This window comes from Thunnus thynnus, chromosome 16, assembly GCF_963924715.1.
Source record: "Thunnus thynnus chromosome 16, fThuThy2.1, whole genome shotgun sequence".
Taxonomy (NCBI): domain Eukaryota; kingdom Metazoa; phylum Chordata; class Actinopteri; order Scombriformes; family Scombridae; genus Thunnus; species Thunnus thynnus.
Genome location: NC_089532.1, coordinates 5843888 through 5988066, shown reverse-complemented (window position 1 = coordinate 5988066; position 144179 = coordinate 5843888). Strand labels below are relative to the sequence as shown.

The 144179-nt window shown below is 41.2% G+C and overlaps 1 protein-coding gene across 4 annotated transcripts; it reads right to left on the bottom strand.

Annotated features, from left to right (window-relative positions):
- Positions 1-52000: 52000 nt before the first annotated feature.
- fgfr3 (fibroblast growth factor receptor 3) lies at positions 52001-138948 on the bottom strand. Of its 4 annotated transcripts, none has more exons than XM_067613721.1 (18): positions 138158-138948; positions 133025-133250; positions 105097-105360; positions 101471-101536; positions 90530-90699; positions 80181-80304; positions 79796-79986; positions 70869-71013; positions 70000-70175; positions 66434-66582; positions 65995-66116; positions 65566-65676; positions 65281-65471; positions 64489-64611; positions 63383-63453; positions 59670-59807; positions 59353-59458; positions 52001-57984 (listed from the first exon to the last, which is right to left on the bottom strand). In XM_067613721.1, exons 2-18 carry the CDS (start codon positions 133170-133172, stop codon positions 57820-57822), a joined length of 2460 nt encoding a protein of 819 aa, XP_067469822.1. In that variant the 5' UTR covers positions 133173-133250; positions 138158-138948; the 3' UTR covers positions 52001-57819. The 4 variants fall into 4 exon arrangements, with proteins under 4 accessions (XP_067469822.1, XP_067469823.1, XP_067469824.1 ...); XM_067613722.1 differs by having other exon boundaries at positions 66434-66579; XM_067613723.1 differs by having other exon boundaries at positions 70000-70172; positions 138158-138947.
- Positions 138949-144179: the final 5231 nt, after the last annotated feature.

The window sequence follows — 144179 nt, the reverse complement described above, 5'->3', positions numbered from 1 at the left end:
GACCTTTACTTTACGCCTCCTACATAAAGCACACACTGTTTTCTGCTTCGGCACTGAACGTTGGTACTGAAAGTAAAGAGCGAGCGGTGGAATCGTCTACTATAAACGTAATTCTCAGGGATACGAGGATGTGCTTTTAATGTCATGTTTTTTCATTGCACATGTAGGCTGTGACCAAAATCATCGCCTATTTGCTAACCTTTACTCTGCCAATTTATTTGAGTGTAAAATGTGTAAAATATATTCAAAAATATACAGAAATGTCCTCAAATATTTCAGCAGTGGAATAAAAAAATCAAGTGTCCCTGGTACGTTTTTTGTACAGTGCAGTGCTTCTTCTCTAGATGTAAAAATGACCAACACCACTCAATGATGGTGGGAAATGGTGATGATTCATAATAGTCCAAAATCTCAATTTACTGCTCATTATAGAGTATTAACTATTAAGTGTTTATGCAGTGAATGAGTAAAGAAAGGTTGATTTCACACACTCATAAGAGGATATACTCCAATACAACCAAAAACAACCAATATGCATGTGGTCCTTTTGATACTAACTGGGTGTCTGCATGGGTGGACGTGTTTATACGTGTTTGTTGACACCTACGGTTGGTAATGTGGAGTCTTGGTGGGCAGGTGACAAGATTTCCTTAGAGAGTATGATTTGTGGAATAGACGTAGAGTAATACTGCACATTTTCACTCTTAAAACTCATTCTGGAAGCTCCTTGAATGCACCGTTGAAGAAAAAATAAAATAAAAAAATCGAGGTGTTTGTGCATATTTGCATTAGCCTGCAATGATAATGTTTAAATGTTTACTGTAATGAAGTACGTATCTCAAGAGAGTTTATAGAGAGTTTGAAGTCAGAAGCCAGTTGATTTTTATAGTTGACTGAAATTAAATGAAAGAGGAGGATTCAGCATCAAAAAACAGCATGTGAAGTGGGCACCTTTTTGAAGTTGCAACTGAAGGAGTATTTGCTTTTAATAAAGTTGAGTTTTAAGGGAGCCAAATGTTGAGAAAACCAGATCTTGCAGGTCAAAGTTAAGTTGCAAATCCTTATTTCTGTGATCCCATCTCTCAAGTTTCCATCTCTGGCATTGGGCTGCTTGCAGGTGGGACATAAATGTAAAAACTTATTATAGGGCACATGAGATTTGTAGATAATGAGGTAGAAATGTGCAAAACCACCAACATGGTGTTTTGAAGTGGCATCCAGCAGGCCAGGAAACGTGCCATGACTTCTGCTCTGGTCCCTTCTTTCCTCCGCAGAGTGTCTCACCACATTGCCCATATTTTCTTCTACGTTAATGCAGATGTGAGAGAGAGCTCGTGTAGCTCCGTCCAGGGCACGCCGGTGTGCATCCTGAAGAAGCTCAGACTGCTCTCCAGGTAATCATGGGAGATGTGATAGAGTTTCATACAGAGCTGGAGGACTCAGATTGCTTTCACGACAGCACAGAAAGTTTAAACTCTCACACATACATACACACACACACACACACACACACACACCTCCTCCCTCTCGCCACCTCTCTCTCTCTGCTTTCCAAACCAAGCCACACTACAGATGTGGTTGGAGCTCTGCTGTGGGAGGGGGAAAATAAAACCAGCTAAATAAGACGGCTTGAAAGAGGAAGAGCGCACAGACGCGCTGCCAAGAGGATATTTCCATCTTTCTTAAAAGCGTCTCTGTTAAATGAAAAACAAATGTGTGATTGATGTGTTCGACTTCGGCGATGACGACAGACGAAAGAGGAGAGACGCCGTCCCCATCTCTAAACGATCGCTTTGAAATTAGAGACCGGCGAGAGGAAAGCAAGAGTGAAAAGTTATATGGAGTAACAGTGGGGTGCAGAAGAATGTGAGGTCGCTTTGATGGTGAAATAGACAAATTTGCTCTAGAGCTTGTGATAAAAATGTATTAGACATAAATAAAAAAAGGTATGAAACTGAGACAAACAAGATTAGTTTACTGAGTCTTAAGAGAGAAGCAGTTGAAGGGCTTTAAATACATAAATATACAAGACCTTAATGGGAATGTGGCTTGTAACAGAGACAACAGGGCCCAAAATAGAGAGAAATAAAGAATCTACAAATTAAACACTTGGCTTTCAAAATAACTTGTGCTCAAACTACTAACGCTAAACTAATTATTAACTTCCTGTGGCAGCAAAAGGCTCCACAACTGTCACTTAAAACTGGCTCTTTGGCCATGAAATCCTTCCTTTGGGATTTTGAATCAAGGCTCCTTTTCTTTACTTGCGGAGTTCGAGAATTCCTGAAACTGTTCTTTGGTCCAAGGCTGTCCATCAAATGTTACAGTAATCTGTTGATCGGGTGTCGAGGCTGCTGGCAGGCAGACAAACACACTAATAAGGGTGAAAAATGAAACCTTTTTGACAGAGTTAACAACAAGCCACAGCCCTTTTGGAAAAGGGTGAAAGGATTATCATTGAACAATGGTTTCTTTCGGTTTTATCAAAGACCAGTTGTTGTTAAGGATTACTATGGGGGTCACTTTATCTTTCAAATAAATCACATCTAATTTTAAAACCCACACATGTGCCAAAATCACACAATATCAAAAGGAACACATCATTGACTGAGCTTCTTCTTTTGATTTTAATCATTTAGATGCCTGTAATTGGTGGAAAGGCAGATTTTTGGCATCAGTTATCAAAATAATTGCTGCTGTGGCAAAAGGAAGGGCCTTTCAAGGGTCTGTCAAATCTTTTGAGGTGTCTTAGTGTCTTGAAATACTTCACCTTAAACATGAGGGACGCATTATACAACCAGTCCTCCAACCTTAAAAAACAAAAACTAGTTTGTTTGTTGTGCCTTCTGAAGCCAAAAGCAGCTTTTAGATTATGAGAAATTTGCTCTTTGCTCACAATGAGGTAGGGCGCAGAGCATAGTGCAGACACTTGATGCAGAGGCAAAGCGCAGTGCAGGTATATGTCATCAAAAAGTGTGCAAGGTAGCTATTCACCATGTTTCTAGGCAACAAGGATGCTACTGGGGTATTTGAAAAACATTGCTGCCAATTTCTCCAGATGCCATCAGTTGCAGGCATAGACCTTTTTGTGTACGATGTATTTAAGCTTATTTCAAATGAATGTCCTGGAAATTGCATTACTTTTCCTGGCGAGATCATCACATGTTTTTAATGTTGTGTTATAGAGTTCTGAGAACTCTGAAACACAGAGTATGAGCCTTTCTTCCATCACTCTCTACCTCCCCTGCTTGCATGTGTCGCTTCTGGCTACATTGAAAGGTCAGCGACAACCAAGGTCAACGTTGAAATAATTTTAAATTTGAGCGTAGTGCTTGATGGCAATTTCGAGCGGTGTGCCACGCCAAGGGTAGCACTTCCTCCTAGTTGGGCTCCACCACTCATCCCATAGGAGAACAAAGGCACAGTCAGTGCAGAGCAGTGTTACCGCTGATCATGTGTGGGCACCTTTAAGTGGCGTTCAGACCGTCATTAGCTTTATGCAATGCAACGTCATCCGGGAGGGAGCTGCGTTGGCCAATGACATGCATGCAAGGACACATTCCTGGTGATACTTTGTAATGTGAACACTGTGTTTCTGTTGTTCACCTCACGATCGCCGCAATGAAAGATAAAACAGTTGCCACCACAATAACTTTCTAGAGTCATAAAATCCTGTCTGAGAATTACAAACCACTGTGCTGTGTTTTGATGTCTGATAAACTTTTAAGCTCATTAGTCTGCAGCTCCAACTGGACTTCCTGTATCAAATTTCATTGTCTCACCAGTATCTTAAACAACACCAACCATCAATTCAGCCTCTTGCATTGTTTTAATGCACTTATGTTTGGTTTAATTCAATTTGATTTAATTTTAGTCAACTAAAACTACTTGTTTCAGATTAAGGAAAGATCATAGTCACGATTAAAAGAAACTAACGACTGTTGGTTAAAAAGGGGATGTGAACAGCTAGATGTACATACTTCCTAAATTTCCTTCGGGATTGATAAAGTATCTACTTAAAATCAAGTGCTTGTCATATTGTGTATCAGTGTCTGAAACCCCCTCTCTCTGTCTGCCACCTCTCACAGCAGCAGGCAGAGATAAAAGAAAGCTTGAGAGAGAAGTTCAAACTCACAAATGAGTGCAACAACATAAATATCTTCATGGAGAGACACTGTGTTGAGACTGCACAGACATGTGAAAGACAAGAGTTCTTGGACAGAGATGTAGGATGCAGCCAGGACGAGTGCGGCCTTTCCAAACAGGTAGATACACTTTTGCTTTTAGATGTGACCTAATTCACTTCAAGCATACAGAACCCTTTAGTCTTAGGGTTGAACAATTAGTTGAACAATCTGTAAAAGAGATGCACGCGGCATTTCCTTTCCGTAATTATTTTGTTTTTAATCATGCATATAGATAAACAAATTTTCACCGTGCAGATGCATCCCCAGAAAGATGTTGATGAATGTTGATGCATAGTCACTCTGTGTTTGAGTGCATGAGTCTCCACCCTCCACCAACTGTTGCAACACCTTTTTCCAGAAGCTGCTCAACGCCCCCCTCTGCAGGCGGGTGAATGAAGGACACACCAACGCTTTTCAAAATATTTCACGGTGTTTTGGAAGGCTGAGGGCCTGGCAGAGCTTCGGCTGGACTACCTGCCACCGCCTTGGCACCCAAACAGACGAGACCTTTTGAGAGCTGAATTTTAGGAGGGGGGGGGGGGGGGGAGTCCTCCTTCCCTGCCTCCCCCCCCCTCCCTCTTCCCACACACACACACACACACATGCTGGCGAGGTGAGCCGAAAGATGGAGGGAGGAGGAGAGAGGTGGAACTTGTCTTGTTGCTGCGTTGACCACCTTAACAGCGGACGGAGTTGGGGGCGGGGGCTTCTTCTCTGCCATCCTCAACCCAATTTCAAGACTCAAGATGGAAGAGAGGGAGGAGAAAAGGAGGATGGGAAGGAGATTGGAGGAGGTAGAGGGGTGGGGCTCACCTTGTTTAAAAGGAGGACCCCCCCCCCCCCCCCCCTCCCCTCCCAAACCCCCCATCCACTGACACTCCCACAGACACATTCTGGCAGCAGGGAAGACAGGTGGAGCTCCCTCCTTCTCCCTCTTCCCCCTTCTCTCTGTGCAACTGCATTTTCATTTATACGGCCAAGTCCAGTGTGTTTGAAGGGCATCTACACACACACACACACACACACACACACACACACGCACACACACACATGCACGCAGCTGTGAAAGGCTGCCAGGTTGCTGCTGCTGTTGATGAGAGGGAGAGAGAAACCTTTAGAGTGACGGATGCAGTCCTGAGCCAGCTCTCATCCCCACCCACCACCAACACCACCAACACCAGCAGCAGCAGCAGCAGCAGCAGACTCACTCTTTGTTTACCGCCTTTATCTCGGAGGAGAACAAAAGAATCCAGTTTTCGGTTTAATTTTAGGATTTGATTAGATAAAAGAGAGAGAGAGAGAAAAAAAAATGATGAAACTGAGCAGGGGTGACAACAGAAAACAAAAACAACAAGGCATATGAACACATCTTTGTTTTTATTGTTTCTACTTTCTTGCGTCTTTTTCGTGTGTATTTGTATCTGTTGTGAAGCACGTTGCACTTCATCTTTTTGGACAAAGTATGCTATATATATATATAAATAAAGTTTTATTATATTATCTTAAAATTTAAGGGCACTGCAGTGTGTCTTTGTGACGTCAGGCGTTGCTGAGGTTTAAAAAAAAAAGCAGCAGAAAAACAAGGCATAACATGATAAAAATGTTACTAAAAATAATAGAGTGTACACTAAAAATACACACTAAGGGGTTGCATATTTTAACTGACATTAGAAAAAAAAAATATGTGAAAGATGCAGCTGTTTAGTCTGAAAACAACTTAAAAACAGACCAAACAAACAAAGATAAGAATAAAATAATATTGTGTCATGTATGTTGATTAATTACCCAAAGGATCTAAAGAGCTAAACGATAACAAACATGCTGCACACGAGATGTGGACACGTCGAATGGACAGAATCTATGGAGATAGATGGAGGTTAATCGAGCTCTGTGGTGGTTTCTGTATAAAAGAAAGTGGCTAAAAGTAAAGCGACCTTTCTCTTTGTTGACAACAACCTTGAAGATACAGCCATCTTGTTTGAATAGACACAGAAGAAGAAGAAACCATTCAGGGGTTCCATGTAAACGTTCAGTGTCGTTCGAATGTACAGTCTGAGTTCAGTGTGAGCACAGATTAAAACGTCTAGAGGGAATTAACACAAACTACATGATACATAAAAAATGCAGTGTCTGCCCGGCTTAATGACCTTGAATATCTGTAGGAAAAAAAACAAAACTTGAGTCTGATGAAGAGCAGGTGTGATTGAAATGTGACCTTGGTGCAATAAATTCTAGTGGACATTGGAGTCTTGCAGTGTGCGAGATATTTCTTTGTTTTCTGACTTATCACGTACCGCTCAGCACCTGCCCGCCTCGGTCTGGATGTGCATGCAGACTCTTACCTTGAATATTTGTTGTAAATTCCATGTCAATCCATCCAACACTTGTTGAGATATTTTATTTTGGAGCAAAGTAGTGGACGACGCACCAATATTACCATCAATGGAGCCAGGCTGCTAGTATGGCATTTAAAGACTCTTTAAAGAGCTAAACTAATCATGTATAGTGTTTCCCATGTGACTAATGTAAATATAGAACCATATACATTATATAATATTACTTGTGATGGTATATAATATAATAGTGCAGTTATTTTATGCTACATTTCATATATGCTGTTGTTAAAGCACTTATATTATATTTTGTCCAGAATGTCTCATTACTTCCTTCTTCTATGGTCTGTTTTTTTTGTTTTTTCTTGATGTTTTGTTTGGTTTTGCATGGGTGACCCCTGTCACTCAGTTGATTGGTAATTTTAAAGGCCCCAGCAGGTAAAAGTCCTGAATATAAACAGCAAATGAACCAATTTAAACCTCTCCTAAGGCTGTAATGGAGTCACATATGCAGAGAAACTCAGTGTTCTATAATATATTCTATAAAATCCAGGTTGGAGTGTTTGAACTTCATTAGTGAACTTTTCTTGTTTTGTTTTACGTTCTGATCTGGATTTATGTATTCCAGAGATGGATGCACTTTATACGTGATGCAAACTGCATTAAAGCAGGATAAGACCCTTTTTTTAAAAATGTAAAATACATCCATCATGTCACCAGCTGAGCCGATAAACATGACTGTGCTACACGCCCGTCACTGACATCAGGATTTCTGGCTACTGAGGTTTACATTTGTCAGTTAGTTAACCTTTTTTTGCCATTTGGTGACACTCAAAGCTCCCAGATGCATCTTTAATTTATGACCTGTTTGATCTTCAAATAAATCATATCCGTTTTAGGTGTGACCTTGCATATAAAACACACCAAATGAATAAGACTATTTGACAAAAACCAGCAAGTCATAAACTATAAACTCAGTATAACGTCAGTCAGTTGGCGAGCCACTCTGAGGGGTGATATCATAGACTGTATATAAAGATGGATGTAGCGAGTTGTGACATCATCTGTTGATTTCATTGGAGCTGGTTTGAAGCCCAGAGTTGCAGCTTTTGGTCGGCGCCATCTTTTCCATTTGAAGCCAGGACCTTCCCAATAAGGAGTGCAGGATGTTGCCTTTTCTCAGTAAGCTAGCTAACACAAGCTTACTGAGGACACCGAGTGCTGCACACTTTGGCTAACATTAGCTAAATATTCAGACAATGATCCGACTCAGGGCGAGTCCCGGAGCTGAGGGAGCAGCAGGTGAGCCAACTGTCAATCACAGCTGTCAATCAATGCCCACTGCTACTATAAGCCCTAAAATCTTATTAACAGAGCGATAATTTCCAAAATGACCACCAGCACACTTATCAGAGGGTCTGAACTGCGAGATCATAATGACTCGTCCGGAGACAAGTTGATGCTTTTCGAGTGGGAGTCAGTTGGAGCATCCAGTGGCCTCCGGTGGCTCTGCTTCCACATTGGCTTCAGCCTGAAGCCCTGGTAGTTGCTGCTTGGCTGATGTGCATTGCAGAAGGGGCGACTTACAATAAAATAATAATAGTAAACAAGATGGACAGATTTGGTTGTTTGGACAATTTAATTGCCTGGAGTCAATTTGGGCAAAATGATGCAGTTAATATTCTTACAACGTTATTTCAACAAAATCCAATTAAACTTGGCTTGTTGTGTTACTAATCTCCTCAATATTATTGATGATTCATCAAAATTAAACTGGTTTACAGGAAGATGGGGGCATTATCATATACTTAAAATTACCAAACAATGAATGCTGATGTTTTTCTGATGAAGACAGTCTGGAGATGGTATCTTAAGAGTGAGAAACTCACTTAACTCAGATAAACAGTATCTTCAGAGTAAGATCACACCTTTTCCTTCCTCTCCATCAACCTGGATAATGCTGTATTAGCATTAATACTTCCTGTAGGGCTGGTTTGAATTCTGCAGTGATGCTATGAATGTGGGGTTTAGCTTTAAGCTCTCAGATGAATTGAATTAAATGCATTTAGGAACCTGAGCCCAGTGTGAAGGTGTAACTGCAGTGACAGGCAGTGTCTGGGAACTCTGCGTCCTCTCGCTGCGATGGCGAATAGATCTCATTCAGATGGGGATGGATGAGGCTGCACGCGGAGCTGCTGCAGCACGGCTACATCACCATTTGTTTTCATTATGCAGCCAAAACAACCTAAGCGGACGGTGAGACAGTGGAAAAAAACCACAGTATAGATTTTGTGGAGTGCGTCATTGTTCACGTGTGAAGAGTGCAGCAAAAAAAAAGCTTTTAAAAAAACAAACCTGTTGTAGACTTTCTGCCCTCATAACCTGATTCATGTGAACATGATGTGTGAAAGATGTTACACTGAGACTTCAGCAGGGCACGACTCCCTGCACGCCTCGCACGTAGACAGCAGAGAGTCCATTTTAACCACCTCTCTGATTTCCATCAACCTCATCTCAGGAGCTTCCCACAGGTCGAAGTTAGCGACAGCCCATTCTCCTCACAGTAATATGTTTTGTTGTCTGCAGACAGGCTTTGTGATAGAGTTATATTCTCTAGGGGGGCAGATCTTTTCTTATCCAGAGGCAGACAGACACGAGTGAGAAAACATGTGCACCACGAGCGACAATTGTTTTGTTCTGGAGTTGGACAACAGGTTGTTTTGAAGCCTGCAACAAAAAGAGGCGATACTCTGATCAGCTGGGAGATTCTGAGTGTGAAAAAAGCGGTTTTTAACTACTTCTGAAGCGCCAGTGGCCAGTAAACAGATTTTTAGGCATCCAGATCAAAAACTTTAGGTTTTTAAAGATATCTGGGCCACATATGATCATTGTTTAAACACTATTTCAATGACAACAGTTATCCAGACACCTAAAAAAAAAAAAACACTCTTTTTGACTTCAGCTCTGTTTTATTCTAGCTGCTTCAGTAGTTGTGTGACCTGCAAATCAAGAAATCAATGTTCCCCCAAGCAGTAGGTTAGAAGTTAGTTTGTGACTTCACATTGCTGCAGGTGGGACTGTGTGACATGAATGTCAAGCAGCAAGTTCGCTCTGTCAATTTCCTCCTGATGAATGAAGGTTACAAAACAACTGGGCCGTGATTGGCAGACAGCATCATCCAATCTGACTGGAATCAGGCTAACCTGCTGAGTGGAGCATTTCCAAAACGGTGTTTGAATCCAAATGAAGCAAATGTAGAGAGAGAGCCGACAGTCCAGTTGTGCTGATTTAAACCTGTGTGTAAAAACTTGGACTGAGTCTTAAAAAAAAGCAAACATATTTACCATTAATCCAACTAAATGAAATTAAAAAAAAGGAATAAAGAAATTAAATTGAAGGGGATGGCTCCACAGTAGCTTAAGATTGCATTATGACTTGACATATAATCATTGTTTTTCATTTTTACATCTACTACTGTATCTACTTGTTTTCTAGTCGTGTCACAAGCTGAACTTTACAAACAAAAAGTCTCTTTTAATATAATATCCTGAAGGTTTCCTTTCAAATGAACCACAATACTGCAACACTAAGAGTTACACCTGAGGACTGCTGATGTTCATATTGGTTAAAAAAAAAGCATAACTGCACACTCGCTTAATGATGATATATCTTTAACAAGAGAAAAAATGTCAAATACACATAAAGACAGATAACAGACATAGTGGCAACCACATACTTTCAAACATTTCTTAAAGGAGATGTCTGGCGATTTTCTATATTTTTCTTATTGTCAACAAATCTCAAGGTGCAGAGCCAAAACAACAATGAACTGATCCACTTACAAGTATTATGTGTGTATTCAAAGCCTGATATATCTTATTCCTCTGTGCCGTAGACCTCCGTTGTTGTCCAAGTCAAGGCAAGTTTATTTGTATGGCACATTTCAACAACAAGGCATTTCAAAGTGCTTTACATAGAGCATAACAGTATATAAAAGCAACACAAGTAAAAAGACATATAAAAACAATTAAAAAGTGTTACATTTGGAAATAAAAAAGATAAAACAAGAGAATAAAAGTGTAAAACATTAACCCTCAAATTTAGTTTAATAAAAAGCAGCGGCAAACAGAAAAGTCTTCAGCTGTGATTTAAAAAGAACTGAGTTGCGGCAGACCAAAAACTATTAAAAACACATCAATGAGCCGCGCTGCTTCACTGGGTGACATGTTCCTTCACCATGAAGATTATGGTCACATTAGTTTGTTTAGAGACGGTTCCAAAAGACTAATAACAGCGATCAGGTTTTTAAGTCTAGTTCTGAGTACGGCAGACGCAACCTCTTGACTTTGAGAAATGAACTATATAGCATAAACGGAGCCATGTTCCTGCACATGCTCAGTGGCATCTGCATTACACGGAACTACTCTCTGGAGACTGGAAATGTGATCGCTGTTATTAGCAATGTGGCTCATTGACGTGTTTTTAGTTTTTGGACAACAACGAGGGTCTACGGCACAGAGGAAGTAGATCAGTTAATTGTTGGTTTGAGATTTGTTAACAATTAGACACATGTAGAAAATCGGCAGCCATATCCTTTAAAACGGTGCTGTTTTTTGAAACTGTCTAGCAGCTCTCAGTGAGCTGTCCAGTACAGTAGATTTATTCTCTCGGTACACTTGACTGAAAATACTCACAAGGGTGCACATGAGTCTCAAAAGATTTCAGCTGAAATAAGAATTAAAGCCCGAGGCTTAACTTATTTGCCATGACATTATGCAGAACTACTGGGATAGATGTGATTGATTGACTCAGGCTTATTCTTTCAAGTGCGTGGGCACTTATGAATCTCAAATATTGGTTGATTTCACGGATAACCCCGACACTCCGGCTTCACGTCACGCTCAGCTTTATCTCTCTCTGTGGAATAGTGCTACTACAGGTCAAAAACCTCAAGGAGCAGTTGATGAAATTTCATGAAAGAACAACGAGGAGTTAGTCACACTGCTATACTGGGACACGTGGGAAAGTTGATGTGTTCCCCCCTCGGCGCTCCCCCAGCACTCCCCTTAGGTTAGCTCATACTGTCTCAGTGTGAGAGAGAGACCCCCCAGATGTCTCATTAGCTATATCATTAGGGAGACAGCTGGAAGGGGGTGCAGACAGCTGACGCGGGGCTGCAGGGGCAGGATTAGCTGTGACTTTTGGAGGGGTGGGGGGGGGGGTTTGGCGTATGGGATATATTCAGATCTCATGTCCAGTGTTTCAGGGTCTCATATGATATCCCACAGAGCACTCAGGACTTGTGTTTTCAAGTTTCCTCGACTTCAAAATCATGTATGCTTAGAAAATAGTAGATATTAGTAGAGGATTGTTGGTGGACTATTCCTTTAAGCATCTAATATAAATCCTTATTATAAAACCTTTTAAACTTCTCAAATCACTCCTGCTGCATATTTCAGCTCTCAGCCATGGATCAGATTTTTAGCATGTTTCTAACGCTCAACAGTTAGTTGCAATTCTTCCTGCTGTTCCACTTACATCTGAAGCTCCTCTGGAAGTAGTGTTCACTATGTTTTACCTTGTAGCAGAGAAATCTATGGAAGCTAACGGATCCCTGGACAAAATAAAGTCTAAAAATGTAAAAATGGTTAGGGCTGATTAGTAAAATAGGAACATAAAAGAATACAAACACCAATAAAGCCCCTTAAGTAAGTCAATTACCACAATGTGAAAGTCTTCAAAAATGTAAAAGAACTCAATTAAAAAGTAATTTAAAAGTCCTGAATTAGAAGAAATATTATCAGCAAAATGTGCTCAAGGCTCAAAAGTGAAAGTTGTCATTATGCAGAACGGCCCCCTTTGATGATATGTGATGATAATGATAATATTCTTTATTTATAGAGCACTTTTTCAAAAATCTGTGCTTCACTAAGGCAGCAAAAATAAAACAGACAAATCATAAAATAATTAGGTTTTAAAAAAAACAAAAAACAGATGAAACCAATTTAGTGTAAGATAAAACAAGAAGAAGAAACAGTTCAATCAGGAAAGACTCTTCGTTTTACAAAGAGAAACCGCTGACTCAAGCAACCTGATCGCCTCGGGGTCCTGACTGCAAACACCCCGTCTCTTCTAGTTTACTAGAACAGAGGCTGAAAGACATGAACAGAGCAAACGTGCTCTTTTTTAGACTTGTAAGTACATATTTTATGACGTTTACCTGCGTAAGTAAGTAGGTGTAGATGAGATTCACATGTATTTCTGTGTTGCAGCTGATTGAGGAGGTGGAGCTGATTATATCTACTTTATACACTGTTGGGTAGTTAAAGGTGCTATGTGGGGTTTTTGACCAGCATTGCTATGGAGGAATGTGTTTTGTTTGTTGTCCTGCAAATATTTTAATTACAATATTTCATCCTTAAGATTCTTCAAGTGAGAATCATTGCTAAAATGATTGGGGTGATGCAACACAATCCCAAGAATCTACCCTCAATCTATAATGGATCATATTCTATAGATTGATCATATATTTTGTCTGTGAAATCTGCAGCAACCAGTGACATCACTGTCAGACAAATGTAGAAAAAAGCAGCATGTCTCAGTACAGTACTTGAGTTTTTGTACTTTGGAGCGCTGAACAGATAAAATATGGTCTGTGGCTCCTCAAGAAGGAAAAAAAAAAAAAAGCCCCCTTGCACTAAAGATCCTAAACATCACCCTTTAAGTATATTGAGAAAGCCTTCCATTCAGTGGAGACAGGATAAACAAAACGGTGAAAAACGCTGTTTAGAGAAGTCACGATGGACAAATTATGTGGTTAGAAGTACGGCCTGATAAATGAACAGGCACAGTAAACATTTGCAGCGGGTCTCGCTCTCACTGAAGCCTCAATGCTTCACTCATTAATGCTGCGCTCTGCATCGACTCACGGATCACTCACGGCTAAATTATAGGTTTGCTTATGTCGATGGGGAAATTGACGTAGCAAGGCTAAAAGGCGTTTTTTTTTTTTTAACAGTTGATTCCTTTACAGCGTTATATGGTTTTCACATCAGAACATGAAAAGTTGTTCCATTGCAGGTTTGGCACAGGGTTAAAAGCCTGGTTGTGTTTATTATATAAAGTGATACGTGCAATGTTGTGTCCCAAACTGTTTCTTTGCACCAAATTTGAGGTCATGTTTTCTATGTGCCAGGTTTTGCAAGTTTAAATATGTCAACACTGTGTACTGTACACTTGATGTGTTAAAACGGCAACTTGTGAAAAATCTGCTGTTGTTCTGGAGGAAGCCTTCCAAAGTTTGATAGAATAACCCTGATGTGTCATGAATGAAGGACGTTATTGAATTATTGCATTATGGGAATTGTAGGAACAAAGGGTTTTTGAGCTTGACCTATATAATCACATGACGTTTCTGGTCACAGAGTATTCACTCCACTTCCCACTGAAGCCCGTCTGACGGACTAACTCGAGTGGTTTTGCAAGTTCACCTTCGAGTGGGTCGATGTGTTTGTCCGGTCAGTTGGACCACTGCTGCACTGTGCTTGGAAATGGATAAATTGTTATTCTTATGTGTTTCATCACTATTTTCAGTACACTTAATACCACACACACATGCTCTCATACACTGTTTACATTTTGCGATTGCGCCGAACAATATTTATTTATCACTTGTGTAACCGGTTGACTCTGCGTCGTGTCGTGAGGAAGAGGCTCAGACGAGTGTTTTGTTGGAGGCCGCCGTTTATTCCGGCAACTGACGTCGCTTACCTCTTCCATGAAGTATGACAACAAAAGCGGAGAGGTAAAAGCGGGGGGGACATCATTTATAGGGAGGGTGAACTGAGTCTTAATGTTCCACCTGTTGACCCTGGAGGAGAATCACGTCAGGATTTTACTACTTACTAATTTTGTGTAATTATAATACATATGCTGCACAGTTGACCCTGTTACACTTGCATCACAACTATGACATCACATCCTTTTTCCAGAGCCGAGTGCGGAGAAGTTTCGGTGACTGGAAAAAAGTCATGTGACCGCACCTTAATAGGGCCTAAAAGTCAGGATACCTCAGCCTCTGCTGCTTCCATTTTCACCGTTATTTTAACCCGTTTCTTGATAGTTCCTCAACTCTGAAAACTGTAAAAAAAGGTGAATCACTTTGACTTTTTTTTGAAGACTCTGTCAAAAAAGCCATAAACACCATAAACAGTGGCGCAAAACAGCAATAAAAGATAATAAAATCAAGCAAAAACAATGTCACTACTCGACAGATTGAACATGTTGTATCGCTCTTCCAAGAAGCTAAAAGTGGCCGCTTGAATTAAACAACACATCCGTAAAACTAAACACATGGACTTATAATTAAAGATCATAAATTCTCTTTAACTCACTCTCCAGTTATATCCTGAAGAAAAAAAACCCCTTCTGTACAAATGTGTGTGATGAACATGGGAGTGTGATAATTGTAGGAACAGCACTGTTGGGGGGGTGGGGGTTGGAGGTTACATTCTTGGGGTATTGCATTTTGCTGCACTTATGCTCCCTCAACAATGTCGTGCCTCATCGGGGCCACAATCCTCAGCGACCGCAGGGCCGAGAGGGGCGACAGCTGCCAAGCCAGAAAAACAACGGACGCCATTTTCATCCATGTGAAATTCCTGGAATGGACCGTGATTGTAATGTGGTCCTATAAGGTTACATAATGAGGGCGCTTCATAAACATAATCTCCGCTTCCTTTTCCTTCCTCTTCCCTCGATTTCACCTTCTCGTCTCCTTCCCGTGCGCTGTCCCGTGTTTTTTGTGGTGTCGGATCCGTTTTCCCCAACCCCCCCCCCCTACTGTCTTTTACATATTTCACATTATGAATTTGGACTTACACAGCTGCGCTTACACAGCTGTTATTTGATTTGCAGTTGTGATTTTGCTTATGCTTTTGCTTGTTGTGTTTTTTTTTGTTTTTTTTTATATTCCAGGCCCCCCAACAACAGCTCACTCACACCCCTGAAACTGTAAATATCTATAATCCCCGACATGTTCAGGGTCTGTTGATGGTTTCTGAATATTTTAGTGAAGTCCTGACTGCTCATCTTCTGACACAATGAGGTTAAAGGCCCAGAAAAGTCTCTTACTATACATAAACACATCTGCCCAATTTAGAATGAATAGTTTTTTTCAGATAGATAGATATTTCACTGATTTCTTGGCCACTTGGGGGCAGTAGAAACAAGTAGTGAACACAGTAAAGACATACTGTATTATCACCTTTTAAGCTGATATGTTGACACACTTGCTTTTTTCCACATCCAGCAGTTACGGAGCAACATTATCATTCATTTGGAGTCGTGTTTCTGTCCACCAGACAGGCTTTTAGCTCTGTTTTTGCTCTCTACCAACTCCTGAGGGAAATATCTGACTCTTTAGCTGTTAAATGCTCCACTATGTTCACCAGCTAGTCTACAGTTAACTGTGTGTGTGTTTGCTGTTTGGTGCTGAGCAGGTAGTGCACAGTGGGCTTTTTAAAGCTTCCTCTCTGGAAACAGTTGACTGCTGTGGCTAAAAAAAACGACACTATGAGAGCGCTGAGAGTGAACTTAAACAGTAAAGTTGCAGCCGGGCAGATAAATAATGAGCTGAAACTCACAATAAAGCTCCGTAAAGCAGAGAAGAGCTGCAGAGTCGGTGATAATTCTCTGTAGGTTCATCACTATGAGCCATGCCTCTCATATTACACACTTGCATTTCATAGATTCATTCTTATTTTAAAAAAATATTGATTACAGCTGCTTTAAAGCAAAGTATAGAAATTAATGCAAATATGCCAGACTCAAAAAAACAGACTCAAGCCAAGCAAGACTTTATACTCTAAGTCTAAAAAAGTCTTTGGCCTCTACAGGGTTTTGTGGTTATATTTTTAAAAAAGATGTAGTCATAGCAGTTGTAATGCAAAACACTGGTTTGTCTCAGAACTTCAGATGGAGACTTTATAAGACATCCTGTGCAGTATAACCATCTTTCTTATCCAGTTTTGTATATTGTACTGAAAGCCACTTGACCAACAGTGTTGACAGCCTGAAATAACAACCATGATACAGAAGAAACCAACAATGCACTTTTTCCACAACAGAGAGAACTACGGTTTATGTGTGCGGCCTATAAACAAGCAGATCGGCTTCGATACGCCGCGTTTTTGTTTATGGTGCACTCGTCGTCCTCTTTGGCCGGCTCTCCTCCCCTCCTCTTTGTTTCTTGGAGTACTTGGAGTGGGTGTTGTATGAAAAGGCCTATTTAAAAAGGACCTGAGGGACCCTTGGCTCTCCCCAACAGCTGCCCAGCTGTGCCCCTTGTCGACCGCCCCCCACCCCCCTCCTCCCCTCAACCCCAACCCCAACCTCCCAAGTACCCCTGACTACCCCAATCACCCACCGAAGCCTTGACATCACAGCAGAAATGTGTACAACAGCGCCAGAAGCTACTGTACAGCTGTAATGAAAGGAGCCTTTTTAAAGGGTTCTCAGGGTGATGTGGGGGTCAGTTTTCAATCTGTGTGAGGTTACTGGCTCAGTCTCAAAAACCGTATTTGACACTTTCCGTCTGCTGCAAAAAAAAAAAAAACAACAAAAAACTCTTTCTGAATGTGATGCAATGCTAAATGAATGGTAATCAGAATATCAAAAAAAACCTGCATGTCATATCTGAAAGATTAACATTGATTTAATGCCACAGAGCCTTTCACTCCCTGCATGCATTGTGTCACTCCTCCCGTCTCACCCTTGAGATCCACTCCCCTCTCTTCACCCTCCCCCTCATCCTCTTTTCCTCCGGCAGGAGCGCTAGATGAAAGAGAGACCGAGTAAGCATGAAAGGCAGTGTCTTGGCAGTCGAGTTGACCTCCAGGCTTTTCTCCTCTCCTGCGTTTTTTAATCCGTAACTCCCTCCTCCCTCCCTCCCTCCCTCTCCTCTTCCAACTTATTCACCTGTAAAGCCCTCCACCTCTCCCTCTTAATGCCTGTCTGCTCCGCCAACAACCTCCAAAACCTCTCCTCCATATGGGCGGGATTTGGAAGTTGAGAGGAAGGTGATTAAGACTCCATCATCCCATTATTCTACGTTTTTGCACCAGAGGAAACCTTTAAAAATCTGCCCTCAGCGGCTAATGGGCTGATATTTTTAAAAGCACAGATCTGTTCATCTCTGAGTGAATATTAAAATAATCACGGCTATTATGATGGTTTTATTTCAGCACTTATCCTTCTGCTGATAAGAAAAGGAGCAGGATATAAGGGGAAAATGGGGATTGGTGCTTAGACAGGGTTGAATGAAAGTTGCTGATCTGAAGCAGTTGCCTTTGGACACGCCTCAGAGGGCAATGTGCGGTGTAAGCATTCGCTCATTGTATGCAGGTGTGAATGTTATCAAAGCAGAATGATGGAGAAGTGATTTATGGATGTGAGACGAGGCTGGCGAGCGTCGAACAATGAGATCTCTCAGGTAAATAAAGTCCCACCTTAGAGATTATCAGAGATTATCATGAGAATTCATCTACTTAATGTTTATTCTTATTTTTAGTTTCAAGATCACAGTACTTCTTTGTCCAGACTCTTTGGCAGTACAGCTTACACACATACACACCCAGTAAATAACCCACTTCAAAAACAGCAGGGACCTCATACAACTTTATTTAAAAAACATCTGTTGTTAAGTTTCATATTCAATCTTCAAGATTATATATCTATCAAAATATCCCTGGTTCAGATTTTCTGTTTAGAAATTACTATCTTAAGAACAAACCAACAAATAAAATGGGTGTTAAGAAGATTAAGTGTTTAGTTTTTGTTATCTGTAATCCTTATGTTTGCTGTGTTTTCATATGGATAATTTAATGTTTATTTTCCAGCCTTAAAGCTACTATAAGCAATATTTTGTGTAACGTGAAAGGAGTTGCTTGTAATGACAGGTAATTATCAGGTAATTATCACCAATGCTGCAGTGCTACAGAGCTCTGTGGTGTCTTTCAGCTCATTGTTTTGGTTCTATGACTTTTATTCATTGTTACCGCTCTGATAAACCCACCGTAGCGACCTGCCCAGCACCAAACAGTGGACAGACAAAGTTAGAGGCTAGCTGGTGAACATATTGGAGTATTTAGCAGCTAAAGAGCCAGATATTTCCCCTCAGGAGTTGGAAGGGAGCGAAAAAACAGAGCTAAAAGAGAGAATATTAACAATAACTTGTTGTGCTTCCCCCAAGTGGTCAAAAACTCCATTAATACAGGTTGAAGCAGGAAAAATGTGCTATATTTAAGACACTAAGTTAGTAAGAAAAAGACAGGAAGTGGTATACAAAGTTTTCCACAGTCTTCTACACCTCAGGTTTTCAGTTTAGGTATTAATTCTTCAGCTGAAACTCTTCTGTGGTTCTTGATTGCAAGACAAAGACGTTGCTATTTGAGTGGAACAGATGCCTTTACAAGTGGTGAGCACCAGAAAAAGAAGAAGGAAAAAAAAAAAAAAAAAAGTAGGGGTGGGGGGGAACAACTGGATGAATAACATCCCATCTGCACAAAGCACCTGTCGGTTGCTAGGCAACAGCTCCCCTCACCTCTCTCCTCCACTTTGCTTTATTCTGATAGTCAGTGTTTTTTTTTTTCCTCTTGCGCACACCCTGAAAAAAACTAACCTGGTGTTCTGCTTAGCAAAGAGGTTTTTATTACCCCGGGGATGGGTATCGTTTTACCACACGGAGACGGCGAGTTGTGTTAGCTGCTGTGGTGTGGACAGGTTTAGCGCTGGGGCTAACTAGGTTTGGGACCAGAGTGTTTTTCCACGCCCCCCCCTTCCCCTTCCCCTTCCTCTCCTCTCCTCTCCTCTCCCTCCTTTCATAGAGATGAACAGCAAGGCGCTAACAGCCATGAGAAATCAGGCATGGAATTATTCAAAAAGCAATTCAGTCTAAACAGTGGGGAAGATATGGAGAAGGCCTTTCACTGAAGTAGGCACCTACTGAAAAACACCCACAACCTCTCTTCATTTAACCCCATGAGCGATTAAATGTTGGAGGAACAAGCTTGAACCCTCAGACTGCGACATTTTAGCGCATGATTCATGATCTAGCAAGTGAGTTTTGACCAATCTGAAGTCACATTGTCGTTTTTAAGATTAAGAGACCATACATACCAAGCTAAACTGATACTACTGTGTATAACCATTAAATACAAGTTCATCAGCTACTATTTTGACTGATATTTGTTCTTGTTGACATTGTCATCGTTACATTTAGTTCCTGCAAATTGCTGTTTTATCCTCCAAATCTATCAAAGTGGCTACAGATAAAAAAGAGCTTTAACGTTATAGTAGTCAGTCAGGTTTACACGGAGAACACCTCAGCGGTGACAGAAAAGACAATGTGACAAAGCCAGGTGGGAAGAATTACCTTTATGCATTCAGCGTGATGAGCCGATGAGGGACAGCTGAGCAGACAGCTGGCGGGTAACAGGATAATCAGCTGATGGGGGAAACACTTTGCAGTCTACTTGTGTTTGCATGGTGTGCACCTTACTTTGTTTTTTTAATCTGCCTAACATACACCTCATGCATAATTTTGTAATTATCTATTCTGTACTGCTTGTTCTGTGTTGTTCAGCATTGATGGCGGATACAAAATAACTTGAAGCAGTCGCTACAATATGCACAATGACAAGAAAATGTGTTTAATATTGTGCAAAGTCCCTTACAAATAAAATGAAATAAATGGTGGGTAAAGTGAGGAGCTGCAGGATATTGAAAATATATGCAAGACAGAAACAATAGAGCGGTATAAGATCACACCAGGAAGTGTTGTGAGTGATTACAGTTATATTATGAAGTGCAGCAATCAAGCATTTGCTGCTGTAGCTCGCCGACAAAAAACAAAACACATCAAAGACCACAGTTACAGACTAAAAACCACACAGCAGGGATTTTACTGCATTTTTTCTTAAAAATCATACCAGACACAACTATTAATATGCCCATAAAGTATCTTAATATACGAGGTGGAACCCAAAAATTCCTGGGATTGTTAAAAAAAAACAACCCTCTCATTATAAATCTTTTAGTTGTACCTTTATAATCCTCCTCTCCTTGAGGTGTGATATAATTCCTGGAAACATTTCCTGTGTCCTGAGTTTCTTTCTGGATTTCTTCAACGGTGGTGAATCAGTTTCACCAACTTACCTCCATGTCCGATAACTTCACACCACTCCTGCGCTATCAACGGCTTCTGAAAAGTTTTGGTCCGTCTTCATATAATATAATCGGCTTTGCTGGTTTTGAAGGAATCGTGAAGCCAGGATTATGTTCAATTTAGACAACTTGTTTTTTTTCCTCCAATCCCTGAAATGTGGTTTTGGTTAAATATTGAAAAATTTTTTTGAAAGTTTCTCTCTCAAGCTTCAATTCTTTTTTTTCCAGTATTTAACCGAGAGTCTGACTTCTAACCTTAACCGAGTGTTTTGAGTTAAGACATTGGCTGGATTATTTAAAAACACATAAATCATGCTTTAGTTGCCTGAATCATTATGAAAAGTAAAACAGAGCAATATGAATTTCTATATGTCAGTAGAAACATTTAATTGTTCCAGACTTTCTATTTCCACTCTGGATTTTAAAACAGAGCCTCTAACAAACGGGAGAGATTGTTTACGACACTAAACACATCATTCATCAGCTGCATTTTGATTGTGCAAAGTTTATTTTATCCCCGGAGTGTTAACTGACACTGTGGATGATTTTACTCTCTGATTCCATCACTGCAGCTCAGAATAACACCAGACAACTGTGTGATAACTGGAAACAAAAACCAAAGATTGTCTTTTATTAAAAAGATAATCAACACGCTGTTAATTGGCTCCTGTGATTATAAATGCAACATGTGGGTTAGATAAACCTCATCAGTCATTAACTACTTTTCCACTCTTTGCTTCAGCAGCAGAAACAGTCTGTCATTACTTTTAATGGTTTTTTAATGTGATATATTCAGAATGTCTAAATAGCAAACAATACTCACTCTATACTTAAGTCATATATAATAATATCGACATGTATTTTAAGCCGTAGCCTAATTTTAATATGTGGAAATTATTTCTAGTGTTTCTTCGTATATATGTATAATTACAGGCTAGTTTACTCCATTGAATATGAGTTTTCTGTCCCTAAAACAGAAGCTTTCTGCAGGTTCTTGGTATCATCGTTTCATCTCATATCATATGAAGCACTTAATTCATGGTTCTGATGATGTCGCTCGTAATTAACAACTCTTTCACATGAAAGCGCTCGTAGCTGATCAACCAGGAGTCGACAGAGCAGGTTGGTGACCAGCGTCATAGTTCTGGTTTATCTGGACGGCCGATGTGAGGTTCAGTGAAGCCAGATAATGAAAAGGTATCCCAGGTTTGTTGAACTTGCTTCGTAGTACAGGCCTCAAGCTGCCAGAGAATCACAAAAGTGGGTGTTGTCTTAATATTTGAAGGAGAGTAATTATACGCATTATTATTATTATAATACGCCTGCACACTTACTCCAAGCCACAAAAGTTTAATGATGAGAACAGTTTGATCCTACTTGGATCTTTGTCAGGTCAGAATGTTTTAAAAATGGAAAACACACCTGTTACTTTGTTACTTATAAAATACTCCATGACCTCATCCTAGCTACACGTCTGAGCTCCTCATTCCTCATTCCACTACACGACCTCTTCGATCCACAAATCTCGGCCTTCTATCTATCACCCGCACAAACCGCAAATCAAAAGGTGACTGTGCATTTGCATTCCTAGCCCCCAACTCTGTGGAACCATCTTCCACTGGATCTGCTGAATCCTTGGACTGTTGGGTTGGACGCCTCAAAACTCATTTATATCGTCAAGCCTTTCTATAGACCTCCCTTCTTGTTCCCCATGTCCTGTTTTATTTCATTCTGGTTGATTTCTCTCTGTTTCATGTTTGCTACTTTATTAATCTGTCTGTTTCAATTTTGCATGTGTATGCGTCTGTGAAGCGCTTTGTAACTGTGTGTTTTAAAGAGTGCTATATAAATAAAAGCTTACTTACTTATCATGGCTCTGTCCCAGTCTGGTCCCTCGGACTTTTTTCCCTGTTTATTGAACTGTTGAGTGGCAGTCGGCCCTTGAAGTTGACATTGAAGTTTGCTTTCACACTAGTTGTGCAATGTGACTGAGGAGTTTGACCCGCCTAGCAAGATGTCAAAGATGCAGCACTTTATCCATCAGGCAGTTCATTCCACATGTCTTCTGTATTTACATTCAGGGCAGACGTTCTTATGCAGAGACTGACAGCTGTTCGTTCAACGGCTGGACTCTCTTTAACTCATCCTCTACACATTATGAAAAACAAGTTTGTTAACATTTCTTTCTGTAGATTTGAATAATATGCATTTCCAGCCTCTGCGTGCCATGTGAGAAGAACTGCGTCATTATGACTGTAAATATGACCTACTTTGCAGCTTGTAGTGTGCTTGTGTATTTAAGTTTATTCATGTATATCCTTAGATGAGCTTTCTGTTTATTTCTATTTGCTCTGAGTTTTTCCCTCCTGTGTCCTCAGCCGTAGTTTCTCCCTCGCCACGTTTCCCTCCACACCTGCCCCGCATCAGTCTCGTTAGCCCTGCCCTGCTCCCTGTGTCTTCCCCAGCCAATCAGCCGCCGGTCTACCCTTGTGTCTCGCCATCTGTTCCTTGTTAATTCATTAGTTCAGTTTGTATTTAAATCCTAGTTTTCATTTCAGTCTGGTTGGATCCTTTGTTCTGTATTGTTCTGTGTTCAGCTTTGCTTCGTTCCTGAGGCTAAAATAAAGACTCTTCTTCAGTTCGTACAACCGCCGTCCTGCATTTGAGTTCGTCTCCTGCTGCTTCTTGACATATGTGTTTATACATCATGCACATCAAAAGGCTGACGAGCTCTATGATGGCAGGTGTGATAAATATGCCAAAAACAATTAACAATTCAATAACATACATAGATAAAAGTACATAGAGAAAAGCAGAAATACACCAAAAACATCCCAAATATCAAACATACATCTTATATCATCGTCAGAATCTACATCACCTACGTTCAAAATATATTAAGTTAAAAGAAGGAGAAGAAATCTTAACACCCTTCTTACCCGTCTTAATATTCTTACGATAACAACCAAATTCATATTATCATCAGTTCAGAGTAGAGTTCAGACTCCTTTGTCCCATCTCTGTTACAGATGCTTCCAAATCATCTGTAGACATGTATTTAGTTTGTTTTACACTTGTGAGTGTTTCTTTTCCCAGTGGCTGTATTTTGATTTGAGTCTGCAAAGCTGCAGATAGACTCTTCTCAAAGTAATTAGAATTTCTGTTGCCTGAACTGCAACATCATCATTGACGATGAGCCAAAATTTGTGTCCCCGCCCAGAAATGATTCTGTCCGACTAAACTAATAACAGCAATGTAGTCTTTATCCTGGTACCTCCTTTCAACTGCCAGTTTTTATAATCCCTACCACATGATTTTAACATGTTTTACTGTTTGAAAAGCCTGGGATAGAAAAACAATCCAGACATTTGGAATGTTATTTTCTTCCCACACATGATCTTCAAAGTCAAATAAATTGCCACAGGAAACACATTCTGTACACAGAAAAACAAAAAAGTTACTCAACATCTTGTCTTCGCTCTTCTGTTTTATCAACCGACGATAAAGAAAGACATTTATTTGTATGTCCATCTTGCAAAGTTTTTCTGCAGCAGTTAAGTTGACAAGCTTAAGTTCCAGATGCCGACATAATGGCGACCCGGTCGCCTCTGGTCAGAGGAAAGGTTGAGCAGGTGGTGGATGTTTATTGATACAGAAGCGAGGACATCAGAAACAATGTTCCAGATGTGATAATTGTTCACAGTCAAAGGGAAAGGGGAAGAAAAAAAGGAAAACAAGCAACAGCAGCAGCAGAAGGAGAAGAAAACAAACAAGAAAGTATCTTCTAACCCTTTATCTTCTTCTCTCTTTTCTTCAATTTTAGCCACACTGGCTGTGTTGTCTCAGGACAGCAATGTTGGTCTGTGGGCCCTCCATTTAGGTCCAGACTGAAATATATCAGCCTCTATTGAATGCCATTAAATGTGCACAGACATTTTCTCCAGAGGATAAAACCTGATGAATCTCTGACCTTTCCTGCAGACTCACATGCAGGTAAAATGTTTCACTTATCAAGTAAAATATCTCAAATCAAATCAACTACATAGATTGGCACAACATTTTGTACAAAATTATAGTTTCATAATACATATTTACCTACTGCAAATACATAGTTTGCAGTAAGGCTGCCCCCTAAAAGTTGCTGAGTTGATGCATCAGTGGATAAGCCTGAGTCGACGTGCGTTTTGTCAGTCGAATCGCTGCCTTTTTTTCTTTACCTGTCATTATACATGAAGTAACACAGGTTGACAGCATGACAGGCTGTAAACTGTTACAGATTCCTGTTTCTAAATGACCTAAATACATAACTGTAATGAAAACAGAGAGCGCTGGTGGAAACAGAGGACAGCACTTCACAGAGCGACTGTGTTTCCTGCTCTGTGTTCTCAGCTCCGATGTTAAATGCAGAAAAGTTAAACTACTGTTTAATAGTACCAGCGTCTCCACCATCTCCTCCTCTGCCGTCCTCTACAGCGATGCATCGGTCTGAAGTGCCCACTCTGAGTCGACTGTGAAAATCTTGAGTTGGGGACAGCCCTCGTTTGCAGATGATGAATCTCAATGACTTTTCCTCTAACGCCACCATGAGATTCATGTTTGTTTTTGAGTGAAATATCTCAACAACTACTTCTTGAGACTTGGTGACTCTTAAATCTTCATATAGCAGCATCATCAAGTTAAAATTTTAATCTGTCTAATACTTTGATTTATGGCTAAATACCCACAACTAATGATGTTTCCATCAGCCTAAGCTATACTTTGTGTTTAGTGCTAATTAGTAAATGTTAGCATGCTAACATGCTAAAGTAAGAAGGTGAACACAGCCTCCTTATTGCGTCCTTTTGTCCTTACCTTATCTGCTCTCCTTCCCTCTATCTTCCCCTCTTATATCCTCATCTCCCTCCTCATCCTCATCCTTTTTCCCTCTTCTTCATTCCTCTCCTCCCTGTTTCCTCTTTTGTCCATGCTGACATCCCTCTCATTCCTCTCCTCTGCTTTTCTCCCCTCTCTTCCGTCTTCCCTCTTTTCTTCCTCTCCCCTTTCTCCCCATCCTCTTCTTCTTCTCTACTTATTTCTCTGTGCACTGCTGCCTTCAGGAAATGCCCTGTCAATGGAGACTATTGAGCGTGCCCGGCTCCGGCCCAGTTGGGCCTCTCTGGCCCATCAACAGTTGTCTTGGAGAGGGACAGCAGCCGCCAGAGCTGGCCGCGCTCCCGCCGCGCTCCTTTGACCCGCCGGGCCCGAGACTGCCGGGCAGCCTGCTTCCAGCCCAAACAAGCCCGTCCAGAGCCAGCGGTGGTGCTGCTGATGGAGGATGTGTGTGTGGGCTGGTTAGTTGGCTGGCTGAGCTCGGTGTCACAGCACGATAAACCTTCTGGCTGGGACGGATCGACCGACAGTTACTGGCGGACAAGTGGAAGCAACGAGATTTGAGATTTGCTTTCAGATTTTATTTGACACATACACAGTGATACTCAGAGATGCATAGAAATGTGCAGCGAAATGCTTCAATGCTTTCTCCATTAACTGAGTGAAACATAAAGCTAACTAAAGCTAACTATGTACCTTCAGCTTGGTCTTCATCCCACTTACTGTACGTTCAGGATCATTGTTCTCCTGCTGTGTCCTAAAACTGGGAGGCTATGATCACTATACAGCCAAAAGTAAACTTGTGATTTGTGATATTTGGCTATATAAATAAAAATGGACTTGACTTGAAATTGGCTATTCAGGCGCTTTTGTGTGCTTTTGGTCTAGAGCTGTTTATCATGGTTTGGACTAGAACCTTTGAGGGTGGTTGAGGGAAATGTTTGTGCAACTTCATAAATTCATATTTTACACAATCATCCAACTTTGTGGCAGCAGTTTAAGTTTGACCCTTTCCTGTTTCAACATGACAATATCCCCAATGCACAAAGCCAGCTCCATAAATAAAGTGGTTTTTAAGAGCTTGATTGGCCCACAAAGAGTCCTGACCTCAACCTCATCCAACACCTTTGGGATGAAATGGACTGCGAGTCAGAACTTATTGCCTAACATCAGTGGGCGACCTCAGTAAACGCCCTTGTGGCTGAATGGGAGCAAAAACCCTGCAGACAGGTTCCAAAATCTGGTGGAAAGCGTGAAACCAGAAGAGTGGAACAACAAAATAATGCCCACGGTTTTTGGAAGGACAAAAATTGAGACTGTCCTCCCAAGAAAAACGACACGATAGGTCACAATGTCAGGCTCAAAAACAACATATAGTTATGTTTCAGTGACAGATGCCATCTAGCAATTACGGCCTGGAGCAATGGTGCAGTTCAGTTGATGTGACGTTTATATATGTGTCGACAAATTTCCTCACTTAGAGGTAGAGAGGGGTGGACGGAGGCTTTACGCAACAGTGGGATTTGCCACAGGAGACCACTGTTTGTTTCTCGTTTCTAACCCCAGACCTTAACCACAGCGTTGTCACATCATTAAACATCATTAGTGTTCAACAGTGATTTGTGTAATGGTTTTGGACGACAGAGAAAAATAGTGTTGTCCTGTCGATTACTGCTATATAGGCGCCAGATTAGAAAACGCTCCTTTATGAGTCAGATGGTCAAACGAAGTATTTGGTTGTTTAATTTGGACGACTTATTCACAAAATGGGTGTGATCCTCAGTAGTCTACATCATATTGGCCCTGTAATGTACAAAATGGCTGCACCGTCTACCAAATATGGATGTAAAGACACTCAAATTAAAGTTGAAAATCAGTCGTCTTAGATCAAATCCATTGTGCTTGAGTACAAACACAAAACAAAGGAAAAACCCATGACTGTCGTGTTACTTTCCGACTGCACTATAATTACACATTCAATGTATGTATGCGTCATGGCTCCAGACCTCATTGACCCTGGATTCATGGATCTTCTATATAATTATACCATAATCAGTTGCAGCCTCTTCTGAGGCCTCCGAGAGATACAGAAATATGAGATTTACGTTATTTTATTTAGCTTTTCTTCAAAATGCTACACAAAGACACAGCCTGTCTATCTGTATGAGTGCCCATGCAATACTTTATATAGAAACTATGCTGGAAGCCACAGTTGTGGCGTCTGTTGCCGGGTAAAAGAGGAGAGCGAAGAGATTTCTGTGATTTTATTTGGCTCTTTGGCATGATGTAGGAAAACATGCTGCAACTATATGGGTGCATGTGATACTATAATTACTTGATGTACATACTATGTAATTATACTGTAAACCACAGCCTGTGGTTTCTTTCAACAACAGAGGCTGTTGTTGAGAAAAAAGAGACTTCTGTGCCTTTACTCTTCTTTACCATGCAGCTATAAAGGGAAGACAGACGTTTTCTGCCAATGTGCACAAGGCAATGTAAGTATGCTTTTGAATATCGCTCCCTGGTTACACTTAGTTCCTGTGTATATATACATATATATATGCATTTATTCATAGGGGTCAAAATGCAGGGTCAGCCTCTGTACGGGGTCCCTGCAGCAGTTTTTGGGGTTCAGTGGCTAATTCAAGGATAAGTAGACCTTACTGGTGAAGTTATACTTGCTGCACACTACACTGTAAAACATCAGACAGGAATTTAATGGAATAAACTAATCTTTTGCCAAAAAACTTAAGTTAAATGTGTCCATTACATAAATTTCAATTGAATTCAACTTGAAATTTCAATTGAGTTCACTCAACTTAATTAATGAAGTTTGTACAGCATGCATTGTTTAGGAGTTAAAACTGTCTAGAGATGCTTCTTGTTTTTAGTTTGAAGAAAACAGATATGATGGAAACAAGGGCTGCCAACTAAAAGTCGCTGAGTCCTCGCATCAGTCGAGAAGCCGCAGAGTCGACTCCCATTTTGTCTGTCAAATCGCTGCCTTGTTTTTAAGCCCGTGTCAGTATACACGGAGTAACACAGGGTGACAGCATGACGGGCTGTGAAGTTTTACAGATTCTTGTCTCTAAATGATCTCAATACATGACTGTGATGAAAAATGAGAGAGGGATGATTTCTGAGTAATCTACAATGTAGTACAAAGTCAAGAGGTTGTGATATGTGATATGTTCCCCCACACATGTGCGGTATAGCATCTGTCTTACAAGGAACTTCTCTCCAGAGACTGAAAATGTGATTGCTGTTATTACATTCTGGAGGCGTTTCTAATCAAACTAGCGTGACCGTAATCTTTGGGGTGAAGGAACATGTCATCCAGTGCAATCATGTGTCTCATTGTCGTGTTTTTAATAGTTTTTAGACAACAACGGAGGTCTATTGCACAGAGGAATAATATACATCAGGCTTTAGATACACATATGATACTTTTTGTAGATCAGTTCATTGTTGTTTTGGCTCTGCATGTGAGATATACAGAATTGTGAGCTGTATCCTTTTAGTTAAACTCAAATTTGTAAGGCAGCAGGGGGAACTTACATTTCTAAGTTGAACCAGCTTGAAATATTTTACAGTATCTCACACTTTTGGTTACTGATTGGACTCGCTGCCTCTTCTTCACCTCCTCTACCAGCTATATGATGCGTTACCGTCCTCTGTTTATACCACATGTAGGTCAGACAATAAACCACAGTCTCAGCCTTTGTTTTTAAGACACAAAGAAAACAGTCAGATTTTGTGTTTTTGATTTTGCTCTACATCAAAAAAAAATGTAGAAAACCTACTGCAAATATTTGCATGAATGTGATCCTATAATGACTGTATGTATATACGGACTACATAATTACATGTACCACTGTTGTGCAATGTTTGTTGTTTACAGAGGAAGCAGTAAGACATTTCTGTTCTTTGATTTTTGTGCTGCCTTTACATGTTGTAGGAAAAAAAAACAGCTTTATATGTGTATGTAAGACTATACGGTATTTACACCACACTCTATGTAGGCCAGACAATACACAGTTACAGCCTCTGTTGTGGAGAGGATAAGTAAGAAGTAAAGATTTTGGGTGCTTTTCATTTTCTTCTGAATGACAGAAATTGTCCCAAAATGGACAACGAATCTTCACATGACAGCATTTAATACCATGTTTACACTATCGCTGGGCTAGACTGTAAACCACAGTTGCGGCATCTGGTATTGAGTCGGGAAGTATAGACTAAATAAATTTACTCGGGTTTTCCTCGCTTTGTCATGTTGAAAGAAAACAAGAATGGTGGAAAAACACAATGCCTGGCAAACCTTTGAATGTATTAAAGAGAACATCGTCACTATAAGCTCCTGTGACACTTGCAGCCTCTGATTGATGTTTCAAAAAGGCAATAAAGACAATGTGACTATATTTTGCTCTGTTACCAAACTCTGTTCTCTGTAATCACAATAATCCTGCAACTCTTTGAATGCATAAAACCAAAGACACCTGCAGCCTCTGACTGAAGTATACTGTATAAAACTGACCAGAGATACACGACAACTCTGACTGCATGTAATACACATAGTATGTATAAACCATACTATGAAGCTGAGTTACAGAGAGAACATTATGAGACTTTTTAAATATGTAATATTGTGTTTCATGGAGCAAAAAGCATCATGGAAAGTAAGCAATATTGCCAAAAGTATGTGGACACTCCTACTTACATAGTCTTGTGTACTTTTTGTCTGACGCTTGGTTTTTTGGCTCCAAAACTGTTCTTCCAACTGTGGGGTGACAGTTCGCGGAAGGCTCTTTCCTCTTTTAACATGACAATACCTCCGTGCACAAAGCTAGATCCATAAAGAAACAGTTTCCCCAGTTTGGTGTGGAAGAACTTGACCGGTCTGCACAGAGCCCTGACCCTCAAGCCCATCCAACTTTGGATGAACACTGCCTTATTGTGCAACATCAGTGTTGGACCTCACTAATGTTCTTGTGGTTGGATGGGAGAAAATCCCTGCAGCTAGTTTACAAAATCTGGTGCAAAGCCTGAAACCAAAATATTGGAGGTTGTTGTAGCTGCAGCAGCGTGTTAGTTTCTAAATGAGATGTTCAACAATCACATGTGAATGTACAAGTGTCCACAAGTCTTGTGCGCAAACTTTTGGCTGTGACGTGAATAAAATAAACATAAAATACTGCAGAATAGACATGGGAAGATTCAAATTGGTGCAACGGCATAGACGTTCACGATGCAACTGCCCCAATTAAAAAAAAAAAAAAGTGCACCGGATACAATTTGGGATGAACTTGCATTTCAAACATCTTTGCATCAGTAAAATCCAATTTACATATAATTATTAGTAGAGGCCCTGTGCCTTTATTATTTAGAAATTTGACCAATAATTTGCGACCAAAAATGTGATATTTTGATTGATTCCTCCTCTCTGAACTGTTTCTCAAGCATGCTAGCGTGCTACAGCTAAGTGGTGCGCTGCCAAAACGTTCCGGGTGGAGTAAGTGGATTATTTAACTGTATTTAACTGTGACAGTAATTGTTTGGATCACGGAGTATATGCATGTAAACTGGAGACAGAGAACATTACACTACAAAGGACTTATGAAAAGGCCTGTTTGGGAAAAGTTCAAGTATTTTTTTTTTTTTTTTTGAGGTCAAAAAGAAACAGCATAAATGAGATGCTTACTGCAGTACTAGAGAAACAAATATATAAAGTAAAAATGGTCCTTTTTTTAAGTTAATTTATGATTTTCTGTATGCTTGAAGAAAATCAAACTCTCTGTACCATATTGAATTGCACAGCATCATTCGTTTGCATCACATCGTATCATGTGAATCGCGTCGTGTTGAATCAAATCATGTCAAATTGCACTGCATTGCAATAAGGGTGAATCATACCGTGTGGCGTTGGTAGCTGCTTCATATGTATCTTTAATGAATTGCATCTTTGGCAATGCATTGAGATGCATATCGCATCGGCCTCAGAGATGGAGATGCACATCCCTACTGCAGAATATACCACTGCTTATTATTTATTACACCATTGTAAGTACTGTAACTGTGAGTCTCAAAGGAAAAGTCAGAAATTTTGTCAGTTTTACTCAGATTTGTAGAAAAGAAATTATGCTTAAAAGCACATTTAGATATTATACTCATACTAAATCAGCAAATATATGAAGTAATTTCTGATATCCAAAAAGTAAGAGTTACTCCAGACTAAGACAGCGACATGTTTGCTGTTTCAAGCTTTAGGTTTTTACTTTAAAAGCATCATGTTTGGTGTCATGTATCCATATTTCACCTCAAGTCACATTTATGTCAACAATTTTAGCAATAATGTAAAATCAGTACATGTAAATGATTCAAAGGCAAATCCTGAAAATGATAGCTGTGTATGTTTACATACATCATTTTATTACTTTTATTTAACTGTAATCATTTCTTTCCATGTGTATTTTATAATATATATTCTCTCTTGCCTCTGCTGAATCCCCATTAATGTTTAAAAAGGTTTCATCTCATCTCACCTGCTGCTCCCACATGTCATGTAAAGTACTGCAACACACTAAAGCACATTGTGCACACAAAACGACATTGTGTTATATGTTAAAAGCGCAGGGCACTACATTATGTTTAATCCTTTAAAAGCACTCTACCATGCTGCTCTATATCTTACCATCATTTTAATTGAGCTCCCCTTTCTGACGCTGTAACTCTATATTGATCGCAGAGAACAATGGAGACCTGAAGAGGCTTTGTAGTCCGGGCTCTTGACAAAGGGCCTTGTGCGGTTCGGAGACAGATAGAAATGCGGCGTGCAGTACAGAGCCGTCGGACTTACCTGTCACTGCACACTGAGGGGTGTTTAATCTCCCAGCTCCATCCATCACACGCTGACAGTGCAGGAGACAGCAGCTATGTTTACATGCACACAGTGTTCACTTCTTAACCTGATTACTCGAGCGTTAGCAATTTTTAGTCACAGGGACAAGAAAAGGACATTTTCAGTAAAAAAAAATACTTAAAATAATTGGTTTTTATAGCAGATAGATCCATTGTCCAAGCAACGCTGCTTGAAATCAACAACACATATAAATGTTGAGGTACGTTTTCATTTACATGCACAGAAGCCGACTGGTTTAGATCAATGCATATAAATGTCATAACTCTGAATAGGCTCGCTAAGCTCATAATTTAATTATGGATCATGGGTAGATTTGGATGTCAATAAAACGGCACGGTGGGGAGTAGTACCTGTGATCAATGCTGCCATGTGAATACTCATTCATTTCCCCTGTAGGCTATTAGAGGAAACCTCGGTCACTGAGTGAGCCGGCAGCTGAACCCCTTCCATATATTTCACGGAGCAGCACACTCGGAGCAGACAGGAATATTCTATTAACTTTTTTTGACAGGAGGGAAACTCAATCCCACAGTCTCAAATGTTCCCGTAAAGGTCTGGTAGCTTAACCTGAATGATACTTTAAGCATGGCCAATAGCTGGGTGGCTCTGTACATTTTTCCTGCTGTACAGGCCTATGTATACTGTATTGTACTGGTAGAGCTGGATGGTTTTCTAATGTGTTTCATACACAGTTCTGTGTGGTTCAGGTGCTGCTAAGACCTTTATTACGCATTTGGTCCTGGGTGGCCACTTTCTAAAGGCTCTAACACCATCGTAACACTGCTGTACTGCAGAGACGGTTTTTTTTGGATGGCAGAAGAAGTCATCCTTGGACGAATGATGATCCCACCCTTGTGTAATACTGCACAAGGGTGGGATAATTCTTTCTCTGCACTCTCGCTGTGTTTTTAGTAAAATGTGCTAGACAAAAAGTTTCAAAAGTATGTCAGCATTAAATGGGACATATCATTTGTAGGTCTATATTTATATTCTGGGGCTCTACTGGAATATATTTGCATGATTTACAGTTAAAACACCTTATTTATCTTATACTGAGCCGTTATGCAGCCACCTTGTAATTTTCTGTTATTTATATACTGTTATGATGACTGATATCCGCTAAATAAGTTCCAAAAATTGAGGTAAACGTATGCAGAAAAGCTCCCTGCGAATCAAAAGTCAGGGCTTCAACCTGCTCTGAACATTTTATCCGCAACATTTTGTTCTACCTTTCCCACGAGCTGATGTCAGCGTGTCACACATGAACCATAAACGACCATCTGTTCCTTAGCCGTTGTGAGAAGTTGACATTTCGAGTAAAGAACAAGAAAAAGTAGTGAAATCCTACTACTGTATATTGTGTCATGGTTTGTTTATCTAGCCTCTGAAGCCGGACCAATCAGAACGGAGTGGGCTCACTGGGAGGGAGGGCCTTAAAGAGACAGGAGCTAAAACAGCCTGTTTCAGACAGAGGCTGAACTGAGGAGCTGCATAAAGGGCCAGTATAAGATAAATAAGGAGCTTTTTGAACTTTAAATCATGCAAAGATATTCCAGTAGAGGCCCAGATTAAAAATACAGACCTGACAGTGAATAAATAACCTACTATGTTATTTTATGCTGAAACATCTTGATGTAACTTTTTATAGCCGACAACCTCCAATATGGTGGCCACGAGGTGTGTTTATGCACATATTAGGCCTATGCAGAGCAGCATTGTACTGACACATTGGAAAAACAAATACAGCTATTTTTAGATGGAAACAGCTTTGTGACAAATAAACCTGATGGCTTAAAGTAATAAGCCTGGTGTTCCTGCTCTCTGTATTACAGTCTTTGTACTGACTTCAATAAAAAAAAAAAACACACACAAGGAAAGATACAGTAAACCCCAGATACTCCTCTCTCTTCATGACTACATTTTCTATTTTTTCTATTTCTTTATTATGAATAGATCTATCCACATTCATGTGGCATCGGTGACATGAATGTCACAGCTTCTGAACACTTCTTTTAATCATTATTGTGATGTGAGTAGGAGTCTTTTTTCTATTGAATCAGCTCATCATTTTGCCCCGGATAAAAGAATCATCTAAATGACTGAAATGTGCATGTAAAATAGTAACCTGATCAGCCAAGGCATGCAAAAGGCTGACTCACAGACTTGCAAGAGCTCATATACTGAAAAATGCATGAGCTGTGCTGCTATTTTGCAGACTAAATGAATGTGTTTCATCATGCTTGCAGGATTTTGGCTGATGGCTGCATTAGGTAACTACAAGGGGTGATGTTCTCATCCCTTTCTGTTACTCATCTGTTTGCAGGATGGTATCTCAAAATGTTGCAGTCTGATATGGTTGAACGTTGACGGGACAGATGCCCTTTGATAAAGAAGCAGTCTGGTTCAATTTGGCTGGAAGCTCATTACCTCCGGGGAAAAGGAATCTTGAAAGTTAAAGTTAAGTCATATTTTGATTATAAGAGACTAAGTCTAAACTTTGAGATAGTAAATCAAAGTCTTAACACAAAATGATGACATACTAAGTCAAAACTGATGAATATAATATATTAAAGGAGGTTTGACTTACTATGTCATGTTTGATATATCTTTTATATGAATATATTTATTTTCTACCATGCATAACTTTTAACGAGCTTTGAAATCTATCACATATAATCACATTAAGTGTCTTCCAGAAAGCAATAATTAGCTTTTTCCTATTCTGTCACAGAGGAAAAACATAAATGTGTAAAACTGTGATGACTATATTTTCCCACTTTTGCCCTTTTTTTTTTTTTTTTACTTGGTGTCAAAAATGTATCCCACATGACAATCAACAATTACTTAACCCGATGATGTCATCATGCGTCAGCCGCTGTGGAAATATCCTCCGTCGCCGTCTGCGACCGCCGTGAACTTCCTGTTTTCACACCTTCCATCCACTGCGGCGTGCCCGGCCCTGTGTACACTGACCGCATGAGCATCTGTCTTGACGGTAGCAGCTAAGTTTCACAGGCCCACTTTAAATTCCATATCGGTAGCGCTGTGTTACCTCAGTGTCATCCGTCATGTTCGTTTCTGGCTGACGAAAAAAGGAGGAGGGAGGTGTGTTTGAGCGTGTGTGTGTGTGTGTGTGTGTGTGTGTGATCGAAACACTCTGCTAGGTCAAACAAAAAACGTGAAATGTGTAGCAGAGTACGAGAAAGTGAGAGTGAGGAAAAATAGATGATTGTTGTTGTATGTTGTTAAGTTTGTCATTGATGCTACTTTCTAGGTCAGACGTCTGGTTGAGAGGAGATTTGTTCTCTCAGCGGGGTTACCTGCAACTAGCTTAAGGTTATAAAAATAAAAGTGTGGGGGCACAAGAAAGAAAGAGAGAGAGAAAGAAAGAGAGCTGTCTTTCTTTGTTGTTTACCTTGAATGTGAGATGGAAGACAGTTTTCACATGTGGAACCATTTTCCCTCGGCCTTAATGACTCCTAATTTCATGGCAAATAAACTAAACAATAAAGCCTTTGAGTCTCGCTCCATTTGTGAAGCATTGCTATGAGACAAAATCACATTCTTTTCCAGTTAAAGTGCAGCTTAAATGTTCCTTTCTTATCTACCAATCGACCTGTGAGTGCACTTGGTTTGTTGTTGTGATTTTGTTTTTCAGGTTTTTGAGGTCTGTTTGAGGTCTGGTGCCCCGACATTGTCACGCCATCACTTCTTTTTTTTAAAAAGTTTATTTGATTTCTATGGAGCCCGAAGAGTGTTCATGGAGAGAAAAAAAAACAATAACACAGAACTCATTCATGCTCTCGATTTAGCACATATTATAACCCTCATGCCATCCGTCCTGTCTTGTGTGTTCCCTTCACACTCTTACTATGGATCACTTGGATTTAACATGGTCTTGGACTGAGATATGTGGATATACTTTGGGTTTTGGCTGTTAAACACAATGTTGTGTTATCTTTGAAATCCCTTAAACACGTTTTATGGTTTTGGTGTAAAAACTCTTTAACTGCAGATGTTATCTAGCTCATAAAAACTCAACTTTGGGGATCCGGGTGCTTCATGAATATCTTCAGATTGTGACTGAACGCGCTGCGCCAGATTTGTTCGCCGTCTTCTACAAGACGTCTGACATCTGCCGGGCTCAGTAGATTGTGTTCGCTGTATTGTAAACAGACACAGTTAACAAATGTTTTAAAGGTTGTTGATTTGAGTGTTTGGAGCTAAAGATCATTCACAAATCTACTTTAATAGATTTAGTTTTCTGTCTTAACTGAACCTGAGGGAGACAAAGACTTGCTTTTTTTGTTGGTCAGCTGGCTAGTTTGAACTTTGGTCAACTGAGCTAAATAGCTAAACTAGATTTACAGGAATAGTTTGACATTTTGGAAATTTTGCTAATCTGCTTTCTTGCTGAACAGTTAGATGAGAAAACCTCACCTGAAGCGTAAAAACTACAAGAAATGAGAAATCAAATGAACCCAAGAGGTGTAAAGAAAAAAAAAAGCATTATTTTGTAATTTATGTTCTCAATTTTACAATTTGTGTGCACAACGTACTAATTAATGCTCTTGAATTAATACCAGATTATATATTTTGCCTCCTCCCCTCATGTAGAGGTAAAAAAAACACCTTTGGAGTAGCGGTGGAGCCGAATCTGCATACAGTATTTGGGAAAAAGCACAAATAGTGGGTTGTGGAGACGTCCTTTGCAAGATAGTTTATTGACGAACACTTAATTTAACACTGTAATATCCTAAAATTACAAGTATAATAAAAACAAAAACAGGATTTTACACCTATTTCCACTTTTATTTGAATACAAATACAAATAATTTTGCTGCCTCAACAAATACAGATACAATACAAATACCGGGCTCTCTGCACGTTCCTACTTTGGAGGTGATACGACGTGTTAATTAGCCTCAGAGGTGTTGCTAGATGTATTTTTGAACTTTAGTAATTGTTTCCCTCTGCTTCGAGTTTTTATGCTGAGCTAAACCAATATCACCTCCCTGCTCTAACGCACATTAACACATTTAACTCTCAGAAAAGTGTTTCCACTGTCAAATTCATTACATGTACTTTTAATGCTCAAGTTTACTATTAAACAAGAGTTTGAAAATCTATTTTTATGGCAGAAAAAGTTTGTTTACACAATTCTGAGCTGTGCATTGTGTCGTTTTGTTTGAAACCAAGCTTATTTCAAAAGACCGTATATGGATATACAAACATGTTTTATGCCTTAATTAACAACCAGGATGTGTCTCTATGAGATTGTTTTTTCTCTGTGCAGAAAGGAACCAGACTCTCATTATCAACTAATTTCCCAAGGAGCCAGTGGGCATCTGCAGCACAGAGAGGGTAAAACAAAAAGAAAAATAATAATAGCTTTTCTCTGTAGTTCTGTAACAGCACACACTGTGTTTCGCATTAATGTTAATACAATGTATTCATCTGATTTTACATTAGATGGTATGGTAATGGTCTCCAGCCTCTGTGTTTTATCTCTGCTAGTGAATCTCGCATATTCTAGTTGCAACACTCACTGCATCATACATGATTATCCCACAGTCACATGAATATTCATTGCATCTGTTCCTGGGTGCTAACAAGTAAAGCCTTATTCTATTCTTGAACTTATTTGAAATCTACATAGCAAACAAATTATTTAATATGTAATTTTGTATGAAAAATAAATATTTAAGAGATACTATACATGGTAATGTCATGTAATAGTAATACACTTACAGTCCACACTGCACTCAAAGAGTTATGAGTTGTTTCCATGACCTTTTTTCTCTTTAAATCACAGAGGACAGTTTCAGAAAATGGCCAGAGGGAATCGTAAACACGCTGTGCCCTCCTCTCCTTTGAATCATCCTGCAAAATGCTATTGAACATTGAGATACCATGACCTACACCAACATTTTTCCGTCATGATCACACATCATGGGTGAACATGTCAAAACAGCTCAGAGACGACTCTCAACAACCAGGGCCTTCCCGTCACCCTCTAATCCAGCAATTAGAGAAAAGGCCAGAGAGATGGAACAGATGTTCCATAAATGGGAATGGCAGAGGGAGTCCTGGCTGCCGATGGTATTCCTAATCTCTCCGTGGACGACCAAGGAGAGATAGAGAGCAGCCACCCTGCTGCAGCACAGACTGAGGTCAAACACTGCTCTGCTAATAATTCATCTGGCTTGTCTTAAGCACCACAGGTTGCCAGAAGGATAGAGTTTGCTAGTTAAAGGTTCACAATGCTGCTCTGATGTTGGGGCTGGATGGGCTGCATCTGACAATTTTTGTATGTTTCGGAAACCAACAATCTGACAAACACGTTTGCTTCATGCAGCGATTGATCAGGTGTGGGGAGGTAAGAAAGTAAGCAGGATTTGAACTTCTCGATTTCTCTTTTTATGCCCCCAAGGTGGTGTATTCACACCCTGACGTGATGTCAGGTGCGTAGACAAAAGAGGCAAAAACAATCTCAAGAGAAAAGAGCACCTGCAAACTGAATAGATGCTCCAAAAATAGATGCTCCCAAAAAGTGACAAATAGAAGAACTTATCATGTGAAATGAGCACCCACACACTGACTGGATCCCAAAAAGTTGATTTATTAAGCACAATTATGACGTTTCAGAATTGCATCTTTATCAGGTAACCTGATGTTGACATGTGGAAATGTCATTTTTGTCACTTTTTGTATAAACTAACCAGTGCAACACCATGAACGGCACATCTCTCTATATCCCCTCTCACACATGCACTGCATCCCTGAAATTTTCCGGACATTATCTGGTGGAGCTGTACGTGTGAACACAAATGCCTGAATCACTCGGACCAGACATTAACTTGACTCTACCTGCCAGCTCCCTGGTACAAAGTCAGTGTGATGTCTGATTGAGCCCATGTGTGAATACAGCAGGTCATTTTGTGGAGAATTCACAGTGAGCGAGTGGGCGTGTTGATGATGTTTCTATCATGCGGCTGGCGCAGGATAAACGCAGCAGGCCAGCTAAGCTGCATGGTTTTGACTGGGCCAGAATGCTCCACTGTGAAGCTAGTGTTACTGGGAGAGAGGACTTCCTGTGATTTCTGCTCAAATAAAAGCCATTTTATTTCTGGTGTAAGGCTTAAACACTTGAATTACAACCGCAGCATCGTTTTTGCGTCATGTCCTGCCTCCTGCACCCCTCTGCCTAAACCGAACAGAGTATTTCCAGTAGGTGAGAATGCATCTGACACAGACAGTCTCCTGCTGTGTGCTACATGTGTGAAAGGGCCCGAGTCTCGGACACTGTCCAGAGTTCATATGTGAAAACGACTTATGACAGCAGGCTTTTTCACCCCGCCTTTCAGCCATTCTGAAGAGCTATAAACACTTTTTCCCTTTAGATGTGGTCGGACAACACATTGTTCGAATTAGTTTGTTTTGAGAATACCCCGGCCATTGCCGTCATACTATTGAGACAAGAAATTTGAGACTTTTTAATATTCTTTTTAATGCTTGACTGACTTTATCTAGTGTCCCCAACCTCTTGGTACTATAGGCTTGATAACTAGGCTCAAACTAACAAATCATGGCAATATAAACCTTACATTAATTATTAATTAAGCAAGGTTTTGTATATTACTGTTTAATCTAATGAACCTGTGAAACGTGAAAGAGTTGTTTGTGGTGCCAAACCCATTGAGCGTGTGCACCAAACAAAGCTCTCACAAATCCCCCATAAAACATAGCTAACTGTTTCCAGTAAACAAAGTAATAAACCTACTCAACATTACGTATCCAGTACAGACAGCAGACAGACAAAATTAGAAACTAGTTGTTGATGAAAGTGGAACATTTAGCAGCTAAAAAGTCAGATATTTTTCTCAGGAGTTGGTGGAGCAAACAGAGCAGATAGATACAAGCATGACTCCAATGGGATGATGATGATGATGATGATGTAACATTATTTTACAGTATATCTACATAACATTTAAAGCTTTAATCAAGGTTTTAAGTTTGTTTTGAAGTGTTTCTGCCTCCTAGTGGCAAAAATACTCCAAAAATCACTTGATGCAGCTTTAAATACTAGATATTCATTTATTTCAGTGTACAGTAGTGCAGCCCAGAGTTGCTCTGCCATTGATGAATGTAAGTGTGGTTGGTTCCTTTAAAAACCTTGAATTCTAAATATTTTGGCATGGACATGGCATGACATGGAGTTTTTCAAAATTTAACAATACTAATGACAAATGTTAGGCTACTGAACCTTTTTCCCAGCTGTGTTTCAAAAATAATTTGCAGGTGTTGTTAAATCTAGGTTTAAAACAGTAGAGCTTGTCTCCGCAGTGCTGCGTCAGATGCTGTGAAACAGATTTTTACAGTCGTGGTTAGGTCGAATGCTTCATGTTTTGAAGTTGTGTCCAACAGTTTGACAGTGTGCTGCTTTTGGCCAGCGTGTCAAAGAGTTTTTATGTGCTACTTCTGTCCAGAAATACAAACACTGTGAAATCAGTTACAGTTAACTGCTGTGAACACAAAGCAAAAGAGGAGGAATACGTCGAAGTTTGTGACGTGTGTTATTGTATTTATGTCTTTGTTTTCTGTAATACACACATGAAGGTACCAGTTTAAACCATTTTGTGTAATTTGATCATCGTACAGCACAATTCTCCTCATGTAGACTTGTTTAAATTGACCAGATTTTACATATCCACACACAAACACACCCATCCATAAATACTGTATATATTCTGATTTTCACCCAATCTCTGTATTACATTCAAAATATAACCAATAATGTCCCAGATTAGTCTTTTATAAACCTGAATCTTGAAACCTCTACATGTACACCTCCTGTGAGTTAATCATGTATGCATCCGCCTACATATTAACATCATATTAGAGACTTCAAAATGTCACATGTACTTTTAAAATATATTTTAACTGATGATTTTCTCATATGAGCCCCATATAGAACCAATCACAAAGTTTGTTTACAATATCTTCTGGGTAGATAACCCCTGCGTCACATACACGCAATTTAATGGCACAAAAGCAAAAATAAATGTCAGTTTAAGCAAGTAAAGAAGTAAATAAAGAAGCGTATTTAAATAAGTATAAGTAAGTATAAGCAGTAAGTAGTAAAAGTATTTAAAAGTAAGCATTAATAAGTATAAATGAGTAAAGCAGCAGTAAGGCGGCTTCCAACTATGACAAAGGCAGCCACCAGTTAGTCCGACCAGTGGTGAGATGTTGTTGTTGGGTAGATTTGTGTTGCCTCTCAAATTGCATGCTTCTGTACTTACACTTAACATTTTGAGTGCATAAGTGCGTTCACACTGAGAAGTATGTAAAAATGCCATGCACTGTGAGGTCAAAAAGTTGAGTGTGGAACTATGGACACTTCTCGCCCTCAATGGTCGCCATCTTTGCTATGTAGCGGATGGGGAGGGACCACTTTTCAAACTGGAAATGGCAGCCGGGTACGTTGTAACTACGGTGAACATCGCCACATTATACAAATGTAAGTTATATATGTGTTTTTAGCACTAAGCATCACTATACTGTTGTCGGATATAAGCCATCGGTATGTTTTTTGGGTTAATTTAGCAGTCTGTAATGATTTGGTAGCGCGAATGCTAACGCTAGCTAATGCTAATTTGCAATCGTCATTTCTGGTAAGTGCACAACGGCTGTGTTTGATTTGAGACAACACTACCCTGTCAAAATTTACAAAAAGTAAGTACATAGTGTACACAGTGTACTACATGAAAGTGTACTAACAGAAGTATCCAAAGATGTGAGCAAAGCAACACAGCACATAAAATAAGCACAGCAGAAACGTCAGACAGGTTGAACCACTGTGTTTAATTATATATCTTTAAACTTTACAGGCACGACCGAAAATGACAACAGAAATAAACAAGTTTGCCGATTTCACATATCTCCGCTATTCAAATCAACTGCCAGTTGTCTGCCTGGAAGTGACTGTTGTTGTTAGTGCGACGTCATGATGGCTCGGTCTATAAGTGTGTTTATTCTCCTGAAAGGCGTCATTCACTTCAATCTGATCTGTTGCCATGTTACAAAATGCAAAAAAGCTGAGCTGAACCCTCATTGTTGTGGAGTCCAAGTGCTGCAATATCACCTGTCAATCAAGCAGTGAGGGCGGGACTGTGAAATCTTTTCTCCTTAAAAGGATTTCCTGTTAATGTAGTAGGAGTTTCTGTAAATGGTGCTCTTTTGTTTTTCCTTTCTCCTTTCTAATTGTGTTCAAAAATAATGTTGAGCTGTACAATAATATTCCAATTTACTGTAAATCAACCTTTAACCAAGCTTAAATTTGCAGAATTTTTTGTCTTTGTTCCATGTCGTTCTTCTTTGTTTGTCGAAATAAAACATGGAAAATGGATAATACAAGACTTAAAGGTATTGTTGATGACTTTTGAGTCTGACTGACACTCGAAGAGGAACCAGCGCTGTCAGGAGGGCATCCACAACCCGAAGCAGCAAACAAACCTATGTCGGTCCCTAAACTATCATCAGGTCTATTCCTGCTGCTCAGTGGGACCGGCGTTCTCCAAGGAGTGCTGAAAACCGGATTGTTTTACACACACCTGTTCCTGAACGTCACTCGGCTACATGCCTGTCTCAGAGGGAGCGCAGTTAATCGCTGATTTGGCACACTTACAGTGACAACATACCAAGGTCCAGTTTCAGGAACTTAGTACACACACATACACACTCTCACACACACAGATAGACACACACAGTATCTGACCCACACATGCACCCACACATCCACAACACAGTCACACACACTGTACTGAAATACACACACATTATATTACTACCACATTAGCACAATGGCACAGTGCAGCCTCATGATGAGGCAAACAGTCCGACCACTCAGCAGCCATCTTTGATTTTCCCTCTGACTGTTGACTCACCGAAATAACTTCAAACTGTGCAAAACACATAAGGCTGCGTTTTCAAAGCCAAGCTGAAACTTGCAATTATTTTCAGCTCTCTGCAAAAAAAGAAAGAAAGAAAAAAAAAAAAAAAAAAAGGGCGACAGTTTGTGTATACTGGAACGCTTGAAGCTTTGTGGCTTCGACTGAATGGGAAACAATTAAAGTGCTTCTTGGCAGCACATGAAGCCAGACAGCGATAAAAATGGCTGAGCTTTTCAGCACGGGTGAGGCCTCTCAGCTCGGCCTGTCTGGAGTCATGAGAATCTTCCAGAAAACTTCCCTCCTGGACAATGAGTCTGTTTCTGCTCTCTTCCTTTTCAGTTCTACAACACGCAATACTTAACAGCTGCAAAATGCTATTTCTTGTCATTGCAAAGACGGTGAATTAATAATAACCTGCCACAGAGAACCACAGTTTTGCCCACTTCTCTATGCTGATATTTAGTTGTCAGAGCTTTCCTAGTTCATTGATAAGGAACGTGACAGAATTTTAAAGTCCTCCTCCACTCAGAAATGCGTTTTTGTTCTTGTTCCTTCAGTTAAATGCCTTAAAGCCTTTGGAAACATGGCTTGAAATCATAAAAATGCATATATGATATCAAAGTTGAGTGTCTCATTAACCATCCACAAAAATCTGAATGAAAACAAACATTCACAACTATTAGAAAACTTAGCTCAAAAATAGCTCATTACGCTCAGGGCTGTGTGGGCGTGTCCAGATCATGTTTGATTGACAGCTCACTTTCAGCTCAAGTACTGTTTTATTTTCTATTCATTCACTTAAAACGTTTTGCTGATATGGAATAAACTACCAAATCTATCAGATGGACCCTACTTGGTTAGAAAGCTTGAATAATCCACTAACTAACAAACTAGGTTAGACCACCTGAAACTGTGTTTTTATTTAACTATACCTCCTGGAGTATGGCGCTAATCGCTTTAGCATCTTCCATTCACTTACATGAAACGGTTAGCATTAGCTTTTCTATTCAAAACTTTTGAGCTTATTATCAACCACACCAGTGGTCTACTGGTTATCTCGACTAATCGGCTAACTAGCAGACCAGAGTAGATATCTTCTTATTGAACTATACCTTCCAGACTATGAAGCTAAGTGTTTTAGCATCTTTCATTCACTCACATGAAACGGTTAGCATTAGCATTGCTATGCTACACTTTTGAGCTACTTATCCACTCCGTGATTAATACGATTAGGATGGTGTACCCAAGTCTGCTAGGTAGCTTAACACAGTAACTTTCAAACCATATCAAGCTAATTTGAATTCTCATGCTAGCTAAAAGCAAAGAAAAGTTTTGTCAAGTTTTGAGCATTGTTTTCTCATGGGGGAGATGAGAGTAAGTGTTGTGAAGTCAGCTTGGCCAGATAGCCACGTCAATCATCTGTCTCCTAAATATGATTGGGCAGGTATTTATTACGTGATAAATTCCCTAGTTTAGCCCCGCCTAACTGCAACCCAGTAACAAAGGAAGGGCGAGAGACTTTCTAAAGAATTACATAGGCTATGTCAAAGGCTATGCTCTCATACTTTTTAGGTGTTTACTAAATGCACATTAGATCACAAATTACATGACTAATAGCCAATCATAGATTTGCCTTTCCAGGGGCTTTAACGTCACTGTGCAGAATGATGTATGTGTAGAAGTTTAACACTAGAAAGCTGTATTCACATTCATCTGCTGGAAGTGGAAAGTTTCTCTGTGTTCCTTTAGTTTAAGGGGTAAACCTATGAACAGGATTTGTGACATCACAACTATTTTTGAGCCAGTATCGAGGGCCAGTATACGATTTACACAGGTGTGATATGGAAACTGTGGAAGCCTCCAGTGCACAAACACTGAGAATGGACTTCTCAGTGAAGTAGGAGACATCTTGTGTCCAGAAGTTAAACTTTTGAGATGAATATTTGCATATTTATAGATTATGCATTTTTAATGAAATTTGAAGGACAAGATGCCATTTTAAAGACTTTTAACAGAATAAATTGAATAAATTAATTGTGGAAAAACAGGTCAGACACAATTTATTATTCCAAGCAGAGATTCCATCACAGAAGATTTTTTTCAAGTCCATGGTTAATAACCCAAGTGCCCCTCTGTCGGCCCTAATGCCCCAATGGTTAGATCAAGTGCCTCTCTGCAACCTTGAGGGAAAAGTGAACCCTTACCTTAATATATGAAAGAACTGCCCCTTTCTTATTTTCAGCCCTGCCCTTAAAGGACAGATCCACAATTTTTCAAGTGTGTCTTAAAACAGGGAGCCCAAATGAACACTGAAACATGTTTTTCTTGCTGTAATCAGTCCTCCTGTTCATACTGACCATTAGACTACATAATGCACTTACAATGTAATTGATGGGGGACAAAATCCACAGTCCTCCTTCTGTACAAAAATATATTTAAAAGTTTATCTGAAGCTAATGTGAAGCCTCAGTGCTGAGTCAAATCAAGTAGATATCTTTCAGCATTACAGTCTTACTATATTTCCCCTGGAGCTCAACAGGGAAACACAAAGAGGGAATTTGATGCTAAAAAGACTGTAAATGTGGCAGATATCCACTTGATATGAAGCTTTTAAATGCATTTCTTCACAACCTGACTGTGTGGACACTAGGGGTGTGCCCGAATACAAATACATTATTTGGCAAAGCACAAATAGTGGGTTTTATATGAATATTTGTTTCATACAAATATTTTGGGAGGAAAAAAAAAACATGTCAAATACCAGTTTGCAGGTCGGTTACATCATCATCTCAGTCTCTCTCCTCTGCTCCACTGTTACATCTATCAGGGGTAAGTCCCAAAGGACTCTCCATAACCTGTTGTTCCCCTTCTCCTTTCCACAAAGTTAGGTTGTAAAAAATAGGCAATGAATGAAAAGTGCAAAGCAAGAATCACTTTTGAAGTTCTACTACATGTCACATGGTGTGCTGCTCAGTAATCAGCGCAGTCATCTATGATCTGGGAGACTCCAGTTCAAGACCCGTTGTGGGGACCTCCTTCGTAAGGTAATTTATTCATGAACACTTATTGTAACACTTTAATTTTCTACAATTAAAAGCGTAATAAATACAAAAACAGGATTTCCACTTTTATTCGAATACAAATACAGATACAAATAATTTTGCTGCCTCAACAAGTACAAGTACAAATACAAATACAAATACTGGGCTCTCTGCACATCCCTAGTGGACACACTGTGGATTTTGGCCCCCGTCACTTATGTAGAAAGCACATTTGAAGGGGATCTTTTAATAGTATGAACAGGAGGAATGATTACAGCGAGGAAAACCAATTTCAGTACTGAACCTGTCCTTAAGAGTCTGTGCACACCACTGATGAAGAGGAAGAATTGTCTGGTTAATACTGAATACAAGATCATTTACAACATCTAACAACAGACAAAAACATTACACTGTGTGTGTGTGTGTGTGTCTGTTTCCCAAAGTTCCCCATGGCTTACTTCAGCTTGCATCAAACCTCATTGTTCCTCCTTGTGGTTTAAGTGATATCCATTGTGGTCTGTGTGTGTGCATGTATGTGTGTGTGTGTGTGTGTGTGTGTGCATGTATGTGTGTACCTGTGAGAGTGTGTGTTGTGGTTGCTGTGGATACTCTGTGTGGCCCCAGAAGTATCCGTTCCTCTACTGCCTTCAGTGGTAGTGACACAGAGTGTGTTTACGCAGGCGTGCACAACTGTGGAAGTACAGTTAGAAACAGTGTTTTTTTTTTCTATGTGTTTGCATTTACGTGTGTGTATCTCTCCCTGAGTGAGGAAGCAAGTCATGTCTTTAACTGTCAGAATTTGTCTAAAACACCTTACATTCCTCTAACAAAGAATCTAGTCTGGTCCACCGCTGCTATGATGGATATGATGCATATTGTGGCTTTGTTAATGATTGTTTAAGGCAAGCCTTTGAAGTTATCATAATATATCGGTTATGGAATTAATCTGCAGATGTTCTTGTTCAAGATGAGACCAAACTTTTCCATGGAGTTTTTGAGCAACAACAATCTTCTGAGGAGAGATTTTTATATGTCCTATAAGATGTTTGGAGGAAATCTTTAAGCTCATAGAAGCAGATGTTTTTTAAATGCATTTGCTCATATTTTATTCTGATGATTCAACCAGTCGCCCAACATTGTCTATGCACAAAATGAACAAGACTTTTACCTCCTGAACCCTGGACACCCACATTAACTACTTCCACCTCTAACTACTCTATACTAAAATGTAATGGCTGAATATATGAATGTTTATATATGAATGTTTGGCAGGCAGAGGTCAACAACAGGTAGACAATGTATCAGAACAGGCAAAAAAATGATTGAATATTTGAGCTAGTAAGGCTCAGTAGTCAATAATCTAGCCAAATATACCAGGAGGCTAAAGGTGGAGTGGGAATCAGGTGACTGGAACTGGCAGGAACACACTGAGGATAGAAATTAGAAGTGACAAAACTCTACTACTGTATTGTCTTGTAAAATTAGAAAATCAATCAAATCTTGATTACTTTGTTAGCAGTTGACAGCAACAAATCGCACCATTCTTATCCACTGGAGGAGGCATTTTAGCAAAAACAACACGTTTATGTTCAAGTAACAGAAGCTCTCTAGCAACCGGGATCAAACGGACAAATTAAGTGATTCATCCGGCGACTTCTTTGTCACAAAAGAACATTGTTTTTTTTTAAACAATCTTATCCGCAATCTCAACCACATGGTTGTTACTGTAACCATGACGAGGAAGGTCCCCTAACATTAAGGAAGTAGTAATTTTAACCCGAAACCACAATTTCCCTATTCTTAACAAAGCACGCGTTTTATCACAGACCATAATCTTTCACTAAACTTAACCAAGTTGTTTTTGTGCCCAACCGAACCTCAAACTAGCCTTGTCACATCATTACATGGTTTGTAACACTTTTGAAAGGAGCAGAAAAATGATGTCGTCCTGCCGATAGCTAGCATCAGACCAGAAAACACTTCCACTGTATGTGCATGTACCAACGACACATTGTTTATTTAGTGGTAGAGTTCTTATTTCTTATTATTTGTTGTCATCACTTAACAAGTTGCTGTGAATTGACCAACAGGACAATATCCCACAAAAATGTAACTTTAGTAATATCAGTTTATATCTACTGTACATCACGGCTCCTCCTCTGGTAGGCAGGGTGAGAGGTGGTTTAAAGGTTGTACGGCAGTGCAAAGGGGGTTGATGAACAGCCGAGGGGATGTTTAGCAGAGAGAGAGAGAGAGGGGAGTGGGGAGAAGAAACAGAGGGGCAAGGAGAAGGAGAAAAAGGGAGAAAGAAGGAGGAGGAGGAGGAGGAGGGGGGAGGAATGGAAAGCGTCCACCAGCGCAAACACCTCTGAAACAGAAACATCCATTTAGCAGCGAAAACAAGCCCCCCTCACAAGACCTCCGTGAATGGGCCACTTCAGCCGGCCGAGGAAGTTCCAACGAGGGGCAGGATGTTCCCCTCAGGACGCACTTGAGACGGGCTGAGGGCCAAAAGCCTGAATACATAGACCCCTCTCTCTCCCTCTGTCACTGTCCAGCTTTGCCCTCCCACCCGGCCGAGTGGCTTCAGTACCCCCCGAGAAACCCCGTCCTCCCCTGCCTGCCTGCCTGCCTGCCTGCCTGTTCCTTCCCCTCCCACCAGCCGTTTACTGAGCTGCAGCCAGCGAGGCGGCGAGGGAGGGCGTGGAACTGTACTCAGCAAACAAAGACAGAGGGGCAAAGACTTTCCATGATTAAAGAGCAGTTAAGATGCTATGAGAGGCTAATTTGTTCACTGTGTGACAAAATCAACAGGAACTGGGGGCAGAAACCTCTGCTGCCTGCATTTCCTGCTGCAATTTAAAGGAGAATACCGGTGATTCAGAGTTGTCGCTCGTTTACTGATGTCTTCATCCAGTTTACTTTTCCCGTACAGCATCCTGTACGCATGCCATTCTGTAATTACATTTTTGTTTAGTTTGCTTTATAAAATACAAATTTTCAATATTAGCTTGAAATTCGAAACAATATTTAAATATTTGAACTACATTTACATGCACACAGGAAATCAAATTGCTGTGAGAAATCTGCATTAACTGATTTTTTTTGGCCACTTGGGGGCAGCGGAAACAAACTGTGCACACAACATGACATATCATCACCCTTTAAGTTGATATGTTGAACTTGTCTGCAAACTGTTGCTTATTTCCACATCCAGCAGTCACGGAACAACATTATTATTCATTTGGAGTCGTGTTTCTGTCCACCTGGTGAATGTGAGTCCAATATTCGCTCTCTTTTAGCTCCACTTCTGCTCTACTACAGTATTTGCACCAGCTAGTCGCTAACTGTGTCAGTTTGCCAGTTGTTGCTGAGCAGGTAGTGTACAGAGAGTTTTTTTTTTTTCTTTTTTAGGTCTTTTTCTCTGAAAACAGCTGCCAGCTGTGGCCAAAACTGTCACTGAAACCAAAAAAGTAAAGTTGTAGCTGGACAGCTGAACAATGAGCTGAAACTCACTATAAAAATCTGTAAAGGTGAGGGGAGCTTCAGAGTCACTGATAATTCTCTGTAGGTTCTTCACTATGAGCCAAACCCTCACATTACACACTTCATCTGATACGTTAATATTATGAAACTATGATTATAGCTGCTTTAAACCGCAGCTTACATGCAGGTGGATTGTAGAAAACTGAATTTAAACAGCCTTTTTTGTCTACTACAACGACATACATATCAGCTCTGTAAATCACTTCTCCTTCCAGAGAAAAATCAGAAACCAAAAGGGAGAAATCTACATTTTAAATTCTTGTATTTCATAGCTGGAGTCCTTATTTTGATACAGCAAATCAAATCGTGAATAAAGCTCTCTGACATGTTGTTCTATCACAGGCAGAGCAGATGGTCACACTGAGCCTGATTGCCTCCTGCTACACAACACAAGAGCCACAGACTCTGAACAACAACCCACATTAGCTTTCCTGCTAAAGTCTCCTTCTTATCTAACTTGCAAAACATGAACATACGTCTTGTCCTGCAGCTTAGTTTGTCCTCTCCTGCTACACAACACAAGAGCCACAGACTCTGAACGACAACCCACATTAGCTTTCCTGCTAAAGTCTCCTTCTTATCTAACTTGCAAAACATGAACATACGTCTTGTCCTGCAGCTTAGTTTGTTGAATGAGCCACCAAACAAACACCAGAGAAAAGTGCACCGCTAATATCAGTTAGCAGGTTAGGTAGCTAATTAGCTGCTCAGCTGCAGCACATTAAACAGCATGTAAACATACCTGAAAATATCACTTTGGACCTATTAGATGCTGGTTTGATCACTGCTCTTCAAAATCCCTGTTAGTGACACACCGTCTGTCCATGACTTGTAGGTACAGGGTTAGGGTTTGTTTACTTTCTTAGTATCTCATTCTGTGCTTTGCAACGCCGTTGTTTTGGTTTAACGGCTCACCATGTTAACTGGCAACCTGCATCAAATCCCAAGATTTGAATGTTATAACTGCACTACCAGCTTATATGCAACGTTTTGTTTCCCACATTATAAGAAACGTTATGAGAGGTGAATGCGTCTTGCTGAGCACAATTTAACTTATGTAAATGGTTAGTGTAAATAAAGTTTAAGTGAAACTGATAAAGGATTTTAGGAGGACACCTACATGTTGGTTCTGTATTTTCAACAGCTGCCATCACTACGACCAACAAGACGCACTGCACTGAAATTTGCCAGTTAAGGGTCACTCATTAAACCGAATAACCAGTAGCCTGCTAGCTGTTGTCAATCAAACAAGCCTCCGACACGCCCCCCTGCTGACTGAGACAAAAAGGAGCATTTCTGATATTTTTCCTATGACCTTTTTTCTTCATTCTAATAATACAAAACTATTAACATTTAAAAAACATGTTGACAATATTTTGACTTTTGATTTCATGCTAGTGCTAGTTCAGCAGCCACTTGGTCACATGACCCTCACCTTGTAACAGACACCCCACAGGACCACTTTTATCACGGGACCTAAAACCTACATTTAGCTCACCTCGTTACATTTGAGCTAATCCATTCCTCAAAGAATGGAAAGCTCTGGAAACAAATAAGTGGACATTTAAGCTTTGATTCTTTTTATCCTTCTGTACGTACCATCCATGACCGAGGTTTGTTTGTCGTCAGCGGTCTGGTTAGTTTGTGTAGAAGCAGAACAAGCACCGATATATCCGAGTGTACTGACAGTGTGCAGACAAAACAAACGGAGACACACCAGGCAAACAAACACTCTGACATGTGTACTTTGTGGTATTTTGGTTTCATTTTCATTAACATAAACTTCTAAACTTGATGATTTGTTCACTGTGAATCACAAAGTCTGTTTTTTTTTTTTTTTTTTTTTGTTCGACTTGTTTTTGCCACAGAAACTGTTTACATTTTCAAAATACACGATCTCAGCGACAGACACACCGTTGACAACAAATGCTATTATAACATGTTTATTGAAAACCTTTTTTGACAGCATAGTTTGTCAGGCACAGAGAGAGAGAGAGAGAGAGAGAGAGAGAGAGAGAGAGACATAGAGAGAGAGTTGTGAAATTGTTCTTTCTTTCCCCAGTGGGAGATGTTTGCCCAGAGGGGTTGTTGTGGTGGAATGTTACAGAGGATTCATCATGATCAAAACAGGTACATTGCAACAAAGAAGCTATGAATTACAAATAAAAATATCACATAATGCCAAATGGTTAGTTCCACCTTTTCTATGTTAAAAAACATGAGTACAGAGGGAGGAAAAATAAATTATGTGGGATTGGAAAATAAAATTAAAAAAAAAAAAAAAAAAAATCAAAGGACAAACATGTTTTTTGTCTCACTATTGTAAAAAAAACCTGAAGTGGAATGCAAAGTGAAATGTGATGAAAGAAAAAAATAAAAATAAAACGTATATGAAAATCATTTCCTCTCTAAGATTCTTACAAAATAGCTCACACAGCTACATAAAACTCTACTTATGTACATCAGCAACGTAAAAGCAAACTATAAATTAATCTGGTGTGTTAGGACTGCATGATAAAATGGATAAAAAAAAAACAAAACAGAGGAGAGCTGTGTGAAAACTAACCATTCCAACTTGGAAAATAAAAAATAAAAAATATGAGAACTATGTGTATTTTTTGATATCTCTGGAAGCAAAGACGTATCTCTGAGATAACGTCTCATCTCCTCCCAGTTTCATCTTCAATCCTGATTTTTTTTTCTTTTCGTGTAACAGAACAGACAGAGAATAAATAAGTCAGTCAGAGTGGAGACGACAGGTGGTTAAAGGCCGATGTGTGACTGTACATACAGTAAGAGTCCCTCCCTGCTGAGGGAGCAAAGAAAACAAACATGTTCACTCTTAAAATGGATTTGTGTGTTTTTTTGTTTTTTTTTTAAAGCTCTGTACTGATATTTTTGCATTGATTATATTTTGCTGATACGGCTAAAGAATAGGTTAATCGGTTTTCAAATCTGTCTTAAAACAACAGTCAGGAGCCCAAATGAACGCTGACATGTTTTTTCTTGCCGTAATCGTTCTTCCTGTTCATACAGACCATTAGTAGATCCCTTCATAATACACTTACAATGTAAATGATGGGGGGCCAAAATCCACAGTCCTCCATCTGTGCAAAAACATGTTTAAAAGTTTATCTGAAGCTAATATGAAGCTTCAACCAAAAACAATGTCTGTCGACTAAAAAGACTGTAACTGTGGAAGATATCCACTTTACATGCCTAACAAAAGCTTCATATTATCTACAGATCAACTTTTAAATACATTTTTGCACAGGAGGACTGTGGATTTTGTCCCCCATCATTTATATTGTAAGCACATTATGAAGGGATCTTCTAATGATCAGTATGAACAGGAGGAATGATTACAGCAAGAAAAACCTGTTTCAGTGTTCATTTGGGCTCCTGACTGTTGTTTTAAGAAAGACTTGAAAAATTGTGAACCTGTCCTTTAAATTTTAAATAGACGAATTTGATGTTTCCTCTTATCTTGGTTTAGCAGCATCTTAACTGACATGAAACATCACATTTTCTAGAATAAAACAGCCCAAGAACATAACATTTTCATTGTGGGATTTACAAAAAAGTTTAAAAAGTATCACATAAACATCATCAAACTGTCTAATTGTTAACGTCAGCTTAGTTTAAGTCCAAAAGGAAGGGCTTCATCTTTTAAAAACCTGAAGGAAAGTTGATAGCTTTAGTTCCTGGTTGCCATTTTTTTATCTTCTGTTAATTATATCCAGCATTTTGGAACATACAGTAACTCCAAACTTTTGTTGACACATGTCAAAAACAACACATCCATTTTAAAAGCGATCCAACCGTCGGTAAAAAAAGCTCGACTAGGAGACAGAAAAAAGGCCAGGGAGGGCTTCAGAATAAAATAAAATAAAATGAAATACAGGATAAGTTAAGCCAGGAGGAAAAGCCTGATGGGGGGCATCAGTATTTAGTAAAATGACTACTCTACATCATCATTATCATCATCATCATCATCATCTTCTGGCTCTTTTAATGAAAAACAACATGAATAAAAAATACTCTCACCATAGGGAAAGCTTTTACCCAGCATGGAAGAATAAATAAAAAAACCCACCATCCGTTTCATTAGATCCATCCATTCTTTACAGAAGTGCCTTTTTTTTGTCTGTCTTGTTCACTCAGAAACCAAAACAAGCTTGTACTTTGATAGCCTGCTTCTAGCGAGAACTGCTTTTTTTTATGTTTTTTTTTTTTTATACATTCAAAACATGATCAAAATTAATCTGTCCTCTTTTTTGTTTGCTAAATTATTCCAGGCACTTCATAGATTTGGGCCAAAACTGTAGTGAAAACAGAGATACATCAGGATAACTGCATTCTGCTTGTGCAAGACTTCACTTTACAAAAGCCTCGTTTCTGTGTAGAATTAAAAAACGTACCGTTAATACATAATTTGGTGATTAAAATGTGAAAATCTCCAAGTGTAGTGACACAATTAAATACAAACTTTCACTCTTTTAAGTACTTTAAGTAAAGAGGAGATTTCATGAAGTACTGACACAGTCTCTACACTGGAATAAGGCCGTTGCAAAATAAAGTGTTAACACCGTTTCCATTTAGCAGCGAGTGAATCGTGTTTCTGAAGCCTTCAATGCCACTTGAAATGTCGCTTTCCCTTTTGTGACTTTGCTAAAAACAGACTCTGTAAACATTTCAACCCTTATGCCTTTTTTTGGGGTCAGCTGGAGAAACCACTGCATTTTAAAAAAGAGAGGGGTGGTGGTGGTGGGGGGTGTGTTGGGGGTTGTGGGAGGGGGGAGATATATCCTTTTGGCAATCCCATGATCCTTCCCTGCACCGTGTAACCTCCACCCGCCTACATTCGACAGTGCAGTATTTGGTTCAGAGATCTGGAGAACTCGGTGAAATAGACTTTTAAGACTAATTTGGCACTTTTTTTCTCAAGAAGCTTGAAGAAGGATCCACCACAGACTTCAGAGTCTCCTCTAACAAACTGATATATATATACTATATATTTTATATTTGCTGTGCAATCTGTAAAGTCGCACGAGCATGCCTTCATTTCATTATTAATACTAAAGAGCAGCGATAAAATCTCAAGCGTCTGGGCAGGTGTTTTAGTAACACTCAAGCACTAAAGGACATAACAGCTTTTACATCTCTACCTTCAAGCTGACGTTTTTTTTAAAAAAAATTTTTTTATCCGTGAGTGTCTTGTTCAAGGGCACGTCGACACCGCACGCAGCTTGTTAGCATCGACCCTGTGACCTTTCTGGTACAATATAAGAGTTTGAAGCCTTCAGAAGCACCTTTCAAAAGAAGAAAAATCCACCTATAGGTGCTGTAACACTGTTACAGGTGTGTCATTTTCAATTTCACGTCCTTTTTGTCATTTAGTGTTTTTTGTAAATAAAGTGGTAAATGTTGTATTTTGGTGTCATGGCTCAGAATCAAAGAGGTTCATTTTATACTAGGAAGACATTCACTGTTAAAGAGGAACAAAGAACAATTTCTGCACTCTTAACTGGACTCAAAATACCAGAATGCATTGCAGCTAAAGCACAGAATAATTTTAGGTAATATTTTATTCTTTTGCTCTTCAAAAATCTATCGCTATCACTGTTTCTTTTGCATATTTTCACATTTTTCTAAATGCCACAAGTACAAGCACATTCTCTGGTGGCTTAAAAAGCATTCTGGGAAGTGTAGTTCATCACTAAACTAGCCTAACTGAACTCAAAACCCCAGAATGCATTGCAGTTAAAACGCAGAATAAGTTTAGGTATATTTTTGTTCTTTCACTCTAAAAAAATCTTTCGCTATCACTGTTTCTTTTGCATGTTTTCACATTTTTCTGAATGCCACAAGTTCATGCATGTTCTCCGGTTGCTTAACAAGCATTCTGGGAAGTGTAGTCCATGATTGAAGTTAAGTCTGAAAGTGCTCCTTTATTCGTGAAATGACTATTCTAAATATTCAGTGGTTTTCTCTCAGTTAATTAATCATCGAGCATTTCTGCTGACAGGTGTTGTTTTAAGTAACTGTTATTTACACGTGTCATCTCAGGAGCAAAGCATTGTGGGATTAAATTCGAGGGCCATTACAGACTGAACAGTGAAACAGTATCAGTGGGAAAATTTTCCTTAAAACAGGCTGATGAGGTTCTCTGAAGGCTTCATTTATGATTCACAGCTCATAGTTTGTAGATGTTTAATATGTCTTTAAGTACTTTAGTCACACTAAAAGGCCTCTCTGGCACATACCATGAAAGCGCTGCTATTTCTTGCCCAGCAAGAGTTAATCGTTGCTTTGATATTGCAAACGTCAACTTTTCAAACCAGAATATGAACTCAGCTGAAACCTCCGACTCCTTCAATTTTACAGTTTTCGGCAGGAGCCTTCGGCTTCGCGAGTCCCCCCTCTGGTGGTCGAATCACACTCGCTCTAAAAAGAAAAAAAAATTCATCTTCCCGTCTGTCATACATTCTTATTTTAAAACTGTAAACAAACAAAAAAGATGGATCAAAAAACCAGAGAAGTCTGCCAGTTGTGAAAAATAACGTCGCAGTTCTGTTGTAAAATAAGTTACAAAAATTGAAATAAAAATCTTTGCGTACAGTACTAAAATCCTAAACTAGACCTTTCGAACTTAAGAACCACATGTTAAGTCTATAAATATCTTTACAAATATACACGTTAATTATTCAAATAAACCTTTTCTGTATCACTTTAAATGATTAAATGTTTTACACGTTCATGACAGTGTCTTCTAGATTGCAATGCTTCAATTCTAAAACAATACTTTAAAAATGTAATTTTTTGTCTTTTAAGTACATGGCAATATGATACATATTTGCATTTATATATTTACAATAAATCATTTTCTAGATACATAAAAAAAAAAAAAAACAACCTCCGAACCTTACTGTACTTATTACTGAATGGCCCTGAAATGCTGAAACTTCACCTCACATAACGATGAGGAGTTTGTTCCATGATTATCACAAAACTGCTTTTTTCGGGATGCTAAAAACGTGACGATGGCGTACGAATTCACGATTATGCTCATGTACATCCTCTCTTGTTTTGAACTCCAGACAGTTGAACAAATTGTTGAGTGTCTTCGGAAGAACGAGTCCCATCGTTGAGTTGGTTCTGGCTTTGCTGGTTTCTTGTCGATTTTTCTTTCCGATCTCAAACTTTTTTTTATATCTCAGGGCTCCGTAGAGAAGCGAGGATAAGATCGGATGTGTCTGCTTCTCGCCAACTGAATCGTCACTGACCAATGTCCTTCATTTCCTCCTCTTGTATCCTTTTTTTTTTTTTTTTTTTTGTCTGTCAGTCTCAGGAGGTTTTATCCCAGTAGGCACGGAATGGTTCCCCCCCGCAGATTGTCCGTAACAAAAGACTGGCCCGAGTACAAAAATATAATTTCATTTCTGAAAAGAAGAACACAAACATGGTTCAATGGCAAAAAAATAATCCTTCAATGTTTCAAGAGTCTCTTGGGGAGGAGGAGGAGGAGGAGGAGGAGGAGGAAGAAAAACTCAGTCAAAGAGGATTTTCGACCGAAGGTTTTAAGACGAATCGAAGAGCTGAAGCGCTGTGGAAGTATTGCATGCTGAGTTTTTATTTCCATATCTTGAGGAGCTTGAGTCACTGAGAGGTGATTATTAGTCAAGGGGGGGGGATGAGGGGTTAATGTCCAACCTCCCTCCTACCCCCCCCCCCCCAGCTCAGGTTTTATGTCCTAATCACCCCGTTACTGGGAAGCTGTTTGGGAAGACAGGGCTCGTCAGGCAGCGGGTCATGGGCGAACACCGAGTCGTCTCCTGAGGAGCAGGTGCTGTTGGAGTCCTGACAGGTGGGCGAGTACTGCTCGAAGGGCACCGACAGGTCCAGGTACTCCTGTCAGAGGAGAGGTCAGAGGTTAATCTAGGGGTGTCACGATCAAACTTCCTCTGTGGTCACATAATTAAATGAAGAATTATATAGTTTGATCTTAACTTTAAATACTTAAAACTGACATTTTTCAAGTTCTACTCCTGTATCCATGTGCATCCATGAATATTTGTTAGCTTGTGTGTCATTTAGCTAGCTGCAGGGATATCATAGCAGGAGGTGTATGTTTGGATTTCAAAAAACATTTTTTGTTGGCACTTTGGCAAGACTTTGTTCACATTTCTAAAGAATGTGGTTTAAAAAATGTTCTCAAACTGTGCTGAAATTGTCAAACTGTCCTCCATCTCCAGATCTAACGACTGTGGTGAAGTGAGGTAGGCGTGGGTGGAAGCAAACAGTCATAAATAGGTCACATTACAGAAGATAAATACGCTCTAACTGCTGTTTCACTGCGCCTTAAATGCTTTTGGCTTTAAATGGGACCTATTATGCTCATTTCCAGCTCTGTATTTTTATTCTGGGACTCCACCGAAGTAGCTCTGCATGGTTTCACAGTTAAAAAAAAAAAGAAATCCTTATTTATCCTATAATGGCCCTTTATACAGCCCCTCAGTTCAGCCTCTGTCTATAACAGGCTGTTTTAGCTCCTGTTCTCTTTTCTCTGTTCTGATTGGTTAGCTTCCAGAAGCTGTGTCACTGCCAACTTCCGCCGGCTCCGGAGGCTGAGTAAACAAACTACAGTAGCAGGATTTCACTTCTTTTTCTCCTTCTTTATTACAAACGTCAACTTCTCAAATCCATCCGTGCGTGTTCAAGCCTGCGGTTCAAGTCTGCAGCAATAAAGATTACAGCAGGACGTCTCGGTTTGGTGAATATTACGCTCGCTACCTTATCATGTGACATAATAAGTTATATGTGGGAAATGCGTTAAAATGCTGACTGAAGTAGAAAACGTCTGTTGTGAGGAAATAACAAAGGTAACAGCTAGTAAAATTATTCTGCTGTCACCAAATGACTGTATCGTATCTCCCTGCATCGTGCACGCTCTGCCTGCAGCAGATGACCATATAAAGAGTCACCAGTTGATGTCAGCTCGTCTCGACATTAGAAGAAAACATTGGAAACTGAGCATTCAGAGCCTGAGCTTTCTGCTCATAGGGATTACTTTAACGTACATTATTTGAAACTTTGGCCACATTTCACATGAACATCCAACATTGTAACATTAAGGAAAAGCAAACGCCCCCTTTAAGAGATGTTTTTCTAGTTAGGTGAGGCTTTGTGAGGTGAAAAGTTACAGCAGTCCAAGGTGAAACTATGAACAAAGTTTTGTGATCTTCGCTGTGTTATCGGCAGCTGTGTGGGGAGACTTACATCGGTGGAGGTCATTGATAAAACCCGGTCGTGATCTTCTACCAGCTGTCTGAAGGTCGGTCTCTGAGACGGCACCGCGTGCCAACACTCCCTCATGATCATGTACCTGAAACACAAAGCAAGGTTTAGTGACTCACAGCAAGAAGTTAAATGCCAAAGAAAGAAGCATTTATAAATGCTGACACAATGCCGCACAGTTACATGCATCTGGTCTTTGTGTCGTCTCCTCCCTTTCTTAGCTTATGCTACCAAGGTTGGCGTGTTGCCTCCTGCAAACAAAGTGATAAAACTGAGCTATAAGTGATAAAAACACTTACAGTTCATGGGTGCAGTTGGCTGGTTTATCCATCCGATGTCCCTCCTTCAGCAGCTTAAAGAGTTCCTCTACTGGGATTCCTGGGTACGGCGAGCCTCCCAGCGTAAAGATCTCCCACAACAACACGCCATAAGACCACCTGAACACAAACACACACACACAAACACAAAGAATACAGATTAGAGGTCAAACAGCAGCGATGGCCTGAAGCAGTCATGGTTCAGAAAGAGGCTTGTGTTCCCCAGATAAAGCGATCAATCTGCTTGGGGAAGTATTGATCTTCAATAATGTTTAATGCACTCAATTTAAGAATCTATTTGGCATTCTTATAGTTTAGGACAGTTTGTCAATATTGGTTGACTGGCCCCTCAAGCCAGGTAAGTAAAGACTCATCAGAAACACATGGAAGAGGTGTGTTGAATAAAGATATATGATCTAACAGACGCTGTGAGTAAGACACAGTATGAGTTTTATAATCTTGTAATACTGAGACGCTTTTTAACTAAATGATAAACATTCGCAACTAGAAAACATATTTAAAAGCCCGATCCGATTCTGTTTAAAACAAATCCTCATGAAACGTGTTTTTAATGTGATATGAAGGCAGCATTTCCAGATGTGTCTTTTTTTTTCCCTCAAGCCCAGCGTGCATAATATGAAAATGCACTTTTAACAAGTATCTTGAGTGCCGCGCTTTTTCCAAAATACCTACACGCCCTGACCTTAAGTGAGCACAAAATATGAATGGAAATACATATTATGCAGTATCTACGGTTACAGCCCAGCTGCCGTCCAGTCCAGAAACTCTTGTAGCTCTAAAACCGAGCCGTCACCTCTCTTTCTTTCTTTCTTTCTTTCTCTTCTCTCAGTGGCAGCAGCTCGAGTGAACTGCTGCATTATTCCTAAATGGCTAAAAAATGAGGGAAGGTAATCAGTTAATGGGCGGTCTATTAACCCAGTGTACTATTGTTCGGCCGTTGGTCCAGTGAATCAGAATCGGACCCCTCCTCCCACTGCGGCGCTCAGCGGGCTTAATCTAATTATCCATGCTCCAGGTCCAGAGGGTGGAAAACAGCCGCTACTGGCCGGGCCGGCGAGTCCACCGTCCAAACACACAGAGAGAGAGAGAGAGAGAGAGAGAGAGAGAGAGAGAGAAAAGGAGACTGAGGGGGAGGACTGCGGTGGAAGAGAGACATCAAAATTCAGAGGGAAAAAGGGGAAACAGGAACTGGTAGCTGAGAATAACCGGTCCAACAACAGACCTCTAACTAACTCATTATCATTATTGCTCTGGGCTTCAGGTCTTTGTGGTCGGAAGGGACGAGCAGGAGACACTCAGGTTGTTTATATTCACTGCTAGTTGTCCAGGATTAATATTCACAGGCTATTAGGCGACTAATAGGAGGAGGCAATCAAGATGTAAACACTTAATTTTTTTAATTGGCACCAACAGCAACGAGAGGTTAACGGTCTAAGAATGAAAACGAAGGCCGACGTCACCGTGATGTTCGACGAAACATCTGGATGTTATGTGTACTGGTATCGGAAAGAATTTTTGACCAACATTGTTTCATGAAGACTGATAATAACGCTGATGTTTGTGGGCTGAAGCTGCCAATAGCCGGATATGTATCAGTGCTGATTATCTTCAGATTTAAACCACTTTTTGTGTGAGAGAAAGCCTCAAGTATTCGGTATTTATTCCGGTCAGAGTTGAAAAGCGTCTGAAACTGCATCATAAAAGAATAAAACCTCCATTAAAAGTACAACGAGTCTCTTTCTTGTTATCTGCTTGTGTTTTCTGTAAGCCGATCATATTAAAAGTCTACCTGTCTGGAGACGGGAGTTCATCTCGAAGGTTGAAACTCCACAAACGATTGTAGTGTTGACAACAACTTTATTGCCTTATTTCAGGGTTTAACAAGAAAGTTATAATGACTTCGCTCACATCTAACAACACATGTTACGGCATCTAAGAGCATTTTCACACCTATAGTTTGTTTGCTTTAGTCTGACTCACTGGATAAGTTGCTACTTTGCTGCATTTTCCCCTTTGGTTCGGTTCGGGTTCACACAGAAAATTTCAAGCAAACCATCAACAAAAGCCGACGTGGGAGCTGTCACTCCGTTTATTGGTCAGAAGTCTCGAGGGGTTGTCGGGTGCAGAAAGGAGAGTTTGTTTTTCAGAAATGGCAGAAAAGGCTTCTAAGACATTTATATAAAGGACTTGATTTTCCTTCTCACCTTTTGTAAAACAGAAAATAAAACTAACGTATGAACCGTCGCTGCATATTTCTATAAACCGTCTTGTTTTGGCCGACACCTTCTCCATTTTCCCTGCTTTAAATTGATTAGTCAGCTGCTCTGAAGGTGCAGTCAGCTTTTATAGACTGACACCTCTAAAGCTCTTTAACAATAAAATCCTCACCTCCATCATACTGGCAGTGGGGGAAAAAACCTACTGGCTAATGAATTTAAAAAGGTAGTAGTTGAGTTTAAAAAACTTCTAAATTTCTACCTAACTGGTATAAACTGTCACGTGGAATCACAACATCTCTGTGACTGCAAAAATATGTGATACAACACTATAAAAAAAAAGCTGTTTTCACACCGCCGCTTCTGCCTCAGAGCTGTTTAAATGTTTGTGAAGCTGCAATACGTGAGAATCTAACTGCATGAACTGAGATGACAGTTGTGACTGTGTGGGCTGCTGCACACGAGGGTTTTGTTATATTCACTTCTTTTTTTTTTTTTTTTTTTCTGCTGTTTGCTTTCTGATAGATTGTGGGTGTTTTGAAAGATGTGTTTTAATTGTTTCCCCGTCTGTCTGAGCGTAACATATTTCATGAAAAAAACCATCACAGGTCAAAAGACAAAGTCCCCCCGGGGTGTTTGAGAGTAAACTGGCTGCAGAGTGACTACTGTATGAAGGGAGGAGGAGGGTTGGCGGGAGGATTGAGTCTGTAATCCAGACCTGCTGAAATAACAGAGCAGGCTGATTCTCCTCTCGGCCCGTTCCCAGTCTAGTGTAATCACACGGCGAGCCAGTGTTGACAGGGCCCCGTGTTTGGCTTGGATGGCTGTGTTGGGGACACAGCGTCTGGCTGTAGTCGGTGGGGTGGGGGGGGGGTGGGGGTGGGGGTGGGCGAGGAGCTGTTTAAGGGGGCGCAGCTACCGCAAGACGAATTGACTTTGTGACCTCCTCGCCTAAACTCGCCTTTCTTCTCCTGATTGTAGCCAACACGGGAGCAATCATGGGTCGTAAAAAAGGTGCGTTTTGTCTCCACCGCTCTGATTCCTTTGAATTGTTCTGGAAAAACACCCCGAGGGAGCACCTTGTGATAAATCCACTGACCCTCTTATCTCCTTCTGTTCTGGGGCAAGTTGGATTTACGCTGATAAAACAATGGTAAGATGTGGAGGCACCGTTGTGTTTTGTGTCTGTCTCTGATGTCGTGTTGGGAGATTAGAGAACAAACGCTGTAAAGAATGTGGATCGGCTGATACACAAGGAGCTCAGGATTATCAAGCGAGCGCAGATGACATGTTTTGGAAGGCGGAGGGAACGCTATGATTCCATATTCACACGCACAGACTCTGCTTTTGATGCTAATGCGCTCAGTCACGATATTTCAACACCCGGATTCCTCCGGTGTACAGCAGCTCCACATGAGTGGACAGTTGGCATGAGACCGCGAGTTTGTGCAAACTCACACATCGCTCTGGTGCGTGTAGACCCGGTCGAACAGAGCCTCCGGAGCCATCCATTTCACGGGCAGCCGACCCTGCAACAACAGAGGCACAACAGAACCGCTTCAGTCAGCAGAACCGTTTTTGTACGGAGCAGACAGCAAAATATGGACCCAAATACACAGAGTTCAGTGTTAAACTTCAAGCTAGCAGCCTTCATAGATGTACAGTGGAGTCTATGATGGCTCCAAACTCCTGTCTAAACATATCTGTCAGTACATCGCATGAAAAAGCAGGAAAATCTATGCACCTAGATCTGCAGTATGTATGAAATAAAGCAGAAAAGGCTTAGACTAAAGTTATCAATGCTATATTGATACCAGTCTAAACATTACCTGAGCACTTTGTTGTTGTTAATGTCTTTTTTCGTTGTCTTTTTCTGGTTTTAAATGCAATTTCTGAACTCAGACTGCTCTAGCTGGGTTTAATCTGTTGGTCATGATGTCAAAATGATGAATGTTTGTTTCTAAAAAGGTTCTTGTGTGTGAATATCTTCTGATCAGTAGGTCTGGTCATCGTTCAGAAACTTAGAACAACTGGAGCCATTATGTTTCGGAGCAGATAGCAAACCTTGTTTTTTTCCATTTAACTAAAGAAGCTAAAGTTCACAAGTGTTAAATGTTTTCTAAAGACAAGCAGCTTTACAAGAACTCTGCCTGAATAAAAGAGTCTAAATCTGGCAAAACTTAAAATAATCAAAAAATTAAATCAGGGACTATCTGACCAGAGAGTCGATGTCAGTACTCGGTACTGGGAACACAATGATAACAAAAAAGTGCTGTGGTTCAATACCAGCTGTACTGACTGGTCAAAGTCACCCCACAGTTGTCATGTTATTACGAGGTATTCAATGACATAATTTGATAAAAATATGAAAATATGCTAATTTGTTGAATTATCAAGTATTTGATCTACTTTTCCTCTCTGACCTGTCTGTCACATTTAAATATAAAACCTTATTTTGAGACTGAATTGAAGATGCTGTACAATATATACAACTAGGTAAAATAATCTTGTTGTGGTCAACACCGTCCCCTCCTGCAAGTTAAAACAAATCGTTTTTTTCTCACGTTTGTGGTCTTTTTGTAGTAGTCTATATTGTGCACATCTCTGGCGAGACCGAAGTCGGCGATCTTCATGACGTTGTCCTCCGTCACGAGGACGTTTCTGGCTGCCAGGTCTCTGTGGATACACTGAGGGAGGAAGTACAAACATATCAAACATATATATACACACTCTCTTCTCTTGTCTAACTTTATACTCGCACCTACATGGCGAATATTGACCTTTATCTCCTCATTAAAACCTCATCTTAACTTTAAATCAGCCTTTAAAGTAGAATGCAAAGCTTTAACTAACCTTAAAACTGATTTAATCCTTATCATTAATCATCTCAAATGTTTTTACCACACTCTAATCTCTTAATTTAACATAACCTAACCCACACAACACATTCCTATTTCTAATTCTAACACTGCGCAGGTCAATTTGTTACTTTTCTTGACCTCAATTTCTGTTCACACTGAGGTCATAAGGTTTTAGAAAAATAATAAAAATGCAAAGAAAATCCTTTTAAAATGATATTTTCTCTATTTAAGCAAAAGTTTGTTGGTCTTGTCTAAGAAGCCAAAACCCTCGTTTCTAATTCCCTTGTTTCCTCAGAAAGGTTAGAAAGGTAAGAGCTGGTCAAGGACGTTTTTCCATGTCTTCTTTTTCCTTCAGGAAAGTAATTAAGTTGAAGCTGTGAGGACAATCGGAGATCCGTAAAACACACACATACATTTTGCTCAGCTCGGTAAAACTCCTCAGTATTTGCAGATTGATTCAACACCAGCTCAATCTAGTGAATTCCAGCGACTGACCTTCTGCGAGGCGAGGTACTCCATGCCTCGGGCGACCTGGTAGGCGCAGGACACCAAGTCTTTGAAGGTGAGCTGCTCATCTGGGATTTTACAGGTGTCAAAGGAGTAGTCCATGCCCGGGGGCCGCCGCGCCCTCAGGTACTCCCTCAGGTTGCCTTTGGAGGCGTATTCCACCAGGACGTATAGCGGACCTGAACGCAACACAGAGCACAAAGTCACTTCCAGGACAAACTATACCGTTACCATGTTAATGAGCTCGTCCTCCGTGCTGCGCTGTCGCCTCACCGTCCTGCGTGCACGCTCCCAGCAGGTTGATAATGTTTTTGTGTTTTCCGATCATTTTCATCATCTCCATCTCTGACACCAGGTCCGACAAATCTTTATCTGTGGCGTCATCTGAGAGACGAACGAGAGAAGGAAGTAATGAAGCACTTGTACTCAACTTGTAAGGAAAGGTTTTACTGAGCAAGACAGCACAACAATACAGATAAACGCAGGAGAGAGCATCAGTCTGAGCTTGTGGGAGTTATGAGACCAGACAGGCCAGATGAATTATTCTCTTTATACATAGAGAGAGGGAACGCATGAGGAAAATAGAGAGAGAAAGACACAATGCTGTTGATTCCCATCAGGAAATCACACGGCACAATAACGTCGCTATCACAGTCAAGGTCAAGTATTTATTCCAGAAGTGCAGTCACAACAGTCGCTAACCTTTCAGCATTTTCACAGCAACAGTGAGTGGCTTGTTGGGCTTCTCCTTGTCGATGCCGATGGCCTCGGCCATCACCACCTGCCCGAAGCAGCCCTCGCCCAGAGGTTTACCCAGAGTCAGCCTGAAACAAAAGACGATTTCAGAGGTCGGATATTTTTTTTTTTTACAGCGGATCAATTTCTGTCTTTACAGTTTTGAATGAGATTGATTTGTTTGCCAAGCACAATAATAGCGTAGAGGAAGGTGTCGTGATGACCTTGATGTATTGACGGCTAACATGTTTTCACAGCACATTGAGGTACAAGGACGACGACACAGTGGATGTCAATTCTGAAATATGTTGCTTGGCAGCATGAAAAAAGCCGCAGCCGCGCCGGTTTTCTTTCTGACAGGCATTTAAACGTCAGTGATAAATAGCCGTTTTTCCTCCTTTCCTACCGTGTTCGAGGAAACTCCCATTTGGGGTCTGATGGCAGCTCGAGCTCCGAGACGTTGGCCAGCATCGGTCCGTCGCTGGATGACAGGCGGGCGATCCTGACCAACGGTGTGTTGGAGTTCATGGAGGAGTTGGAATCCAAGGACACCTGCTTGGGTGCAAAAAGCGAACTGTTATAGTCTCTGAAAGGGAAGACATGATGTGTGTTTGAACAAAGAGACAGAGGAAAGAGAGGAAGGACACTGGGTCTAACCGTGACCTTTGACCCAACAGATGATATATGACTGAACAAAGCTTCTAACCCTGATCTTCTGAAAACAAGTTAGAAACTGATATTTCACCATAATGCTAGTTTTACTAAACTAAAAGAGTGAGATTTATTGGCTTAAGTCATCATAATTAAAGACATTTCTCAGTTCACTTTCTATTGAAATGGCAGATACATTTTTACTGGTTTTACTGGTTTATCTGTTTAAGATTTTAGATGTCAAAGATGAAAAAATGTTGTCTTGTGTGATACTCAAAATGTTTCAGCTCTAGGAAAAAAATCACAATTTAGAAAAATATTTCACTTCTCAAATTCAAAACAGCCATCAGTTAACCTCGGTTTGAATAAAGCATTTATTGACTGAATAAATTATTGAATAAGTTGATAAGATGGAACGCTTTTTGGCAGTAAGAGACCAATGTCAGAGCAACAAAGAAACAGCCTGACTTCTGACACCGGCGGTCACTTTAACAAACAGCCGGCCTGTGGCTGCACGTAGGAGGAAGCAGGCGGTAACAAAGACGAATGAAGGAGGATGCAGAGGTGGGCGAGCGAGTGGAGAGGTGGGATGGACGTCTCTATCCATCAGCAAGCTCCATTTCCAGATCGGCGGTCCTGCCGCCTAGCCCGTGGGCTCGACATCCTCCCACCATTTATCTGACTGGTTTTTGATGAATCTGTTTGTGTCAGAGTCTGCCAGCTCAGCCCCTTCAGGTGGGGTCCTGAAACAAACATGTCCACTTACCAGACTTCCCTCCTCAACTTCTCAACTGAGGGAAAATGAAAAAAAAAATGCTGTGAAGCTAAAAAAAAACAACAAAAAAAAAATCCCCGACCAAAATTTGAGAGGCATGAAAAGTAATATCTGATAGAACATGCCAGGAGGTTTATGGGAGATTTACTCAGAGTTATGAAAAAGAAAGGAGAGAACCAGGAGATTAGCTTTATAAAAACGAAGCAAAGATTACAGAAAAATGCAATAAGATCTTTCCCTGGACTACCTTATAAGAGCATGTGTATGAAGGTAGCAGAAATAGAAATAGATTTAGCGGCGACAATTAGAGCAACCTGATCAAACCTAATAAGACTCTTGTGAGACTAATTAGGAAAAACACACTTAAAACTAAATCCTAACTTTGATTTTTTTTTTTTTTACAAATAATATGTTTGTTTTTCAAGAACAGAATTATGACTTTCAAGAAAAATGTTCTCTTTTTTGAAAAATGCATCTTTTGCATTTTGAGGAGAAACAACCCTTCAATTATGAAGCTGGAAAGCTGGAGCTCGCTCAAAGCAACCACACAGCGGCTGAGTCCTGCACACAGCGGGAGTCCAGCAGGGTGGGGCAGCACGGATAATAAACTCTCTGCTGTTTAGACATTCAGCTGATATTTGCATTCAGAGCGCACGAGTTATATGTCAATAGCAAAAGAGATAGAAGTCAGGAGGTGAGCGTAAAGTAGACTGAAGAGAAGACAAGAGCGAGGGCAAACTAATTAGTAAGGGGAGGCTGGAAAAGCTAAGCTAAGTGTTCTAGTCTGGTCTTCAGAAAGTCTTTTTTCCTTCTTGGACACGTCTGATTCCAAATCCTGTTTGACCCAGACATGTCAAAACCGGTGGATAGTCTAAATCTACCACTAGTGGTTGACTCAAGTTTTTTTTTAAATTATGTGTCTGTCTAGAGAGAACAAACCTCCACCACCGCTGAACAATACTGCAACACCGCTGCTTTCCCAAAGACGTCATTCTTACTGTACCACTTCATCTACTTAACCTTCCTTTTTTTAAATGTATTGAACTCTAAATTTCTTCACCTGACAAAAAATACACCTCGGATATAGAGTCAAGTCTATAAATGTGTTGTCTTATAGGCTAAACCGCAAATCTGCATCTTTATCAAAGTCTACCAACCTACTCAAGAAATGCTTCACCAAACTTCTGCTCACATTGTTCAGTGTTTTGTTAAAAGACAGACAGACAGGTGTGATTTCAACTTGTGTCAACGGTTCGGCTACATTTCTGCTCATCCTGCACAAAACTCCTTTAAAGGAATAGTTTAACAATTTGGGAAATACGCTTATTTTCATTTGTCCAGAGAGTTTGATGAGAAGATCGATACCACATGAGAGTGGTATCAATCATCATCTAACACTTGGCGAGAAAACAAATACGAGTGCGTCACAAACAAACAATTCCTTTTATTCCTTTAGACTTGTTTTCAGTTTATGGTCTATTTTTGTATTGAATAGGACTTGATTAGCCTTTATTTTGATTAAACTTGGTGTTGGACTTGACTGAGATTGGTCTTGAACGTGGCCCTGCAAGAAAATGACGTGAAGAGTTCTTCAGACTGCAGGCTGCAGAGATGCAGCTGCTCCATTTTATGTTTCGCTCCAAACAGTTGAGGGGCGAGTGTGCGTTACACAGAGTGAAATCTAAAACTAACACTGACAGTCACAGGAGGGCATAAATATCACTGAGCTGAATCTGCTCCAAGATAAATGTGAACACATGTCACCCGTGTGATGCATTCCAGCGTCCGCACCACGTCATCAAAACAGCGGGACGGAGGGAGATCCATGGCAGATAGACATACAATAACCTTCTCTATTTATTTATACTCCAGCTTGCGTGAGTCCTATCCTGCATGCAAGTGCTCTTTGAAAGTTATAGAAAACTTTTCTGCAGGTTTCCCTTTTTGTGGCACAGATGCAGAAAAATTATAGGATTTTTCCATGACTCTCCATAACTAATTCTGAGTGCTTCCCTGAATTAAATCCTTCCTGGACTGTTGAGGTTGTTTTTCAAAATAAACTAAATTCTGCTACAGTTTGGATTTTCTTTGAAGACAAAACTGCTGAAAACAGCATCTGATGCAATGAATCTGTTCAACAAATTCTTGATATGTTTTGATTTTTCAAGGGACTTTATGCTTTTCCCCCCCAATTTTCCGTGTCTCAACTACACCTCTGGAACTTCAGTGAAGTATATTCCAGCAATTCAAAGACTCATGGAAACCCTTGTCATGCCTGTCAGCCTCCGATGGGGGCCAACGGTGTTTACTGAAACAGTAATGAATTGAAAAGCTGCATAAAAGTTAAAGCCTCAGCTCGTCAGGAATTACAGTTGTGGTTTGTTTTATTTTGAAAAGGGCTGCTTTTCAAAATAAATTGCTACACCTGCTTGCTGGTTGGATCAAAGTCATTTTACATGTTTAAGCTAAACTCAGTAGACAGGAGGAGAGAGAGAGAGGAAAAGAGGGGAAAAAAGTGTACGAATCTTGTATCTACTTTCTGTTACCTGTCTCTTGAGGGGGAACTTTGAGAGTTTTTGCACAGGCGGCGTGGGCAGCGTCTTCTGCGTGGTCATCCTCATGCGGCAGAGGACGACGATGACCACGGCGAGTATGAAGAGCACGCAGCCCGTCACATAGATGAGGATGTCGGCGTAGTAGTCCTCCTTCTCTGGGTTCACTGCTTTGGGAGGAGGACGTCATAAAATACAGGTTGTTGCAAATCCACATAACAAACCATATACTCATTAAAAAGAAATATTGCTTTGCTCAGTAGCACATTTCACCTGAACAGCAGTTTTTTAAAAAAGAAAACAGCTATACATCCAAATCCTAACAAAATGAAACAGCTCAAAAACTTGCTTTGCACACTGTAAGGTATGCATTCAGTGTCTGGGATGACACAGCAGAGTAATCAGCTTGTAGTTTTATCCTGCAGCAGGTAATTGCACCTGTGATATGCTTCTCTCCAGGGAGGTAATTATTGTGTTGAACACCCAACACAGAAATGTCTTTAAATTGCCTCGCAGCCTTGAGACATTTAAACAGACGATCCTGCTCTGATTAAAAAGTGTCATTCTATGCAGGGTGAATTATAGGTTTGGTTCGTCCAATTAAAGGGGCGATGACACAACTGCAACGCACTTAAAACGTGTTAACAAGTAACAATCTACGATAATACACGATAATTATACAGAGGTTTGAACATGAATGATAAAAGATTGTGCTACTGAGTAAAACATGGTGGGGGGGGGGGGGGGGGGGGAGTATGGTATCAATCATCTTTTCATGGAGTTTATAACATTTGAGGATGATACACGTGGAGGAAATGGACCACACGAGTCCAGACACCCACAGAGAGAGAAGAAGAATATACCTGGAAGCACCGTCAGCCAAGCAGAGTGGAAAGCAAAGCCGATAGAGTTCCCTGCCAGGCAAGTGTACTCGCCCGCATCCTCAAAAGACACATTGGTCAAAAGGAGAACCTCTAGCTCCTTATCTGTAGTGTTAATACCAGCCGTCTGTGGAGAATGAGAGAGGGATAAGATGTAGGAGGGAGAACAGGAAGAGAGAGAGAGAGAAAGAGAGAGAGAGAAGAAATATCATGAGCCCAAAGCTTCTTAAGAGGAAACACCAAATACACCCTGGAGGAAAAAAGAAAGACCCAGTCCGGCAGATGGAAGAGGAGGCAGGACCGAGGATTTGGAAGAGTCAGCTGGACTATTTTCTTCTGCTGACAGCACCACCACCAATACCTGAAAACACCCAAGCAGCACCGTCACCACGCTGAGAGAGAAGCTCGCTGGTTCAACCTGGTTCTTATAGAGTCATTTTTGTCTGTTATTGTTTGTCCTAAAAGTCTTGCTTACAGAAAACAAGTGAAAAATCAGACATTGCAGTTAGAATATGTTAACGTCTTTTCAATAGCGATGAACTTGTTTCAAGATTTTGGGACATTTTATAGAGAAGGGAGTGCTATTTGGTACAAATTTAAGAAAAAATTTAAAGAAAAGTGTTTGGTTGGTTTAGTCGGTGAGTGTTGAGTCATTATATTTATATATGTAAATGTTAATTTGCAAAAAAATAGTTATAGTTAAGTATAATATATAGTTATATATTATACATTAGTTTTCAGTGTGTTGTTTTGTGTGTCAAACTACATATTAGCATATCAGGTTGCATAACCCTTTCAAAGAATTAACAGTTTCACAGCAGCTACTTTTATGAAAATATTGAAAAAATATAATATGCTAATATATCGTTTGACACACAAAACTACACACTGAAAATAATTTTTGTTAATTTGTACCAAATTGTACCACCCTTTCTGTAAAATGTCCAAAAAAATAACCTGCAAATGACCCGCGTTACTGAATTATGTCTTCTGTCAAGCTGATTTTTATTGGACACAAGTTGAAATAATATTATGGCAATGTCAGACTTTAAAGGTTCTGCAATTGACAAAAAATACTTAATTTCTGACCAGGGTGAGAGTTTTTGCTAGAACATCTGTGAGTTTAAATTGAACCAGCGACTGGTTTTACCTGCAGGAAAAGCAAAGCTGCAGAAATCATGACGCTCCGCTGGTGTGACGGCAACATTAGTTTTCTTTTGATACAGATAATTATAATAGTTTTATCTCTAAATTTCTGCTGTTCATTTGACCAATTTGCACTGGTCACATGATTAGATTATTAGAAGATTGGAAGTTAACAGCCTATATATACAGTATATTTTTTTTTATGGCTTCAGCCAAACAAAATTACATTCAGTATGATAAAGAATAACTTCAAAAGTAAGCATTGTAGCGGTTGCGGCTTTTCCTTTGACTAATGGTTGGTGTGATGACCAGCGGGGAGTCCGTTTCAATCCCAGTGTCTCATGTGGCTTGGTAGGGGGTGGGGGTGGGAGACTCTCATTCCCCAGGCCTCAGTAATGATGAACAGTGACATCCAGTCCCAGTCATAAAATCAGAGTCCTGCTGTATGCTTTCATATAAAAGCACATTAATACAGCTGGAGAATGAACTCCAGGGAAATCGATACCGGTCTCTATGTGTGCGGGCGGTTTGGGTCAGTGGGGGGGGGGGCTATTAATGTGGGCTTTTATACACTGCAAGCACAATTATCAGGCAAGTGAGTATTCTGCTCTTATGATGATATTTCTATGCACAATTTCCAGCTCCAAACCAACTTGAATGCTTATTGGATTTAATCATTTTTAGGTGATATGCATTTATGTAATGAGGGAGGGTGTTGTCTAAAGTGATTAACACTTTATATATCAGGCAGCTTCATTAACTCAGGTAAAATGGGCCAAAAAAGAAATTTAATTGACACTGAAAGGTCAAAAATTGTAAAATGCCTTTCAGATGGATTCAAGACTCTTGAAATAGCTAAACTATGGAGGCGTGACCCATGTTTCGCTGCAAATAGTTGCAAATGCATGGTGAGGAAAAGGTGCTAATTAACTGCAAAAGACTTGAAGAATTAAACATGAAGCTACCAGGAAGCCATTATCCTCCAGTGCCACCATACTACAGAACTACAACCTATCTGGAGTGTCCAGAAGTACAAGGTGTCAAGTGCTCAGAGACATGGACGAAGGTAAAGAAGGCTGAAACACGACCACCACTCAATAAGATTCACAAGTTAAAGTGTCAAGATTGGGCCAAGAAATACCTGAAGACAGATTTTTTCAAAGGACAGATGAAATGTGAGCGACTCTTAATGGACCAGATGGATGGACCTGTGGCTGGATCACTAATGGACACAGGGCACCACTTCAAGTCAGGCACCAGCAAGGTGGAGGAGAGGGCACCAGCTTCTGGAAGATACTTTCTTCAAGCAGTGGTGCAGGAAGAAGTCCTCAGCATTCAAGAGGGCCATGATCTTTATGCAGGACGATGCTCCATCACATGCGTCCGCTTTGCTAGCTAGCAAAGGCCTCCAAAGTTGACCGAATATTGACCTGGCCCCCTTCCTCACCTCACTTAAATCCTATTGAGAATGTGTGAACCCTTCTCAAATGTGAGATTTACAGTGAGGGAAGACAGTACACTGGGAGGCTGTGGTTGCTGCTTCAGCGAAAGTTGCCACACTCCATGGATGGCAATTATTGAAAAGAAGGGTGGCTATATAGGTCACTGAATATAATTAAAAGGCCATTTAATTGTCATTTTGTGTTTTTTGTTACACTTACTCTAAGAATTGAGTTGCCTAATAATTGTGCACACTTATATATTCCCCTGAGAAAGATAAAACTCACTTTCCCTTTGTTAAACATTCAGGTTTGAGGTTCAGTAACATTTTGGATCGACTGAGAGCATTGTATTTGCTCAACAATACCAATTAGTTCTGAGGAAAAAAATTGCCTAATAATTGTGCATGCAGTGTATGTGTGAGCGTGTGTGTGCTTGTGTAAAAGGTGGTTTGTGGGTAATCGAGGGCGATGCTTTTGAAATCGTGGCTGTAATTAAAGATGTGATATTGTGTTTGTTATTGATCGGGAAGGAAAACAAAGTGGTACTGGGCATTAAAATGGATGAAAACTACTAGCAAACAGCAGACGAATATGTGTGTGTGTGTGTGTGTTTGTCCTATTAGCCGGCAAGCGAGCCAATCAAACCCACAACCAAGAGGAGCCCCGCAGAGAGGAGGAGACACAGCAGAGGGGTTCAAATGTGGCTGCTCGGAGCTCAGGATTTACCTGGTTTGCGTAACTTAAGCCAGAAAGCATTTTCCGACTTGCCTACAAAGTTAGAGGCGCGACACCAGTACTTCCCGGCGTCTTTCTCTGTCACGTTGGACAGTTTCAACCTATCGTGGGCCTCAGTGTACTTACTGATAACACTCTGCAAAGGAAACAATGAGAGGCGCAGTGAGGCCTTTATTGTGAGATCCTGCAAGAACACATATACAAAAACATAGATGCAAACCTGTAGAACACACACACACACACACACACACACACACACACACACACACACAGAAGGAAATAATGTAAAATTTATCCTTCATATTTATTGAATTTTGTTGTTTTTGAGTCTACCTGCCCAGAGATTTGTAGATGGAAAGCTGGAATTAGCTAAATCGGATACAAAGCATCTCTTCTCTTTTTTGCTAACAGTTAAACTAACTCGAGTAAAACAACCCGCTGTCGCACACGGCTGCGGTATAACTGTGTTTAATATTTATCTGATAGCTGTAGATACTTTGACTTTTATTTGCTTTCTTACCGCAAGTTGTTTAATGGAGCTAGAGCCGGGAGGCAATTGGCTTAGCTTACAGAATCTAAAAACCAAGAAATGTCTCTGTTACATTTCAACAACAAACAAAAATACAACTTATTAATTAGTGGGTTTTGGAGATGCTGGAAAGTTTATTTTACCTCTTGGCTCTAGCTCCACACTAAACCAGATGTTTGTTTTGTACATACAGTGGTATATATCCTCTAATCTACTCTAGGAAGGAAAGAGAATAAGCATTTTTATAAACACATATTTCCTTTTAGCACCATATGAATGCAGAAATTTAACTTGGAAATGAGTACTTTTGCATGCTAGTATTGCTGATTGCTATTTTACATACTGTAAGTGAAGAAACTCAGTACTGCAGCTCATATATATATATATATATAGCTGCAACTAACGAGTGCTTTAATTACCAACGAATCAGCCAATTATTTCCTCAATTAACTGTTTGGTCTATAAAATGGCAGAAAATAGTGAAACGTGCCCAAAATCCAAGTTGGAAACAGCAAACATTTGGCATTTTTGCTTAAAAAATGACTAAAACGATTAATCAGTTATCAAAAAAGTTTATTTCCTTGCTATTGATCGGACGGACAGAAAGGCAGCCACTCACACACACACACACACACACACACACACCGCACACGCATAGTGAATGAACCTGTTTGTGAGATTTAAGGAATTACAACGTAAAACCTGTAAGATCACAAACACACACACACATACACACATATACACACACAGTACACTGCATAATCATAGTAACACATGCTGTCTATTGGTAGATTAAAGGCATTACAGTATGTCAATCTCTCCAAAGTGTGTACGCCACGTGCAAACACACACTCTATCACACACACACACACACACGCACACACACACAGCTCGTGACAGGCGCTCCAGCAGAGAAACTGCCGATGAATAATTAAACAGGCAAAGCACATAAAGGAGAAAACATATCATGTTTTATGGTTGCTTAATGAACATCCAGCGCTCGGCTCCAGATGCCTCCCTTTCCCTCCCTCTCACCGATGAGTCGCTCATCGTTAACTCTTTTTCCAGGCATCAAAAGAGCGATTCAGGCATTTGAAAAAAAAAAAAAAAAAAATCTTGCATGAACTCCCCCCCCCCCTCCTCCTCCTCCTCCTCCTCCTCATCCTCTGCTGTATTTAACTCCTACAGTATATGCCACACATGAGATGTCGCAGAGCGTCTGAATGAACTGTGGTGGGGCCAGAGAGAGAGAGAGACACAGAGAGAGAGAGAGAGAGAGAGAGAGAGAGAGAGAGGCACACACAAATCTCAGTAAATACTGTTTCAATTATGTGGTAGTCGAAAATAGAGCGTGGAGCCGCGGTCTGGGCTGACAGGCTCGCTTTCCCCCTTCTCTCTCTCTCTCCTCCTCTTTCTCTCTCTTCCTGTCTGTCTCTCTCTCCTTCATCTCTCTATCTTACTCCTGTTTCTCTCTTTTCCTCTCGCTCTCGTACTCCCTTTCAGACACGCGCTTCGTTGCGTAAATGTGCTTGAAATTTTACAGGTTTGAATAATTGCCAAAGTCACTTTTCGGTAAATAAAAAAAACCAACAACAATCTTCTTAAGTTGGACCGAGTGACATTTTGGAAACACTTGATGTGGAGGCTACAGCGTGCAAAACGTTATATAAATAAACAGATTATAAACGTGCGTCTTGCTCAACTCTGTTAGAACAGTGTGATAAATTTGTCATTTAATTATCACTTCTAACATGTCAAAGATGACTGTTTCAGTCACTTTAATAAATCACAAAACACCGAATGAGCTGATTTTCACTTGAAGAGGAGGTTCAGTTTATATGTATGTAACACTGAACTATTGCAAGGTTTTACTTGCAGCTGATGATAATGTTCTTTGGCTCTCAGCTCACTCATGTGTTGTTAGACATCAAAAAAACTTATGTAACCTTCTTCTCAATTTACACACAATGTGAGCAGCAGCACCCTTTCCCTTTTCTACTATTCCTCACATACAGCATCCTGGTAAAACAACAATCATCACACCTGAATTTTACCTTTAATGCCATCTGCTCACAGTATAAATATATTCTAGTTTACCTAATAACTGAACACCCAATAAATGATGATAAACTGACTAGAAAATGTATTAAGGGATCCACCAGTGAGAAGCAGCAGCGGCGGTGAGGAGCATCCCTTGTGCTCGTGGCAATTAATCAAAGCTTCAACTGCAAAAATAATCCATCATTGATGCAAGAACTGAGAGCCTGAGAATCCTCCTCCTGCTCATATTATCATTTGTCAACTTACTGCTGCCAAATATCACAGGAGCATTCTGGCTCTTTCCATAATAGTCATGTTTGAATAATGAATTTAAAAGAACATTACAGAGCTGTTGTTTTCATTGTCATGTATATATATTGATTGAGTCTCAAGGACATATCTGGAAGGGGGCAGCACATTATCCTCCTATAGCAAATTGCCACTGTGGCAGCTAAACTGGGTCTCTGTGCAGTGTGAGTCAACTTTTCTCTCTTGTGACCAGCGAAACCGCGGATGTTGAAATGGACCGAAGGTAAAACAGCTCAGTCTGACTGTGTTTTCATGTTCTTGGCTGGTTTTTTAGCAGTGCAGCAGTTCGACAGCCTTTATGATCAGAGCTGATAGGATAACGTTATAGAGAGGCGGCTGACAGCTGTCAATCATAATCCGAGTTTGACGGTCCACATGGCCACAGCTGCACAGATGTGATTTTATTCTCAGTCAAATATCTGCAAGTGTTCTGCTGCAAAAAACTGCAGGAAATGAATGAAGCTGCAGGTATTGAGGGTTCAGGCTGGAGGTTTGTTGGGTTTTTTTAATGCAGCGTGCTTCTTTGCTTCATGATATAGACAGTTAGCTTAATAATCACATCAGCAACAGTTGTAGTATGTGAATATGGAAATTAGAAATTTGTTTTTGCATCGAAAAAATCTTGAGGATCATGGCAGGTGCAGCAGCCTCTCACATTTAAATAAACTAATTCATCAATATCTGCATGAATTTTGCAGAATAACGTTAAGATAAAATGAAAATATTGTTTTTCCAATTAGTTTCCTCTGGCTGTGAGTCTGGAACGAACCCCAGAGTCATTAGTTTAACAGATAACAGACACATATCATGTATGAAAAGGGCTTTTTTTTCTGTCTCCTGTCACTCTTCTTCTTCTCTCTCACTCCCTCTCCTCCATTTTTTTATCTCTCTCTATCTCTGTCACACCCTCCTCCTCCTCCCTCTTTTCTCTCACTCCTCACTTTCTTTTTTTCTTCCTCTTTTTGTCTCAATTTCACCTCGTATTCCTTTCTCTCTCTCTTTGTCTCTCGCCCGCCATCTTTACCCACCACTCTGTCACACATTCTCTCTCTCTCTCTCTCTCTCTCTCTCTGCTGACTCTGCCCTTCCTTGTGTTCCTCCACTCATTTTTTCCATGGCTTTTTTGGGTGCCTCTTCCCTCTTTCCTCTCTCCTCCTCCTCCTCCTCCTCCTCCTCAAACCACGCGACGCAGCACATCTGACGGCAGCGGCGGTTAACAGAGCCCGTCTCTCTCCCTGCGTTGCCGCCACCACAGCAGTTAACTTAGTCTAAACCAGATGTTTGTTTTATTCCCTTGCTCTCTCTAGAGGCAGAAAAAAAAAAAAGAAAATGGGGAGGCCAAATGAGAAAGCAAAGGGCCTTCTTGGGTTTTTTTCGATGGGAGTCTTCCTCTCTTCACCCCAAATAAAAAAAAAAAAAAACACGCCTCACAGCGGGTTTAGGGTGTTGTCCTCCTCGGTGAGGAATGCTTTTTACTCTATTCTTGAACACCAACATTGCCTGGGGAGGGGATGAGACCTCCAGGAGTTTCTCTTCAACAGGAGCCCTTCTAAGACTATCTGACGCCTTCCACCCCCGATGTGTTTATTTAACCTTTATTTCATGTGGGAGCGCTTGTGATTGAAAAATTGCTTTTTAAAGAGCTACAAGATACATTAGAGCGAACCGTAACAGCTGCAAACAAACAAACACGCTGCAGTTTGAACCGCAAACACATCAAAATTCGAGCGATTAATTCAGACTCACATGCCAATCAGCGACATTTATTCAGTCATAGTCGGACACAAGCGGAAGAGTTTTAACCTTAAATTTTTGAAGATGATGACCTTTAAAGGTGGATTTATTCTTTTTTTCCAGGCTGCTGTTGTTTTATTTATATCTGAGTTTGTTTTTATCCTTTATCTACCTTTTTTCTTATCTCACTGAAAGTTGAATTGAAGCTCCGGATGTGTTGTTGTTGTCTATTATTTGTGTGGAGATTCAATAAATAAAAATTCCTGAAAAAAAGCACACATCAGGTCTACAGAGATCTTTCATGGAGACCATAAGGGCTGTGGCCGTGCAGCTTGGATTGCTTGTGTAATCAAGATAAGATGAAGCATATGGATCTAGACAAATCTATATGTTGTGAACTAACTAACTAACTAACTCTGATGCTAATTGATGCTTTGACAGTCAGTGATTTACATTATACACTCATTGGACTATAAATTATTGCCTTTTTGGAAGCTTCTAATGAGGGACGACCACAACACCTCCATAGAAGAGCATAAATCCACCATTAATTAACAGGTCAACACTAGAATAAAGTGTAAGAATACATCATTTCTTTAAGTTTTGTCAAAACTGAACCAGTTTGTGTCACATATGAGACTCTACACTGTAATTTACAGTGACATCATCAGGTTAATGAGAGTACATTTCTATATGTTGCACTGTACTGTAGGTAGGAAAGTGCAGGTGAGGCATTTCTTTCTTGTAATGAAGGTGTAGCGTTCGAAAAATGAGCTGGTCAATTATACGCTGTAGTGAAAACAGCCCGTAGGCCTCCGCCGACCCACCTACTGTAAAAACTCATTAAACGAGACATTTAGGGGAGATTAATTATGAGTGAAATTATCATAGACTGAAATCTACTCCAGGCAAATGCTGGTAAGACCCCCAGACTCATTAGAGATGTGAAACAGAGCGCCGGGCCGCGGACCCACCTTCAGGATGTTAACGTAAGGAACGCCGTCGGGGCCGTAGCGGCTGCCGTTGACCTCGATGTGTTTCAGCCACTGGATGTGCGGCTGAGCGTCGCTGTAAACCTTACAGTGGAACTCCACATCGCTGCCCACCACTACCGTCTCATTGGCCGGCAGACCCGCCTGGAGGATGGGCCTGTGAGGGGAGCGCTCTGAGAGAGAGAGAGAGACATTAGCATGAAGTCATTAGCACAAATTACGACGTGTGCTGTAGAAAATGCAGGAGTAAGGAGGTCTTAAGAAAATCAACATTTCTCTCGGGTTTTCTGAACCGCTTGTAGATGTTAATTTATTCGTTGTTTACACAGAGGCAGAAGTGAAAGTAAATGTTTCCCGTGTTGTTTACCTAGCACATCCAGCTGGTAGGTGTGGGTGATGGTGCCGTATTTGTTGTGCACCACGCAGGTGTAGTTTCCCCGGTCTGACGGCACGGCGCTCTCCATCACCAGACTCCACTGCTGGTGTCTCAGCTGAGGGAAGGACGGAGAGGAGGGATGATATGTCATTACAGCTCATTTAAATTTGTTAGGATACTGAGCCTATGTAAAGATATCTCAGGGGGAGTTCGGTATCATATTTGCAGACTTGACAGACAACTAACAAAGTACTTATATAGTATATTCCCATTTGTGATGACAAGCTTGTTCATAAAGCCCAAAATAACTAAAACATTAGTCTCAGAGGTTTATGCGTCATCTGTCCTACAAAGAAAAGAACATTTTGGAAGATGCATGAGTTACAGTTTGAAGAGTGCCCTGCTTACGAACAGATATTCCTCCTATTTAGTCAAATAAGGTGAGTGAACACCACCGTCCTCTCCAGCGTCAGATCCATCCCTTCTTTTGATATGTTTTGGTATAAAACATTCACAGAGCAGCCAGGATGGTAAACAAGAGCGTGATGTGTGCAGCGTAAGTTTACCGAGAGTGCAAACTATTCAGAACAAACATTTAAAATGGTAGCATAACATTTAAACCTCTTTTTTATTAATTACATACTGCTTGATGCGGAACAGATATGATTAGTCTTAAACAATGCCCTGACACGGTGTAAACTTCCTGATGGGAAACAGAAACAGTAGCATCAAGTAAAACTGCAAGGAGAGGGATTCAGGAGCAGAGAGAGGTCTGATTAGGTGTCGGTTGCAGCCATGGATCATGTTTTATAAGAGTTTTTTTCATACTAAGCAAGATGATGTGAATAGAAATAGAAATGTCACGGGACGGCCTTTGCTAAGGTGCAAGATTGCTGAGCAAATTGCAAAACAAGGATAGCAAGAGTAAAAAGCAGAACGCCACAAAGCCCCAGATGTTTGAGTAATCAGTGAAACTAATTAAAATAATGATATAAAGAACATTTCATAGGGGATTATTCTCATAAGAGAGAGCTCAGTAAAGTCTCTTAAAAGCATTTTCTTCTCTCTGCCTGCAGTGAAAGCAGGCAGGCTTTGCTTTTTTTTTTTTTTTTTTTTTTTGCACCTCTGAAATTGGTTCCACTGCGCCAGTCAAGAGCAATCCATCCCAGGAGAGTCGAAGAGTAAATTTCGCATAGTAATTCAAACCAGGTGTGTCTGGATGGCAGCGGCAGACAGATACTAACTTGACAGATTCAGAAGCGGCGGCTCAGAGGAGAGGGAGTGACAGCGAGTGGCACGGCGAGGCGGGAAACAGAGAACCTGCTACGCGCCGATAGGCAGAGTCTCCACGGGCCGGGAGGGACGACCTCTGCGGCTTAAGTGGAAACATGCGCCGCAGACGCCGTGCTCACCGCTGCGAGACGAGCGCCGAGTGAACTCCTCCGAAAGGGGGTCAGGATGGCTAAAGACGAGGGGAGTGAGTGATGTCAACAAGGAGGCTTTTCAGGGTGGAACACTTAACATCACCTGCGTAGGAAAAATGTGCCAACCAAGAGAAAGGCTTTGTGTTTTCACAAACGTTTAACCCCACGCGTTTAGGTAACCGGCCAACCATTCACAGAACGTATATATTTGTAGCTAGAGGATCACTCTCACGCGCTCCCTCCTCCTCCTCCTCCTCCCCTCCTTCTCCTCCTGCCTCTGTCATACAGTATACACTCCTTGACTCTCTCTTTTGGAGGCGCACGCGGAAAATAATGTAACAGTGTAAATATTATGCCTGTGTGTGTGTGCTTTTTGCAGTTGCGTGGTAACATAGACCAGGCGGCCTGCTCAACGCTGGCAAATGGTTTTTCAGAGCGGCTGGCTCCACCCCGTCTACCCCCCTCTCAGAGCAGAGGAGAGTCAAACTGGAGTCAATGGCTGCTCTCATGAGCAGATGAGTGACGCCTTGTGCTGCGGTCGCTGGGCCCTGAGCTGAGCGGAGAAGAGAGGGGGGAAGAGAAAAAAAAAAAAAAAAGACAGCAACGCATGAGGAGGGAAGCTAAAAGGTGGTAAAATACGAGCTGGAGTCGATGTTCAGTAGAGGCCAAGACCACCAACAGAAACAGAAAGAGACTGTGATCAGAGCTGCAGTCTTATTGAAGTATCAGAAAAGACCTGATTTTAAATGACATTTGCACAATAACTTATCATGTTTCATAATGATATTCAGAGTTTAAGTACAGTTTGAGGTAGTGGTACTTCTCTGAAGTATTTTTATTTAGAGCACTTTCTATTTTTCCTCTGCTACATTTAAAAGGCAAATATTGCATTTTATACTCCACTGTGTTCATTCAGCCCTGAAATGATTATTATTAACAATGAACTATTATCTATAGAGGCTCATGTCATCATCTAACTCACCTGAAAGCACCCAAAGCTGTAAATACAAGGTTTATTGTTGTTGAGATTTTCATTATTTCAATATTTTATTGTTTTTATTGTAATGGCAAACTGAAAGGATTTGTTACAATAAGCACTTTTGATACAGTACATACATTGTACATGTAATACTTGTTTACTTCAACATTTTATAGATACTTAAAGAGTGGATAACTGCTTCAGTTTTCATATTGAACACATTCTTTATGGTAACTGTCACCCCAGAATTGATTCTACTTTAATTTCCCTCAGCGTCTTTCCCTTCGCACTTTTAATTATGTCTCCATACATGCCACTTGCTTTTATTACCATGTTACATTGGCTAACCCCTGTTGAACCTGCAGTATTAGTCTCCAAATGTGATAATCCCATCCATCCCAATCATGCCAGATTCCAAACAGAATTAAATTATTAAGGAGCTTACGTTAGAGTCATACAAGGCTTTAAAGGTTTTAGGGCTTTGGCCGTGGTGGACCTACAGAAAGGCACAAGCCATGGGAATGGACTTGGAGTTTCACACTGTAAAAAGTGTGCATATGAAAAGACATACAGAGTCTTTGCGTGGTGGAAGTTGGAGCGGGTTCAAATTTGTATTTGATTGAGATTTTTCTGCAGGGTATTTGTGTGTGTTTCACAGCCCCTGCAGTGGAAAACGGTGAAGTTTCTTCACCCTTCTGGCAAATTCTTTTACTTATTTTAATCAAAACAAGAATTCACAACTCGACTGCCAGCTAAAATGACTCATAAAGATACAGGCATTTTTTGCAGTGTAGCAGTTGTCTGAGAAAACACAGGAAGCTCTGCTCCCTTTACAGTCCAAACTCTCCGTCTTCACCTCGCAAAATAGCCCTGTCAGAACCAGTGGGGCCAGTTACCAGAATTTATGACTGTGTCAGAGCGGACCAGTGGCCCAGATCTGTGCTACCGTCTAATTTGACCCACAGAGAGGAGGCGGAAACAGATAGAAGCGGCCCAGAGGGCTTGCTATTAAAACTGGCGAGGTTTGTAGGTCTATTGACTGTGTGTAGCTCTGCACACCATAGCATCAACAGAGCGAAGAACTCTTTGAAAAATTGAAAGTATCAGAGTTCAAAAGAGGAAAAAAAAAAAAAGTGAAAGAAAAACAAATAAATAGGATAATCTGTCTTTTGATATCCGTGGTGTATTTGGTTAAAACGACAGGGGAGGAGAGCAAATGACCGTGGCAGCTCTAAAATTAAAAAGAGTCCAAAAATAATCTTGCAAAGTGTAGAAATTCCTACGCGGCCTACAGAGACTCACAATCCCGACTGTGTTAAAATCTGGACTGGAAAAACAAGGGTTTAAAGTGCTTAAAGTCTTAAAAAGTAACAGTGTGGAGCCAGTTTAAGAGCCCTGCCTTGGAAACCTGTCAAAACAGGGATTGAAAAATCAGTTAAGCGCTGAGTGACCTGGACGGAATGAAACAATAATTACATTGTCAACTTTTGTCTTGCTTGTGCCGCCGCAGTTTAGCATGAACACAATAAAATCCCTTCCGCCATATGTGGCAGCATACAACAGCATCGGCTCTGGCTGTCAAAGACTCCAACTCGCTCAATAGGCCGACGACACGCCCATCTCTCCCCACCTCCGACTGATGGCTCAATAGAGGGATGAACTTTGACCTTTAGGCCTGGCCCCTCCATAATGGAGGAGGCTCCGAGCGGCGCGGTTGTCTGGGAAGGCGCACAATGCTCCGGCACGTCGCCCTGCCGGAATTTTATTTTCCATTTTACAAATGAGCCACACATCCCATTTACCGTTTCATTTAGTTTCAACAAACGTATCGTTTAGTCCTCTGTGTTGCATTTCAATGGACGTACAAAGTGCGTGTAAGATGGGACTGAATGTCAGAACAAACCTCCAGAGTGCTCATGGGAAAGAATATACTGATAAAATGTCAGTATGCAACTATACAGGCGTGCAGGACTAGATAATAAGTCTGATTTGTGCCAATATTAGCATTTTCATACTGAAATTGCTGCTATATGATTCATTTTGCTGATGCTTCAATGTAAATCTTCAAACTTCAGTGTTTTTTTTTGTTTAAAAACCACCTGCAGTCAACAGGAAATACATTCCTGGCAGTAATAAAAAGCATTTCATCCGTAATGAGACATAGAACTGCTCACTGAAACCCTGATTGTCTGATAAAACTCTTGTAGACATATCTTTAATGCAGCATGACCCACAACAACAAAGAAGTTCGTTTACACAAAATATTCTTGACAAGTGAAGATAAATAAATAGATAAATTACTACGGTCTGACAGAAAGACTTTCTGATATCTGATATATAATAAAATGGAGAAATGACCTGTCGTATATGACAGTAGTATAATAACACAATCTCTCTCAGTTTATTTTTCATTTGTCTAGTCTGCCCTGAATCTCTTTACCATAAATGTATGAGTACCTCTCCTTCCAGAGTGGCTTTATCTTAAAAATAAAATCTTTATCCCTGATTATAATGTGAATAGGAGACATGGAGGCGTTTTTCTTTTTTGTGCATTGAGACTACAGAATGATAAATGACTCACCACGCTGCAAAAAGTTAATCTTGCCAAGTATCATCTAATCTCATAATCAGTTTTAAATGGGTGAGATAATTTCTCTTGTCACGCAAACTCAACTTCAAAACTCAAACCCATCTGCCTTGATGTACTTGTTCTTCAGTCTCTTTATATTTTAGATTTCAGGTCTGTATAGAAAATTAAACCAGTTGTTAAGATGGATGTTTTTAAAGGAACAAAGAAGAACACGGTGCATCCTCAGAAAAGGCCACTTTCAACCACTCACAGTGTGAAGACAGGAGGTATTTTTGTGGGTGGGTAATGGACTCTAATGGTCCACTCAGGCAGTAAGCTCTATCTGACACTTCTGCAGATCTGAAGGCACTTAAGAGTAAATGACAAAGCGGCTGGTCGGCGTCGCTGAGTGGAGAAGACTTCGCTGTATTTGATCAGCACGGATCGGTTAGCGAGTCAGTTACTGTCACAGCCTGAGAGACGTTTGACAAAACCACGGTCGCGATTCATTCAGCTGAAATTAAGCACGGCTGTCAAATCAAAAAATGATCTTGTCATTTCAATATGGATGCTGCAGGAAGACTACTTCACCTTGAAGACCCTGTTGCAGGAATAGAGTCTTTAGAAGACCATTGTTGGCCTGTCAAGACTCAGGGTGACCCCCCCCCACCACCCCCCCTCTCCCACCACCAATCTACCCCGAGCCCCCTCTAGATGAACTCATCACAAGCAGATGTGAGGTGGGGTGATGAGGGCTGTGACACGAGGGGAGATTGAATGCACTGCAAAAAATATCTGTGCTAACAACAAGTTATTGTATTGTGTCAGTCGTCACAAAGACGATTCAATCTTCACTTGTTTTATCTCTTTGTGTCATCGGTTTTGTCGATGTAGGGCTATTGGTGGTGTATGTGGAGCCCACTGATTGGTGGATTCTTGATGTTTATATATCTGCATGTGGTATAAGTGTGGATGAAGGTCTATAAAGTGAAATAAAGTGAGTACAAGTGACTAACAAGTTAATGGAGTTCTGGTTTCTTCCCAATTTTTGCTGTTTGAAACTAAAAATGATCTTGATCACAACAAATGATGCAAGCTTCCTGCAGCTTTCTGAAAATATCATAAATAGAACAAGATGGTAGTTAGCACGGGAAGCATTAGCCGCCATGACTGAAAGGAGAAAGGGAAAAAAAAAAGTTGCATCTACAGAAACTACTAAATCAATTAAAGGAATAAGACACCACAGTGCTGCTCACAGTAATTAACAGATGATCTCTGGGAAAACCACCAATGAGCATTTGGCAGGGACAGAAAGGGGAGGCCTGAAGGATAACTGTGTTAAAAATTAGGTGACATTATAACGCTATTAGACACATCACTCAACTTAACTGCAGATAATGTGACTTGATTTTCGGTTCAAATAGCTTTCGGAGCAAAACAGTTTTAATTTAACAAAAAAAAAAAAACAGTTATAAAAGCTGTGCCTAGGACATCACTTTGAATAAATGTTCACTTTTGAAATGTACGTTTTATATTATTTGAGCACCACTGACTGAATTTCATTCACCTCTATTGTCTTGGGGTGCTGGAATAAATCTCATTGGCGAATAAAATCTAAACTATCTGCACTAGATACTAGAAGTAAGAATGAAATAAGTGTGTTCATTTGGGTGAACTGACCGTATAAATTGTTTAAAACATTCTTTTATAAATCCCAATGAAGATGGACATTTTTTGCAGTGTGCAGAGGTCAGCAGAGGTTTTGACATGAAGACCGGGTGAAGCTGTTACCTCTGACCCCGTGAAACCCGGCCGTGTCACAGGCTTGTCTGTCACCCAGCACCCCTGATTCTACAGAAGGTGACCTCTCCGTTCACCTCCCTCAAGGCCAAAAGCGGCCACATGGTGATTGGCTAACTGGATTTTAAAACAGCTCCGCGACAGGAGGGAGGGGAAGGGATGGGGAGGGGAGGGGCGTGAGATAACGACTCGATAAAGACACAGAAAGGAACGTCTTAATAATTGTCACTTCACTTTTTATATCTCTATCAGACTAAAATGCTGCAATTTTCTAACATTTCATATGATCATTCCATGGTCAATGGTCGTTATGATGGAGTAGAGTTGCACTTGTTCCAGATAAGAGGTGCCATCAGTTAAATGAAGCACTGGAATCTTAATTAAGATAGAAATTACCACACAGTTTAGCTGACGGGGATTCACAGAGGCCACGAGGGACATAGTGAGCCAAGGATAGGAACGTCTCCGTGAGGCCTCAGCCACCTCTTAACATCTCTATTAGAACGAGACTAAATGTGATTGCAGAGAACGATGTGCACAGAAGAAAAAAATAGGATGTCTTTTGCAGATTAAGTTTATCATGGAGGCCGTACAACGCTGTCGAGTATGATTAAGTGGCTTTGAAGTCTGCCAGTTTTACAAAGCCAAACGCTACCTGCAGGAGAATTTAAAAAGGTTCAGTGTTGCATTGCCAGATAACACGAGAGGAAAATGGGAAGTAGTTGTTATTTTTTGTGATTTAGGGCCTAATTAAAAACCAAAATAAAAGACTTTCCATTAATAACAATCTGGAAAAAGGGCAGCACATGAAAAAGGATTTAAAGATAATAAAGTAGGCAGGATGATGTCACATGTTTGCGGGTTGATATAACTCCTCGTTCGCTGCCAAACATCTTTGACAGAGTCGGAATCACTCGAACCACCGAGTTAACACACACCAACATGTCTCGTTCGGTTGGACGATGTCATCCTAAACACTTAACAGCACCATGAGCGTCTATACTTTCAGCTTGAGTGGCCACGGTGTGAACTAAACCCATAGCAGTGACCGGGTTCAAGTTGGACCCGCTGAGCTATACAGAGCAGAAAATGTACAGCAATTTGTCCTGGTGGCTTGTTGACAACTAACAGTGTCGCAGCTCACACTCACACAACACAAAACAAGGCCAAGAGGACCTCACATAACTCTGTAAAGGCTTACTACGGATAGTCAGCTATACATATCACCCTCTAATTATACATTAAACATCCCATCGGAGCATGTGTTAAAGTCAGGGAAGCACACAAAGCGGCTACTGCTGCAGAGGGAAATAAATCAAGTGATAAGCACTGCACAGATTCAGTCTACCGTGAGGAAATTACAATGATTAGCCTGACATTAATGTCTTAATACGGCCTCAGTCACCACAAAAACATCTTTACAGCGCTCTTTAACTCCGGTGAGTCATTTTCAACAGTAACAAAGACAGGGATTTGGGAGAGAAGTTGCAGAGTTGGTGAACAGATGGAATAAATATCTAAAGTGCTCTGACCGGTCAGTTTGGGACTTATTTGCTGCTTAACAACTCAGACGAAAAGTTAATTACCAGCGAATCTTAATGTGTGCTAAACTCGCTAAAAGTTGCTGTCAGGGAGCCACTACAGTCCAAGTTGGAGCGTCCTGAGGGCTGGTGACAGGTGTGTGTGAATCTGTGTGTGAGGCAGGGGAGAGTGGGGACAGAGGGAGGGAGACAACTGCTGTTGGTCTGCTGGGAGCAGATGTTGGAGATCTCTGTAAACTGTTAATAGCTGCAGGATCCCATTACCATTAACTCTTTAAAGGCCAAACCTCCACTGGGGGAGGGGGAGGGGGGGAGTGTCTCTCACTGCTCCACTAGCAGCCTGTTAACTGTTGCTGAAGTTAGAAGATGCAATTTCACTGTTAAAAGTCTGATCGCATCGGACGTTTTTCTGCTTACTGTCTTTATTACAGCTGCTGAGGTTTCTGCTATATTTATGCTACATGACATTTAAGTTTAAGAATGTTTGTAAGAAGAAATCATTTCCTTTTATAAATGGAAAAGTTGAATTTAAAATCAATAAAACACACTCAGTGGTTTTGCTGCTTTAGCCTCATTTAGTCTGGTATGACCACTAGCTTACGGTGGCTACTGCTAATGTTCGGTAACTTTGGTTAAATATCACTTAATTTAAGTCATGACTGAGTCAGGCTGCTTTAAGGTGTCATTCAGGAAAAGACTGTTGCAGTGTTTACTTTAAAGCTGGAGAAAATCTTATGAAAACCTGAAAAAAATGACCAAAAAATGCGTTCTCTAAAGCCACATGAAGCTCTTGAACTTTGAACAGGAAGTCAAGATTTCCACTTAAAACTTCCACCAGTGTCGAGTGCAAACTGGAAAGTGTTAAGAGTGCTCAGATTAGGTTTTGTGGTTATTATAAATGTAATGTTTTGGTTAAAATATATAAATATTTAGTATAAAGCGTCTATTTAAATTTAAAGAGCTATTAGTTTCACATGGCTGTATGTCTGATTGCTCTAAATGTAAGTAAGTTTAAACAAATGGAAAGAACATACAAGAGAAAGTTGTTTTTAAAGTAAGTTTGAGTCTCAGTCTGTTTTTAGTTACAAAGTATCTTGACTAAAAGTAACTTTCCCCGACACAACATTTCACCAATATGACTAATTCTGAACATAAGAATGGGACCAATGTTATGTAACATTACAAGCTTTACAGGTAAATCTGCTCCCTTCATCGTCACTTAATTAAGACAGTGTGAGGACTGAGAGGGAGAATGAGACAATGGACTGAATGATCCTGGAACAGTTTACATCTCTGGTCACAATTTTAGAATTTATATGCTATTAAGTTTAAGTTTATTTTGAACCAAAACACACGTTTTGGCTGTTTGAATTCCAATGTTCTTACCACACTCAGTTTGTCTTTTAATCCTACAGCTCAGGGCCATTAAAGGAACACAAAAGTAAACCAAGCCCTGTTACTTTAAGCAGTGCCATTCCACATGAGAGCCCAGTGTTTAGAGTGAGAACGATGACAAAACTGAGTACAACAGCTGTTTGCTGCACTGCGTTACTGTCAACGCTGAGCTATCACGCGAGCATGCATGTATCTGTGCACCAGTCTGATTTCAGCACAGCGGTCTGACCCTCTAAATTTACTTCGGTCAGCTTAGCGGGGGCTAAGAGTGGGCCGGATCCTGCTGAGGGCGTCCAGCTCTGCGGTCTGTTTTCTGACCTTTATTTACCATGAGAAGATTCACAGAGCATGAACGCTCTTTCAGCACTCTGCTTCACACTCTTCCAGTTATAGAAATTCACACCAGGGAGCATCGCAACACTCAAAACTGATCCACTGATGGACACACAGCAGCTCCGTTGCACTAGGAAGAGATTAAAATGCCTTGCTAAAAGGCACTTTGATGGTAGCTCAGGGATAGGCCAGAGCATAACCTCCCCCACGTCACGTTTTTTGGAGCTGGTTTGAGGATTTGAATGTTTAAATAACAGCCCTGCTTGTCTAACCTTCAGATGTTAACATGTTCCTCTCACCTTGATGCCTCCCATCCTCTGCTCTCCCTTGAACTCCTTGCCGTTCTTCAGCCAGTGGATGCTCGGCGTCGGGTTTCCGGCGGCAGCGCAGCGGAACTTGACGGTGTTGGCGGCCGGAACGGCCAGAAGCTTCTTGTCCATCCGGTCAGGCCTCGTCCAATACGGAGCTACTGTTGGTGAAACACAAAACACGAGTGTCATGTCAGTCACGGAAAACTATCTCCTCAATACAAAACATATCGTGTATAAGAGTATACATTAAAAATATATAGTTTTATGCAGTGCTGACAGGTCTCGAGTTACGAGTTATTCGAGACGAGTCCAAGTTGAGTCTCAAGTTCGTCGGAGCGAGTCACAAATCAAGCCTCAAGTCGCTTAAGACAAGTCGTAATTGTCTGACACAAGTCTGAAGTTGAGTCCTTTGAGTCTCAAGTTCTGCAGCACTGACAGGTTTCAAGTCATTTGAGACAAGTCCAAGTTAAAAGACCAGTGTGTAGGATTTGGTGGCATCTAGTGAATGAATATTATATTCCATTTCTGCCGAGTCTGTTCTGCTAGATGCCACTGAATTCTACACACTTTATGGCCCATTCACAAGTCAAGTCTCAAGTCATTCAAGACAAGTAACGAGACGAGTCATAATCGTTTCAGACAAGTCTAAAAGTTCCAAATCCCTTCAGTTAAATCAAGTTTAAAATCCCTAAAGAGTCTCAGGTCTGTCAAAGCAACTCTTGAGTCCTTTAGGGAAAATTAAATCAAGTCAAAGGTCTCTGTAAACACATTGCAAGGCAAGATGCAAGCTCAGACCAAGCTGTTTCATTGCATGTGGTTCCTGGGTTTTTTTGGAAGGTTTTATGTTTTCAAGTCTTTAGGGAGTCAGGGTCACGAGTAAGTCAAGTCTCACAACAGTCGAGCCCAAATCACGTCTGAAGTCCTCGTTTTCTTATGATTGAAGTCTGACTCGCTCTGCCAAGAAGTACCACTTTCTTCTAACAATTATGCTCCTAGTTTTTTTTTTTTTTTTTTTCTTTCTGGTGTATTCTTAGATCATAGAAATCTTAGTGAAAAACCCTCCAGGAATTCATAGTTACAATGTTTTTGTAATTGCTAAAAGATGGCACAGAAGGGACGACTTCTTCTGCCCTCTTCTTCAAATTGGTCCATCTTGGATGAGTTATGTACTTTGCCAACAGAACAGATGTGAGGTTGTTCTTTCACTGGAGGTCTTCCCCTCACCGCTCAAACCACATACAATACCCACACTGTTTACAGAGATTTTAATATTAATGATAACATATCTGATTTTTAAGATATTTACACATTTAGCACCGAGCTATTTAGCTAAAAAAATTACACACTAGAGCTAGAACCATTACAATATCTGCACGGTGGCGTAACATTTAAACGTTAGAAGAAGTTTATAAGAAGAGAGTTTGTTAAAGAAGCAAGAAACAGCTGCTGGTGGATGTTTGCTGGCTACAGTGGGAATCAAACCTTTTACATTTTCAGTTATGAACCTGTCTCTCCGATGTCAAGCCCACCCTGCAGACACCGAGAGATAGAGTTAAGTGCAAGATGTCCCAACAGTGTAAAACACAGTTTGACGGATGTTGAAAGAATCCAAAACCGGTGCGTGAAGCGTCGCAAGGACCCCCCCCCCAAAAAAAAACGCTTATCATCTTCTTCCCCTTCCCTTCGATAACAATGCGAGAGTTCATTTGAATCGAGCGATCCCGAGAGTTTAGAAACCCGTCAGGGCGATTTATTGAGTTGTATTGAGAAGACGACAAACAAAAGGGAGTATAGCGAGTCAGACGGGCCTATTGTTCCCGCGGTGTGGGTGTGGAGGGCGAGAGCGCTGATGCATGGCTCGCTCACTCTCTTTATAGGTGTGTGTGTATGTGTATGTGTGTGTGTGTTTCTCAGGACAAAAGCTGGGGAGGTGGCTGACCGGTCATCAGATGTCTCTTTTACTTTCTAAATGCAGAGTGAGAGAGAGAGAGAGAGAGAGAGAGAGTGGAGAGAGAGGAGCTAATTACCATCTCAATGTCTGCGCTTGTGTGTGCTCATGCGTGTGTGTGTGTGTGTGTGAGCACTATCAGACTCAAACAACGGTTGAGAAGTAATTCTGTCCCTCGAGCGCCGCGCGGGCGGGTTTTTATCTTATCGGGGACGACTCAGGTGAGATGTCGATCGAAGGCGGGTTAAAGGATAAGTCTGGAGAACCAACAATGAGCTACTTACAAGTGTCGTGTGTGTATCCTAAAGGCCGATATATCTTATTCCTCTATGTTTAGACCTCTGTTGTCGCCCAAAAACTATTAAAAACACGTCTTTGGAGCTGTTTCTAAGCTAACTACAGTGTAGCCATTGCATTGTGGTGAAGGATCATGTCACCCAGTGCAACAGATTTTTAATATTTTTGTATAAGAACGGAGGTCTACGGCACAGAAAGATATATACTTGTAAGTATGGTCAATTTATAGTTGGTTTGGTTCTGCACCTGAGATTTGTTGACAATAAGAAAAATATAGAAAATGGCCAGTCTTATCTTTTAAATACCTGTCTGTGATCAATATCTGATCTATTGCCTGTGTGTGTGTCTGTTTATCATAATACCGGGGGTGTTCTGATATATTTCTGACACACATTTCTTTGGCTCCTGCCATCAAACTTTGGCTTCAGCTTCACAGAGTAATTACAACCAGACCGAGAGAGAGATTCAGTGATGAAAGACACAGTCAAGTCTTCTTAGAGAGCAAACAAAAAGAATGTTACTCCACTCTATTGAACTGACTATAAACTGTGCGTGCATGTGTGTGTGTGTTAACAAACTCTAATGGAGCAGCTGAACACCGCTCCCTGCTTGAGTTAGAGACTCCCCAGCTCGCTAAGACAAACACTCTCCACGTGCAACAACCACACACACACACACACAAACTGCTTCCACCTTAAAAGGGAAATATCTGTTAGATTTCATTACTTCTCTCTCTCTGTCTCTGCGTATTTGGAGCGACACACCACGCAGCGTGGGACAACCCTCTGAGGAGTCTGAACACATTGTTTTCTTGGCATGGTAATCAGCCACACACACACACACACACACACACACACACACACACACGCACACACACACACACACAGTCAGTCAAACAGAAACACACACCAAGTTTTTAAACAGTCTCTGTCCTGATGTGTGGTCCTCCTCCTCCTCCTACCCCTCCTCCTCCTCCTCCTCCTGCTGCTTCTGAACTCATCTGGACCTGAAAACTGCCTTCCTGCTGCTGATGATCCACCGGCCACGATGACGTTTTTTAACCCGAAATAGATTCCTGTGTGGATTCAGCACAATCTGGGTCCACTCGTCTCTGTTACATCTCCATGGTTTTCTTCCAAAAACACACTGGTTTATTCGCTGACCTTTAGCTACTCGCTGCTGTGTTTCTGCATGAGATGACCTGTCAAACAGAGTGGGCGGCGCTCTGACGTCTTTTTCCTTACAAGTTCTTCTAGCCGTTATGTTTCTAGAGGTGGTACTTGGGTTTTTTATTTCTGTTCAGTGAGAGTGGTGATCACCCTCTTCTTCCTCTTACTTATATCACACCAGTACTGTCAACGCATCACTTCCTGTGTGGCAGAGGAAGGAAAAACCTTCATCATTTTCTGATGGAATAAAGCTTATCATAAAGGATTTGACCATTTTTCAGCAAAGAAATACCTCAATTTTAACAGCCGCACATCAATATGAATTGATTTTCACCGGATTTTTTCTTTTTTGTCCCCAAGGCATCTATTTTTTTTTTTTTTTTGTGCAGTTGACAGTAAATAAGGTTTTCTTGTGTTCACAGCTCAGAATATGCTTCACATAACTGATGCTGAAGAGAAAAATAGGACAAAAATGGTAAAATGAGAACTAGAATAAAAGATAAAACTCATAAAATCACGTCAATAATAAATAGTTTGCACTGCAAAATATATTAATATAACAAAAGATTCACACATATTTTCTTAGATTATTAATCTTTAAAATTCTTTGATTTGAAGCATATGTAAAAATCCAAAATAAATCACCTCTAATTTGCTCACTGAGAACTTTTATTATGGTGAGTATTGGGGGGGAAAATAAAAGTACACAACCAAGAGTTTCTTTAAAATACTTCAAAAACGTGACAATGTGATTTGGAGGTTCTGAGGAGCTTACTTTAAAAAGCTGCAGGAGACACTTTCCTCCCTAAAAAAGGTCAAGTTTGAGCCTTTTTCAGTCGATATATTGATTTCAGCATGTTTTCGATTTACTGCTCTGTATGCTCAGCAACACACAGGAATCCTATCCCATGCCTAATTGGCCGGATGGTATTTCCTCAAGCAGAGGGGAAGGGGAGTGGGATTTTATGAGAGGAGGAGGTGAACGTGGCAGATACCCCTCAACCCCCACAGGGACAGGGGTTTGCTGATAACCCCCCCCCCGACGATATACAGTCGTCGGAGTGGAAAGCGGTTTACCATAACATCTTCCACGGTGTCATGTCCACCTGTCAGCTGCAGAATATAACTGAGGAGGGAATCTCACCGGGAGTCTAAAAATACACCACTGTATTCCTGTCCTGCTGTTTGTTTAGTTTACGTTCGATAACAAGACTCCAAGGAGGCCATGGTTATCGCTGGACACTGACAGGGAGAGGTCAGCCGGTGGGAGGAGATATGTTTCATTCACACGCACAGAAACTCCTCACACCTCCGAGCACGTACGCTCAAATCTACACGTTGACTGGATGTGTTTAGTGGGAGAAAGTATTCCTGTTATTGGTGGCGTATCAAAACTCACAGATAAAGCCATCTAAACATCTGTATTTTTGATTGCTACCACCAAAGAGGTACAGTTTGGCTTTTGCCTACAGTAACATCAGTTCTTCACATGCACACATTGGGAGCAATTTAGGTTCCAGTGTCTTGCTGAAGGATTTGTCGATCAAACCGCCAACTCAACGATTAATGGCCTCCCAAGGTGGTGGATGCTTGCACTCTCTTTTTGTTTGCCTGTTAGTTAGCAGGATATCTCAAAAATGAAGCAGATTCTGATGATACTTGGTAGAAAGGTAGGGCCGCGGGCCAAAAAAAGAACGATTAATTGTTGGTAAGGATCCAGGAATTTTTCTAATGCTTTCTTTTCTTGCAAGATAGGGCATTTTCTTTGAAGATTTTTGATATTTTCTCATGAACTACTGCACTTACTCAAAAGAGGAAAAATCTGGCACATGTATCCCCTGATTGTCGGTCACTGTGTGTGTTTTGATGAGGATCCAGATCCAGATTCAAATCTTCTAAATACTTTCTATTATTGAAATAACAAGTTTAGAGGATTGTGCAGCTTTGGCAGGAGTATGCACCGTCTGAGTGCTTTTTTTGGTCACATAACGGGGTATGATTACATTTTCTTTTGTATTTGGACTAAGCATTGCCTCTACAAGTGTTCCACACATATGGAAACACACCCACACACAGGCCCCTAAAGCCCTCTGTTCACTTTTGCGCTAACTCCTGGCTCTGTGTTGTGGGTCGGAGGAGCGTGACTGCGGCTCTCTATCAGCCCAACTTCACTGCAACAGCAATTAGCTGCAGCAGGACACGCTGCGGTGCCGATCGCCACGGCACACGGCCCTTCAGCGCACAGACACCGATCTGGGGGAAAAGAAGGAGGGGGGGGGGTTCTAATTGTGTAATTGTATAATTTGCCCTCGCTGACGCCTGTGAGCACACAGACAGATTTCATTACAGATTACACTGGGACTCTTTGAAGGCGCGCTGCCCCGGAGGGCCTGCAGGGACTCAAGGCAAACAGAATCGGAGCAATGGCGGCCGCGGAGCAGCGTAGCGTGGCCCGGCGTCCGGCTCTCTGCTCTCCTGCCAGGGTAAACAAGGAGGCTGCATAGTTCAGGAGCACAGCACAGATTAGGCTCTGTTAACATTCCTCCCCCCCCCCCAACCCCCCGACACACTCACACTCACACACACACACACACCACTTTCACTCTACACAGGCTTCAAGTGTGTACACTGCTCTCCACACGGCAGAAAATATTAATTTTAATGACTCCGTTTCGTCGTGTGAGGGCGGATGAGGGTTTGGTCTGAGCTCTTTCATTTAGACATTACGGCTGATTGGATTCGGTTGTGAAACTTTGGAAACTATTGCATCTCATTACTGTGTTTTACAATATATTCTGAGACATCAATCAGTCAAATGCAGGTCAAAAAAGGTGAAATATTTTCTACTGATAAATGCATCACTCAGATGACATGTTTACTGCTGCTTAGTCCTATATTTAGCCTTAATATCTTGGGACATAGTTTCTTTTTTTTTCTACTGCAGTTCCATATCTTTCCAAAACATTTAAGATGATGTAACCTCATATCCATTCATTCAGTATTTCACTTTAACAGTTCATTTGCATTGGAAACAGGATTTGTACTACCTCCCTCAGCGCAATTATAGGACAATAAATAACTAGTCGAGACATTTATAGTCGGTTGGTAATGGTGCATGGTGACAATGCCTGTCCAAGGATCTATTGAAGCATTTTAAACCAAATCTTTCAGTTTATTTTGCACATTTTGATGTGTCAGACTCACATTTTTGAGGTTTTTTTTGTTTCCTAAAACAGATTTTATGAGAGATTTTCTTTTTTTTTTTTTGCTGATTCAGTAAATTAATTCATTACAACATTACATAACTTTAACTGTGCTTAAAAATAAACATGACCTGACCCTGAATGCCATTTGCTTTTGTGCAGCCTCTCAGAGTAGAAATGCCAAAATGTCGTCCTCACAATTTGGTCAATAACATCCTCCTCCTTTGTGTGTGAGTGCAGGTCTCGAGGGTCTCGCGTCTACTCTGCTAAACCTTTACCTCACTCGGTAGATAAGTGGAAAGATACAGAGACGATAGACAAGGCTGCTGTCTTTCTCCTCCAATAATAAAAAGAAACTCAAATTTGGTGTCAATCTGTCGTTTGTGCGCAGCGTCATCTCCACAGGAATTACAGTGGCTGCTGGGCAGGCGTCTATCTTCTCTGCCTTTTTTTTTTCCCCCAGAAGGCCGTAAGAGACAGCTGAGCGAGTTCTGGAGGTTGCTGGAGAATGAGCTCATGACTGCAGCAGCTTTTCTGTCTTTTCTTCCTGTCTGTTTGTCTCTCCTCTGAGAACTCTGGCCAGCAGCATCATTTCAACTGGCAGCTACAGCGACAGCTCATAGTGACTCAACTCCTCAAATCTTCAGTTTCTCTTCTTTTCTTTTTTTTTGTCATCTTTTTTTTTTCCTCTTCTCTCGCTCTGCAATTTTCTCTGTCTCGCTGTCAATCAGCGAATGTTTTCTATTCCCTCTCCCTCATTAACAGCCTGACTCTTTCACTGTCTTCACATCTCTATTATCGTCCTCTCTGCGTGTGGATGCGGATGTTCTTCCGCTCACCGACAGGGACTCTCCGTCTGGCTGTGCGGCTCGTCACATGGCTCCTTCCTGCTACAGCCGGCTAATTAGCGGTGGCTTAGTGGACATTAAGCAGCGATAGGGGTTTAACGTTTCTGGGCTAATCCCTCTCCTTTTGGCCAGGAAATCGGAGCCTCGTATGTCATGAGGTAGACTTACATCCAAAGATTAAGTCTGGCAGTCTGAGGCTATTTACTGGCATTCAGGATGTCTGCAGTAAGCTGCTGCCGCCGCCGCCGCCGCCGCTGCCACCTCGTCCCCTTTAGAAAACACTTCAGGCTTTCACCACCGAGCGAAGCCGCACATTCAAACACATTCAGGTTTTACATTGCAGCTTATCCAGAGCGTCTTACAGTACAAAGACGGCAACAGGAAGCTTTCTGCGGTGTTGCTCTACAGCTTATTCTGCCTCTTTATTCTATTGCTGCTCTGTAATCTCTCGGGATAAGAGCATCAGCTGAATGCCTTCGAGAAAAAGGCAAACTTGAATATGAAGCAATGTTTTTAATACTCCGACATCCAAAGCGAGGAGGATGATGGGATTAAACGTTGAAAGCGATATTAACAGACATTCCTGGGTTCATTAAATGATGCTTGAGTACTACGCCAAAATAACTATTGTTTATTTAATTTCAGAGTGGATTACTTGACTTGTAACTGTAACTTCATTCTCATTTTCCTGAGCCTCACTAACAGTTATTACCTTTTTTGACAGTCTGCCTTTCTCAAAGCTCTCTTTACGCGCTGTCATCGCCAATGATTGCCCCATTAAAATATAGATTTCTTTCCTGTCTCCTTACAGTTATGAAATCCTTAACATAAGGAAATCTCAGAGAAACTCTGAAGATCCTCCAACAATTTAAACATCGATTCAAACTTCAACAACATAAAGGCAAATTACTTTTTTTTAGGAGTAAACTACCATGACGACCGTGGGGCATTCGGGCTGTTTCAGCAGCATCAGTATCAGCCGCTCCGTCACTGTGTCAGTGTTTTATTTTGACTGGAGTGTGACAACGCTTGATTCGGTTGGAGCTTTGTGATGACATTTACAAAGGGGCTTTGATTTCGGTCGGGCGTCTGACTGTCTCTCTGTCACCGAGACGGTTCCGTATTTCGCTTATGGCAACAATTTTGTCGTGCAGTTAAGGTGAACTGGGATTCGGTTCAAGACGTGATGGACCGTTTGACGCTCTTGGCATGTTTTTGGCTGTTTCACTGTCAAGATGTAGACTTGTCTAATCTAATCCTTCTTCTTTTAACTGTTGTAAAGTGTAAAACTATGCCGTAATGTATAAAATCCAGCAGAGAGTTGAGTCTTTTGCAATCCATTCATCTCGCTTTCTTTCTTTCTGCAGGTATCTCAGTTTCTCCGTTAGACTTCCTGTTGTTTCCTTCACTTCACTTCCATCACGTCATCTCTTCTCTTCTCTCACTGTATTTCCATCATTTAACTTCTCTCTTATTTTTTTTTTTTTTCATCTGTCTGCGCCTCACCTTCTTCTGTCTCCCTCGGTACGGTACAACAAAGGCTGCACAGTGTGGCGTCTGGCTGGTCGAGAGCCCGCCGAGGGGCGGAGACGCTTTCTGTCTCTCTCCGGAGTCATGCTAGCTGACAGAAGAGACTATGTAAAGTGCGCGCGGCAAGCAGAAAGCCATCCCTCGTCGTTCTTTGTTCACCTGCGCCTGAACTCCGCACGTCTCTGAATGCCAAAGCAGCTCATATCACAACAGCGCGTTGAGAAGGGTGTTACCCACCGGAGAACCACCGGCTTTTGATCTGTGTGTTAGAGGCGTTTAGTTCGGTGCTCCGGGGAGAAGCTTTAATGTATGCGCAGGAAGACAGTGAGCCGTTATGAGAGTCATATAATTCCAATTACAGATAGAAAACTCAGACTGCAGTCATATAAATCTAATCAGCTGCACAAATCCAATGAAAGTCACATAACTGCCCATTAAAGCACCTTTCTAAGGAATTCTGGTTGATCTATGAATGTTTATCACAATGACAAGTGAAATCAGTTTGAACTCTGAAATGCAGATTAACTGTAGAAGACACACGAGCACAACAAAAGGACTTTGTAACAACAGATTTGCCAGTTTATCATCTGAAAACTTTTGCTAATAGTTGTCGGTCAGCAAAACACAAATCACCAAAGCAACTGGAAGATAAATAAATTCATTCATTCATCATTTTTTGTAATTTGTGATGACAACAGTCTGGAAGCGTATGTTTTGAATATAAGCCTAGTGAATAAAAGGAAAAACAAAGTACCCGCCAAAATACTATTAGTACTGTTCATCTACGTTTCAGTTCAATTTGTTATTACAGTCGGACACGCCAAAAGTCTTTCTTGAAGAATGTATGACCTTTGTTCAAATCATTCCTGCATTGATTTGTCACTAATACACTGTTTTTACTGCATACCATGTAATCATTGTCTTACTCTTGAGTCAATAAAAATCTGAATCTGAAGTCTTTTATTTCAATGAAACTAGTGTGGTGTGTTGGGATTGGTGGGTTGGATATGGATTTATCCATAACCAGCTTTTATGTCCCCAACCCTCAATATTAATACATCACATTATGGGATGAAATAAATCTATCCCGTTTCAATCAAAGAGAAACCAACAACATAATATATATTTGTCAAAAAAGTATATCAATGATAAGTTACCGTGCGGTGATTTTGACTTTAAACTTCTTAACACTAACCCATTAACAGCAGTTAACAGTTACAACTCCAAGTTCTTTCAGCAGTCTGTGTGGCAGGTGCTGTTCATTAAGCTTAACGACGTAGCTCATGCTGCCTTCAGATGGAAGTCACGTTGTATTTCTGGCACGAGAAGTTAAGAACACATTAATGCTCGGTGTTTAAGTTATAAGGATGTTGTTGCTAGGTGACAAAACAGCTGGGCGTTGCTTTGTTCTCTTTTCAGAAATGGGTACTGATTGTTTTTTTTGCACTTCAGCATCGACAACAAGAAGAGACTGAAACTAAAGGATAAAAAAAAAAAATCTGTGTACATCAAAATTGGTGGACTATGATATTAAAAAAAATCTATTTATGAAGTCATGAGATGGAAACACTTTCCCAATTGTAGACGTTTCCAAGTTTGGGATGGTCGGTTTGTTTTAGGATTAGTGTTGTCATTTGGGAGATACAGCTTCGGTTAGTAAAACAAGATCATGTTCAAAAAGGGAAATTGTTATTATCATTACAAAACATCCTTTTCATTTCACAAAATTTGAGACTTTTTATCATGAGCTCATAATGTTGTTAGTTTCATGTGATTCATCAGCTTTCTTGTATTTTACACCCACCAGTCCGACCGCTTCTTGAACCTTTGATTTTAAGCTGTTTCTAAAAGCAAGAAAACCTCTGAAATGTTGCATTATTAAAACCAGATGAAACTGCTTAAGTTATTAACAAAAAGAGTAATTAAGAATTCACCATTTCCATTACCTGCATCTTCTGGATCTTCATCATAATCTTCATCATCACCAGACGACAGAGAGTCTTAAAAGAGAAGACAAATAGAGTGGAATTAATATTTCTATTAATCAAACAGGCGGACATTATTTTGGATGTGTAGCCTCATTCATCTAATGAACCTATTTATTCTAATAAAATGTCTTGAGCTATGTTATCCATCAGATAACAAGAAGAAAAAAAACATCTGGAGAGTTTGTGACAAGAAAAAGCAGGAGAAAAAAAATAAAAGCAGGAATTTTTGTCTGACAAACTCATGAATGAGTCTACAGTTCTCCGTAGTGAGGCAGCTCTTTCAGATATTACAACCCAAACATTCCCACAGACGTTACAAACGAGGGGGTCATTAGCGCCGCCGCCGCTGCTGCTGCCGCCGCGAGACGCTCATGTGAGAGTGTGTGTATACGTGTGCAGATACACACAGACAAAAACACCTCTTTTCAGCTAGCCTATATTTGCAACACATACTGATGCTAACTTTAGAATTAGTGTGTCAGGTGATATCTAATTATTCCTCAGTCGCAGATACAAGTGTTTAGATTTGCTGTATCACGGTGGCATAATAATTATTTTCTATGTGACCTTGAGGTTTTCTGGTTCAGCTCCGCAGGTCTGGTTAATGAGAACCAGCTGTTACCTCGCTGAGCTAAACTCCCGAAACTCCTGACTAGCAGGTTTTTGTATCTGTCATCCGAAACCTCATTGAGCATTTCTGCTCTTCTATTGTGGTGTTTGACTCATGTTACATCGTTGTAAACATGAAACCAACTCTTGTGGTTGTAAGAAATAAATCTCAGAATAGAATAATGTGACTGAGTAATTATTGAAACTAGTAAAAATCAAAGAAAAGCAGGCGGCATTTCAGCTCTGCTAGCAGCTTCGTTGCTTAGCACTGTACACAGCGTTGCTTTGAGCTAAATACTAACTTCAACATGCTAACATACTCATGATTGGCCTTTTTCACAGCAGACATTTTAAAGCAGAGATATTACTATTAACATTAACTCCATTATATTAAAGTGTCTCAGTAAGCAATGACAGTGTGACGGATCTACAACAACGCTAATGTGCTAATATGTTTAGCATGTTCACCGTCTTTGTTTAGCGTGCATGCTAACATTTGCTAATTAGCACTATAACACAAAGTATAGCTGAGGCTGATGGGAATATTATTACATTTGAAGGTATTTGGTTATTAATCAAACTATTGTTGAGATATTCAAAGTGGTGGACTGACAGACTGACCAACTGACATTTCCATCCGTACCACCATGGCGCTAGCTTGGCTAAAAACTCTTTTGGGTGTGGAAATGAAGAGAATTGCACTCGAAATCTCAATTACAACCATTGACTGCACTAAAAAAAAACTGCAAGAGCACAAAGTTAAATAACTTTAACAGTAAATTTACTACAATAGAGGGTGTGGGTTATTTTAATCACATGATAACAGGTGGAGATTTGGCTGACCTTGTGCTTTTTCTTTTGCCAAATTGCTCTTAGGTCAATAATAGCTCAATAAATGTAATGTTTATCTTTGTTTTAGATAATATGCTGGATTTGTTTACAACCTTTACATAATTTTTTGCCCTTTTGGACTAAGCAAGTTAAGCTCTTGAGTAAAATAACATCATAACTAACATGAAAACATGTAAAAATAAGTTGAAACGTGTGATAAGACAAGACAAGACAGTTTATCACAATGTGTCCCAGTAACTTTGCTAACAATTACCTTTGCACACTGTTAGCCTCAGCTAAAACTGATCCACACGTGGGTATATACAGTTTCACTATTATTTTAGTCTACAGCTACTTCTCTCATAGACCTCCAGTAATATATGTTATATCTGCAAAGCCTCCGAACATAAACATTACAAATGTTCGTACAGTTCAGCCTGCAGACAACTTCTTTCACCTCTTCAAATTACACTTTCTTGCATCCAACATGTGTATCGTGTGTATGTGTGTGTGTGTGTGGGTGTGTGTGTACAATATGAGCTGGCCACTTTCCTCTGTCTGGACGCCGTCCAGGTGCTAAATCTGATACCGCTCCTAAATATCTGACACCTTACTCAAATATTTGAGGAAAAACACAATAGTCCATGTGTGTTTAAGATGGAGCTAAGGGTCTGTGTTTAGAGTGGAGGCAGGAAAACGGGCGGTGCAGGGGGAGAATGGCATATTGTCACCACATACTGTAAAAAATCCGACTACACTTGTAATTCAAACATGTACAGAGTGTTGAAATGATATGAAATGTCTGACAATGGGCTGCGATGAATTTGCTTCCTGTGTGTTTTTTACTCCTGAAACATGCTGAGCTGAGCTGGAAGCAAATTCAGTTATCTCACCTCAGTGGGAATATGTGGTTTTTGCACTTGTTTAAAAAGGGGAGGAAAAAAAAAAAAAAAAAAAAATCAGATGTTAGGGCCGAACACGAATTGGAAACATGGATTTTTTTTTTTCTTTCTTTTTAAATCAGCGATGTGGGGAGTGTGTTTGCATGTGTCCTCCTGCAGTCTGGAGCTGATATGTGGGTCCAGGAGGTGAAGCTGTCCACCTCTGATCGGGCCTGGAAAAGGCCATTTTCTTGCCGGCTTGCGGCCAAATACGTGCATCCGTGTGTGTGTGTGTGTGTGTGTGTGTGTATGTGTGTGTGTGTGTGTGTGTGTAAGGAGATGGGGGGTGAGCTGAGAGGGAGCGAACTCTCTCATTTCTTGCCACCCCATCTGTTTTCAATGATGAAATGTTTCAAGCTAATTGCTTTCTAATTAGTTGTCAATAACAGGCTCAGCTGGTGTCCATGAGTTTTTATGGGAAAAAGCCGCCCGACTTTTAAGCTACTGCTGACCCCTCCCCAACACATCCAAACACACCCTTCCCCCTTCATCTCCACTTCCTCCCACACTCCTATTAAGACTCTGTTTGCATCACACGCTTGTTTAAGACGTTGCTCATCCCCTCATACAATAATGAATTTCACCTTTGTGTATCAGGAGGGGGAATCTGTGAGAAATGTGGCTGCTCATTGTGAAGCCAGTGGAAGTCTGCGCCGGTGCGATGGCATATATATATATGTGTGTGTGTGTATGTGTGTGTGTGCAGCTTGGCAGGGAGCTAGCTGGGACTTGAAACCGAGCAGGAGGAGGAGGAGGAGGAGGAGAAAATAATAAGACTTTTTCCTTCGCAGCAAAGTTTTCACTGTTTTCTTACAAACCGTTTTGAAAAGCTTTCATGCCGAGACATCACCGCTGTAACTGCCTGACAATGTTTATTGATAGGAAATACTTTGATTCTCAGTTGTCAGATGGGTTTTCAGGGAGCACTGTAGGGTGCAGCCAAAGTGTCTGTTTCCATTGGAGCTCTACAGCAACTCGTTTTCCTAAAAAAATTCCCCCGTGGATGGAAACCATTGGACTAATATCATTAAGAGTGCTCATTTGCCAATTCTGACCTCCTGCACAGGGTTTTATTATTGTATCAAGTTATTACATAAAGCTTTAAGAACTTTTGTAAACCCATAGTTTAACTTAAGCTCAAGCAAAAATATTAGCAGTTTTTATTCCTTTGTGCCTCCTGGCTTCTCTCACCTGTCACCCTGATGGTATAGTTGCTGAGCAGCGTGTTGCTGTGAGCGTGCCGACAAGAGTAGACGCCAGAGTCCTCGTACGACACGTTGATGATGCGCAACATCCTCTGACCCAGCCGCGTCCGGTTGTTTGGCACCAGCCCGGCGCCATCTTTGAACCAGACGACGGCCTGAGAGGGGTCTTCTTGGTCACATGGCACTTCCAGGGTGTCCCCCATGCCCAGAACATAGTCCTCCAAGAAGGCTGTCTCGCTGGACACAGAGTCTGCACACAAAGAGAGACACAGTAGATGATGAGAGAGGTGTTTTGTTTCCAACTTGAGGTATTTTAATTCATCAAAAAACACACTTTAACTGAGGCCAAACTGATCAATTGATTAAATGTTAGAGGACAATGCCATTCTACCGTCTTAAATGTGAGGATTTGCTTCTTTTTTTTTGTTTTTTTCTGGTTTTTGCAGTTTGGAAAACAAGACATCTGATGACGTCAAGATGACGTCAATTATTGGAAACACAAATAAACAACATACTCATTGAAATTAAATGTTAAAAGCAGACCTAACTTCAACATAAAATGTTTGTAACGTTGAGGGAAAAACAGGGCAGGACAGGTGATGCCTGTCTGTTCGCTACTTGTAAAATCAGATTCACCTTTCTCCGCACAAGTATATGTTGTATAATTCTAATAAGACTGTACATAAACACCCTCTTCCTGTAATTAAGAGGCAAAAATCGGACATAGAGTTTTCTCAGTGTAAGAAAAGACCCCTCCTCCTTGAGAAACAAAGACGCAGTGATGCAGAGTCAACTGCTGACCTGCTGGCGAGCTATCAGCTAATCTGCCTCTAGAAGTTAAAGAAGTGCAAAGTTTTATTCCAGCGTGAAGAAGAAGAAGACGACAGATCTGGGCTGTGTGGAAATGGAAACCCTCCCACCTCCACTTCAAACTTCACTGTCAAACACCAGCTCATTTACTCCGGGAGCTCCATGCGCCAGCTCGCTTAGAGCCAGGGAAAAATCAACATGTTTACTAGCCCGACTAAGGATGCTGACCTCCTCAGAGGATAGAGCAGAGATGGAGGGACATGTCTGAATAAATAAACAGTGGATCCCCTTGAGTCTCCTCTTGTTCTTAAATCAGAGGCGTCTTCTCACATCCAGACCTCAATTACACATCATCGTCATTAGGGAGAGACGGCAGAGAGGATCTCATGCACATTCACGGTTGCTCTGGTAACCATTCAAGGAGACGCCAGGACGTACACAAACACACACATGGATGCTTATAAGCGCGCAAACACGTGCATGCATGCATACTTTCACGTAGTGCAGCACAAACACCTGCTGTATTTGAATGAGCTGCTACGGGCAACACACACTTGTTTGCACACACAAATGCACACTCAAGCACCCATGAGAAAGAGTGAATGAGGTGCGTTTGGAGCGTGATTTATGATGGCAAATACACCCACTGTTGACCCGCTGAAAGGGCAGCGGCGTTGCAGAGACTCGCTGACAAGCCAACGTGAAGTCAGCCCCACTTCTGGCAGACTGGCACAGACAGCTTCAAACTGAGATTAGGAAATTGGAGTTGAGAGGCAAGGTTGAAATCAGGAGTGGCCCAGACGAGACAATCTTCACGGGGAATACATAATAGGCGCTGTGAATTATAGATGGGTTCTTTCAGCGTGAGGCAGGCTGCTGGTGCGGAGCCAAGGAGACGAACACACCCTCGCAGACAGACAGAGTTTCTGTTTGTGTGGGAGAGTCCACAGGTAACGCTGCCAGAATCTCTTTGAAATTTGTCTGCATGTCAGCTCATCATCGGTCCGCCAGAACCAAACGACTGCGACAGAGGTAGTGATCAGATATTTCTTAGTGAAAGTAGTGATATCACAAAGGAAGAATACTCGATTTCAAAAAGTACTCCTCGTGACTAACTAGGCCAATCAATAAATCCATCCATTCATCCAGACATCCATGGAGATTTTTCTCCTCTTAGCACAGTTGTAGCACTTCTACAAGTTCCATATAACTATTATTATAATACTATTATTAATAAAATGATTTGATTCCAGGTGGGGACATCAGCAATAAGTCACGCTAAGCTGAAAGAATCCTGTTTCTGACATTTGTTTTCAGGATATTTTCCTCAAAAATCCAAATTTAAGCGTGCAAAGAATTGGGAATTTCTAAAGCTTTTTAGACATAGGTTATATATATAACTATACAGTATTCTGATGTGTGCAGAAACATTGGTTACATGTAACCTATATGTCTAAAATACACACTTTTTTGTTTTAGTTGGATTTTAACCAAGACATCTTTAGACCTCCAAATCAACAAATCAGTACTTGTTGGATTATTATGAGTTTATATTTCGAGTTGAATGTAAGATTATTTTTGCAAATCTACCAGGAACTACAGCCATTAGTTAAATGTTCAGTTCAGCTCAGTCACTTTGTTTTCCCAGATAGGAAACTTGACTTGCAGTCAGGGGCACATAATAGAAAAACAACACAAGTACAAAAAAAGAAATAAACTCTATTGCACTTGAACTGGGGTACTCTGACTCTACAGCCTGAGGGAAGAGTTTTAAACTCAAAGTGAAGGTGTGGTTTGTGCAGTCTAATATAGACCTGGCCTTGCGGAGAACCTATTGGTCAAAGATAGCCATCAGGGGGGGTCTGTTGCAGACCTATCACCTTACCGGCCGTGTAGTATCTGATATTCTACTCAGAAATATGCTGTAAAACAAGTCTCTCAAATTTGACTACCAGTGGCTCAAATTGTACTCAAGTAAACGGGGGCAGGATGCTACATGTATGCAGTGAAAAACACATATGAGTATGCAAGAACAACCCATCAAATATGACACATTCCTCTGCCTGTTTCATCTAAGCTCTAAATACTTCAGCCATGCCTACAGATTTTCTTCTACACTACGTACCGCAGCTCTAAAGTGAGCTGAATAGATGAGTTGTGGATTGTTTTCTCTGTCTTATTGTGCTCATTAAAAATAGGTGGAGATGTTAAGTCAATAATGTGCTTAACATGGCTGCGCAGCTCTCTACGTGGCCTCTGGCTTTGACAAGAGTATTTACAACACTTTTTTTTTTTTTTTTTCAAAAACAAAAAGGCCCATTCAGGAGAAGAAAAACACAGAGGCGACGGTGCAGAGAGCATAAATTCAAACCCAGCATGAATGGCTCACTACCTTCCGTATATTACTTGTGACCTCTGCGTAAGAAAATGAGAAAATAGGCCTTAGAATATCTTCAGGTCTTAAACATGGAGAATTGGGCTTTATTAGGTAGATATAATAATCTCCAGAGACTCGTAGCTCACTTCGGCTTCATGGACCCCGCGCATTCGAGCACAGCCTCCTCTGGCAGCTCTGAATGGGCTGCAGCACCGAGGCTCCACTGGAAACATTGCTTTGTATTGGGCGCATATTTCATCCTTTAAAGGGTCAGTTCACACAAATTACAAAAACAGATTTTTCACTTAACTCTAATAGTGTCTAACCACGCAGATATGCATGCAAGTTGGGTGAACTGGCCCTTTAAATATTAACCAGAATACTGAATAATAATAAGTAATTACATTGTCGATTCAAGTGAGAATTGCTTTATTTGACGCCTTTGCATTTTAAAAAGGTTTGAGCTCGACTATAAACAGTCCTGTTGGTTATTATTCTCTATATTTATATATGCACTTAAAGTGCACTGTGGCCTCTGCGGAGGAAAATATGGATTAGACATTACAGCTCATTTAATTAGGATTTGTAAATAGGAAAGCAAGGCAATATATTCGTGTGATCCCATAGTAAAAGGAATACGTTTGCTTTGATCCTGGGGAAATAGATAGAAAGAACATTTGTGCACCGCTTGGATGTTTACACCGCCAGAGGCCAAACAAATGCAATTTACTGAAAGAACAAAACAAAACAAAGATATATCCCTCATACATTTAAAAAAAAAAAAATTCTCAGGTGTCAGACAAAAAGAGCAAAGCCCCCTTTTTTTGGTCACCGTCAATGACAAAATATCTGTTTCTGCTTCAGATCCTGCACTTTGAAATGCAGATTTGGAACATGAAAAAAAAAAAAAAAAAGCTGCTTTGAATAAAAGTAGATTTGGTTTGAAAGGGCTTTACTTTGTGCCACTGCACCACCTTCACAGGACAGATATTACCAGCCACTGAGCTTCAGCAGAGGCTGTAGTTGTCGAAGCTTTCCAGTGAACGTCCTGTAACGTGAGGTCACAGGTTTGATCACCTCGACAAGCTCTTTAAGCAGCGATGTAGCAGATTAATACGGTCACGTACTGTAAGTGTGTCACGGAGAAATATGCAAAGAGAGGAATTCCTAATTAGTAAGTGATCGCTTTAAATTCCTAAAGAGAAAAATTCCAGCTGTCGAACGTCCAGCTGTGGAGGACTGCGGTTGTACAGAGCAGATCTGAATGAATGTGAAACAGGGCGTCGCTCGGTCACCTTCTCCTGCATGTGAGAAAAGGCTAAAAAAGCTGTCCCAGTGTTTTCAGAGTCTAAATCAAACCGGGCCAGTTTGTCTCATGTGGTTCTCTGCATCTGACTGTGAGCCTTAATGAATCGGCTCCTGGAAAAAACTTCTTTTCAAACGCAGGATCTTTTTCCAGGAACCCTTAAAAGGAATTCAAGAACTTTACCTGCAATTTGACTACTGGTTCCCGCGCCATAAAAAAAAGTCTCTGCTACTGAGGCAGTTATTTAGGGTGATTTAGTAAAACTTAACGTTGCTCACTGATCAAACACAAGCCTCAAAACTGCAACAACATGTGTACGGCATTACTCAGACTGGAAACAAGCACTTGTAGTTGTTAGTATTACAGTAATACAAAGAAATAGGATCTAAATTTCTGATGCTTAGACGAGGGGTTATGTAGCCAACTCGCCAGCTAGTTGCAAACCAGCTTCTACAGTACGATATATTACAAAGAACACGATAATTAAGTCATTTTCTTTTATTTTAAAGAAAATGACTGCACTGATGTCACCGAGAGAAATCCCTGCACATATTTTGTTTTCCGTGATTAAAAAGCACGAAATCAAAGCCTTTGTCTAAGATCATTTGTCTTGTAAAATCTTTTTGTGTTCCTTTGTTCTCTTGCGAAACACTTCATAAAGAAACCTGTTTGATAGAAAAAAAAAACCCTTCATGAATAAAGTCGGATCTGAAGCGATTTCTGAGAAAACAGATAAAAACGCTGCTGCAGCATTCCCGCTATCAACATCGAGACATTCCCGCTGTTTTCTCGTCCGGTGCGGCATATGTGAGCTATCGGCTGCCTGGTGTGTGTGCGTGCGTGTTTGTGAGAGTGTGTATGTGTGTGTGTTTGTGTGTTTGAAGGGGTGGACGGGTGGGTGGGAGCACTCTCTCTCTCTCCGGAACCTGAAGCCAGCTGGAAGCAATGTGTGATATGTACTCTTTAAGTGTGCGTGTAGATGTGGATGTGGGTTCGGATATGTACGTATGTGTGTATGTACGTATCTGTGATTGTAAATGGGAAACTCTGTGTATACGTGTGTGTGTGTAAGTGTGTGTGTGTGTGTGCAATACAGGCTTGGATGGTCACTCCATAAATCAAGAGGCCCCTGCCCTCCTGGCCCTTCTTACCCTCTCAGCTCAATATCATAACAAATAACCCTTCAGAATAATATAAAGTCTCTCTTTGAGATACTGCGGCGCACTGTCCGTTAACAGCGCCGCTCACAGACTCCATCTTTTCTGTGCGTCTGAAGAGGTTTATTTATCCTCTACAAACTTCTCCAGGGGCCGGCAGGCAAGGCTGCGGCCCCAGGGATGAAAAGGCCTCTTTATGTGGCGAGCCTTTCCACGCCTGCCTCTCTCTCTCTCTCTCTAACACACACACATACACATACACACACACACACACACACACATGCTGAGGGACTGAGTGAGGGATCCTGGAGGAACAGGAAGGAGTGTAGACCAGACCGAGGAGCTGTCGCCATGGCTGCTGTCGTATCAGGTCACAGGAGGGATGATGCTTAGCTCCATAAACCCACCTTCATCCAGTTTTTTGCTCTTATATGTATCTTAGAGGGGCAATAACAGAGTTTCACTACTTTACAATGCAGGCTTTGAGGATCTATTGAGGGTGTTGATAGAAGATTTTCAGCTTCAAAACTTTTTTTTACTCTCTGTTAAGCAGGAAAAAGACAAAAAAAGTCTCTAAATGTTGTTTTTAATCAAATTCAGTGGGACGTAAAACCATGTGCCAAGGAACAAGTAATAAGTTTTTGGTGCAGATTCATGATTAAAAAAAGATTTTTACTATTTTCTAATGAACTCTTCCACTTAACTCGAGTTAGAAAATAATCCCATGACTGTGTTTTTGATGCACTATTGCATTCAGATGGAGATTAGTAACCATATTGAGAGAATTGTGCAGCCTCGAAGCAGCGCTTTCAACTGAGTTTTCTGTCTTTCTTTTACTCTCAATAGCAAATCGCTACATGTCTCACTCTGACATTTATTGTCTGAGCTTCTGACATCAAGTTTTGTGTTGTATGGCAGCTAGAAATGGGATAATCGACTCCAAATTAGAGCTACCATGAGGGAATCTGAATCTAGTCTTCTTTAAAGTGCTGGGTGAGAGATAGTTATGTGTCTGTGTGGGATGTTTCCTGATGTGTATCCCTGTAAGTGCAGAGTGAGGAGGATGTTTTTTGGCTTTCACATCTGTCAGTAAACAACCAAATCATCACTGTTTGTCAGTTTGATGGATTCATTCTCTGCTCTGTCTGGAGGACACAAATACAGAAATGTTTCACTTCTGCTATGCTGCAACACCAAACATGTGGTTCTTCAATAATACCTGATATCCTAAGAAAAAAAAACAGTTGTGCCAATTTAGTATCCTTTAAACTTCCTGCTGACTCTCCGGGTTGATTTACTGTGCTGTTGCAGAATGACGTCTTCTCGTTCAGAGAGCCGGCTTTGCATAAAACAGCATCCACACAGGTTCAAACAAGCCAACAAGACGGATCATAAACAGTAAAAGATTACAAGACTGTCTTTCTGTAGGGGAGATTAACAGGTACTTTTATTGAGTCTGGTAGAAAAGCAGCAACACATACCTTTTTTAAAACATATCTGCGTTCAAACCGCTTTTGAAAGTGATAGATTCCAGATGGGAGACATTCATCTTTATCAAGCTCCCTTTTTTTCCTCCTCCTGCTCACTACACTGAGCTAATAATACAACGAGGCCATGTTTCCAACATCTGCAGTGTGCGCTGCTCCCAAACCAGTGGCAAACAATTCAGCGACAAATGGCCTTTTTATTGCAGGTAATTAGTTGTTTGCTTCTATTACTGAGAAAGACTGGACTCCTTCTTTTTGAGCAGGGAGAGCAAATACTTTCCACATTGCTGTGATCACTCACGGCCAATTGGTGTGCATGTGTGTGTGAAGCTGGGAGCGAGGAAGGTATGTGTATAAGTGTGTGTGCGGTATTAACGCACACATGTGGGTCAATGTAAATGTAAACAGCTCAACTAAAGGTTATCTGTGTGCAGTATTTTCTCTCTGATCCCAAACTCTGTTGGAGCATTGCATGCTTGACTTAAAGGACAATTTGGCTTTAATACAACTTGGGTCTTATTAGTTTTTCTAAGATCTGGAAAACAAAACAACATCACTAAAACAAAATGCACAAGAAGTAACACACATGAGAATTAAACATGCAATTATTCCTTCATAATTCATACTGAACCGTGGGCGCCATGGCCACAACTTACAATTACAAAATGATGGTTAACTTTAAAATGTCACATATTAGTAGCACAATGAAAGAAGTCACAAATTTGAAACTCAACACTCACTGACTAAGTTTCTCCTGAGCTTTCGACTGCAAAACTGCGAAATCTTTCCAAATCTGAAACGCTGTTGGAGACTGTGAGATGTGGTTGAAAACGGTATAATGAGTGGAACTTGAGTTAAGATAATGTGGTCAAACTACCATTTCAAGAATGATCCACATGTTATAAATAATGTCAGTTATGGAGCAATATCTATCGATAGTTTGCTAACATTAGCCACCATCAGATAACGGTTGTAGCAGACCAGCTGTGTATTAAATTGAATGATGGTGCATTTGACAGCTTATCAAACATTTCCTTCTACTTGGAGGTAAAACTGAAGCGAAACTCAAATGTGAGTAATATTCTTAATCGCACAGTGTGTGTGCAAGTACGGTAGGTCCAAATCTTACAGGAAATTCAATCTGTAAACTGTTATGAATCTTTATAACGGACTGTTTGAGTGATCAGTTTGACTAACCTCCGGGGTTTGTTTACAACCTGTGCGATCATATGACTGCTCGTGTTTCTTGCCCTGTCTGACTTGATTTTTTGCAGAGCTCTCAGTTGATCAAAGAAAATACAAGTTGTGATGAAATGAAACCATCCTTTAAAAGGAAATATACTGAAGAGCTCGACACACACAGACAGGCAGCCCGGTTCAGACCGGGATGTCCTCCACAGCAGTCCGTCTGCTTGCTTGTGTCCCGCCAACAGATTCTTTTACTTCTGCTTCCTATGCTGAAAAACCGGACCAACTGCCAACCGTTTGGCACACTCAACACCCCCTCAGACAAGCCAGCATCACATGACCTTCAAACAGGATCTGTGAAGTCCCACCACCACCACCACCCATCACCTCCTCCCTCCATAAAGAGCACATTTCTCTTCCCCCATTTCACAGCTATGCCAATTGTAAATCCTGCTTGTCCTGGAAAAAAGCTCCCTCTTCTTTTTACACTCTCCATTTTTTCTTTCTTTCTTTCTTTTTTTTTTTTTTGAAATGTGCAGTGAAAACCCCTAATCTCTGTTTAATATGGTTTGGCCGGATGTAAATACCTTCGGACAATGCCCTTAATCTGGGCCAGCCTGACAACCTCACACCGTTGCGGAGGAGCCTGCCAGGAGGAGACGGAGAGAAAAGAGGGATGGCTCGGCAGAGATCAAGGAGGAGAGAGGGGTAGGGAGGGTTTCCCCTAGCTTATTGCCTCTATTCTTCGCCAAGCTGAGCCGCACTTTATCAAAAGAGCCCCTAAAATCAAGTTAAAGATAGACGTTGCCTCTAAACATCCCGCCCCGGCCTGTGCCAGCCTCACTTCCCTCCCTCCCTCCTCTCCCTCCCTCCTCTCCTCCCCCGCTGCGCCTGGCCCTCTGCTCGGCTGTGCTAACGAGCATCGGAAGCTACTGTACGTCCAGAGCATCTTGGCAGCGCCCAATCGTCTTTGCTCCTTTCATACCCTCATCATCACCCCCCCCCCACCACCCCCCACCTCCCCTCCATCCCTCCAGCCTCAGAATAGGGTCTGGGTTGGGTCCATGGTAATTGTCATTCCAAAGACGAACTGGCCTAGTTTCAATTCAACAGACAAGTGTAAGAAGCTCGGCCCACAAAAGCCAGGATGTCTGCGAAGTGTGTGTGGGGCTACTATACAACATAATCACACTTCCCTAAACAACACAGAGGAACCAATCCGATTACAAGGCGGCTTTTCAGACGGGAATATGAATGTCAAAGCTTCCTATTTAGGCAGTAAGTTCTTTAAGTCTCCCTTAACAAGGAGAACACAGGTGATATTTTAACAGTCAGCTGTGTAGCATATTGATTTAGGGTTACTCTGAGAAAGCCAAACGATTTCACACAGACTTTGGTGGCAAACCTGATGCTCAGTCAGCACTCTTACGCCGAGAGGCTTGCTGAATCAGGGAAGTGATCAGGTTAAAGACAAAAAGCAGAAATCGGGACAAGAGTAGAAAAACAAAAAGAATTGTGCTGGATACGACGAAAAGGACTCTAAGTCTTCCAGAAACTAACTGATGGCGCAGCAGCAGCAGCAGCGCATATGTGGCAAAAGGGAAAAATGTTGTGCGATAACTTCATCTTCATTAAGTTCCTCATCATGTTCAGGTGAAGATCAAGTGATTTGTGCTTCATGATTAATTAGGAGCCCTTCCTTATTATTTACATCACAAGTAATAATGCCAGAACGACTAAAAGGAAGTTCTGTTTTGAAAATGTGTTGAATAAGAGTGACAGGAAGTAGTATTTATGCGTCATTGTCATGTAAAAAGAGCATGTAACCTTACATTTTTGGGATTTTCATGTTTTAATTGCATTTCAAGAATTACACGGTCCTCCAGGGGGTCTGAGGTTTTTCCCAAAGAACCTTTTATAGATCAGATAATTAGATGGGAATGTCTGTGTTTCCTCTAATCTAGTGATTTAAATACTTAAAGCACTTAAAGTCATGCCCATAAAGCCATGCACCATTGCCTGCTATGGCCTAATACAACCAGAGATAATAAAGGGATAGCTAATATAAACAGTATAACTAAATCTCTGGTGGTTACACACATTTCTAGTTAAAAACCTGGAATATTTCAACTGCAAATGATCTGAGTGAATTAAAAAGAAGAGAGTGTTTCTTAAATGTCTTATCACAAACCCCAAAGACAAGAAACAGCTCATAGAAACCATCTCTGATCAAACTGACATGGTGCGAGGAGACGCCTGATTGAAATGTTAAACTTTGACCTCTGATGACCCCCGACCGAGACCCTGCCCTGACCTCTCAGTGTGGCATGATACACACACACATACACACACACACACACACATTGTGATACTCTCCAGCTGGGATGAACTGCCCCCACACATCATGTCCTGCTCTGATAGTGATAGTAGTGTGTGTGTGTGTGTGCGAGGTGACAGAGACATCAGTGTCATGATCAGTGTAAAGGCACACACACCTACACACACACACACACACACACACATATATACAAAACAAGACTAGAGTCTCGATTGTGCTGCATGGAGTCGTCGCCGTAGCAACACTGCAAACCTAGGCGGCAGTGCTGTGCATTCATTCTATAAGAAAAAACCCACAGTAATCGTATTTACTCTCTCTCTCTTTCACACACACTGACTTTGTGTTTCAGAGAAATTAATGATGATGAAGAGAAGCTTTGAGCTGAAGGTTAAAACCACATCTCGACTTTGTTAATTAATCTGTCAAGCATTACTAAGAAGGAGCTTTTCTGCAAATGTCTATATGTTAGAATAAACACTCCCAGCACTGGAAACACAGGAAGAACGAAGTGACTGGTAAATAATAAACCCTACGCAGGGCCATTGAGGTCAGGATCTGTGTTTTTTCCTCTGTTGTTATCTAAAAACTATTATAAACATGTCGCCGAGCCATGACATGTTCCATCGCCCCAAAAGATTACAGTCACATTAGTCTGTTTAGAAACAGCTCCCAAGACTTATAACAGCAATCACGTACAAAGACACAATAGGTTTTTTGGACAATAATGGATCCCACAGAGGAATAAGATATATCAGGCTTTTAATACACACCCGATACTTCTGAGTGGGACGACTTCATTGTTGGTTTTACTGCACGTGAGATTTGTTGACAATAAGAAAAAGATAGAAAATCACAAGCCTTATCCTTTAAGGCCAACAAAGTTCAGCTTCAATTAAAAAAAATTCTGTATTTTCCCACAAGATTTTAGTTCCTGACAGTGTGAAAAAGGATCTGAACCAGTATTTGGAACTTCATGAACTTTACAGAACATATATTTGAACAGGTAACTGGAAGCAGTTTCTTTTTTGGTGAGAACTTTCAGAGAGAAGGAGGGTTACACTGGGAGGACTTGGACTCATTAGTACTATATTTCTAAAATGCCTGCTCAGAATTGCATAAGAACACCTACTCCTACCTTTCAGTTAGATGTATAACTGAAAACAACCAATCAGCAATCATGAAATTATCATTCAATGCAGTGAAAGAAAACAAAAAAATGCTCCCAAGGTTAAAAGCTAGTACACCAAACACACCTTTCGAATCCTGCTGTGTAATTTTCAGCACTGCGTTAAGAGTTTAACAAACTTTTCTTTTGTCAAACTCACAGATATGTTGAATAAATTTAGATGTGAGGAGGCTCTGTAGGTGGAGGCAGGGCGGGTGCGGCCTTGGGTCGGGATAAACCGGACATAAAAGCGTTTACTGCTCTGTTTATGATGCTGTTTATTAGTGCGGCGGGACTGCGTGGGTCCGTCTCTCTGCCTGGTTGTTACCTCTCTACACGAAACCTGCTGTTGATCTCAGCCGCCATGTGCTTCTGATCACCGGGAGCACCCGCAAACACTTCCTGAGCCGCTTCCTGTCCTGCACCGGCCCGCTACTGAACCACCGGCTCCTCCTGTCGTCTTCCTTTTCTTTCCTCTCAACAATCACGATTTATCTAACTAAGCTGATGAGGAAACATGAGGAATACGCAGAAGAGAAAAGTATTTCAGCTCCCCTGAATATCTGTATGAACACAGTGAAACTCCTGAACACAGGACTGGCGTGTTAAGTGTTTTGCTTATGAGAGCGGGACAGGAGCAGGAAAGCCTCTAATCCCATCATCCCTCCCTCCTGCTTCCCTCCAGGACCTGCCTTCACTTACAGCACAAACAGGCCACAGAGAGGAGCCTCTGTTTGGAAGAAAGAACAACTGGAGCACAGTTGTCCTGAGACATCTATACCAGACATCTATACTAACACAACCCGGACACTGTACTGTTGTCCCCTGGAATCCAGAATTATTATAAAATAACTAACTTTAAATATCCAAAAAAAAAAAAAAAAAAAAACTGAAGCTGCGGTTCTTTTTTTTTTTTTTTTTATATATTTCACTGTAAACAACCCGAAACTGCCCGACGTATCTATGGTAACCACTTCACTTGCTCCACTCCACAGTCGTTCTTTGACATTCATTAAAGAGTAAATGGAGTTTCCTAAAAAATGTTCAAAGCTTTCCTATTCAACGAGGGCCAACGTGCCACTGAGCAAAGCGCTTGTACTTGACTCCCGACCGCTTCAGTGAAGCGGCTTGTTGGCGGACGGTGTTCGAGGCTGTGGTTGAACGGCGTGATTCCAAAAAAACAACACAATCTTCATATCAGGGCTGCAACTGTGATTCTTGTGAAATAAAAAAAAAAAATGTCTAAAATAGTCTCTCAGAGCTTCCATGAGCCCAAGGTGACATCTTCACATCGCTTCTTTTATCCTACAAACAGTCCAAAAACTACAACAATTTAATTTACAATGTAATGCACACGGAAGCAGCGACTCAGAATCAGCTAGGGGAAGCCAGGATGCTCCATTACAATACACTGAGACTATACTATACAAAAACACTTTGTATACATCTATATAAGAAAACTTACACACCTGGCAGATCTGCACTCTTCTAGTTGCTCATTAAATTGCTTAAAGAATTAATTGATTGATTAATCTTCTATCGTTTCAGCCCTACTAATCAAAAAGTCTTCCGTTGATTAATTATCATGTAAAACAAATTGATGCTTTATGGAGCTGCAACTAATGATTATTTTCATCATCATCTAATCTTGATTATTTTCTCGATTCATTGCTTGATTGTTTACTCAATAAAACATCAGAAAACTGTGAAAGATGTCGATCACGGTATCATAAAGCGCAAGGAAACGTCTTGTTTTGTCCAACAAACAGTCCGAAACATTTTCAATTCACTATGTTGTAAAAACGAAAACAACCCAGCAAATTCTCACATTTGAGAACTATCAAATGTTTGGTGTTTTTGCTTAATAAAAATGACTTCAATGACTAATCGATTAGTGATTATTTCCACTGTCTAATCAATGAATCAAGTAATTGCTACATGTCTATGAGGGGTGATACATTTTAAATGCACTGTTGTTAAAAATCACAATACAATTTGGGTGAAATCAGTGTTACTAATGACTGCTTCAGCAGCCGCTGGGATTTCTGTTTTTTTGAAAATAACTGATTCAAATTTCAAGACAATTACAAAAATCTTTAGACCTCAACATTTTCAGATTCTGGACCGGAACATGATGAATACATGCTGATAACAAACGAGCAACCAGCAAAACAACACAGCACACGAGAACTAAAAAGTCTTCCTGTGTTTGCCTTTGTTGTTTATTACTTCTTCCTCTGATGTGTCTGTGCTGTCTGTTGTGGTTTAAAGTTTATTACAGTAGTAGGCTATTATAACAGCAGGGTGTCGAAACAACTGAGGGAGGAGTTCAGGTCTATCAGTGTTGTTGAAATTGCGCCTTGTCAGCAGAGGAGGTCGATAAAGGTCAAAGATGACATTGTGGCCCTTTAAGAAGTCTGAATCAGGGTGATGTTTAAAAGGACCAGACAAACCGAAAAGCACAGCTCTTCCCTGAACAAACAAAAAAGAAAACCCGGCTATTACACAGTAAAAAAAAATAATCTAATGTTTTCCGATTTTGACTTTGCGGTGATGCACGGCAGATAAACCACCGTGGGCTGTGCCAGCAACGAGGAGAGAGTTGTCACATGAGGAAAAAATGCAGCCAATTACCAGTTACAGCACTCTCAAAAATAACATTTCATGGGAATTTTAAAATTTTTCTGACATGGGTTATTTTAAAAAACTAAACCTCTAGTCAGCTTGACTGTCACTGCTCTGCTGTTAGCCAGCACAGCACCAAAGTCTCTCTTTCTCTTCTTTCCAGGGAGAAAAAAGGCTTCCATTACGCTCTGCAGACGGTACAAGGGTTTATTATTTTAGCTCTCCTGGCAAAATAACATAAGGGGAGGGAAAGGGTGAGAGAGAGGGGTGGGGGGTGGGGGGAGACGTGGGAGGGATGGAAGCCGAGTTTGGTTTCAATATTAGATGTGTCAGCTGCCCTGGATGTGGGGGGGCTTTAAACAGAAGCGCATGTGGGGGCGCGAGAGGAGACCCCGGATCTTTTTTTTTTTTTTTTGAACAACGAAGTAGCGGTGGAGGCGTGCAAAGATGGACGGATCACCCAGCTGAGACAGAGAGAGGGAAAGAAAGAAGGAAAGAAAGAAAAAAGAGGAGAAGAGGAGAAGAGGAGGAGCAAAGCAAGCAGATGTGAGATGCTGTACAGTGTACATACAGTACATGTAAATCATTTGTCGTTTTTTTCTCATATTCTCAACATTATAAAGCTTATACAGCAATACTGTACTTAATTATGGTCATGCCGATGAAGCTAATTTGAATTTATCTTGGCAAAGAAGAGAAGAGATAGAGGAGGAGGAGGAGGAGGAGGAGGAGGAGCGGGAGGAGGATGAAGGGACAGAGTTAGCAGATGTGTGAGTGTGACCACAAGGAAGAGGAAAGAGAGAAAGACAGGAGGGAGGAAGAGGAGGGGAAGGAGAGGAGGACAGAGGGAGGAAGAAGATGAAAGAGAGCACACACACTCGCGAGCGAAGAGCTAAGCACATACTCCTACACACTCACAGCCTCCCACACACACACACACACACACACACACACGACAGTGAACACGGTCTGTTGGCTCCCTGTTTCCATTCACAGAAATGTAAATGGGGTGCAGCAGAGCCAGACAGGACAGCTCTGCTTCTGGTTAGTGGTCAGAGAGAGAGAGAGAGAGAGAGAGAGAGAGAGAGAGAGAGAGAGAGAGAGAGAGAGAGAGAGAGAGAGAGAGAGAGAGAGAGAGAGAGAGAGAGAGAGAGAGAGAGAGAGAGCTGTGATAGATGAAAGAAACGGACAAGCAATAAGAGCAGCAGAGCAAGTGTGAGGTTTGGATTACATGATAAGTGATTTTGTATTAGTGAGTAAACATATAGATACATCGAGACATATTTTAACATATCAATATGAGGATTATGCTGTGATAATTAATGCTAGTATTCACTTTCCCCCCATATGGCAACCCCTCCTCTCATATCAAGCATTATGGGAAGGCGGCACATTGCAGCGGTTAGACTTGTCACCTCATAAGAGGAATGCCTTCGGTTGGAATTCACTGGAACTAGACTACACACCAGACTACACAATAATTTTGCCCTCGGATAGTTGCTGTGTTACATTAAGGCGATCATCGAGACATAAATTGTTGCTGTGATTCAGCCAAAAGACGCGCAGACTATACTTTGAACTCGGACCAATCATAGCTCGCTGTCTTTCATGACTTGTGAGACATACATAAGTGATCAGGAAGGAAATGCCAGGGACCGAATTCACTGTTCCACAAACACCGACAGCACAAACATCATTCTTCTTAGCTCCGCGCTCCTGTGGGTCAACGCAATACGTTGTAGAGGTTGTCAAAGCCGACGAGACAAAGCAAAACAATTCTGTTAGTCTTCACGTCGTGAGGCATGGTTTAGAGCGAGGGGACTCAAATATAAGTCAGGAGGTTCAGTTAATAAATTTTCACTGCATAAAAGGTCCAGTAAGGGTGCATTACATGATGATATTTCAGGATAAAAACACCAGAACTCTACTTGAACAACATTTCTGTGTTAATGGGAGATGTGACACCTTTGTTGTGTAACCAAGTCCTTCAATTTTAGCATAAAAAGGTGTGATATCCAGGCTTCTTTACTGCATTCACTGTTGAAAATGTTTGATTTTCCAATTATTCTGCTGGAGTCCTGATATCACAACTTCAACTGGTTCAGTTCTGTGGTTCTTACCTTCATGATTTTGGATAGTTTTGTTCAAAACAGGCATGTTTGGTGTCGTAATGGAGTTTCGTCTTCCCACTCTTCATTATGGCCACTCTTTTATTGCAAATAAAGCACTATGGTCTTGGACTTCTCTTGGGTAAAATCAACATGTATTTTTCCAGTCATTCTTTTCTTGTATCGGCTAGTTTTGAACAAGACATTTTACTTTATCAACTGGAGCTCCAACATCCAACAACAACCTTGCTATCTGCGGTGACTAGTGAGTAGCTGACAGCTGAGGTGATAGTGATACATCACTCAAAAGTGGTCCAAGTCAGGTTGTGGTTAAATTTTGTTCCCGGTCCAGAATATATTGTTATTCGGTCTGGATCCGGACCAGAGTCAGTCTATCGAGTGATTTAGGGGCATATGCGTTTATAACAGTTGAAGAGAAAGAAAGACGTATAGAATAACGGTGTAAGAGGAGAGGGATGTATATGCATGAGCAAAAACAGAAAGAGAATTTCTTGCTCGACTTGCTTGACAATAAGTCGGTGTTGTTAGTTATAAAAGGTGACAATCGTTTTAACTTTTCTCGCAACAATCGCAGGGTTAACAGTAGAAATACAGCACTCTTGCTTCAACGTAATCTACCAGGAATGTGTTCTTGCATGTATCTGAATGGCAAACATTGATCTTGATTCAAGTTTTTTTTTGTCAGCAGGCACCTCTGTGCTGGCGCCCCCGCTGCTTCGACAGAGTGGCCTCATTCACATGAATTCAGAGGGTTTTTTTTATGCAGAACTAACGTCTGTCTGGACATGGACAGCAAGAAGTGAGACAGGACAATAAGTAAGGTACATGCAAAGCAATGTGTGTGTGTGTGTGTGTGTGTGTGTGGCTGGAGAGTCAGTTGGGGTGCTGAGGGGGGAGTCAAGGGGCTGGGTGATGGGTAGGACAAATCAAGCCTGGATTGTCTCTCTCTCTCTCTCTCTCTCCCTTTTGTGTGTGAGTGTGGATGTGTGTGTATGTGTGTGTGTGTTGGACTCCTTACAGCTCGGCACACAACCTGCCATCTGTTTGCCTCTGCCAGCAACAAAATACACTCTTCCAATGGGTTTGGCTCAAAGCAGGGATACACACACACACATACACAGATTCACACACACACACACACACACACACACACACACACACACATATACAAGCACGTTAACACATGCAAGAGGACAATGTATATTGGTTTTATTTTGCAATCTCCATCCATCATGACAATTCAATCAGAATTATGCAATTATACCAATGGCGGCCATAAATCCAGGTGTCAGAGACAGAGAGAGAGAGAGCGAGGGGGAGCGGGAGGGAAAAATGGGAGAACGAAGAAGAGAGACGGCTGAAAGGAGACAAGTAACTTTCAATAAAACAATAAAACACCATCAACCAGTCACTTCAGAGCACAAAAAAATTTTGACAGATTTTACTGCAGCTCCGGCTTACTAACCCCCCCCCCCACCCCCCCCTCTCTCAGTGTGCGCCCTCCAAAAGCAGTCCTCCTGATATGACACAACGAGCCTCTTTGTTCCCCTCCATGTCTGCCTTATCTGTTAAGTATCTCAACAATTTCCTTAAGGGGAGCTTTGTAATTAAAAACCCGCCGTATGTCAACACCGCTGTCAGTCAGCAGGTCTAAGAACCGCCCTGAACCGCAGCCAGAGGTAGAGCAGAGGACATACACAGGTGAGCACGCCGTACATGCCGCAAAGACATCGTTAGGTCGAAACAGGCTGTACACGCAGCCGCCAAAAGGGCTCCGAGAAGATTTGAACATATGCCAAAAAGTAAACGAGTAAATGCGCAGATATCTGGGAAGATTTAAGGCTTAAAAAGTGTGCGTTGTTGGTGTCACATAATGTCTGTGTGTGTGGAAGTGAAAGTGAAAAGAAAGAGACCAAAAAAAAAAAGCAGAAAAGGTGGTAGAGGTTAGATGTGAGCAGAACACACAGAGAGGTCTCTATTTTCATCCATAATTCATAGAGTGACATGCAGAGAGGGTTTCAAAGGGCATTAATGAGGTGTATTAATACATATATAGCGGTGGCCTGCAGACAAGGTTCGTACCAAGGCCGCGGGCTGACAATGACCTACTGATCTACAGCTGTCTGCTAATTTTTTCCATACCAGCTCCCCTACGTATACATTTAACCCAAACCTGAAAAGGTCCGATGACTTCAGGATTTTTTTCTCTCTATACTTAAAAACAGTGACAGTGTTTAAATCAGGTTACTTTAAGGATAAAACATCCTGAATCCTGGATACAGCTGGGAATCTTTCAGCAGTAGTGCCAGTATGAATCCGACTTTAAAGCTGCTATAATCAATATTTTCATACTAACAATGGATTAAATGACTATGTGTATATGAAAGGGGTCGCTTGTATTGACACACTCACGGGTAATTAACACCTGAATCCAGTCCCTGTGAGCAGTTCAGTGTCTTTCAGCTCATTGTTTTGGTTTTTCGTCCCACAGTTCTCACTGCTCTCATCAGCTTTGTTTCCAGATGCAGGCAGCTGTTTCAGCAAAACAAGCACTAAAAACCTGTACATATCCAGCACTAAACGACAGACAGACAAGGTTAGCTACTATAGCTTGCTAACATAACATTTATAACATTTAGCAGCTAAAGAGACGGGTATTTCTCTCAGGAGTTGGTGCAGAGCAAAACTGAGCTAAGGAGAATGAATATTGGACTTATATTCATCAGGAAACTCTAAATTAATGCTAATTTTGCTCAGTATCTGCTGGATGAGTCAACTGTACTGCTAACGATGTCAGTGTTGTGTTTACAGCTTATTTCCACTGCCCCCAAGTGGCCAAAACAATCTTTTAATAAAATTTTAAGAAATGTAAAACCTTTTTTTTTTCATTTAACAACAACAGGCAGAGCCCTCGAATATTAAATGTCTTAACACAAGCAGCCATTGAGGAACTATGCCTGAATAAAAAAGTCTAAACTTGGCATTTTTGAACTTCTAATCAGAAACTATTTGACCAAGTGAAAGTGAACACGATTACAAACCTAACCTGACATTTAATGCCAGCTTTCAGCACTTGTCTTCAATATTCAGACATATTTTCGTTCAATAACCAGCTCTAGTCCTGAAGCATAAGGTCCTTCTTGTTTCACATTTTAGTCTGATTCAAACCGACTGTTTTTAGTTCAGTCTGTGATCTGATATGAAATCCTTTGGTAAAGTTTTGCTTAGCAACAGTCTTTTTCCACTTGTATTCAACTGTATGTTATCCTTGGAAAAATACTGCGTCTAGACAGTAATACTCTTTGAGTGCTTAATGAAAATCTCCCTAATACATAATGTGCTTAGAAGGACGAGACATCTTAAAGTAGAGCATGTTTAAAATGTTATTGAAATTGTGTAATTTATTAGGTTCTTTCACATTAAAAGATGACCATTGTGTAAATTTAGGACTTTCTATGAGTTAATATGCAAATAAATTTTTATAGGTGACAACGTTTTGCTGTTAGTCCCGTGGAATTGACTTACAAGAGTGTATGAGAAGCATCTCACCATGATCCCCTGTAAATGGGACTTTGACTTGCGTTTAATGTGTAATTCCTGTCCAGAAAAGTGTCCAAAGTGTCTACTGGATTAAGTGCCTGATGGACTGAGGATAGAACAGCCATTGTTCAACAAATCGTCATTCTCCAAAGCTTATTTGGCCTGCGCACTTCCCACATTCGCCAAAAGATTTCTTGATAGCGTTGCCAGGGAAATGAGACTCAGAAAGCCAGAAAGTATTGCAACAGAAGAGGAACCGCTCCGGGTAACTTTACGCTTAAGTTGTGATGAACGGCCCAATTTTCAGAGAGTCGTGTAAAGCCCACACATGGAGCAGTGCTCATTTACATAATAGGATGATTAAAGGGTAGTGATGCTGAGTGCTCCGCAGAAAATTACACTACCATCATACTCTAGAAAATAACCTTTCTATAAATGCACACTGGAGAGGCAGAGGCACAGTAGCTTTTCAGGAGTAAAAACATGTTTGAGAGCAAAGAGCAAAAGCCAATCAGCAGGACAATATCCAGGTGGGAAAATGCCCGCTAGGTATTTGTGACGAATATTGCATGGAATGAATGTTTGAAAAAGGCCAGAATCTTTTAAAAAAACAACACTTGATCACAGAATTTAAGCATTATGAAATAACAAATGCAAAGCTGAAGCACTTATAATAATCTGCACTGTCTCACCTTTAAAAAACCTGCTTGTTTGGTTGTTAACCTGACTATTGCTGTGCTGAATTCTGTCATCCAACTAGTGAGTATGATGGTCAAACTTCTCTCTGCTGCTCAGGAGATAGCTTTTATTTGGTTCTTAAAGGAATAATTCACCCAAAAATGGAATCTGTTGATCACATAACTTAACTTAGACATAAAACACAGTGCAAGTTGTTCTATCTCTGTAGTTTTGGGGGCCAATTTAGATGGACTAAAGGGACGTTTGCACTGACTATAGGGGCATCTGACTATAGGCGCTTGGGCGGACTGGAAAGACACTCATGCTGCTTTCAGACCAACATTAACTCGCAAAAGCGCACAAAAGCGCATCCCCTCCCCTTCATTTGAATCTGGACAGCGCGTTGACGCAGTGGGAGTGCTAACACAGAGAGATCCAGCAAAACAACAGGGTCATCCAGCTAAAAAAGTTGAACCTGGTTCATCCAGCAAGGTTCGGCGTCAGCCATTCCCAGACATACAAGCGCACATTCCTGGATTACTTTGTAAGACGAACGCTACGTTTCTACCTTTCTCATGATCATCGAGATGAATGATAAAACAGTCGCTGGAGTTGTAAAATCCTGTCTGCAAGTATGACGAGCGAAAATGTTGTTTGTCCAACTGGACTTCCTGGATTGTATTTCACTGTCTCGCCACTACCTTAAACAAACATGCAGCCCCTTGCATTGTTTTAACGCAGGGCTGCTTTCAGTCTGAATGAAGCCTCGGGTTGAATAGAGAGCCACTTGGATGGACTCTCCGGTGCAGACTTAACAGGCGTATGGCTGACAAAAAGGGACACTTGGTTGAACTATTGAGCAACATGGCTGAACTAGTCAAGAACTTTGCTGACCAAAAGAGCAGGTGAGCAGACTAGAAGGGCACTTGGTGACTATATGAATCCTAAAGGCACCTGGACCATGTAAGTAAGAGGTTAAGACACTTCCTGGTTAAATAGACTGTAGGTTTTAAAAAAGGGTAACTTAAGACAAGACACTTTTCTCTAGATTGACATATGGAGAATATCTTTACACAGAGATCTTTCCTCGTGAGAACAGTTGAGCTCACAGCTGGCTGTAAAACGCTGCATCTTTTCACTGAAGATCTGCCCTGAAACTGCTGGCTGAACATACCGTATACTATTCTACACTGCACATACACACACACACACACACACACACACACACACACTGCCTTTAGGACAACACTGCCACTATCAAAGAGCTACAGAGCACAGGAGAGGTCTTCAAACGACAAGTGTGTGTGTGTGTGTGTTTCAGAGAGAGACAGGAGTGGTAGGGAAGAAAAATGAATTTTGGCAGAGAAAAAGAGAAAGAGAGTGACTCTGTGTGTGTGTGTGTGTGTGTGTGTGTGTGTGTGTGTGTGTGTGTGTGTGTGTGTGTGTGTGTGTGTGTGTGTGTGTGTGAAGTGTAGAGCCTGAGCGCAAATCTGTGGATGGCACGGTTTTAACGAGTCTCCTAACGACCTAAACAACCCCTGCTGACATTTACAGTCCTTGCCAGGAGGGAGGCGGGGGGTCGGTGACCTCACACACACACACACACACACACACACACACACACACCCACAAACACTCACACACTTGTCGTCTTTTTGTCTCTGTAAATGACACACATATTTACTTTCTTCTCTGGTTGAAGAGCGCACTGACCACACACACCCACACTGTCTCTGTCTCTGTCTCTCTCCCTTTCTCTCTCTCTCTCACACACACACACACAGACCGCCATCCTTTAATTTCTGTCTGTCTCAGCCATCCTCCCACCCATCTTCGACCCAGACCAGTTTGCCCACAGAGTGAATCTACAGAGGATGCCATCGCCACTGCTCTTCACACTGACTGACCCACCTTAAACACCAGGGGAGACTTTAACACTGACTTAGGACTTTCCCAACCCATCTGCCACTGGGTCAAGGACTTTCTGACTAACCGACAACCCACAGACTGTTAGACTAGGCCCCCACCTCTCCTCCACCCTTACACTCAGCACTGGCTCCCCACAGGGGAGTCCCATCCTCTAAGCCCTCTACAATCATGACTGTGCCCCCATCCATCCCACCAACACCATCATCAAGTTCAATTTAGTGACAGCGCACAGGGATGAAGACCCCAATCCACTATACATCAACGGGGACTGTGTGGAGAGGGTTGCACATCGCTGAAGATGTCTCCTGGACACCACCACAGTAGTCACAGCAGCGACTCCACTTCCTGAGGATCCAACCCGCAGGAGAGGCCGCCGGTATTCTTCCACCGCTGCTCCATCGAGAGTGCGCTGGCATGCTGTATCCCTGCGTGGCATGCCAGCTGCTCAGAGCCCTTCAGAGGGTCATCAACGCCGCCCAGAAGATCATCGGCTGCTCTTCGGAGGGCTTATTAAGCCCTCACTTCCTCAGTAGAGCAGCCATCCCACCCTGGACATCATCTGTTTGACCTGGTAGACACTTCAGGTCAATCCAATCACAGACAAACAGACTTAAGAACAGCTTCTACCCTGCCAAACACTGACACTGACTGTCTGTGACATGTGTGACTATCAGCACATTTATAGAGCACTGCACACACGTCTACATCCCAACTGCACCTTTGTATATTCCTAACTGCACTACATGTATATAAGGCCACTGCAATTCAACAAATGTGCAATATCTTGAAGTGCAATGCTAATAACTTTTCTGTTTTTTATCGTATTGTTTTATAAGTGACAGCAAATATATTTTTAGCAGCTTACATTAGTTTAGTTTGAACTCTTTTCTATTTTTAATCGCTGTTTGTTATCTGTGAATGCACCATCAGGGTTGCTACTCAATTTGGTTGTACTCTGTGCGATGACAATACAGGAATTCCAGTCTATTCTATTCCCTCTTTTCATCTTTTAGTGCCTCCCCTGTCATAATCCGCCTCTGCTCATACAGACATAACATTCACTTAACTGCAGACTCCACATACGCCTGGCTTTGTCACACACACATGCATACACACACACACACACACACACACACACACACACACACACACGCACACACACAGAGAAATGCAATGGCAAAACTGAATATGTTGAATTTGTGAGTCTGCTGTTTCACAGAGGAGCCACATATTTCATCTGAGCTCTGCGGGGGCACCGGTGTGGGGGTGTGTGTGTGGTCAGTAAATACAGAGGAGAAGAAGAATAACACACACACACACACACACACACACACAAAAATACACACACACACAGCTTCTGCTCTTTGTCATCAGTCTCTCACGTCAGTCAGCTTGGTCTCTCAAACATTTTTTTTTTTTGTCTCTCCACTGCATTTGGAAATGCCACCAGCCTTTGGAGAAATAAACAAAACCGCTCTCTGAAACAACATTTAGGTGGACTTAATGGAAACAAGGAATTACACTTCACACACACACACACACACACACACACACACACACACACACACACACACACACACACACTCCTTACCTCACACATGCATAAATACAGTCCAGGGTTTGAGCTTAACATTTATTCAAGAAGACATTTTTTTGCCCTCTTACATGGACTTTTAAAGATTATTTATGTTCTTTTTCGGCATTTTTTTTACTTTGAAAATGTGTTTGAATGGCATTCTGGGTAATAAACTTTCTATCTGAACCATACATTATAAAAATATATTTGAAGTCTTCATGTACCGTAACTTAAACAGCTTAACAGACCTTCTGTGTTGTGTCTGTTCTGGTCAATATAAGCATTTTTTTCCCTATTAAAGCTATTTCCTCTAAAAACATACCTACGGTGGCCTGCAGGGTTCAGTGGTTAATTCACATTAATGTAACAGCTCAACCAAAACAAGAAAATTAATAAGCTGTCCTTATTAATTGCACTTTTAATTTGTATTTACAGACGTGCCGTAAACTTTCAAGGGCATTTCTGTCCTTAGCACCTGCTGATTTCTGACCCTGGCACAGATACACACATTAATCCGCACAACCCCCCCCCCCCCCACACACACATACACACCACACACGCATAGACACACATAGACAGTTGCAGTCCCATTACACACACACACACACACCGAAAACACAAACCTAAGTGACAACTTTGCAGCCCAGCGCTGTGGCGACTGAGGGGAAATCGTGCCATCTGCCAGTAAACGACAGTCATTTTATCCCTACTGCTCGTCCATCTGTGGACGTGGGGAACTCTGCTGGAGGCCGGGGGGCCGCAGGGGAGACGGGGGAGACAAGACGCAGGCAGGAGATACCTACCAGACACTGAGGCCTCTGTCTTTACCTCCCTATCATATAGAAAAATGCAACATTTGGAGGATTTTTTTCCTTATAGATGCATGAAATAAAATGTTAAATGGATTGTGGTATTGCTACTTAACTAAAGGATTTGTGTGCTTCTTCTACCACTGCAGTCTCCTGAATATTTACTGTACAGTTGATCAGTTTATAGAGAAGTGAAGTCTCAATTAGGATTGAATCTTTGACCTCCACACTCCTCTACACAGGAGATACTCAGTGATAAACAACAACATACATTAGAATGAAGGTTACTTTGCGTAATTGAAAGAGACCTCATAACATATCATATGCATTTCTCCTATGACTGACAGGCCAAATTGAGCCTATAACTGCACTTTTATGCCAAAAAAAATCTAAATTTGAGTGTTTCTGTTAGATTTTTACTCCCGTCAGGAAGTAACAAACCTCTAAAATAACATTTACAACATCAAGTAACCCATTAAAACCCAGTTAATGAGAACAAATGCAAGTTTTCCAGACTTTCTTTTCTGTAGCTGTGTTTATACTGTAAGGAACTGCCATCATAACAGAAGTTGATATTCTTCTATATTAAAGAAAAGGCAGATTAATAAGTATAACCCCAGTTTCAAATCATATTTTAAGCATCGCATTGAGCAAAAGGACTCCCTATCGTGTCTGCACATGTTCCACATTATTATTCACTTCATCAAATGAATCATCACAAACCAAAATGACAAACATAAAGCGATTTGAAACAGTATCCTCCTCCAGAGTTATGTGCCCCGGCTGTATTTGGCCATGTCTGCAAATCGCGCAGGTACGTAGAGATCACAGCCTTAACACCCGCCACCCGGAGGGGTTTAAAAAAACACACTCAGCTTTAGGATGATGCCAAGCATGATAGGCTGTGATGGCTCCCAGCGGGGAAGGCAATCAGGCGGACAGAATCACAACACGTCTATTGTAACATTGGGGGTTTTTACAAGAGAGAGGGCGGGGGGGGGCAGAAAGAGGGGAGGAGACGGATTTCAGCTATGGAGAGTGGAATTTACACACATAGGTAGAGGGGCTGTCAGTCTTATGAGGCGAGTCCATCTGACACTGAAGTCTGAAAGCTTAAAATTGCATCACATTTGAGCAGTTTCCTTCCAAAGCTTTGTTAATTGTGCTTTTTTGCATATTTGAGTGAAGTCTTTATAAAGTACAGACCGAGGATGAAAGCATCTTTACTTTTTCCTGGATGTGTCCAGATCAAAACTGCTTTCAAGTCTCAAGTTAAGTCAAGTCTAACAGCAATCAAGTCCAATTCAAGTCCTCATTTTTGTGACTTAGATCTGTTTCTCGAGTCTCTACAACTCTCTGGAGAGCTCTGATATACAGCACACACACACACATGCACGAGTGACAAAACGCATGTGTCCGTGTTCTTGCACGCACACACAAACACATACAGACAGGGTATCTCAGTTTGCATAAGACAGCTGGGTCCTCTCCAGAAAGCACCCAGTTCCTTGTCTTTCTAAACGCACTGTAGCGTGTAAAGTGTGTCAAAGACTCATTTTAAATAACACTCACATAAAAAGAGAAGAGGAGGGGAGGAGGAGGGGAGGAGAAGGGGGGGGACAAAAAAACAACACTTGGCTAACGCCTCAAAAAAGATTACTCTGCTGTGTGTTAGTTTTTTTTGCGCAATATGGAGAGATTAAAGCAAACACAGTCGACGTTTACTTTGGATTGATCTTTGGGTATTTCTCTGCCTCAAGAACAATGAGGGAAAAATGCGCTAAGCTCAGCGAACCAAGAAGAGTCCAGTTAAATCCTCCTCGTAAAAAAAAAAAAAAAAAAAAAAGAAGACTCCACCACATTCGCATAAACAATAAATGTTCCTTTTGAAATGCCCCCTATTTGAAGTGATGAACACACAGAGAGCTGAAACACGGTTCTAAGCAGATGTCATATTAGCATGTAAAAAATGAAGCGAGGAACAATTGAGGAAGAGGAGCGAATGTGTCTGAGCAGCTAAACATTTTCCTTTCTTGTCCTTTCGGGCTCTTTTTTCATCCTGCTTTCTGACTATGAGTGTAGGATTCTGAGCTGTGTGTTTTCTTGTTGTGCTGCAGGAAAGTGTCACTTCGAGTTTGCTGTTCTCACTTCACATGTGAGCGAAGATGCTTTTTTTTTTGGTGCGAACAACAGTCCAAAACCCGAAGATATTCCATTTACAAAGAAAAAAAACAGAGAAAAGCAGCAAATCCTCACATTTGAACAACTGGAATCAGGCGACGTTTGGTATATTTGCTTGAGAAATGACAAACGATTGACTAATCAATTAATCAACTAATTGTCTCAGCACTAACAAGAACCTATTAGTAATGTCTGCTAAATAAAAACACAACTTATTGATTGAACTGAGTTTCAGCCAACTCTGACAGCTCATGTGTAATCTTTTGTGTTTCTCCTGTTTTTGATTCATGGACTTTCAACATAAGAGCCATGATGCCTTCAAGGACCATTTCTACTCAGCTTGTGGTTGCTCTGGTGATACAAATATGTGATTGTACCATTATTAATGAGGTAGTTTATCATTAATATTGAATAAAGTGTATCTGTAGAGTCCAAAATTGTCCTGAAAATTAGTTATTTGGTTCAAAATGTTGCTTTTCTGCACGTAGGAGTTTTCTGGTGTCTGTGAGCTAAGCATTGGTTTCCCCTTCGAGACAGTTCCTGGTGTTGTATCAGCAGCAGGGTGTACTGTATGGTTTGCTGCAGTGCAAATATTCCAGGGTCTGATATTGTATCCTACCTGTGGGCTGAGCGGTGGGCAGCCTGGCCGGAGTGACGCAGAGAGGCAGGAGGAAGGAAAGGCAGAGTGAGCACCACAGAGCCGTCATTCCTCTGGACGACGAGGCGAGACGCAGAGCAGCGAGGCCCGACTCCGACTCAGACAACATCCTCCGTTTGCATGCTGTCCAGCAGAACGGCGGCCTCCGACGCTGCGAGAAACTATCCAACAACTCCCCTCTGCTGACCTGAAAAACAACAAGAAAAGAAAAACAAATCAATCAGAGCTGAGTGATAAGAGAGAAGATGTTCATAACGAGGAAGCTGAGCTGATTCAGCCCAGGTTTGACTGTGAGAGAACACGCAATCAGAGGAGAAATCATCAAAAGTCTGAAATAAAGAAAAATAAGACTGTGAAATTGAACACAGAACAAAGAAGCGCCTTTGGGTCTGCACACATGCTACCATATTCTGACCTGACATTCCTCACAGATTTCAAGGATTAAGGTGGAAATCCCTCTTCGCAGTTTTTCTCAAGAAACTTTTTCAGAGCACCTGATCATTAAGATGAGCGCTCATATTGGAACAATATCTGACATCAATTAGCTTAGGAAACCTTTTTTTTTTTTTTTTTTTTTACACCACACCTCCAGTCTAGAATCCAAGTTCGTTAACAAATCAATTAACCTCGCCGCACAAGGATTAGACTGAAGAAAGAGAGAATGACATGATTTCAAACCTAGACAGCCTGACATTCCTTCCAGAGGACTCTTTTCTGCTTGAGAAACTCTTCTGCATGGTTTAGCAACCGATTGACATGGATTCACTAATCTTCCTGCAGGATGAGGAATGCCGAAGTCTACAGTATCAGTTGCCCAACATGCCCGGCAGCCTGCAGGAGGAGGAGGAGGAGGAGGAGGAGAGGGAGGAGGAGGAGGAGGGAGCATGACGGCTACGGCGAGCGACGGCGGAGTGCTCTGCTCTCTGTTTGCTTAAGCAGGGTGAAGCTGGAATGCAGCGAGGTTCGCAGAGAAAGCTCTGAGTGAGGTGCCCAGAAAAGCAAAGTACACCCCCCCCCCCTATACTTATACACCACCACTGTTAGCTTAAACTTTAGCGGCTCTGTCCAGCCTCAGAATAGCCTTGGCTGTAAGACGTCCACCCCGACAAAAACACAGGTTGGCGAATGCACACGCAAACATCTCAGAGTGGGCTTTTGCTTGCACACAGAGGTGTATTGTACACACACACAGTCCAGAGAGAGGTTGTGTTGTCTTTAGTCTTAACAGTACTGTTTTTCTTTCCCTCCGAGGACCTGTGACCCACTCCTTGCTCAGCACAAACTGAAACCAGGGTCGGCTCTGGAAGGCTCTGTTTGCACATTATCGCTCCTCAACACAGAAAACATCAACTGGGGAAACTTCACAAGATACACATGAATAGATAAAACAGCACACACACGGTCCTAATCTAAACACTGGCACCGCACCTTTCATGCTTCAACATACTGCGGCCTTTTAGGTATGTTCTCTATACGCAGCTCTTCTTCTCTGCTCAGCCCATCCTCACCTTCTTACAACACAAGACACCTACACGCCGCTGCGGTTTGTTTATACAGTTTCATACAACACGATAAGGCCTTCGCTCTTCAGGCGTGGAGGTAGCTGATTGCAGGCTGCTCTGATTTTTGTTTTCTCTGGCAGGCACAGACATACACACACACACACACACACACACGTATATATATATATATATATATGAAGAAAAATCTCTGCATTTTACGGGCAGTCGACTCCGAGAGCTGAGAGTTGGATCATGTCATCCTGCAGATCTGTTTAGACAAGTAGCATGACAAGCCTCTCGAGCCATTTGAGCAGAAATTGGAAAACAATAGAGGCTTTCAGATTGACTAATTCGGTGACAGGTAATAGTTTAGACTACCTCGGTGTACAAAGTGAATCCTTAAATTTGAGGAGCAGCCAAGTCTTGCAACAAGATTGATAGCATGAAACTGAAACCAATTACAGCCCCCATGTAAGAACAGCAGATAATGTACACTCTTCTCTGACTAAACCGTAACCTTATATCCCCTGTTTTTTGAAATACTGAGTGATGAAACTCAACTAAGAACTTTTCACACCAAAGTGGACATGCGCTACACTGCGGATGAACTCTTCACAGACTGCATGGTTGACTAAAAAAAAAAAAAACACTTTGATTTCACTTAACAACCTGGAGAAGCACAGGAGAAGAAGAAGAAGAAGAGCCGATACGGATCTCAAAGACCCAGCGTGGAGTTCAAAGCCTCCAAAGTGTTTTCATGCTAATATTTTCTTAAAGCATGAAAGGGAAACACAACCACCACTGTGAATAATACATGAACATTAATCATGCAGAACTATCTTCACATTGTAATAGCTCGGAGGCAGAAAAGTGCTTTAACCGGGGTTCAAATCCCTGTCATCCTTCTCCCCTCTGTGAGGATCAATGCGAGGCGGTCACATGCTAGTCACACCTCTCCAGAGTGTCAGTAATCTTTAATAATTAAGCCGGAGAATCAACAGCCGGGGCTGGATCGACTTTGTCATTTTGGGAAAAGGGGATTAGAGGTTTTTCGGGGGAGAGCACAAGTGCAAACAGCAGCTGGGTGGGTGGAGGGCAGATGGGGGTGCTGCTGTTGAGACAGACAGACAGACAGAAAAAGGCAGATAGGTGGGTAATCTTCCACACTCTTTCCTTCTTTTTATTCCTATCTCTCTGCTCCTCACCCCCTCTCCACCTTTCTCTTATCCCTCCACATCTCCTCTCTGCCTATATCACACCACCGGCCTCCTCCTCGGAGCACTCACTCAAACGCACCCTCAGGTGAGAGAGGAGATATTGATCATCTGAGAGGCGGAGAGAGCTCTGCACTTTAAAAGCTGTCAGAAGTTGCGGTGCGACTCCAGGTGTAAAAGCCCCTGCAGGCTGTGGACTCGGCTCACCTCCGGCTGACACGCTAAAGACGGGGAATGTCATGTGTCCTGCACGGCACGTGGAACAAATCACAAAACCTGTCTAGATGTTTGTCCTCTGCATCAAACAGAGGATGCGGACGCGAGAAGCGGCCCCTCTGGGAATGTTATAGAAAGACTGCAGGAGCGAGCGTAAAACGACAGCATATAAACCGCTGCTTAAGCCATACATGACTCCCTTTGAGACTATGATGTGAATATTACAGCAGATACCTCGGGAAATTAAAATGTTATAAAGCTTAATAAGGTCGATGTAAGCCTTGTTCTAACTGCCTCAGACACATTATAAGACCTTCTAGGGAGGGATATTACAGTGAATCTATGGGGAGAAGGAAATAAAGTGCCACTGTACACTTTTGTTTGAATATTACAAGCACAGTGTGGGTTCCTACACAGTTCAGGAATAAAATATCATGCATGAAGCTCATTAGAGTCATCAAATATATCTTTTCAGTCACTTAGAATATCATAGGAGCACTACAGAGATCCCATAGCAGGTGAAAATACTTAAAAAGGCTTGATAAGGCGAGGTTTTATCATTAGAATCAAACAGTGAATTTGAAAGATGAGCTTTTCTACCCATATTTGACAAGTTGAAGCCAGTTAATGCTCCTCTTTATAAAATATAAAAGAGAATGAGATAAAAAGCACCCCCCAAAAAAAACTACACACACACAGCCATGGTCTCAGGCCAATTTCGGTAATGAAAAGAGGCAATCAGAGTCTCATTTGGAACAGAAATGTGTCTGATGCTCGCCTCTGATGGGGAAACGCAGTAAACCTGGCATGCGTTATTTCTCGGGTCAATAGATACAATTAATTTGCAGCATTAGCTCAACTATTATCATCCGCACGCGTGTTTCTGGTCTCTACGTTTAATAGGCTAATAAGATACAAGTCCCAAATCTCATTTCAGTCTAGTAGGATGCCATAATCCGCTAATTTTCTCCGTTGATGGCTTGACATGATGGGAGTCAAAGCTAAGCTGAGTGGCCAAAAAAATCACCATCTGAATCCCATCGAAGCGCATGTGTGTTTGAAGAGAGGATGACTGATCTGCTGCTGAGGGGGAGAGAGAGAGAGAACCGCACAGTTCGTTCATTCAAAGGAAGGAGAAAAAAAAAAAGATGTGCTGCTTTCTGGAGAAACTTCAGAGATGATCAGAGGCATTAGGGGAGCGCGGCTCTCTGATAGAAGCTGATGTGTAATTCATATTTCAGCTCCTAACCAGAGAATACGTCACTGTTGCAGTGTGTGGAGAAAAGGCGTGTTCATCCTAACGAGCATATTGGATGGCGATGAAAGTCACTATTTTACTTTTTTGACTGTAAAAAAAAATGTATACATGGAAACGTTTGATTGATGATAAATGGAAACCTCAACTCATCTCTCTAATGAGAGTCCTCATCCCACCCTGATGGACAGATCAACGTGCTTCATCTCATAATTCACACGTATCATTTTTTTTTCTTTAAATTCTACTGCTGGTTTTTCCCCATATTTCCCCTTATTCCAGGAATCTTCTAGAAACCAAAGTGTCAATATGTTAGAACCAGACAGGATGAGGTGGATCACTGCGATGAGAATGACTTCTGATTTGGAGCAAGTTGAAAACAAGAGCAATGATTCAACCAGGAAAATCAAATAAAAGCCTTTCCTTGTGCGTAAAGACACAAACCTGCGCCCCACACAGCGCAACAAGCATTTATGAGCTGTAACAGAACCTCCTGCGCGCTTTCTCCAAACTAAGGTGATAAAAAAATACCCTCAGATCGCTTCTTTAATGCTCTGGCACCGACCAGGACGCGCCGATTGCGCACAGACTTGGGACGGATGAGCTGTTCCCTCTGCGCCACCTGTGCGATGGTTAAGACCGTGGGCTGGTCCTGCAGCTCCACGCTTCACACTCACACACTCACACACACACACACACCCTGTACAAACTCTTCAGCACAACACGGATACTTAACACCGAGAGACTGGAGAACTCAACCTGTCCGACTCACATCTACAAGGAAGTGAATGTGTTTCTCTCATGCCTCAAAGGCTGCAAGACTGGTTTAATGATCATAAAAAATAATTATAATAATGAGAAGAAGAAGAAGAATTATAATAATAACAACAATGACAAAAATCCTTACCTAAGTATCCTCTTTTGACAGCAAAACGCAGCTTTTCAGATGTCACCAAGCATTCAGAAGAAAAAAAACAGGCTTTATTCTCCAGTAAACTTCATAAAACCCCACAAAACTACTTTAAAATCCTTAAGTCCTCGCGTTTCGGGGAGCAGTTTGGCGACTGTAGGACAAAAAAAAATTTAAAAAAAAAAAAAAAAAAAAGTCAGAAATCCCCTTTCGCGACTTGACAGCGAGAGTCCTCAGCTCGGGCACCGCCGCTGCGAACGCCAACTTCTCCACTAAATCCCGTTTTCCACTGCGCGCTGCTGTCCGAAGTGTCCAAACCTCCCAAATGCCTTCATCCTCTCGTGCGCAGGGGTGGTGTGGTGTGTGTGGAGGAAGCCGACGGGACGCAGTGAACGCGGCTCCTCGCTCCTCTCCGGCGCGGATGCCAGTCGGTGTGTTTCGTGTCCTCGGATCAACCAACTCGGACTGGTGGCTCTCCTCCGCTGGCTGCCTGTGAAGTAGGAGAGCTGCGCGCTCGCTTGCAGTCAAGTCAGCCCCGGCTAGGAAGGAGGAGGAGTTCCGGCTGGTACTTTCAACACAAAATCTTAATTGATAAAGCTGTGACGCAATGCTTTTCTGAATGGTTATTGAGGTGCCAAATATATTTCGAGTGGGAGATCAAAGATAAACGTTTTCCACTGATTATGCTTTTATGACAATAAATGCATCAGGATGCCAGGTTGCCTGTTTTGGAAGTGTCAGTTTTATTCAGGCTGTTTAAAGTGGTTCAATTGTTTCTAAATGATATGAAATGGAAAATCCTTTTTTTGCACGGTCAATAAACTACCACGAGTTGATCATCTTAAGCCAAAACCATGATTATTTAGTTAGTTACGATTTGCAAAATGGACAGCTTCCATTTTTCCAAGTTATTGAGCACTTGGACTCTATTATTTATGTCTTCTCTTCTCACAATTGTACGTTTTCAATACATTTTTAAAGCAGTTTTTTAGGCCTGGACCCTTTTTTAAAATTTATATTCGAATTAGCCTTCAGGCTTATCAGAGATATGACAAAAAACAAACTCATAAATAAATTCAGATCACATTTAAACCAGAGAAACACTGTGAGAGGTCAGTGTGCTTTGAAGGCTGAACCGTCACGTTTGTCAGTGAGTGTGTGATGCGGACTTGACGCTGCTCTCCTTTGGCTCTCCAGAGTCCCGCCGCGGTCCGGGATGCCTCCTGGCTGCCTCTGCTTCTACCTCCGGGCTGCGCGCCGCCGGGAGGAACAGCAGCAGCAGCAGCAGCAGCAGCAGCAGCAGCAGCAGCGGGGGGAGGGAGATCAGATTTCGGCGCGCCGCCCCTCCGGGGCCGCTGGAGGCAGCAAGTGACGGATGGTCCAAGCACCTCCCACCCCTCCTCACTTCGTTCAGAAAAATTCAATCAAGCGAAGCGTTACTGCAGATTCCAGAGCTGGTGTATGAGTCTAAAAATGATTTCTGAATGCTGTACAGACAGTGGTTTCCAGTGTGAGGTTTGGGGACCACAAGGGGGACTTAGATGAGGCTGCAGGTGGTCCTGAGCAAAAAAGAGGAGTAAGTTACCACGTCACTCTGTGGAGTTTGACAGACGTGTACAGATAAATGTGACAGAGAATTCTCTTTAGTGAGTAGAGTTATCTCAGGGGACAAAAGCCTGAAAGACTCAGGGGCCCAGAGCTAAACAGGGGCCCTGGAGCACGTGAGGGATTAGAGATCATTTTTTTGTGCATGTGTCAAAGCTGTTTTTGAGCTATTTTCTGGCCAAGATCCGGTTTATCTTCCCAAGTTTTACATGTGAATGAAGTTTCAGGTATTGATATGATACGCTCAGAAACCTCTTTCAACAAAATCATTTGTTTGGTTTCAGCTACAAATGAAAATCTTAGGTTGGTTCATATCATTTCAAATCTATTTTAAATGAACCGGATCCAAACTTACAATCTTTTTAGACTGAAATTCTGCCCTTTGCTTCTGTGGACATTGGTTCCTTGCTCAGAGATTATATTGAATCTGGTACTAAAAAGACAAACTTTGTAAGATTCCAGCTAGTTTTGTTTTTCTGTCTAACTTTTAGACGGCTGAACCTTCACCTTAGCTTCAGCTGAACTATTTTGTGGATTTTGTCCCCCGTCTCTTACACCAAAGTTGTTTTTAGAGAGAATTCCTTTGCGGCCGGAATGGACGATAATAACAACTACAGAGATCGATTTGATTCAATTTTCAATTTATTTTATTTATATAGCGCCAAATCATAACAAAAGTTATCTCAGGGCACTTTTCACATCAGAGGAGGTCAAGACTGTACTCTTTAATTTACAGAGACCCAACAATTCCCCCCCGAGAGCAAGCACTTGGCCGCAGCAGCGAGGGGAAAAACTCCCCTTTAACGGGAAGAAACCTCAAGCAGAACCAGGCTCAAGATGGATTGCCTTGACCGGTTGGAGAAAGAAAGAGGGAGGGAGAGAGGGGGAGAGAGGAACAATACAATAATAATAATAATAATAGAAAATATGAGTAGTTATAATAATAGCAGGAGTGGACGTCAAGGCAGGACACCCACAAGACCATGCCACCACGGTGCCAAAAACCCTTTCAATATACTGCACACATGGGCTTGAAAAAATATGAAGCTATTCTTTAAGGCTAAAGTAAGCTGTCTGGAATAAATATGAGAAGCTCAAGTCTACATTTTCATTGAATTAATGCAATTTGTGGGGGAAAAAATCCAAAATCTGTAGTGTAAAGATGGTCCAGATGGTAAAATATAATCTGTTTGCTTCCCTGTATCTTATTTTAATGTCTCATCTTTCCATCAGTTGTTTTACTGCTCAGCTTCCTCCCTTCAGTCACCCATTTAACTACCGAAACATGTTAATGAAAAAACACTATTAAAGTGTCATTTTCAGTCATCAGACGATTTGCAAGCAGGCTGAACCGACGTTTGACCAGTCGGACCTAAAGTGTGCTGAGTGAACAGTAAATTACCATTAACCACCCATTTAATCAGCCACACACTGCAGCCTTTGGGCTAATTACCGCTGTCAAGACAGAAGGTGATAGCACCCGATGCTGCTTTAAACAACACGCCAATTACTGTCATCTCTTAAACTGGCAATTTTATGACGCCATAAAGAAGGAGAAGCACTCTGCTTAGTGACTCGAGGCCGGCTGAGGAGGCCGGATGGAGTGTGCCGCTGTCGTCCATCTGTGTTTGTCCAGGAGGAGACGAGCTCTTCGCTGTGATTTGTGACAATCCTCTTCAACACGTCGTAAATAACGCGACAGTGCACCTGCATCATCAGGTTGGTAACTGACTGAATGATATTTCAATTAATCCAAAATAAATGTGAGTAATGAAGATGTATAGTCGCAGCTTTATATCAGACATTTCATGCTGGCAGTTTGCAGTGTTAGTACCGTGTGCATGATGAAAAGTGCACTAAATTACAGTTTAGTTCCTTTCCAAGATGGATTTTGGCTGAAATGATGCATTCATGTTCATAAATGCCAGTCAGACATTCCCATGTTCTTTCCCGCTGAGACAGATATTCAAAGATTTCAGAAAAATACAAAATTACCGTCAAAGAAGGATGTGAACGACGACTGCGAGTTGGAAAATGATTTTTATTTCTAGGATAAAACTGTTTATTGGATTGTATTTTAAATTTTATTCACAATTTTATAATTTCTTTTTCGTTCTGATTTGTGGAACATTTTGTGTTATCTGTTGTATGTTGTGCCAATTTTTCCCATGATACTCGTGAAAAAGAGATTTTTCATCTTAGTGAGGCTTAAAGAGGTTAAATAAAAGTAAAAACAGTCATTTCCACACAGCATGAAAGTACTACTGTAGGCAATGTATTAGTTTCTGTCTTTTCTTATATTTTCTGCTTATTTCATCATGTTTCTCTCTAACATTACTCACCAAACTTTAAAAACTGGTTCTTACTGTTGTACTGATCCAGTATTTAATCAAGTAAATGGCTTAAAAACATAATGATAATAAAAATAAACTTTATTTCTATAGTGCAAAATAATTTCCCCTCCTTCAAAAACATCTCACTACGTACAGGTGATATTGCTTTAGTGCTCGACCTCATGGGAAAAAGTCAAACGGAGAAACAACAACAAGCCGTTCTCATTAAAGCAAGTGAAGAAGAAGAGGGCAGACTGATGACGAAGGCCCGGGCTCGGTGACCCTTCGGACTACAGTACTCTGTGAGAAACGCCGGCGGGAGGAGGGGAGGCGAGTCCGGGAAACAAAAGCCAGTCGGTCGGGAGGAGAGGTCATACAGATGGTGAGAATGCTCAGTCAGACAGCTCGAGTACTGATGGGCAAACTGACCAAATGACCTCTTCACACACTCACACACACACACACACACACACACACACACACACACACAAGCAAACACACACACACACACACACACACCCCTTGGCTCTCTTCACAACAGCTCATGTCAGGAAAAACAAAACTCCTCCCTGCACCCCCGCAACACCCTAACTTCTAAATGAACACAAACACACACAAACACACGTATGCACACACACACACACACACACACACATGCACACCCCCTCCGCTTTCATTCCTCCCCCCCCTCCCCCAAGGGAACAGATCAGCAGGAGATGAAAGGTGAGGCCTTTTCATTTAAAATGGAGTTAAAAATTAAACAACAAGAGCACCTCAGAGTTTAGTTTGATTACTACTAAGCTGCAACGATCCAACGAGGGAAACATACAGAAAAAAAAAAACGAGCAAACTTCAATAAATCCTCTTTCTGCTGCCCAGCAGTGTATTTGGCCGTCGTTATCAGGGTGCATATTTTCACTGATAACCCCAAGAAGCTGGGTAGCATTGACTTGTTTTTTTTTGTTTTTTTTTCTTTGAGTTCGCTGCACACTGCCTGTGTGGGCGAGAGCCAATTGACTCACACTGGCTTTGTCTGCTAGAGGTGGAGAAAAGCAGCAGGACTAATCATTAACACAAGTGATTCTGGCCAGACAAAGATGGAGCACAAAGGGAGGGAGTTGATCACCGAGGCCACTTCACACTCGACTTGATGCTGCTCTCTGGCCCCTGTACTGCTGACCCGCATACACACACTCACTCGCTGGTGAGCGACTGTCGCCGTCTGTCTCTGCGGCTGTCGCACACACACACACACAAACATAATGCATGCCAGTGGTTCCCGTATCAGGGGTCACAAGATGAACCGGAAGGGTCACAAAATGATTAATGGGATAAGAAAACATGTTCTGCTACATAAGTATTTGCTTTTGGTTTGTTATACTGGATAATTTTACATTTTCTGGTCACTATGTGTTATTATACTCTTAATCCATGCTGATGTATTTCTGTAATTTTGCTTTTTTGGTCTATTCTGTGCACACATTCGTCCCTCCTCTGTTGCTCTTCTTGAGGTTTCTTCCATTTTTTTGCATGTTAAAGCATTTTTTTAGGGAGTTTTTCCCTTATTTGAATCAATCAAGCTGTACAGATTGTAAAGCTCCCTGAGGCAAATTTACGATATTGAGCTACACAAATGAAAACTGACTCAACTTGACTCGAGTTCACTTTTTTCCCAAAACTTGTTCACACAGTTCTCTTTATCAAAATGCAGCTCAGCACAAAAGTTAATCTCACATCCAAAACGCACTAATGCAACAAAAACAATATTTTTTTGCAGATGCGAGCAGACGTTTAGCTTTCATTCATGCAATTTGTGTCAAAGTAATGAAAAGTGATCCGCGGCGATCAGTCAGACGTTAACTTCTGTTGTGCTGACTGTGTGATGAGTTTTGAAAAAGTGAACTAAAACAGAATAAGTCAGACGGTTTTGAGAGTTAAATCAGGTGTTTGGAGGAAATGCTCACGACTCAGATACATGCAGACGGTAAAGAGACTGTTTCGTTTGAGCGGTTGGAGAGCAGCGCTGTAAATACACATGAAAAGCACCATGTTCTTGAAACAAGTGACAAAATCTGCCAGAG

What these genes read in the sequence shown, in the direction of transcription:
- fgfr3 (XM_067613721.1), bottom strand. Translation starts at nt 133,172, where the DNA reads ATGTTGTCTGAGTCGGAGTCGGGCCTCGCTGCTCTGCGTCTCGCCTCG. An exon ending in CTATACCATCAGGGTGACAG is followed by an intron (nt 101,537 to 105,096) that starts GTGAGAGAAGCC and finishes TTCTCTTTTAAG; the next exon opens with ACTCTCTGTCGTCTGGTGAT. An exon ending in TGGGAGTTTCCTCGAACACG is followed by an intron (nt 66,117 to 66,433) that starts GTAGGAAAGGAG and finishes CTTTTGTTTCAG; the next exon opens with GCTGACTCTGGGTAAACCTC.